Source organism: Nicotiana tomentosiformis, chromosome 7 (genome assembly GCF_000390325.3).
Source record: "Nicotiana tomentosiformis chromosome 7, ASM39032v3, whole genome shotgun sequence".
In the NCBI taxonomy this organism is placed as follows: domain Eukaryota; kingdom Viridiplantae; phylum Streptophyta; class Magnoliopsida; order Solanales; family Solanaceae; genus Nicotiana; species Nicotiana tomentosiformis.
The window spans coordinates 104,450,620-104,594,798 of record NC_090818.1 but is presented as its reverse complement, the minus strand read 5'-3'; the positions used below and the strand labels follow the sequence as shown (position 1 = coordinate 104,594,798).

General features: G+C 39.5%; 5 protein-coding genes across 10 annotated transcripts; all 5 read left to right on the top strand.

Moving 5' to 3' along the window:
• The first annotated feature begins 33,923 nt into the window (after positions 1–33,923).
• LOC138896130 (uncharacterized) lies at positions 33,924–36,613 on the top strand. Its single transcript, XM_070180911.1, has 6 exons — positions 33,924–34,269; positions 34,459–34,669; positions 34,878–35,225; positions 35,315–35,427; positions 35,542–35,990; positions 36,287–36,613. Exons 1-6 carry the CDS (start codon positions 33,924–33,926, stop codon positions 36,611–36,613), a joined length of 1,794 nt encoding a protein of 597 aa, XP_070037012.1.
• An 8,079-nt stretch (positions 36,614–44,692) lies between these two features.
• On the top strand, positions 44,693–45,094 carry LOC138896129 (uncharacterized). Its single transcript, XM_070180910.1, has one exon. It carries the CDS (start codon positions 44,693–44,695, stop codon positions 45,092–45,094), a length of 402 nt encoding a protein of 133 aa, XP_070037011.1.
• A 9,940-nt stretch (positions 45,095–55,034) lies between these two features.
• LOC108945951 (uncharacterized mitochondrial protein AtMg00810-like) lies at positions 55,035–55,966 on the top strand. Its single transcript, XM_018772357.1, has 2 exons — positions 55,035–55,122; positions 55,257–55,966. The coding sequence occupies exons 1-2, from the start codon at positions 55,035–55,037 to the stop codon at positions 55,964–55,966; spliced, it is 798 nt and encodes a 265-aa protein (XP_018627873.1).
• A 25,665-nt stretch (positions 55,967–81,631) lies between these two features.
• Positions 81,632–89,141, top strand: LOC104100987 (bet1-like protein At4g14600). 2 transcript variants are annotated; one of them, XM_033657346.2, is made up of 7 exons: positions 81,664–81,771; positions 84,718–84,798; positions 85,977–86,102; positions 86,210–86,299; positions 86,524–86,647; positions 87,937–87,993; positions 88,680–89,141. In XM_033657346.2, the coding sequence occupies exons 4-7, from the start codon at positions 86,241–86,243 to the stop codon at positions 88,839–88,841; spliced, it is 402 nt and encodes a 133-aa protein (XP_033513237.1). In that variant the 5' UTR covers positions 81,664–81,771; positions 84,718–84,798; positions 85,977–86,102; positions 86,210–86,240; the 3' UTR covers positions 88,842–89,141. The 2 variants fall into 2 exon arrangements, with proteins under 2 accessions (XP_009606677.1, XP_033513237.1); XM_009608382.4 differs by lacking the exon at positions 84,718–84,798 and having other exon boundaries at positions 81,632–81,771.
• LOC104100989 (uncharacterized) lies at positions 81,694–120,917 on the top strand. Of its 5 annotated transcripts, XM_009608384.4 has the most exons (19): positions 97,538–97,858; positions 99,551–99,619; positions 102,759–102,940; positions 105,138–105,270; positions 105,612–105,763; positions 106,215–106,298; positions 106,407–106,469; positions 107,612–107,743; positions 107,825–108,031; positions 110,085–110,204; positions 110,418–110,464; positions 112,392–112,554; positions 112,673–112,810; positions 118,643–118,765; positions 118,873–118,971; positions 119,322–119,411; positions 119,615–119,696; positions 120,086–120,216; positions 120,374–120,917. In XM_009608384.4, the coding sequence occupies exons 3-19, from the start codon at positions 102,800–102,802 to the stop codon at positions 120,503–120,505; spliced, it is 2,037 nt and encodes a 678-aa protein (XP_009606679.1). In that variant the 5' UTR covers positions 97,538–97,858; positions 99,551–99,619; positions 102,759–102,799; the 3' UTR covers positions 120,506–120,917. The 5 variants fall into 5 exon arrangements, with proteins under 5 accessions (XP_070037900.1, XP_033513235.1, XP_009606679.1 ...); XM_070181799.1 differs by lacking the exons at positions 97,538–97,858; positions 99,551–99,619 and adding an exon at positions 81,694–81,771 and having other exon boundaries at positions 102,736–102,940; XM_009608387.4 differs by lacking the exon at positions 99,551–99,619.
• The last annotated feature ends 23,262 nt before the right edge of the window (positions 120,918–144,179 follow it).

Sequence of the window (144,179 nt, the reverse complement as noted above, 5' to 3'; positions counted from 1 at the left end):
CCTTATTTTGGTTCCGGAATCCGGTACATGTTCATTATAATATTTAAGACATGTCTGAGAAACGGAGTTGATTTGACGTGATTCGGACCTTCGGTTAAGAAAATAGTAATTTTTAAGTGTTCTTGAGGAATTCATTCGATTTGGTGCTAAATTCGTAGTTCTAGATATTATTTTGGCAATTTGATCGCGCGAGCAAGTTCGTATGATATTTTTAGACCTGTGTGCATGTTTGGTTTGGAGCCCCGAGGGCTCGGGTGAGTTTCAGATAGGCCACGGGATGTTTTGGACTTTGAAAATCTGGTTTTTTCTGCATAGTCTGTGTTCTGACATGTCGTTCTTCGCGTTCGCGAAGATACTCTAGCGAACGCGAAGAGTAAACCGGGCAGCTAAAGTTTTCTTCTTCGCGAACGCGAAGGCATGGTCGCGAACGCGAAGTGATGGGGGACTTACCCTTCGCGAACGCGACTGTCTCAACGCGAACACGAAGCATGTGGGGCCCTGGGGGGTGGTTGGTCGTTGCTTCATCGCGAACGCGAGCGACGTCTCGCGAACGAGAAGGCCAGGGGGGAGTGATCTTCGCGAACGCGAGCTGGGTCTCGCGAACGCGAAGGCTTGAAAGCCAGTACCCTTCGCGAACGCGACAGTGCTCTCGCAAACGCGATGAACAATGTCGCCCAGCACTTAAGAGAATCCAAAAACGGAATTTTAGCCAAAAACTCATTTTTCTCAAAAACCAAACGGTGAGAGGCGATTTTTCAAGAGTCATTTCTTCCCCAAATTGTTGGTAAGTGATTCTAAACTATTTTCTTTCAATTACCCATTACATTTCTTGAATTTTCAACAAAAAATCTAGAGTTTCATGGTAGAATTAGGGGTTAGGGTAGAAACTAAGAATTTCGGGAATTTGGGGATTTAGACCTCAATTTTGGGTCGAATTCCAAAACCAATTCTATATTCGGGCTCGGGGATGAATGGATAAAAGGATTTTGGTCCGAATCTCGAGTTTTGACCAAGCGGGCCCGGGGTCAAAGTTTTGACTTTTTAGAGGAAAATTTGTGAAATTTAATTTATGAAATGTAATTAATTCCTTTAGTAATATTTGATACTATTGAGTCATTTTTGAATAGATACGAGTGGTTTGGAGGTGAATTCCAAGGGAAAAGCTGTGATTGATAATTAAGTGGCCTTCGGAGCGAGGTAATTGTTGTGTCTAACTTTGGCTTGAGGGAATAGGTATTGTGTGAGTATTTGCTACGTGTTTTGTTGTTGAATACAACGTATAGTTGAGGTGACGAGCATTTATACGTTGTGGTCGAGTCATAATATGCGAGTAAAATTCCATTTCTTGCAAATTGTAGTCTTAAATCTTGTTATCCATGCTTATTGTTGTTGTTGAAATGTTGGGAGACTTGTATCCGGTTCTACCAAGGTCGATAATATTGTGCATATTGATTCGAGGTCGAGATGTTAAATTGTGAAAGTAATCACAGATGAAATATTGATTTCTTGTGAAACTTCTCTCTATCCGTTGTTATTGATTTTGTGAATTGTGAAGAAGAGTGTAAAGCACGAAGGGTGATGCCGTGCATAATTTAATTATATTGTGAGGAAGAGTGTAAAGCATGAAGGGTGATGCCGTGCATAATTTAATTATATTGTGAGAAAGAGTGTAAAGCACAAAGGGTGATGCCGTGCATAATTTAATTATATTATGAGGAAGAGTGTAAAGCACGAAGAGTGATGCCGTGCATGAATTATTTATATTGTGAGGAAGAGAGTAAAAGCACGAAGGGTGATGCCATGCATTCCTATTTGTTACTTGGTGAGGTTGAGAGTAAAAGCACGAAGGGTGATGTCGTGCAGTTTTCCTTTGCTGTTTTTAATTGCTCAATTCGTTTAAGGATTTTCTGTTTAATTCTATCTTTTCATTATTCTCACTCTTTATGTTGTATTCCCCACTGTATGTCCCCTTCCTGTTATTTCTGCATTATTTCTTTATTTTTTGTTGTTGCCACTAGCATAATTATATTGTTCAGGTTATATGTGGTTGTCTTGTCCTAGCCTCATCACTACTTCGCCGAGGTTAGGCTCGACACTTACCAGTATATGAGGTCGGTTGTACTGATGCTGCACTCTGCACTTTCTGTGCAGATATTGATACCGGCTCAGGTTGATCGAGATTTGCTACTGGTCCGCTGTCCGAAGACTCAAGGTAGATCTGTCGGTGTTCACAGACCTTGAAGTCCCCGTCTATCTTTTATGTCCTACTGTTTTCTTTCATTCAGACAGTTGTATTTCTTTCAGACTATTACTTGTCATAAATTCTAGAATGCTCGTGAATGGTGACTCCAGATCCGGGTGGTAGTAGTTAATATAATTTTATGATATTCCGAACTTATTATATTCCATCTTAGTTAATTATTTTTAATTATTGAATGGAAATAAAAAATTGGCTAATGATTCTCTAACGTTGGCTTGCGTAGCAAGTAAAATGTTAGGCGCCATCACGGTCCCGTCGGTGGAAAATTTTGGGTCGTGACAGTTGGTATCAGAGCACTAGGTTGCCTAGGTTTCACGATTCATGAGCAAGCTTAGTAGAGTCTGGAGGATTGGTACGGAAACGTCTGTGCTTATCTTCCAGAGGATATGAAGTTTAGGAACAAGTTTCACTTCTTTTCTTCTCTGTCGTCTGATTTTGCTTTCTCAATACTGATTGAACTCTTCTACTCTTATTCTCTCGCAGATGGCGAGCACACGTACTGCTTCCTCAGCTGAGCAGCAGCCAGAGCCTCTAGTGATAGCTCTTACGCGGGGCAGAGGTCGAGGCCGAGGCCGTGCCAAAGGCCGAGGCAGGGGCAGGGCGTAGCCTAGAGCCCGAGCAGCAGCCCCAGCAGTGGAGCCTCAGATAGAGCTTGACGAGGAGGTTCTATCCCATACTGTTCCTGTTGGACCAGGTCAGGTTCCGGAGAGGTTCATTGCCACCCCAGTACTTCAGGATGCTTTGGTCAGTTTGGTGGGCCTTATGGAGAGTGTGGCCCAGACTGGCGCATTTCCCATGGCACCAGCAGTCTCTCAGGCTGGAGGAGGAGCCCAGACTCCTACCACTCCCGCTCCAGAGCGGATAACTCCCCAGTATCAGGCTCTAGCAGCTCAGCCAATCGGATTAGTTCAGTCGGTTATTACGGCACAGGTCGGAGATGGGCCAGCTATGTCTTCTGAGGCCTTATGGAGATTAGACAGGTTTATCAAGCTCTTTCCTGTTCACTTCAGCGGTGCTCCTTCAGAGGATCCCTAGGAGTATCTTGACAGTTGTCACAAGGTTTTACGGAACATGGGTAGAGTGGAGACCAATGGGGTCGTTTTTGCTGCATTTCAAATGACTGGTTCCGCCAAGAAATGGTGGAGAGATTACTTGTTGTCCAAACCAGCTGGGTCGCCTGCTCTTACTTGGGACCAGTTCTCTCAGCTCTTCATAGAGAAATTTTTGCCTATCATATTGAAAGAGGAGCGTCGTCGTCAGTTTGAGCATCTCCGGAAGGACAGTATGACTGTTACTCAGTATGAGACCTGTTTTGTGGATATGGCCCGTCATGCTATTCTTCTGCTTCCCACCGAGAGAGAGAGGGTGAGAAGGTTTATTGATGGACTTGCTCGGCCTATCAGATTGCAGATGGCTAAGGAGACTGGGAGTGAGATTTCTTTTCAAGCGGCTGCTAATGTCGCCAGACGAGTCGAACTAGTTCTTACTCAGGGAGGTCAGGGGTCTAACAAAAGACCTCGTCATTCCGATGAGTTCAACGGTGCCTCATCTAGAGGCAGGGGTACTTTTGGTAGAGGCCATCATCCCAGGCCGTTTCATTCAGCGCTCCAGGCATCCCACGGTGCCTCAGGTGGTCGTGGGTCTCAGATGCATTATCCCGACCAGCTAGCCTACAATGCACCACCATCTCTTATTAGTGCACCTCCACTCCAGAGTTATCAGGGTGGTTATTCAGGTCGACGGGGTCAGTTTCAGGGTCAGCAGTCACAGCAACCGAAGTTATGTTACACTTATGGTGATCCGAAGCACATTGCTAGATTTTGCCCTCGGGCAACGGGCAGCTCACAGCATCAGAGTTCTCGTGCCATGGTTCCGGCACCAGTTGCTGCACCACCTGCTCATCCAGCCAGAGGCAGGGGTCAGGCAGCCAGAGGTAGAGGCCAGACTGTTAGAGGTGGAGACCAGCCACCTAGAGGTCATCCCAGGGACGTAGTTCAGGGTGGTGGGGCCTAACCCTGGTGTTATGCTTTCCTAGCCAGGCCTGAGGCTGAGTCATCTGACGTTTTTATCACAGGTACTGTTTCAGTTTGCAGTAGAGATACTTCAGTTCTATTTGATCCGGGATCTACTTACTCCTATGTGTCATATTATTTTGCTTCCTATTTGGTTGTACCCCGTGATTCTTTGAGTGCTCCTGTGTATGTATCCACACCAGTGGGAGATGCTATTGTTGTAGATCGTGTTTATCGTTTGTGTGTGGTCACCATTGGGAGTCTTGGGACTCGTGTAGATCTCCTACTTCTCGACATGGTTGATTTTGATGTCATACTGGGTATGGATTGGCTGTCACCTTATCATGCTATATTAGATTTTCATGCCAAGATAGTGACCTTAGCCTTGCAGGGATTGCCTCGATTAGAGTGGAGAGGAAATCTTGGCCATTCTGCCAGCAGGGTTATCTCTTATGTGAAGGCTCGACATATGGTCGAGAAGGGGTGTCTAGCTTATTTGGCTTATGTCCGCAATTCTAGTGCGGAGGTTCCTTCCACAGATTCGGTGCCGGTTGTTCATGAGTTTCCAGAGGTGTTTCCTGCAGACCTGTCGGGGATGCCACCCGACAGGGATATTGATTTCTCCATTGATTTGGCTCTGGGCACTCAACCTATTTTCATTCTGCCATATCGCATGGCCCCGCCAGAGTTGAAAGAATTGAAGGAGCAGTTGCAAGATTTTCTTGATAAGGGCTTCATTAGACCTAGTGTCTCGCCCTGGGGTGCACCTGTGTTGTTTATGAAGAAGAAAGATGGATCGATGAGGATGTGTATAGATTATCAGCAGTTGAACAAAGTCACTATCGAGAACAAGTATCCATTGCCGAGGATTGATGATTTATTTGATCAGCTTTAGGGTGCCAAGGTGTTTTCGAAGATTGATTTGAGATCTGGTTATCAGTTGAGGATTAGGGAATCCGATGTTCCTAAGACAGCTTTTTGGACTTGGTATGGGCATTATGAGTTTCTAGTGATGTCATTTGGGCTGACAAATGCCCCAGCAACCTTCATGGATTTGATGAACCGGTTGTTCAAACCCAACTTGGATTCCTTTGTGGTTGTGTTTATTGATGATATCTTGATCTACTCCCGCAGTCGAGAGGAGCATGAGCAGCACCTTCGGATCGTTCTTCAGACTCTGAAAGACAGCTAATTATATGCTAAGTTCTCAAAATGCGAGTTTTGGTTGAGTTCAGTTGCTTTATTGGGTCACGTTGTGTCAGTAGAGGGTGTTCAGGTGGATCCTAAGAAGATTGAGGCAGTTCAGAACTGGCCTAGACCCACATCAGCTACAGAGATCTGTAGTTTCCTGGGTTTGGCGGGTTATTACCGTTGATTTGTGAAGGGGTTTTCATCCATAGCAGCCCCGTTGACCAGATTGACCCAGAAGGGTGCCCCGTTCAGGTGGTCAGACGAGCATGAGGCGAGCTTTCAGAAGCTCAAGACTGCTTTGACTACTGCATCGGTATTGGTGTTACCCACAGGTTCAGGTTCTTATACGGTATACTGTGACGCATCTCGTATTGGTCTGGGGGCGGTATTGATGCAGGGTGGAAAGGTTATTGTATATGCTTCACGGAAGCTGAAGGTTCACGAGAAATATTACCCTATCCATGATCTAGAACTGGCAGCCATTGTTCACGCGCTGAAGATTTGGAGGCACTATCTTTACGGTGTGCCATGTGAGGTATTCACTGACCATCGAATCTTGCAGTATTTATTCAAGCAGAAGGAACTCAATTTGAGGCAGAGAAGGTGGTTGGAGCTATTGAAAGACTATGATATCACCATATTGTATCATCCCGGGAAGGCCAGTGCGGTGGCTGATGCTTTGAGTAGAAAATCAGCTAGTATGGGTAGCCTTGCATATATTCCAGTGGGTGAGAGACCATTTGCGTTGGATGTTCAGGCCTTGGCCAACCAGTTCGTGAGGTTGGATGTTTCTGAGCCCAGCCGTGTTCTAGCCTGTACAGTTGCTCGATCTTCTTTGTTTGAGCACATCACAGATCGACAAGATGACGATCCTCATTTACTTGTCCTTAGAGACACAGTGCAGCACGGTGGTGCCAAGCAGGTTACTGTTGGAGATGACAGAGTTTTGAGGATACAGGGTCGTATTTGTGTGCCTATTGTGGATGGACTTCGTGAGTTAATCCTTGAGGAGTTTCACAATTCCCGGTATTCTATTCATCCGGGGCCGCCAAGATGTATCAAGACTTGAGGCAGCATTATTAGTGGAGGCGAATGAAGAAGAACATAGTAGCCTATGTGGCTCGGTGCCTAAATAGCCAGTAGGTAAAGTGTGAGCATCGGAGACCTAGTGGTTTACTTCAGAGGTTAGATATTCCTGAGTGGAAGTGAGAGCGTATCACTATGGACTTTGTTGTTGGACTCCCACGGACTTAGAGGAAGTTCGATGCAGTTTGGGTCATTGTGGACAGGCTGACTAAGTCAGCGCATTTCATTCCTGTGGCAGTTACCTATTCCTCGGAGCGGTTGGCAAAGATTTATATTCGTGAGATCGTCCGTCTTCACGGTGTGCCCGTGTCTATCATTTCTTATCGAGGTACGTAGTTTACCTTGTACGGTGGTGCCAAGCAGGTTACTGTTGGAGATGACGAAGTTTTGAGGATGCAGGGTCATATTTGTGTGCCTATTGTGGATGAACTTCGTGAGTTAATCCTTGAGGAGTTTCACAATTCTCGGTATTCTATTCATCCGAGCGCCGCCAAGATGTATCAAGACTTGAGGCAGCATTATTGGTGGAGGCGAATGAAGAAGAACATAGTAGCCTATGTGGCTCGGTGCCTAAATAGCCAGTAGGTAAAGTGTGAGCATCAGAGACCTAGTGGTTTACTTCAGAGGTTAGATATTCTTGAGTGGAAGTGGGAGCGTATCACTATGGACTTTGTTGTTGGACTCCCACGGACTCAGAGGAAGTTTGATGCAGTTTGGGTCATTGTGGACAGGCTGACTAAGTCAGCGCATTTCATTCCTGTGGCAGTTACCTATTCCTCGGAGCGGTTGGCAGAGATTTATATTCGTGAGGTCTTCCGTCTTCACAGTGTGCCCGTGTCTATCATTTCTGATCGAGGTACGTAGTTTACCTTGTACTTTTGGAGGGCAGTTCAGCATGATTTGGGTACGCGGGTTGAGTTGAGCACAGCATTTCATCCTCAGACAGACGGGCAGTCCGAGCGTACTATTCAGATCTTGGAGGATATGCTTCGCGCTTGTGTTATAGACTTCGGAGGATCGTGGGATCAGTTCTTGCCCCTTGCAGAGTTTGCCTACAATAACAGCTACCAGTCGAGCATTCAAATGGCTCCCTATGAGGCATTATATAGTAGGCGGTGCCGGTCGCCAGTTGGGTGGTTCGAGTCGGGAGAGGCTCGGTTGTTGGGCACAGACTTAGTACAGGATGCCTTGGATAAGGTCAAGATTATTCAGGGTCGACTTCGCACAGCTCAGTCCAGGCAGAAGATTTATGCCGACTGTAGAGTTCGTGATGTTGCATTCATGGTCGCAGAGAGTGTGTTACTTCGGGTATCACCCATGAAGGGTGTAATGAGGTTCGGAAAGAAGGGCAAATTGAGCCCTAAGTATATCGGACATTTTGAGATTCTGAAGAGAGTGGGAGAGGTGGCATACAGGCTTGCATTGCCACCTAGTTTATCAGTTGTTCATCCGGTATTCCATGTGTCCATGCTTCGAAAGTATCACAGCGATCCATCCCATGTGTTAGATTTCAGCTCTGTCCAGTTGGACAAGGATTTGACTTACGAGGAGGAGCCGATGGCAATTCTAGCCGGCAAGTTTGCTAGTTGAGATCAAAGAGCTACCCTTCAGTTCGGGTGCAGTGGAGAGGTCAGCCTATTGAGGAAGCAACTTGGGAGTCCGAGTCTAATATGCGGAGTAGATATCCCCACCTTTTCACCAGCCCAGGTACTTTTCTATGTTCGTTCGAGGTCGAACGGTTGTTTTAGAAGTGGATAATGTGATGATCCAAAAGGTCATCTTATGTTTTAGAACTTGAATTTGCGCTCATAAGCCTTAAAATCTCATTTTTTTACCCTCCTCGATTTGTGTGCGCAATCCGGGCAGGTTTTCGGAAAGCTTTTATGTTGAAATCTAATGAAATAAGAATTTTTGCTCTAAAAGTTGATTTTAGTTGACTTCGGTCAACATTTTTAGTAAACAGACCCGGATCCGTATTTTGACGGTCTCGGTGGGTTTGTATTGAATTATGGGACCTGGGCGTATGCCCGGAATCGAATTTGGAGGTCCCTAGCTTGAGTTATGAATTTTTGAAAAAAATTAAAAGTTTGGAAATTTTTTGTTTTTAAGAATTGATTGATATTTGGCATTATTAGTATCGGGTCCGTATTTTGGTTTCGGAACCCGGTACAAGTTCATTATGATATTTAAGACATGTCTGAGAAATTTGGTGGGAAACGGAGTTGATTTGACGTGATTCGGACCTTCGGTTGAGAAAATAGTAATTTTTAAGTGTTCTTGAGGATTTCATTCGATTTGGTGATAAATTCGTAGTTCTAGGTGTTATTTTGGCAATTTGATCGCGTGAGTAAGTTCGTATGATGTTTTTAGACCTGTGTGCATGTTTGGTTTGGAGCTCCGAGGGATCGGGTGAGTTTCGGATAGGCCACGGGAAATTTTAGACTTTGGAAATCTGGTTTTTTTCTGTAGAGTCTGTATTTTGGCATGTCCTTCTTCGCGTTCGCGAAGGTACTCTCGCGAACGGGAAGAGTAAACCGGGCAGCTGAAGTTTTCTTCTTTGCGAACGCGAAGGCATGGTTGCGAACGCGAAGTGATGGGGGACTTACCCTTCGCGAACATGATTGTCTCAATGCGAACGCGAAGCATATGGGGACCTGGGGGTAGTTGGTCGTTACTTCATCGCGAACGCGAGCGACGTCTCGCGAACGCGAAGGCCAGGGGGAGTGATCATCGCGAACGCGAGCTGGGTCTCGCGAACACGACAGTGCTCTCGCGAACGCGATGAACACTGTCGCCCAGCACTTAACAGAATCCAAAAATCGGATTTAAGCCAAAAACTTATTTTTCTCAAAAAACAAACGGTGAGAGGCGATTTTTTAAGAGTCATTTCTTCCCCAAATTATTGGTAAGTGATTCTAAAATATTTTCTTTCAATTACCCATTATATTTCTTAAATTTTCAACCAAAAATCTAGAGTTTCATGGTAGAATTAGGGGTTAGGGTAGAAACTAGGGATTTCGAGAATTTGGGGATTTAGACCTCAATTTGGGGTCGGATTCCAAAACCAATTCTATATTCGGGCTCGGGGATGAATGGGTAAAAGAATTTTGGTCCAAACCTCGGGTTTAGACCAAGCAGGCCCGGGGTCGATTTTTCAACTTTTTAGAGAAAAATTTGTGAAATTTAATTTATGAAATGTAATTAATTCCTTTAGTAATATTTGATATTATTGAGTCATTTTTGAATAGATACGAGTGGTTTGGAGGTGAATTCCGAAGGAAAAGCTGTGATTGATAATTAAGTGGCCTTCGGAGTGAGGTAAGTGTTGTGTCTAACTTTGGCTTGGAGGAATAGGTATTGTGTGAGTATTTGCTACGTGTTTTTTGTTGAATACGACGTATAGTTGAGGTGACGAGCATCTATACGTTGTAGTCGAGTCATAGTATGCGAGTGAAATTCTGTTTCTTGCAAATTGTAGTCTTAAATCTTGTTATCCATACTTATTGTTGTTGTTGAAATATTGGGAGACTTGTATCCGGTTCCACCAAGGTCGATAATATTGTGAATATTGATTCGAGGTTGAGATGTTAAATTATAAATGTAATCATTGATGAAATATTGATTTCTTGTGAAACTTCTCTCTATCCGTTGTTATTGATTCTGTGAATTATGAGGAAGAGTGTAAAGCACGAAGGGTGATGCCGTGCATAAGTTAATTATATTATGAGGAAGAGTGTAAAGCACAAAGGGTGATGTCGTGCATGAATTATTTATATTGTGAGGAAGAGAGTAAAAGCTCGAAGGGTGATGCCGTGCAGTCTTATTTGTTACTTGGTGTGGTTGAGAGTAAAAGCACGAAGGGTGATGCCGTACAGTTTTCCTTTGCTGTTTTAATTGCTCAATTCATTTAAGGATTTTCTGTTTAATTCTGTCTTTTCATTATTCTCACTATTTATGTTGCATTCCCCACTGTATGTCCCCTTCCTATTATTTCTGCATTATTTCTTTATTTACTGTTGTTGCCACTAGCATGATTACATTGTTCAGGTTATATGTGGGTGTCTTGTCCTAGCCTCGTCACTACTTTACCGAGGTTAGGCTCGACACTTACCAGTACATGGGGTCGGTTGTACCGATGCTGCACTCTGTACTTTTTGTGTAGATTTTGATACCGGCTCAAGTTGATAGAGATTTGCTACTGGTTCGCTGTACTGAAACTCAAGGTAGATCTCTCGGCGTTCACAGACCTTGAAGTCCCCGTCTATCTTTTATGTCCTACTGTTTTCTTTCATTCAGACAGTTGTATTTCTTTCAGACTATTTCTTGTCGTAAATTCTAGAATGCTTATGAATGGTAACTCCAGATCCGGATGGTAGTAGTTAATACAATTTTATGATATTTTGAACTTATTATATTCCATCTTAGTTAATTATTTTTAATTACTGAATGGAAATAAAAAATTAGTTAATGATTCTCTAACGTTGGCTTGCCTAACAAGTGAAATGTTAGGCGCCATCACGATCCCGTCGATGGACAGTTTCAGGTCGTGACACAAATGCATGCTTTATCTTTCACTTCCACTTGCTCCTCAAGTTCTGAACTTTTGTTAATTTAAGAAATAAGAAAGGATTTGTGAAACTCTTTAATTTCGACTACTTCATCCGATTTATTTAGATGACTCATTTTGTTTATCGAAAGTCAAATTGTAAAGTTTGACCAATATTTTAAAATATATTTTTTTACTATATCAACATGAGAAAAATTGCAACTTATTTTTTGTATAGTTTTTTATTATCTAAAATTTAATTTTAAAATATCAAATTCAATTCTCCATGAGCAAAATGTCACATCTAAAATAAAACGGATGGAGTATTACTTTTCTAAGCACTCTACGACTACAAGTTAGGAATGGAAACACGCAGCTCGTAAAGTTCTAAGAAACAACATCCAATTTTTTTTTTCTTGCATCTAAAAGTCTTTCCATTGAAATTTGAAATGAAAGCTACATAACACACAAATCGCTTTCAATTTGAATTTGAATTTTTATTGAAGGATTGAAATGCCCAAAGAATAACTTAGGCACAAGTAAAAAAATTTAATAAAAATTATATAGAAGAAACTTATCAAATTATAAAGAAAACGGGTTATGAAGCTTTTTCTTTACTCAATAACTCTTGAATCTCTCTACATAGTTTTTTTTATAGCTACCTCTCTGCAACAGAAAATATGTAGTATTATCTCTATTTATACTACAAATCAAAACTGACTAGAATATAGAAAACCTATTCCTAAATGATTTGGATTGTGAATCGTCATTAGACATAAATCAAAAACTAATAAATACCAAATCCTAGACAACTTAGAAATATATATTAATTAATCTTGGCTTAAATTCCAACAACCTCCTTTAAACCAAGATCTCGAACTTAAGCATGACATGAGTAACATCAAGCCTTGTAGAAGTGAAATACCTTAGGCTCTCCACCAATTTCCTAAAATGTAGTATGAACAAAATTACGAGTACCATTTTAGTCAACTTCAATTTCTCTTGAATATAACTTGTACATGATTTGGTTTTATCCATGGTAAATTCCTTCAAAATATCATCAACATACTTTTTCTTTACTTTGAAACAATCTACTTCTCTTGTTGCTTTGTGGTTTGTCTTATACGTCTATTCAACTCCAATTGGCCATTCTATAGATTGTAGAGTAATGCCACTAATAAATATTTCGCCATGCTCCTTGAAATATGTAATCTCGAGCATTCTCGTCACCTTCCCACTCGCCCTTTCTCATCCTTACTCCTGTCATAAAACCTTATCCATTTACTATACTTTAGCTTGCGACCTATACGTATATAATTATACTATTCGCAACCTTCCTTCAACTTGCTTGTACCATAGATTTCCTTTTGTTATTCTGGAATATCAAGTGAGATATCACATCGTCTCTAACTCTTCTTTACTCTCTTAACTGGACCTCTCGATACATAGAAATCATCGACTGGAAGATAAGTCACTGACGATGCCGCTATCATTCCTGGATACTGAATCTCCGTGCTTCTAGCCTTCTATCCGTAGTACGGACTATTCACAACCTTCTGCATTTAAGTATCTCGTACGTTGTTCACTTTTACCTTATTTACCTTAAAATCTCACATCACATCTTCTATCTCTTTCATGACCTCCCTTTTACATAGGTATAATTCATATCCACAACTTGAAGCTCTATTATAATACTTGTACCTCTAGTGCATACACAATCTGGTGAGAGCATCATACTGACTTCTTATAAGGATGGTACTTTTCTGACTGGCTTTATCGTATAGCCGTTATAGAATATGGCTATTGTCCTATCTCTCTTGTACCTCTGATATTAAGAGTGATTCTGCAATGTCCTCAATCATGATTTCTATAATTTCTGGTCCAATAATCAGACTCCTGATTTACTTGGTTGATGTAACTCTTTAGTTTCCTCCTCCTTCTGATCAGTCTTTATATAGGCTTAAGCTATCTTCCGATCTGTGGTTCCTGATATTAGTTATTACTTTAGCCTTTCATAGACGCTATGGAATATCCATGATACAATATTCTAACAATTCATTTCTTTGTCTATAACTTGGACTCAATTCTTTATTTTAACTCATACTGGAGTCTTCTACGACTGTATGATTGTCAACATATATGTTGCATGGATAGTACTTCAAAATCTTAAATGCGTTCATAATGTAACTAACTCTGGATCATTGATCGAATAATTCTCTTCGTTCTTTCTCAGTTTTCTTTAAATGTAAGCAATTACTTTTCCTGGACTTCCTGCCCCCTTGTTGCATGCATACTTAGCTTACCTTAGTACCAACACATATTGGAATTCCATACAACTCATATGATCTTGAATATCACTCCTGATTTTACTTCCCGCTCATTAGCCACGGTAGGTGCCTCTTTCTTATGGAGTGCATACATTGTTGTTTGTGAGACTGTTGTTATAAGACCATTCCCTCTTTAGGTCACTGAGCTTAGGTTGAATCCTTCTTCCTTACCACTTCAGCTAGTCTTTCATTGTAGTACTTAGGGAGACCCTCTGACTCTTGTAAAGTTGCGAGCTTATTACATCGAATACTCGACGGAATTTTTTATGTTCTTCCCCGCCTATAATTATTTGTAGTTACTTATTTCCACTCCCTTGTTCTTGTAGGGTTGCTTCTGAACTAATATTTTGACTGTCTTCCCAGTGGCATTCTCATTAATTTCGGTAACACTCATACGGTACCTTTAACTACCAAACTCCTATCTGAATATTTCTCAAGGGTCACGATATCATTATCTGCGAGACTGAATTCACCATGTTGGGGTTCACTATGTTCATCTTGCACAATCTGTTGATTTGTCTGTATCCTCTTGTCTAGCCATAACTAGGCTCTTCCTGGATCAACTACTAACTACGCATTGGCCCATTCTCATATCAATATTCCGCATAATCTTTCTTGGGTTATTTCCTTTGTCTTAACTTACCTCTCGCACTGGTTCCTTATTTATCAATAACATCTCGGGCAGGAACCCTTACTTCCTCTCCTTGACGTCGTGTTTGCATAATTTTCTGGAATCATAGCATATCTGTAGGATTTGAATGAGTGCAATCTCATCCGTTTCTCATTTTTATCGCATTCTTCCTTTACCATTCCATAGTTACTAGAACCACTTAATTCTGACTTAATGTAACGACCCGACCGATTGCTTTGAACATTTGCACTTCGCTCGGTTGTTTGAGGGCATAAGTAGCTCCATATAATGTACTTTGTCTTGTGTGAATCGTCGTTTTTGGTTTGCAGGTATTTCGGAATAGAATTGGAAGAAAGAATTTCATTGTTGAAGCTTTAAATTGGGAGAGTTGATCAAGTGTGACTTTTTAGCATTTGACCTCGGATTGGAATTCTGATGGTTCCAGTAGCTTCGTTAGGTGATTTTGAACTTAGGAGCGCATCCGGAATGTGATTTGGAGGTCCATAGTGGAATTAGGCTTGAATTGGCGAAAGTTGGAAATTTGGCGATTTCGGTCGGCAGTGGAAAATTTGATATCAGGGTCGGAATGGAATTCCGGAAGTTGGAGTAGGTTCGTAGTGTCATTTGTAATGTGTGTACAAAATTTAGGTCATCCGGACGTAGTTTGATAGGTTTTGGCATCGGTTGTTGAATTCGTAAGTTTAGAAGTTTTTAGGCTTGAATCTGAGGGTAATTTGGTGTTTTGATGTTATTTTGAGTGATTCGAAGGTTCGACTAAGTTTGTATGGTATTTTAGTATTGGTTGGTATATTTGGTTGAGGTCCCGGGGGCCTCGGGTGTATTTCGGGGTGAGTTTTGAGCGAGTCCGGGCATTTCCAGAACTCAAGTATGGTTCTGGTGCTTTAAATTTCGCGGACCTCAGCAGAATTTCGCGGTCGCGCTTGGAATTTCGCGGACCGCATAATTCTGCCACGGCCGCACTCCATGGGAAAGTTCTACAGATCCGATGGTCCGACTTCGGAAGCCTATATCAATTGATCTACAGGGAATTTTGAGATGATTCTAAAATGGAAGTTGTAGACCTTCGTGTCTAGTTTCCAGAAAAGTAAAGAAGTCATAATTTGGACATCTGTAGAGAACGTTATGGCCAAAATACTAAAGTATGGTAGTGCAGCCACCAAAAAGTGCGGCCGCACCAGTTTTTCGCGACCGCATGACCTAGGAGGCGCGGCCACGCTCAAAACTTTGCGGACCGCAAAGTGGGAAATCCGAGGTGCACTATATAAATGGAATTTAGGATATTATTTCACATTTTGAACCTAGGGAGCTCGGTTTGTGGCGATATTTCGTGGGTTTTTTAAGAAATTCATCGGGGTAAATGATTCTAACTCGAATTTGATTAATATACATGAATATATCAATGATTTCATCATCTGATTAGTACTTTGAGGTGGAAATTTGGGGAAAATTGTAGAAACTTCATGAAATGAATTTTTGGGATTTGAATGTCGATTCGAAGATGGATTTGAGTGAAACTAGTTTGGTTGGACTCGTGAGTCAATGGATGTTCGTAATTTGTGACTTTTACCCGATTCCGAGTCGTGTGTACGGAGGCCGGGTTTGAGCCAATTTTGGGTTTTTGGTCTGAATTGGTAGTTTTTCTTGTGGAATTCATTCCATTAGCATATATTGATGGTATTGTACTGATTGTGAATAGATTCGGAGCATTTGGAGGCCGAGTCGAGAGGCAAGAGCATCGCAGGGTAGAGATTTGACCAGTTTGAGGTACGTAACGATTGTAAATCTTGTCCTGAGGGTATAAAACCACGAATTTCGTATCATTTTACTATTTTGAGGTGACGCACATGCTAGGAGACGGGCATGTGGGCGTGCACTGTTGGGGATTTGTGACTTGGTCCATCCCATAGCAACTGTAAAGTTGCATATTTTGTTGAAACTATATGATACTTATATGTTTTAGAAAGAGTTTCTGTAAATTGGGCTAAATGCCATGTTTTGGGCCTTATGCCAGTGCTGTTTGGACCCTTAGGGGTCTTTTCTTACTATTCTGTCACTATTTTCGATTGAAAATTTATACTCAGTCATGGTTATACCTGTTTACTGCATAACTCAGTTTTCATTACTCTGTTTTGATGCATATAAAAGTTGTTTTGGGCTGAATACCCTATTTTACTGAGAACCCGAGTGGCTTGAGAGGTTTATGACTGAGGGAGGCCGAGGGCCTGATTTGTGAGGATATTTATAGGATCAAGCTGCACGCCGCAGCAGTGCTTGGATCGGGCTGCACGCCGCAGTAATATATGGATCGGGCTGCACCCCGCAGCAGTATTGGGTCGGGCTGCATACCGTAGCAATATAGCGCTTGGGCTGTAGGAGCCCCTCCAGAGTCTGTACACACCCCCAGTGAGCACAGGTACCTACTGAGTGCGAGTGACGAGTGCTGAGTGACTGGGAGGCATGGGTGATGGTGAGGTATGCCTGAAGGGCTATTTAAGAGTGATTGTGAGGTATGCCCAAGGGGCTGTATATGAGTGATATTTTTCCCGGGAGGCTGTTTATGATTTCATCATTTTTGCTTACCTTGCATTGAGCCTTTATTTGAAAACTGTTGAAAAATATCTTTAAATTATTTTACTAGAACTGGGTTTAAACGAGATGTTATGATTCAAACCCTGATTTTTAAAGCATGTGATATTTTACTGAGATTTCATGATATGAACTTTATATGCTTATTGCTCGTCAGTACTGCTCAGTCTTTATTTATTGTTGTTACTTACTTAGTTGGCGTATTCACATTATTCCCTGTACTTTGTGTGCAGATTCAGCCATATTTGGACACGGTAGCGGTTGTTGACTATTCTGGTTGCAGATTTTCCTGGGGATAGCAAGGTAGCTGCCTGGCGATCGCAGCCCTGCTCTCCTCCCTCTTATCTTCCTTTAGTCATATTTAGCTATTTTCCAGGCTGAGTTAGTCTTGATATTGTTAGACAGATTGTAGTAGATGCTCATGAATAGTGACACCCCGATGTCGGGCTTTTCTTTTCCGCACTTTTGTTTTGATTTGAACTCCTTTACGAAGGTTTTTATGCTAAATAGCCTTGAAATTATCCTTGAAATGAAAATATCGGTTTGTTTTGGAATGAGTCGGCTTGCCTAGTTCCACGATAGGCGCCATCACGACAAGTTAGGTTTTAGGGTCATGACAGATTGGTATCAGAGCCCTAGGTTATATAAGTCTCACGAGTCATGAGCAGGTTTAGTAGAGTCTTGCGGATCGGTACGGAGACGTCTGTACTTATCTTCGAGAGGTTGCAGTACCCTTAGGAAAAATTTCACCTTCTTGTATTCTATTGTGCGGAATTTATTCAGCTTGGAACATAACTCCTTGAATTCCTTCCATGCATTCGTATGCGCACATGAGCACTCGGTATCGGTTGTACATCGTCGTCTTGTGATTCTATGAACAAGGTTGAGATGTGTATTATGTGTTTGTGGTGGTGGGCCAGTCTGGAGGACTTGAGGTCATGGTTAGACCGCAACTTAGGCTCGGTAGCTTCAGTTGTAACCTATATATTTGGACTCATATGTCCGATAATGTCCCCACGAGTGGAATTTGTGGCTCGATGAGCGGTGGAATGGCTTTATGGTGAAGATGACGTAACTGCTAGAGGTGTTAAGACGATGTGAATGTGACGAGAAGTATTTTCTTGAAATGTAAATGAAGGCCATTGGGTGCTTGATTTTTATTTTGATGTGACGTACGGTATCGAGTATGAATGTTTTGATGGATCTTTCACATTATTAAATTTTGGGGTAAATTAAATATACATGTCTGGTTAATGAGTTTGGACTTAGATTGACTAAGTGATTGCATAATAATTGTGACTGCAAAAAGATATAACAAGATGCCAATTTGAGGCTAGGGAGGTGGGTTATCTCCTAGAGAGTAATCCACGTAGGTGTGTTCCTTATATATGAGTAGAGAGTTTATTTTCCGCCCGCAGGGCGTATGTGTGGAGATTTGAATTTGAATCTGGCTGAGAAAGTTGACCTGAGTGTTAATATAATGAATGCGAGTCTAGCGGACGATTGAGGTATTTTATGGTTGGCGTTGTATGAGCTTGAGAAGAATTTTTGTTGTAGTGACTACGATGTTATGACAGTAATAGAGTATGGGTATTGTGAATTATGGAGTGTTTTAATATATGGCTTTGAGCCAAGTGGGGGAGTCTGCTATTGACAATTTGATTTTATGGTTAGGTGTTAAATTTTAGTTTTGATCTGAGGCATACATGTGAGTTAGTTATGACTTGCAGAAGTTGAGATCGGGGATGACTTAAATAAGGAAATTCCTGGTTACGGATTACATTGCACGTATTAGTATATGAAAATCGTGGGATGAGCGAGTTGTTATTGGTGAATGATGTAGTGCGCACGGAGTATGAATTTGATAGGTAATGTTAAAGTAGAATTACTTTTTGAAGAGTTGTTGTGCTAATGGGGCACGTGTCTTTTTGCCCATCTGGGCGGTGTAATTTGGATTTGAACAAAGTGGGTGACACTCGATAAGATGCTATAAACGGCAATTGAAAATTTTTCGGATTGGTATATCGCTAGAATCGGATAGTTACATTGGATGGTGTCGGGACTTGCGATAATTCTATATGACTATGGATTCTGCATTTTAGTATAAAAAAAAAAAAAAGAGGAACAATTTTAAATTCACATAAGGTATTTTCAGATTGGGTGTTACAGTTGTGGTATTTATGGAGGTGCTTAAGAAGAATGGCTTATGGACCTTAGGGCGTTGTAGTTCTATGCTAGGGTTCGTGGGGCGAGTTGTGGTTAAAGGTCGTGGTGTTTTAGCAAGGAGAAGTATCAATCTGAAGGCAAATTTGGAAGAGACTCAGAGAAAATAGGACAACTGGGTAGCAGACTGGACCAGTATGGTAATGGTAGGATCGGTCCTTTGGGTAATTACGATGTGGTAAGACTTTACATATATTTTGGTGGCAATATTCTTGGGTTTGGCGACCTGCGAGGCTTGGTCGAGTTAGAGGAATTTAGTTCTAAGGGCTTGATTATGTGCAAATGGATTCCAAAGTACTCTTGGTGGTTTAAGCCGGATGCTTTTCTACCAATGTGGGAATATGTTGTGTATTGTGATTTCCTCCTGGAAGAAGCAAAAGAAAGGGTTCTAACTAATAGGGTATGTAAATTGTTGGTGACTCAAAAATTTATAATAATATTCTTGTGCTTTTCACATGATGGCAAGATAGATGTTATGTGTTGTGCGAAAGTTAGATTTACATGTACGAGGTGGCAGTACAGTCTTGAAGAGAAGGTAACGAATGTTGGACAACATGGACGGTTCCAAATAACTAGATGAATATTATTACTGCTTGGTGTTGTGTGAGAAGGGGACGGACTTCAGAAGGCGCATTGTATTTTGACTTACGGATGTATAAATTAGTATTGCGGTACTCACATGGTTGATAGACTACTGATATTCAAATTTTTCCAAGTGGCACGGAAGAACTTTTAAAGTATTTCTCGTTGGATGATCGTGTATGAGAGGGGTGATAGGCATTCGGGCGGTGGAGATAGAATCAAATATGGTAATTCGTGTGTTCTATGGATTTGGAGATTAGGAGTTCTCAGGAGCAGAATGTTTCATGGTTGTGGACTGTGAAGTTATGGCCGGAGCTAGCCAGATGATAGAATGTGTTATGATTCAGTCATTGTGGATTTTCGGAGGGATTTTTTTTATCTATTTGTGGGTAACCCGAGTTGATTTGGAGGTCCATTGGTAGGCCCAATTAATATGTGTATTCTACATCGAGCCGAAATGGTTGGCTCCATACTGCTATTGTTGAGGGATGTGTCATTCGGTTGATGTTGAACTTATTCATGTTCTGAAATGATCTGAGAGTTACTTCTTTATGCTACGAGGAATTGTGATTCATTGGTTATGTGCATAGATGGTGCGGTTCTATTGTGGCCTTATAGCGGAATATGAGCAAGAATAGTATTGGATATTGCCTGGTTGATGGCGTATTGGACATGTTCTTTCGGGTTTTGTGTGGCATGGTGTCGTTTGTTTCTCCATAGTTATGGTAATGCACTTTGGGTACTTGATGTTGAATTGCGCATGGTTATTGATTTTAGCAGGGTGGCTTGAAGTGTTTCATATGGACCAGTACTTGGATAGGGTCGCGTATTGCAGCAGAGTTATGTGGAAATATGATCCTTTGTGTAAGATTCGTGTGTTATGGTTCTATGGTGTGGGATAGGTTCTTAGCATTGCGTTGGGGTGGTACCCTTTGAGCTTGCGGAACGGTTCTCCTGTTTGGGTCATTGTTACGATTGGGTACATTTAGAATGTTGCTATCTGGTGCACGGATTGCACGGGTTGTGGCTTTAGATTGTATTGATGTGTCATGTCACTAGAGTGGTCGTGTTGGATGAGACGAGGTCATTGGGCCTAGAATGGATGCTATCGGATTTGATTGTGGTATAATTGGGAGGATAATATCGAAAGTCGGCTTTGAAATTGGCTATAGTTCTTGTAGAAGGAACGGGAGCTCCATGACCTATTGGTCTAATGAATGGTTATGAATTCGGTATGTTTCTTTCATCGTCAGCAGTGTACGAAGATTTTAGAACGAGGTTTTGTCTGATATGAGGTTTATTACCGGCACTGGATTGATTTGAGCCGATACTGTGATTAGAAATCATTGCTTCGAGCATTCGAGTTATGCTGTATTTGAATTTGAGTATTTGAGTTATGGTTACGGCTTTTGGTACAGCTTGTTCAGACTTATACGGTATGTAGATGCGAACTTCTTATCTAATAGGAAATTTCGGATGTTGGAAATTTGATTCGAAGGCTTGTGGGCTAGGTTGAATTGAGAAATTTCAGTTATACTATGCTATCGGACCTTTATGGGATAGGGTGACGTGGTATCACCCCCCGGGTATGTGCATGGGAAAGTTACACAGCGATTTGATGGCTTTTGGAATAACTCTGGGCACGTTCGAGGACAAACGTATGTTTAAGTGGGGGAGGATGTAACGACCCGACCGGTTGTTTTGAACATTTGCATTTCGCTTGCTTGTTTGAGGGCATGAGTAGCTCCGTATGATGTACTTTGACTTGTGTGAATCGTCATTTTTGGTTTGCAGGTATTGCGGAATCGAATTGGAAGAAAGAATTTCATTGTTGAAGCTTTAAATTGGGAGAGTTGACCAAGTGTGACTTTTTAGCATTTGACCTCGGATTGGAATTCTGATGGTTCCATTAGCTTCGTTAGGTGATTTTGGACTTAGGAGCACGTCCGGAATGTGATTTGGAGGTCCGTAGTGGAATTAGGCTTGAATTGGCGAAAGTTAAAAATTCAGCGATTTCGGCCGGCAGTGGAAAATTTGATATCGGGGTCGGAATGGAATTCCGGAAGTTGGAGTAGGTTTGTAGTGTTATTTTTGACGTGTGTGCAAAAATTAAGGCCATTCGGATGTGGTTTGATTAGGTTTCGACATCGGTTGTAGAATTCATAAGTTAAGAAGTTCTTAAGCTTGAATCCGAGGGTAATTTGGTGTTTCGATGTTGTTTTGAGTGATTCGAAGGTTCGACTAAGTTCGTATGGTATTTTAGGATTGATTGGTATGTTTGGTTGAGGTCCGGGGGCCTCAGGTGTGTTTCAGGGTGAGTTTTGAGCGAGTCCGGGAATTTTCGAAACTCCGGTATGGTTCTGGTGCTTTAAATTTCGTGGACCTCAGCAGAATTTTGCAGCCGCGCTTGGAATTTCGCGGACCGCATAATTCTGTCACGGCCGCACTCCAGGGAAAGTTCTGCAGATCCGCTGGTCCGGATTCGGAAGCCTATGTCGTTTGATCTACATGGAATTTTGAGATTATTCTAAAACGGAAGTTGTAGCCCTTCGTGTCTAGTTTCCAGAAAGGTAAAGAAGTCATCATATGGACATCTGTAGAGAATGTTATGGCCAAAATACTAAAGCCTGGCAGTGCAGCCACCAAAAGGTGCGGCCGCACCAATTTTTCGCGACCGCAGGACCTGGGAGGCGTGGCCGCGCTCAAACTTTAACGGACCGCAAAGTGGGAGATCAGAGGTGCACTATATAAACGGGGTTTAGGGTATTATTTCACATTTTGGACCTAGGGAGCTCGGTTTGTGGCAATTTTTCGTGTGTTTTTCAAGAAATTCATCGGGGTAAGTGATTCTAACTCGAATTTGATTAATATACATGAATATATTAATGATTTCATCATCTGATTAGTACTTTGAGGTGGAAATTTGGGGAAAATTGTAGAAATTTCATAAAATGAATTTTTGGGATTTGAATGTTGATTCGAAGTCGGATTTGAGTGAAACTAGTTTGGTTGGACTCGTGAGTCAATGGATGTTCGTAATTTGTGACTTTTACCCGATTCCGAGTCGTGGGCCCGGGGGCCGGGTTTGAGCCAATTTCGGATTTTTGGTCTGAATTGGTAGTTTTTCTTGTGGAATTCATTCTATTAGCGTATATTGATAGTATTGTACTGATTGTGAATAGATTCGGAGCATTTGGAGGCCGAGTCGAGAGGCAAGAGCATCGCAGGGTAGAGATTTGACCGGTTTGAGGTACGTAACAATTGTAAATCTTGTCCTGAGGGTATGAAACCCCGAATTTCGTATCATTTTACTATTTTGAGGTGACGCACATGCTAGGAGACGGGCATGTAGGCGTGCACTGTTGGGGATTTGTGACTTGGTCCATCCCATAGCAATTGTAAAGTTGCATATTTTGTTGAAACTATATGATACTCATATAGCAACAAGGCCCCGGCTATACCTCAAAACATGAAAATAATAGGAACAAAAGATACAATATATGACCCCGGGATGAAGTGGGGATCACCAAGTCTATTGGGAAGATGATGTACCACTATCACTGATCAACACTGTCTGCTATGGAACCACCTGCATCCATTTAAAGATGTAGCGCCCCCGGCAAAAGGGACGTTAGTACTGTCGAATATTACTAGTATGTAAAACTAAACACCATCTAAATAGAATGAATAATAATACAGGGGGGAAACAGTCATGAGTTCAATAAGGGCTTCAAACAATACTAAAACATCAAATAAGGATCACATAAGTTCTCAAATCAAGTTCCATGTTATTAGGTTGGGTGACCCTTAGAGCCGATATACCATAATTCACAATACTACTGTATTCTTATATGGAGTCCGATCACGACCTGATCGGCTAGGTTGTCTCATTTGAGACATCAACCATAACCACAATTTCATCATAATTTCTAGCACAGTCACCGCCAAGTGTGCGGCATGGATTCCGATGATGGCCCGATCGGCTAGGCCGTCTCACCCGAGACATTACCTTTTTCAGTCAACCATTTCACATCATACCATTTGAGGATGTCTTCAAAATGTGAATGCCCAAGGACTCACGAGGAATATCCAGGAAATGAGCAAACAGAGATGAAATGTATGAATAGGTAGACCCTGGATCAAATAATACCGAAGAATCCCTACCGCAGACAGAAATAATACCTATGATCACGACATCTGAGGCTTTGTGCATCTGGTCTGGCCGGAAAAGCAATTGAGCTTCCTTTAAACTTTAAAATGTTCCGAAATTCTTAGCACTTCGATCTATTTTAGAAATATAACAAGTTGGACCAAAATTAGGAAGATGGTCATGATTCTAGCTCATTTGAGCACATTATCAAACACTAGGTGTGCATTAATATTTTTAAGGCCCTTTTGTGAAAGATTCCAACATTCCCCAACTCATTCTCTACCATTTTTAGCTCACAACCTCCCCACATTCTTTGATAACACATGCATTCAAGATAACAACCCCCACACCCAAGAATTGTCTTTTTAATTATCCCCATTTTTAGAAGATTTTCGAAATTAAGAGCTAGGGCATAGATTCTTACCTTTAGGATGAAGACTTTCTTGATAATCTTCAAGGATTGAATAAGAATTGTTGGATATTAGGTTGAAGGTTACTTCCCCACTCTAAGAACTCTTTCTCACTCTAAAAATATCAAAAATATGCTCAAAAATGGACTATGGCATATGTTTTAACGAAATAGGGTCGGGTTTAAAAACCCCAAAAATGAAGCTCTAGAATAGGGTACGCGGTCGCATATGCGACCACAGAATGGATATGCGGTACGCATATCGGCAGCATAATTTGGTGCCAAAATCTGGAAATAATCTACCTGGGTCTGCAGTAGTTATGTGGCCCGCATACCTGTTCTGCGGTCGCATAATGCGTCGCAGAACCTCCCTTCGCAAAATTCCTAAGGCTGATTGTGCGATCAAAGTACGGCCCGCGAAATGGTTATGCGGTCGCATAATTGGCCGCGAAATTGACATCAAAATGGCCCAAGTAGCTGCTTCACTCTGCGACCATTCCGTGGCCCGTAGAGTGATTATGCGGCCGCATAATAGGCCGCAGAAATGCCTATTTCTGCAAAAATATTTTCTTTCAACTCCCTAGCGCACTGTTCAATCCAAAAGGTCTGAACCGCTACGCCTACACCGGCATCACGGAACGCTGCTTTTTAGGAAAAATTTCACGAGGTCTTACATCCTATCCCACTTAAGATCATTCGTCCTCGAATGAGGGTCAAAGTTCACTATTAGCATTTTATGCAACTCGGTTTTCATACCACACACCAGCAACCCCAAATTTGACTAACTCCCTAAATTTCCAAAACTTTTGCCAGAGTTTCCCCTGTAACTGGGCCTATCCACCTGTCATAGAGACCCAGAAACACATCCTCAAAACATATATATATAACCCAATGACGCAATATAACACATTAACAACACCTACTATGGCCTCATAAGCAATATATTACCAGAAATATAGCACCCTTAACACCAACTGTACAGAAGATACATAATTCGTAGAAGGTAACCTTTAGAGTTATACATAATTCGTAGAAGGTAACCTTTAGAGTTTTCATAGAACACAATTTTATAAATACATGTCTATTCAAACAAATAAGGATACTTTTTTCTTCATTTCTTCCTCGGCTTCCCAAATAGCCTCTTCAACCTGTTGGTTTTGCCAAAGCACTTTCACGGATGCAATTTCTTTATTTCTCAACTTTCGGACTCGACGATCAATAATAGAAACTGGAATTTCTTCATATGACAGTTCTTCATTAACCTCAATGGTATCAACCGGCACAATAGTTGACGGATCTCTAACTACCTTCTTCAACATAGACACATGGAATACCGGGTGCACTAATGACATCTCGGGTGGTAGATCAAGCTTGTACGCCGCCTGACCAATCCTCTGAATGATTTTGTATGGCCCGACATACCTCGGACTCAATTTCCCTTTCCTTCCAAACTGCATTGTACCCTTCATGGGGGAAAACTTCAAAAATACCCAATCATCTTCTTTGAACTCTAAGTCTCTGCAACGAACATCCGAATAGGATTTTTGACTTCTCTGAGCAGTATTCAACCACTCCTTAATGATTTTAACCTTTTCCATAGCATGATGCACGAGGTCTGGTCCTATCAACTCAGCTTCCCCAATCTCGAACTACCCAATGGGAGATCTAAATCTCCTACCATATAACGCCTCAAATGGTGCCATTTGAATACTAGCATGGAAGTTGTTGTTGTAAGCAAATTCTATGAGTGTCAAATAATCATCCCAGCTACCCTTGAAGTCAAGAACATAAGCATGCAACATATCCTCAAGTGTCTGAATAGTCCGCTCTGCCTGCCCGTCAGTCTGTGGATGGAAGGTTGTACCATGATTCACCTGAGTACCCAAACCATGCTGAAATTTCATCCAAAAGTTTGTTGTGAACTGAGCCCCTCAATCAGAAATGATAGAAACTGGAGTGCCATGCAGCCTAACTATTTCCTTGATATACAACTGAGCATATTGTTCCGCTATGTCGGTAGATTTAACTGGCAAGAAGTGTGCTGATTTTGTGAGCCAATCCACAATCACCCAAATTGAGTCAAACTTGCGCGGTGTGCATGGTAATTCTACCACAAAATCTATATTAATCATTTCCCACTTCCACATTGGAATTTCTATGTTCTGTGCCAACCTACCAAGCTGTTGGTGTACGGCCTTTACTTGCTGACAATTCGAACACCTTGCCATAAAGTCTGCCACATTCCTTTTCATGTCATTCCACCAATAGACTTCCTTGAGATCATGATACTTCTTCGTAGAGCTCGGGTGCACGGAATACCTGGAAGTGTGAGCCTCGGTCATGATTCTTTCCGGGAGACCATCTACATTTGGAATACATAGCCGCCCTTGGTACCTTAGTGTACCATCATCCGTGCCAAGAGTAAAATCCATAGTTTTATGTTTATGAATCTCTTCCTTCAATTTTACCAACACTGGATCGTCGTATTTCTTCTCTTTGACTTCCACAACAAGCAATGATTCGGCCCTATTTTGCACAATTACCCCTCATTCACTAGAGTCCGCAAGACGAACTCCCAAACTAGTTAACTGGTGAACCTCCCTGGCCAATGGCCTCTGACATGCCTCCAAGTGAGCCAAACTACCTATAGATTTCCGGCTAAGAGCATCCACCACCACATTGGCTTTCCTCGGGTGATATAGGATATCGATGTCATAATCCTTGAGTAACTCAAGCCATCTTCTCTGCCTCAGATTCATCTCCTTCTGTTTGAAAATATATTGAAGGCTCTTGTGGTTCATGAATACATCCACATGAATCCCGTACAAATAATGACGCCAAATCTTCAATACAAAAACCACTACTTTCTAAGTCATGTGTTGGATAGTTCTTTTCATGATTCTTAAGTTTCCTAGAAGCATAAGATATAACCTTGTCGTGTTGTATTAGCACACACCCAAGCCCGATCCTTGAAGCATCACAATATACCACAAACCCATTTGTACCGTCTAGTAGAGTCAACACCGGTGCCGTAGTCACTCTTGATTTCAACTCCTGGAAGCTCCTTACACAAGCATCGGACCATTGGAACTTAACCGCTTTCTGAGTCAATTTAGTCAACAGAGAGGCAATAGTAGAGAACCCCTCCACAAACTTCCTGTAATAACCTGCTAAGCCCAAGAAACTATGAATCTTGGTTGGTGTTTTAAGTCTAGGCCAATTCTTCACCACTGCAATATTTTGAGGATCAACCTTAATTCCTTCTATGGAGACAACATGACCCAAGAATGTGACAGATTCGAGCCAAAATTCACATTTTTGAAAATTTCGCGTACAATTAGTGCTGATGAAGGGTCTGCAAAACTGCCTTGAGATGATTGACATGGTCCTCTCGACCTCGTGAATACACAATAATATCGTCAATGAATACTATCACAAAGGAATCGAGAAAAGGCTTGAAAATCCGATTCATAAGATTCATGAAAGTTGCTGGGGCATTTGTTAGCCCAAAAGACATTACCAGAAATTCAAAGTACCCATACCGGGTCCTGAAAGATGTTTTCGGAATATCCTGCTCCATGATCTTCAATTGGTGGTACCCGGACCGTAAATTATATTTGGAGAAGTACCTAGCACCTTGTAACTGATCAAACAAATCATTTATTCTTGGTAACGGGTACTTGTTTTTAATTGTGACTTTGTTGAGCTGCCGGTAGTCAATACACATCCTCAGTGATCCATCTTTCTTCCTTACAAAGAGAACCGGTGCGCCCCATGGTGACACACTCGGTCGGATGAAATCCTTCTCTAAAAAATCCTTCAATAGTTTCTTTAGCTCCTTTAATTCTGCTGGTGTCATCCTGTAGGGCGGAATAGATATAGGTTGCGTGCCTGGCATCACATCAATCCCAAAATCAATCTCCCTGTCTGGTGGAATCCCAGGGAGCTCATCAAGAAAGACCTCCGGAAATTCATTCACCACTGGCACAGACTCGAGTGTAGGTGCCTCAGCATCGGTGTCCGTAACCCGGACCAAATGATAGATACACCCCTTGTTAATCATTTCGTGGCCTTAAGGTAAGAAATAAACCTACCTTTTGGCATCACATTATCCCTCTTCCATTCAACAACTGGCTCATTTGGAAATTCAAACCTCACATTTCTAGTTCGGCAATCAAGCTTGGCAAAGCATGAATAAAGCCAATCCATTCCCATAATTACATCAAAATTGACCATCCCCAATTTAATGAGATCGGCCACGGTGTCCCGACCACGTAGACTCGCCAACTAGACTATATACAGAGAACGGCTCAGGAAGCTGTTCCGGTTCTATCCCAAATTTCATAGCAACATAAGGGGTAACATAGGACAAAGTGGAACCGGGATCAATAAGAGCATATACATCATGAGATTGGACAGTCATTATACCTGTGACAATATCTGGAGAAGCCTCTGCACCCTGGCGACCACTCATAGCATAGAAATGGTTGGGTCCTCCTAAACTATGCGCACCAGCCCTAGATGCACCACGCCCTGCGGGTGCTGGAGTGCCTCGAGCTAGAGGGGGTGCTGAAGATGTAACAGCTACAGAACTGGATGGCTGCGTTGTGCCCCTGTCCGCACCCTGGCGGGATGAACGACACTCCATATGAATATGATCCCTCAATCCACACCTGTAACATACAGGTAGGTCTATTTAGCATATCCCCAAGTGCATCTTCCCACACCTGGGGCATGGGGGCCTCCGCTGCGGCTTGAATCTCCCTCCTGATTAGCTCTGCCGGTGGGGTCCTCTACTGCCCTGATTGGGCCTGAAATGACTCCCTTGCTGCTAACTGGGCCCTGCTGGCAGTGCACTGGCTGAAGACTGAGCAAAATACTGGGATGGCCCTAATGACCCTCCCCTAAAAGCTGATCTTCCCCCACCAAATGACTTCCCAAAGTTGCACGCGGACTGGGCCTTGCTGTTACCCTCTCGCTCCATTATGTTCTTTAACTTACGGCTCTCTGTAGCTTGAGCAAATGCTACCATCTTCCCATAGTTCATATCAGAATTCAAGGCAGCTATGGCAGCCTCATTGATAACCAAGGGGCAAAGGCCCTGCACAAATCGGCGCACTCTAGCCTCCATAGTAGGCAACATGAGAATGGCATATTTAGACAGATGCGCGAACTCCATGTGATACTCCCACACACTCTTACTACCTTGTTTAAGATTCTCAAACTCTGTGGCACGGGCTGCCCTAGTCTCGCCAGGCAAGAAATGGTCCATAAAAGCATCAGCAAACTCACTCCACCTCGCTGGAGGGCTCCCCTCCTCCCGAGAGTCCTCACACAGCTCAAACCAAGAATAGGCCACCCATTTCAGGTGGTAGGCGGCCAACTCCACTCCCTCCGTCTCTGTAGCACGCATAAATCGGAGAGTCTTATGCATCTCATCAATGAAGTCATGTGGGTCCTCCTCGGGATTAGCACTCGTGAACATCGGAGGATCCAACTGAAGAAACCTGTTCACCTTAGAACCTCTAGAATCCCCTTGTTAGCTAGAAGAAGTGGGTGCAACATTTGATCTTTGGGCCTGAGAAGCCACTATCTGTGTGAACTTCTGTATAGATCCCCTAAGCTCCCCATCGGAAATACCAGAACCGAAAGCTAGGGCTGGAGGTAGAATCGGAATATCAATTGAAGGAATCGCTACACCCTCAGTAGGTGCAGGAACTGGTGTGGCCTGGTCAGGCGAAGTGGAATCAGGCAATGTAGCAATCGGGGGATTATCCTCTCACCTCGGGTATTCACCCGCATCATCAAATAAAGGGTCAACTGCCACTCCTGAGGCAGCATTAGCTCCTTGGCCACTTCTTGCTCTCTTCTTAGGTGCCATGTACTGAAAGTTAAAGGAATGCACGATTTAGAGGAGGAACAGTTTCACAATCCGTTTCATCGCACGATCCAGACTATCAAAGAAGGGTATTATTCCTAAATGTCCAAGTAGCCTCCATCATATAGATGTGGTCGACAACACACCAATAAGGAGGACTCTACTAGACATGGCTCCAAGACATCCTAGGACACTTTAAAACCTTAGGCTCTAATACCAAGTTTGTCATGCCCCAACCTCGGGAAGTGCAACCGGCGCTCAACCGAGTGAACCCGGTCGAGCAAGTCTGTTAGATACTTTCTACCCAACTCACCCATGATCAAGAGAAGACATGATTTCATTAATTAAACAGTAGGAAGATCGTATATACAATACTAGATCGTCTCATCGGTTACATCACTTTTAAGTTTCAATATACACACATTCTTATGATTCGAGTGGAACAAGAGATCAAAACATAACATAATCTGTTTGACTTTTCTAGCACCCATGTACAACCCACATAGTGTCTACAGAGCCTCTAAGAGATACAAAATAGAGTTATGATAGTGTCGGCAATAAGGCCCCGGCTATACCTCAAAACATGATAATAATAGGAATAAAAGATGCAATATATGACCCCGGGATGAAGTGGGGATCACCAAGTCTATTGGGAAGAGGATGTACCACTATCGCTGATCAACAATGTCTGCTATGGAACCACCTGCATCCATTTAAAGATGTACCGCCCCCGGCAAAAGGGACGTTAGTACTATTGAATAGTACTAGTATGTAAAACTAAACACCATATCAATAGAATGAATAATAATACAAGGGGGAAACAGTCATAAATTCAATAAGGGCTTCAAATAATACTAAAACATCAAATAAGGATCACATAAGTTCTCAAGTCAATTTCCATGTTATTAGGTTGAGTGATCCTTAGAGCCGATATATCATAATTTACAATACTATCATATTCTTATATGGAGTCCGATCACGACTCGATCGGCTAGGTTGTCTCATTTGAGACATCAACCATAACCACAATTTCATCATAGTGAGGAATGAGTGACTGTGAGGTTGGAGTGAATGGGAGGACTGAGTGACTGTTACTCTGAGAGGATGCATTGATTTCATTAATTGTTGCATTTCAGTTGTCATATATCACTGTTTTGGAAATTTTGGAAAAATATTATTTTGTGTTTCAGTCAAATTTGATATGAAATTACTGTGAAATTTTAAATATTGAACTTGAGAGCATGTTTACCCCTTTTCTGTTGGAAAGTACTGTATTTGGGATTAGCTGAGAAGCTTGTTACAACTTTCAATTCTTTATCTATTATTGTTACTTACTGAGTTGGTTGTACTCATACTACAGCCTGCACTTCGTGTGCAGATCCAGGTGATCCCAGACACAAGGGGTGTTGATTCTTTCACATAGTTAATTTTCGGAGATTCAGAGGTAGCTGCTATGTTTCGCAGGCCTTGTCTCCCCTTCCCTATCTCCTTGTTTACTGTATTTGGTCGTAGACTATTATAGACCGTGTTTTCCAGACTTGTAATGTATAGATGCTCATGCACTCAGTGATACTGGATTTTGGGAGTGTTTTTATATCCAGTATTTTTGGGATTCTCTCTTAAACTTAATTATTATATTTTCTATATTTAAAAGAAATTATGGGTTATTAATGTTGTTGGCTTGCCTAGTATAGAGATAAGTGCCATCACGACGGGTGAGATTTCGGATCGTGACAGTTAACTTCCCAATCTCTTTTGGTATGGCACCGTCTAAGACATTGTTGCTCAGGTCCAAGTAAGTGAGCATAGAAGCATTTCCAATATTAGATGGCATCGATCCACTAAAGTTGTTCCCGTTGAGATTAATAGTCTATTTGGCCAAGGTTCTCCAAAGGCCAAAAGTGTTTTTTTCCCCAAAAGTATTTTTTTTCTTAACTTAAGGTGTTTGGCCAAGCTTTTTTGAGGGAAAAAATGCTTTTGGGAAAAAGCGAAAAAAAGTAGCTTCTTCCCAAAAGCGGAAACAGTTTTGACTTTTCTTCTTACCAAAACTTTTCTTAACAAAATATAGTATATATCAAAATAATCGTTAAATCTAATACTTGGGATATTAATGTATAAGTATTTCTTCTTATTTTTAGGATAGTTTTCTAATATATAGTGACTTTAGGGGTGAATACTTTTATATTTGTTGAATGATTTTTAATATATTTGAATAATAATAAAAGAATTAAAGTACTTTTTAATTTTATTTTTATATTTTACTTAAATAAAATGAAAAAATTTAATTATGTCCTGTAATAATAAATTTTTGAGATTATTTATTTACTTATAATATTAACTATTAAGTAAATCTATTCATGTCCTTAATCGTAATTTGATACTTAAAAGTACATTTTGAAAAACTTGGACAAACACAAATTATTGCTCAAAAGTATTTTTCAGAGTGATTAGCCAAACACAAACTGTTTCTCAGTACTTTTTTTCAACATCACTTTTGAAAAAAGCACTTATCAAAATAAGCTGATTTTTCCAGCTTGGCCAAACTAGCTATAAAACTCGAGAGACTTGGAAACGAAGTGAAGTCAAGCTGATTAAGAGATCCTGAAAGGCCTACATTAGAAAGATTGATCTCGGAAATTGTTCCAACAGCATTGCAAACAATTGATGTCCAATTGCAGAAGTTTCTGAGATTGGAAATGGATCATGAATCCAAGAAAGAAGTAGTAGAAAATGTCCAATTACTCTTCCATTTGACAAGAGCTTCAGCTTCAGTTCTTGCTGATGATTTGATTCTTAATAGAAGTGAAAAAAGAAGTACCACATGTAGAAGAATGTAAAGGAAGATACTATGAGAAGTTGTCATGTCTTATACAATCATGCATATCGAAGATGCATATAAAGAACAAAAAAAGGATTCCAAAAATAGCAGAAAGGAACAAGGCCTACCAGTCCAACAAGATAACACTATAACAAACTAAACTTGACTTTGTCATCAATGCTAACTATTTTATTCCACACATTTTAGTGTGAAAACTCACAAAATCGTTTATGGAACATTCGTATTCGACTAGTCAAGCTCCAAAAAAGACAAAAAAAATGACCAACCCGCAGTCGAAGAGGTGCATGTAATAAGTCATCGCATTAGTGATATTGTGCGTATTGGCCTTAGTCCCGCATGGCTTTAGAATCTAAAACTTGTTCTCTTATATATCCAGCTTCTCGCATGTGTTTTATCGATGTGAAATTTTCCTAGAGCGTCAACTATCACCCATATACCTAAGCTTTGGTGGACAAACTTACCGACATGTAACTAGTTGGAGGTAATGTACGTAGTGAAATAGCATAGGTACGTGCAAGATGATGCAACAATAGAAAGGATTTGTTGATAGGTGGATGGTTGTTAAAGCTCCCACATTCTAAATTGGAAATATATTTATTGAAAATGGGACTGAAGGAAATCCATGAGCTGGTTGGAGTAAGAAATGATGGTAATTTTAATGTGCATTAAAATTTACACATACGTTGTCTTCCTTTCTTAGTTTTGCCTTAAAAACCAAATTGTTCCTCCGACTTTGAACAATAAACATTACTTCCCTTTAGGAGAAAAACTAAGGTTTTAGAAGTATATTTCTCCCTCTAAATTATGAGATTTTTTCGTTCCTATACATTATTTCAAACCTTATTACAAAAAATATCCATCTTTTTGAATGTACCCAACCTAAACACAGTTTAGCTACAAAATTTATTCATTTGTTTAAGCTAGAATCCTTTCTGCAATAGTCTTCCTTATTTAGGCACGAGAATTTTGGGATCGCTTAGAGATTTTAGTGACTCAATCCTCGCACCAATTATGAAGGCAACATATTCGTAGAATCCTTCTATTATGCACATTTTTAATGGTTATCATCGCATCCTTCTATTCTCTATTTTTTTCTGGTTTCCTCTGGTTTTCCATAAATAATGGTTTTGAAAAATTCAATTGTAAACAATTAGGTACAATTGAATTGAATTTCGCGACATAATGTCAAAATTAGCGATTATGCTTCAGCTCAATGGGCGGTGGGATAGCGTTGGGAGATACAAAGATTTTGATATTGACGGAATTGTAGTCAATGATGATTCAAATTATAGTCAATTAAATTCCGCAATTGCAGAGCATCTAATGATTGATACCTCTGCAAAAATCATCGAATTCAAATACAGTGTCAATAAACGTTGTCCTCTAATAAAAATTCGGAACGATATGAGAGTTCGAGTGTATATGGAGATGAAAAAGGGAAACAAAAACTTAGGAATGTATCTGCTATGTATAATAGTGCGTGATTTCGATTTGGAATGCAGTATGTCGAATGCGAGCACAATTGCAGGTCTGCTCTGTTTTTTCAGTGCTGATGTTGTTTCAATTTCAAGTGTTTTACAAATCTTTCTACAAATTATCTACAATTTTACTACATAACAAATATAGTTCAATTGTTATGTCTCTACAAGCATTCTATCAAATACTAAACACATGAATATACAGAGGTCTGAATTGCTATACTTTTAATTGAGTGCAGGTACTTCTGATTATCGTAATACTAGCATGGTACAATTGTCAAGTAATTGTAACACAATTGGAGAAGTATCAGGAACAGTGAAGTTGATTGATATACAAACATCTCCGGCAATTGTGGAATATGAAAGTATCATCATAACAGAACATACGCCAAATGTAATTGAAGTTGGCCAAGTTTACCAAGACAAGCAAACAATTGTCACTGCAATGAAGTAATATTCTGTCATGAATAAGTTTCAATTTAGGGTGAAAAGGTCTAGTGCAAGAAGGTATGAATATTTTATTTGTCAAATTCATATTGTGGATAAGTTATAGTTTTTTTATATATAAATTGTTTAAGATAAGTTTTTGGGCATAAACAGTCTCGTATTTTGTAGCTACAATTTTCATAATATTTATTGAATTGTTTTTATTCTGTAGCTACTGCCTCGTATGTGTTGGTGACAATTGTACGTGGGACTTCAAGTCCACCAGCATAAATGAATCAGCATTGTTCAAGGTTCGAAAATACAATAGCTTGCACACATGCTCTTTGATGGACAACACATACATACAACGCAAACTAACTACCATGGGAGTTGGCAGCATAGTGATGCCAAAATATGCGGATCCTAAGACAATATACACACCAAAAGACATACAAATTGACATGTTGTCAGATCATGGTGTGAACGTAACATACATGCAAGCTTGGAGAGAAAAGAAAAAGGCTTTGGAATTTCTTAGAGGTCATCCTGCTGATTTCTACATCCGCTTGCCGAGTTATTTGTATATTCTAGAGAAGACTTATCCGGGTCGGTAGTGAAATTGCAGAAGACTGAAGATGATTGTTTCTTGTATGCATTTGTTGCACTTAGTACGTCCATCAAGGGTTGGGAGCATTATAGGCCAGTTGTAGTAGTTGATGGCACCTTCTTGAAGTCGGCATATAGGGGAATCATGCTAACAGCTAGCACAATGGATGCAGCAGGTAATGTAGATTAATTGTAAAAATATTATTATAAAGTTAGTTTTAAGACTGTATTTTTTATATTCTTAAGTTTTATTACAGAAATTGAATTTCTTTTTGCCACATGTATGATAGGTAGCATATTACCACTAGCATACGCCGTTGTTGATTCAGAAAATGACGCATCATGGAGGTGGTTTTTTGAGCAATTCAAACATGCATATGGTGAAAAACCAAATATATGTGTTGTTTCGGACCAAAATGAAAGTATCTTGAAGGCAACATCTACTGTTTATACCGGCATACCACATTATGCTTGCATATGGCATATTTGGACAAATGTAAGGTCAAAGTTCAAAAAGGGTCATCTAAAGTTAAGCGAATTGTACCTTGCCACGGCACGATCATACACGCTTGATGAATTAAATGAAAGAATATCAAAGATTGAAGAGATCGACACACGTGTTAAAGCATACCTATACGATATTGGCTATCACAGATGGTCTCAGATACATGCTACAGTGAACAGAACGTGGAAGATAACATCAAATATTGCAGAGTCATTGAATGCGGTAACCAAAGATGTAAGAGAACTATCTGTAGTAGAACTATTAGAATACATGAGGACTCTTCTTGAACGTTGAACTAATGAAAAGTTATTGAATACAAATGGTACGTTCACATACCTTGGAAAATAATACAACAAAGAGTTGGAGGACAACAGGACAATATCACAGAAGATGAGAGTAAGTTATAGCCAAAAACATCAGATCATTGATTCCATCAAACTAAATATATACTGTTAATTGTAGAAAATTATAGTTATTTTATTTTGTATTTGTTGTTGACAACTTGTTGTGTGTTTGTAATGAAATTTTAGGTGAGAGTTTCGACAGATTACATCCATACTGTGATAGATGATGTGAAGCGCTTCATTGTTTGCCTTCAAAACAAAAGATGTAGTTGTGGAATATTCCAGCTTGATGAACTTTCTTGTGCACAAGCTTTGGCGGCTTTGAGGCACAGGGACGAGTCTTATGAAAACTATTGTTCTCCTTATTACACGAGGGAGATCCTTCTGCAGACTTATGAAATACCAGTAGACCCGCTGCCTGACGAAAGCAAATGGAATGTGCCACAACATGTAGCTGAAGAAGTTGTAAAGTCACCTACCGGGAAAAGGCAGCCAGGGAGACCTCAAAAATAAAGATACAAACCATATTATGAAGTAAATGCAAAAAATTACAAGGTTTCATATGGCAACTGCGGTGTAGAAGGGCATAACAAAAGATCTTGTAGGAATGCTCCCAAAATGAAACAAAAATTGATACAGTTTAAAGTTTTTTTTTTACTTATTATTGTTGATGATAATCTGTCCTTTAAGACATGAAGTTGTATTTGTTCTGTTCTGAAGAATTATAGTTGTGGTGTAAATGTGTTGCTAATTTGAATAAACATTGTCTCATAGAATGAATGCTTGCTAAACAGATTTCAACTCTTAATGCAATTGGTTTGTAGTTGTTTTGTTCAAATACTGAGTTTATTTATTACTTTCAGCCTTTCCTAACAATACAGCTAAATTGAATAGATTATGTATTTTTGTATAGTAGTTGTAGAAATAACTATAGTTATGTTATTGATAAGTGGGGATTTTGACTACTTATTAGCGTATTTTAGCTTTCGTTTTAGTCCAAAAGCGTTTAATTGTGTTTCCGAAAACTAATGAAATATGCTAAATTATAGGAATATTGGAAGATGGACTCTCGAGATGAAATCCAACTCAAAAAGGAGTAATCTAAACTCAAGGCCATAAAAGGCACAGAAGCTCACAAGTACGGACCGCAGAATATCATCTATGGTTGCAGATGATGAAGGAAAGGCCAGTAGACCTTTGTGCAAAGTGCGGTACGCACATGAATTGTGTGGCCGCAAACGATGGCTAGAAACAAAGTTCAGAGAATGTGCATTTCAAGTCCCTCGGAAGTGCAGATAGCACAGGAATTGTGCGACCGCAGAAGATGCGCCTTGCGGCCGCAGGTGTAAAAGTGCAGACCGCAGAAGACCTAGTTGCGACCGCAGATGTAAAAGTGCGGACCACAGAAAGGATGCCTTGCGGCCGCATATAAGAATTATGCGGCTACAGACCTCCAGTTCCCGACAAGATTGAAGAAATTTGTGGACCGCACATGGAATTGTGCGGCCGCAGAACCTCCCGAAGAGCATTTTTGTCCGAAATTTCCAGCCCTGTATAAATAATCGAGTTTCACAATTATAGGTCAACTTTTGGACATCAACTGCTACAGTAGCCGTTTCACTTTACTTCTTTTAGTAGTTTTTCATATTTTGGGATATTGTAACATAGATTTTATCATTTTAATTTTATAATATGAGTTTAATTAGCATTTATTCTTCTTTTTTTCAATTTCAAGCATGAGTAGCTAGATTTTTATTAGGGTTGTGACCCAACCCTAGTGTGTAAACCTTATGGGTGTTTAATTTAATGCTTGTTTATGGTTGGGTGTTTATTATTTAGCCTTATTCATGCTTTAATTTGTGGAATAAATGGTTGCAAACATTAGTTCATGCATATTTGACTTGGTCTCTACTTGAGAAAGAGAGACTTAGTATAAGAAAACTTGGCTAACAAGAAATTAGGTCATTCGAGAGATTGATAATCCCAATTAAAGGGTTCGACCTAGATATAGTAATAACCCGACTTGAGCTTTTATCAACCATTTTGTGCAACACCCATTTGGACTTGAGAAAGCCAAATTGGGCAAAACTCACTCTCTGACCGAGAGGTATTGAGTGGGTAATTGAATGTCGATAGCTATAATACACCCCTATAAATAAAATAAGCTTTAAGGTTTATATCTCATTAGGCAAACACCTAGGTGATGGTCATAGCCCAAGGCTTTTTACAAAACCTGAAAAACAACAAAAAATAATTCTCTTAGTTTTATTTCTCAACTTTTCAATCTTAGATTAAAATTAGACATAGAAACAACCAAAATTTGTGGAAGTGTAAATTGAGATAGTCAAACTCACATACTACATTATATACTCCTAATTCCAATATATAGCTCCCTGTGGAAATCGAACCCGACTCTTGTTGGGTACTATTATTGCAATCGACCATTTCATAACCTTGAATCGAGGTGTAAAATTGGACAAGATCATATGTAAACAAATTATATAGTACCAATATCGAGATCAAGTACTAATAACTTTCAACCAAAACAAAGGCACAAATGTTTTATATTCTATGTTGTAGAATTCTGGACAAAATAACAATACAAAAGGTAAAACAGCTGTAGCACAAATCTGCTACAAATAAATTGCAGCTGACTCCTTTTTAATAAATAATTTGTCTATAACTTTACTACAATCCAGCTACATCTAAACACTTTAACTATAATTTTTCTACTGAAAAGGGCAACTAATTCTTCTTTTTCTGGACTTGTGTTCTCTCATTCACAGCTGGTGCACCTTTTCTTCTTGCTAATCTTCCAGTCACCTCACTTTCATTAATTTCACCACACTCTTGCTTTTTCCTAGCATAATCTCAAAGGAGCGCTCCATAGCATCGACGGTGTTGATAAATATTAGAAAGGTCTTCCTTTGAAATCAATAGCTCTCCAATGCTGACATATTCTGCAATGTCGCCACGTATACACCACAGTCACTGCAAAACATAATAGGAAAAAAGTTTTAGCATTCAATGTAAAATACAATTAGTTAAATAGATAGAAGAAAAGCAGCACATACAGTGATCCTTCTTTTTGCTGGGTATCTCACCGACCAACCACTGAATGTCAAGAGGGCCAGTAACACCTTTTTCAATGTATGCCTTTGTGTTCTTGTAGTTGATGTCTGGACGCTTGCCATAGAAGATGGTACATGACAAGTAGAGGGGGATCATAATAGCAAACTTATCGACAACAGATTCAACAAGTTTGTGATTTCGTGAAGAGACCATAGAATCATAAACATATAGAACCCTATCGGCGATGTCAAACACAGCCAACAACCAATGAAATTTCTCCACAATATTTATTGGCATAATCACAAAATCAACTTTGTCCCATGCAACATTTGCAAGTAATCAGTACTCCAATATGTATTCTGCCATGACGTCTTGGGGTTTGACAACAGCAAGCTTCTTATCGGCAAGAGCATTAATGTACCTTTCATAAATTTGTTCAATTCTAGTCTTGAACATACAGTCAGTGGTTGTAAACCGTATTTTGTTTGCAGGACCATACTTTCCTCTCTTCCTTAAATAGTATAAAATAATATCAATGTGCTGCAAAAAAAAACATATTTGATTATTTCTCAATGTTTCATACAATTTAAATACAATTTTCAAACAAAAAATCTACATATTTCTAAAATAACAGAATACTACGACTAATCATTAAATTCTGCCAGGGTATGTGTGTACCGTGTTGTTGAGTACTTGTCCGGGATGTGCCAAAGTATAAAACCAGTTATTTTTATCAACTTTCTCCACTCCAAGATCAAACCACGAGTTGAGTTGGTTATCTTTTAAAGTATAAGACACCTTCCTCCTATTTAGAGACATATCAAGTACAATTATTATGTAGTTGTAGTTTGAAATCCATAAATTGTATGCACTCTATAATATGAAAAAATTGTATAATCTAACCTCTTTGAAACTATGTCGGTACCTAAATATAACCACTTATTAAATTCTTCCAACAAGTCAGGATCAGCATAGTCTCCAACTAGTAAATGGATGCTTGATGTTGAAAATTGTAGGAGGTCCAACAGAAGTGCTTCCCCCAGAACTGAAATAAGGGAGAAAGGGGGATCTAGCATACTTTCCGGGAACCCTTGTTCTTCCTTGATGCACAGGGGTTGTTTCATCTTCATTTACCTCTCCGAACTTAACAATCTATGAGAAGTTCTCTGGAAGCTCAAAATCATCAAGTGTTACTGCCCTTTTTCCATATCTGGAGTCATTGTCTGAATCACCTACATTAATGTAGTCGGTTGGTTCACCTACAATATTTAAAACAAAAGAACAACATTGTATGTTGGTTGCATTAGTTATCTTAGGAAGATGAAACTTATATGAAAGTTGTTGTTTTTTTCCTACAATTATATTGTAACATATAATACTAGTGAAATCTTCATTGCAATCATCTCCTTTTTGTATATCATTTGCTTGTTGAATGGGAGATTGCAAAGGCACTATCTCCTTCTCCTCATTTAAATGTTCTCCTTCTATGCCAAGTTTTGCATCCTATTTTGGAGAGTCCACATGCATTGTTTCCTTCTCTGTTACAATAAATGTGTACAACTTAATAAAATTATAGATCATTTGTAATAAATATAAACTACATTGTAGATAAATTGTAGTTTAATTGAAGTTAATTTATTTTGGATAGTCCACATGCATTGTTTCCTTCTCTGCTATAATAAATGTGTTCATAATAAAATTGTAGATCATTTGTAACAAACAGAAACTATATTGTAGATAAATTGAAGTTTAATTGTAGTTAATTTGTTTAGATGTTGTCTTGTAGCTCTGATGTAATATGTATTGTGCAATATGTAGATAAAATTTACTAAATCATACCTGCAGTTTCTTCCTCCAATGCTCCTTGAAATTGGGAAGATAAGTTGTAATGACCCGGCCGGTCGTTTTGAATATAATAAGCCTGCTCCCCAATGTACTGCTCAATTTATGCCTTACAATTGATTTATGACTTATCGGGTTAGTTGATTCGGGTCCGGAAGGAATTCAGAGTGAAATGAGACACTTAGTCTCATAATTGAAAATTTTAAGTTCGAAAAGTTGACCGGAGATGGATTTATGTGTAAACGACCTTGGATTTGGATTTTGATGATTCCAATAGCTCTGTATGGTAAATTTGGACTTAGGAGCGTGTTCGGAAAATTATTTGGAGGTCCGTAGTGGAATTTGGCTTGAAATGCCGAAAGTTAAATTTTTGGGAAGTTTGACCGGGGGGTTGACTTTTTGATATCGGGATCGGAACCTGATTTTGAAAATTGGAATACCTCTGTCATGTCAATTATTACTTGTGTGCAAAATTTGAGATCAATCGGACGTGAATTGATATGTTCCGGAGTCGTTTGTGGAAACTTGAAATTTCAAAGTCCATTAGGCTTGAATTGGGGTATGATTCCTGGTTTTAGAGTTGTTTGAGGTGATTTAAGGGTTCGACTAAGTTCGTATGATGTTTCAGGACTTGATGGCATGTTTGGTTGAGGTTCCGGGGGTGCTCGGGTGAGTTCCGGGAGGTTAACGGATCATTTTTGGACTTGGCATGTTGGCTGAAGACTGCTGGTGCATTTTTCTGGTTTCCTTCTTCGAGTTCGCGAGTGGACCCTCGTGTTCGCAAAGGGGAATTTGAGGCAAGCAAGATTTTATCTTCGCGTTCACAAGTGGGCCCTCGCGTTCGCGAAGAGGAGCTGAGTTGTTCATCGTGTTCGTGCTTGGGTATCGCGTTCGCAAAGGGAAAAATAGTTGGCATGGATTTTTGCCTTCGCGTTCGCGAAGAAGAGATCTGTAAAGCATTGCGTTCGCAAGCAGTGTCTCGCGTTCGCGAAGAGCAAATGTTGGGAAGCACGATTTTCTGCTTCGTGAACGTGAGGGACCTGTCGCATTCGCGAAGAAGAGAGGTCTGGACAAAAAGTTTAAGTTCTAAAAATGGGACTTCGTCCCATTTTCTATTTTTGACGGATTAGAGCTCGGGAAGAGGCGATATTTGGGATATTTTCAAGGAAAACAACGGGGTAAGTATTCTTAACTCATTATTGGTCAAATTACCCGAATCCATGGTTGTTTTTAACATTTAATGGGTGAATTAAGTTGGAAAGATTAGAAAACCCTCTTGGTTTAAATTGTAGATTTGAGGGTCGAGTTGAGGTCAAATTTTGGTAAAATTGGTATGGAGGCATTCAGAGGCCGATTTGCGAGGCAAAGGCATAGCAGAGTAAAGAATTTCACGTTTTGAGGTACGTAACAGTTATAAATCTGGTCCTGAGGGTATGAAACCCAAGATTTTTGTGTCATGTGATTATTTTGGAAGTGACGCACATGCTAGGTGATGGGCGTGTGGGCGTGCACCGAAGGAATTGTGACTTGGTCCGTCCTGTGAAACTGTAAAGTCGAATAACTTGTTGTTAGCTACATGCTCTCTTTGTGTTGAAGAAATTTGACTGTAAATCATGTTAAAATCAAGCTTAGGCTATGTGATAGTATTTTTGGGACCCACAGAGACCACGTACTTGTTGAATTATTTGCTAATTGATGTCTTGTACTCAGTCATAATTTACTTGTGCATCATACCTCAGTCTTTCTTGATATTTGTTGATTCACTATGTTATATTTGTTTGGGCTGATCTTTGTGATTTTTGAGAGCCCGAGAGACTAGAGAGGTTGAGGACTGAGTAAGGCCGAGGGCCTATCGGTGAGGTAAGGATATTATAGCACGTGAGTTGTCTATGCAGGATATTATAGCACGTGAGTTGTCCGTGCGAATTATGGCGCTTGGGCTGTAGGAGACCCTCCGGAGTCTGTACACTCTCAGTGAGCACGGGTACCCATTGAGTGTGAGTGTTGAGGGCTGAGAGCCGAGTGGTTGAGTTGAGTGACTGTTGCCCAGAGAGGTTGTACTTGCTTTTCATTTGTTGTTGCATTTAGTTGATATCTGACATTGTTGTGAAATTCTCTGAAAGATTCCATATCCGGATTACATGAATATGAACTGTATAAAACTGATTTGACTTAAACTGTTGGATTCGAAAGCATGTCTATTCTTTGCTAGAATTAGGAAAGTGAACTATAACTGTGTAGCTCATCACTATCTTCAATTCCTTATTTATTAAAATTACTTGCTGAGTTGGTTGTACTCATACTACACCCTGCACTTAGTGTGCAGATCCAGGTATTTCCAGACATAGCGGGTGTTGATTCTCTCACACAGTTGATTTTCCGAAGATTTAGAGGTAGCTGCCGTGTTTCGCAGACCTTGTCTCTCCTTCCCTATCTCTTTGTTTCTGTATTTAGTCTCAGACTATCATAGACCGTATTTTCCAGACTTGTATTCATATTTGATGCTCATGTACTCAGTGACACCAGGTCTTGGTAGTGGTTGTATCGGTATTTGTAAGATTTGTAGATTTTATTTAAATATTATATTTTCTAACATAAAAGAAATTGTGATTTTACTGAGATTTTTGGCTTGCCTAGTTTCGAGATAGGCGCCATCACGACAGGTTAGAATTTGGGTCGTGACAAGTTGGTATCAAAGCCCTAGGTTGCATAGGTCTCACGAGTTATGAGCAGGTTTAATAGAGTCTTACGGATCGGTACGGAGACGTCTGTACATATCTTCGAGAAGTTGCAGAACCCTTAGAAAAATTTCACTTTCTTGTATTCTGTCGTGCGAGTTTGTGATTTCAGAAACTAAATTTCTGTTATTCTATTCTCTCATAGATGGTGAGAACACGTACTACCGGATCGGACGGTCAGCCACCAATGCCACCAGTTAGGGCTGCGGGAGGTCGGGGCCGTGGTAGAGACCGGGGCCGAGGTAGAGGTCAAGGTATAGCTTGTGCAGTAGTTGGAGCAGCACTTGTAGTACCACCAATTGCTCCAGCTCAGGAGCGAATTCCAGATATAGCTGAGCCGACAGGACCAGCTCAGGCACCAGTTGTGCCCATTGAGATTCCAGGACTTTAGGAGACTTTGGCCCAGATATTGACAATTTACACCGGTCTTACTCAGGTGGTTTCGTCTCAGGCCACACCTGCCACTTCTCAGGCCGGGGGAGGTACTCATACCCCTGTTGCCCGTACTCCAGACCAGGTAGTGCAGGGACTTTATATACCGGGAGCACCACCAGCCCAGCCGGTTGCAGCTGCTCAGGCCCCGGTAGTTCCTGTTATGGCAGATGATGAGCAGAGGAGACTTGAGAGATTTGAGAGGCTGCGACCTCCACCATTTAGCGGTGCTGAGTCAGAGGATGCTCAGGGTTTTCTGGATAAGTGTCAACGGATGCTTCGAACAACGGGTATTCTAGAGACCAGTGGGGTCTCATTCATAACTTTTCAATTTTATGGGGCTGCCTTCATATGGTGGGAGGCTTACGAGATGTGTAGGCCGGTCTGCGCAGCACCCCTTACCTGGCAGCAGTTCTCCGATCTCTTCCTGGAGAAGTTCATGTCTCAGTCCCGCAGAGAGGAGCTGCATAGGTAGTTCGAGTAACTTCGTCAGGGTGATATATCCGTGATGCAGTATGAGATGAGATTTTTAGAGTTGGCCCGTCATGCTATCTGGTTGATTCCCACAGACAGGGAGAGGTTCAGGAGGTTCATAGGTCGCCTCACTTTTCAGCTGCGATTACTCACTACTAGAGAGAGAGTGGTTGGTGCTAGTTTCGACAAGGTTGTCGACATTTCTCGTCAGATTGAGATGGTTCGCAGTCAGGAACGGGTTGAGAGGGAGGCTAAGAGGCCTCGTGGTTCAGGTGATTTCAGCGGTGTTCCTTCAGGTGGTCAGTTTTACAGTGGTAGGGGTCGTTCTTTCAGACACGCTCAGGCAACTCGTCTAGCTCATCGTGGTGCATCAGCTGGCCACGGTTCTTACAGTGCTCACTTAGGCCAGTCTTCATTCAGTGCACTACCAGCGTAGAGTTCTCATCATACCTCGTCCGCTCAGACTTCTACAAGTAATTCTCCGGGTTATTAGGAACATCAGTTTCGTTAGAGGAGGGGTTGTTTCGACTGCGGAGAATTGGGTCATTTCAAGAGAGATTGTCCTAGGCTGTTGAGTGGGGCTCTACAGCAGAGTTCTCGCCCGACGGCATCAGTACCAGCAGTTGCACCACCCTCCCAGCAAGCTCGGGGTAGGGGTCAGGCAGCTAGGAGTCACCCAAGAGGGGGAGGCCGGTCAGGTGGCGGTCAGGCCCGATTCTATGCTTTTCCTGCCATGCCAGATGTTGTTGCTCCAAATGCAGTGATCACAGGTATTGTTTCATTATGCCACAGGGAGGCTTCTATATTATTTGACCCTGGTTCCACATATTCATATGTATCATCATATTTTGCTCATTATCTAGATATGCCCTATGAGTTCTTAGTTTCACCTGTTTGTGTATCTACACCGGTGGGAGATATTATTATTGTGGACCGTGTGTATCGGTCATGTGTGGTAACTATTGGGGAATTGCAGACTAGAGTTGATCTCTTATTACTCGGTATGGTTGATTTAGATGTAATCCTGGGTATGTATTGGTTGTCTCCATGTCATGCTATTCTGGACTGTCACGCAAAAATCGTGACATTGACGATGTCGGGATTGCCAAAGGTTGAACGGAGAGGTTCTCCAAATTTTGTTCCTAGCAGGGTAATTTCTTATTTCAAGGCCCAACGTATGGTTAGAAATGGGTGTTTGTCATATTTGGCCTTTGTGAGATATGTTGATGCAAATACTCCTATTATTGATTCAGTACCGGTCGTGCGAGACTTTCCGGATGTATTTCCTGCAGACCTGCCGGGTATGCCACCTAACAAGGATATGGATTTTGGTATTGACTTGGTGTCAGGCACTCAGCCCATTTCTATTCCTCTGTATCGTATAGCACCAGCTGATTTAAAAGAATTGAAAGAGCAACTTCAGGAACTCATTGAAAAGGGGTTTATTAGGCCTAGTGTGTCACCTTGGGGTGCACCCGTTCTGTTTGTGAAAAAGAATGATGGTACTATACGGATGTGCATCGATTATAGGAAGTTGAACAAAGTTACAATCAAGAATAAATATCCTTTGTCACGTGTTGATGACTTATTTGACCAGCTTCAGGGAGCGAGGGTGTTCTCCAAAATTGATTTAAGATCCGGGTATCACCAGTTGAAAATCCAGGATTCGGATATTCTAAAGACGGCATTTAGAACTCGTTATGGCCACAATGAATTTCTTGTGATGTCTTTTGGGCTAACCAATTCCTCGACAGCATTTATGCATTTGATGAATAGTGTATTCCAGGCATATCTTGATTTATTTGTAGTGGTATTTATTGATGATATTCTGGTGTACTCACGTAGCCAGGAGGAGCATGCACAACACTTGGGTATTGTATTACAAAGGCTGAGAGAGGAGAGACTTTATGCCAAATTCTCTAAGTGTGAGTTTTGGCTTAGTTCGGTGGCATTCTTGGGACATATAGTGTCCAGTGAAAGAATTAAGATGGATCCAAAGAAAATAGAGGCAGTTTAGAGTTGGCCCAGGCCATCTTCAGTTACTGAGATTTAGAGTTTTCTCGGCTTGGCCAGTTATTATCGTCGCTTCGTGAAGGGATTCTCGTCTATTGCATCACCTATGACTAAATTGACCCGGAAAGGTGCTCCGTTCAGGTGGTCAAATGAGTGTGAAGAGAGCTTTCAGAAGGTCAAGACAGCTTTGACTACAGCTCCAGTATTGGTGTTGCCTACAGGTTCAGAGTCTTATACTGTGTACTGTGATGCATCGTGTACTGGTCTCGGCGTAGTGCTGATGCAAGATGGTAGGGTGATTGCCTATGTGTCTAGAGAAGAATTATCCATTCCATGACCTTGAGTTAGCAACTATTGTTCATGCCCTAAAAATTTGGCGGCATTACTTGTACGGTGCCCAGTGTGAGGTATATACCGATCATCGGAGTCTACAACATTTGTTTAAATAGAAAGATCTTAAATTGCGGCAGCGAAGGTGGTTGGAGTTGCTTAAGGATTATGACATTACCATTCTCTATCATCCCGGAAAGGCCAATATAGTGGCCGATGCCTTGAGTCGTAAGTCAGAGAGTTTGGGCAGCTTAGCATATTTACCGGTGGCAGAGAGGCCTTTAGCCTTGGATGTTCAGGCCTTGGCCAACCAGTTTGTTAGATTGGATGCTTCCGAGCCGAATCGAGTTTTGGCTTGTGTGGTTTCTCGGTCTTCTTTATATGATCGCATCAGAGAGCGCCAGTATGATGATCTGCATCTGCTAGTCCTTAAGGACACGGTTCAGCACGGTGATGCCAAGGAAGTCACTATTGGAGACGATGGTGTATTACAAATGCATGGCAGGCTATGTGTGCCTAATGTATATGGTTTGCGTGAGTTGATTCTCCAGGAAGCTCACAGTTTGCGGTACTCCATTCATCCAGGTGTCGCGAAGATGTATCAAGATTTGAGGCAGCACTATTGGTGGAGGCGAATGAAGAAAGATATAATTGGGTGTGTAGCTCAGTGTCTAAATTGTCAACAGGTAAAGTTCGAGCATTAGAGACCGGGCGGATTACTACAGAGACTTGAAATTTCAGAGTGGAAATGGGAGCGTATTACCATGGACTTCGTAGTTGGGCTCCCACGTACTTTGAGAAAGTTTGATGATGCTTGGGTGATAGTAGATCGATTGACCAAATCTGCGCATTTTATTCCAGTTGGTACTAATTATTCTTCGGAGCGGTTGGCTAGGATTTATATTCGCGATATTGTTCGCCTACACGGTGTGCTAGTGTCCATCATTTCAGATCGGGGCACGCAATTTACATCACAGTATTGGAGAGCAGTGCAACGAGAATTGGGCACCCAGGTTCAGTTGAGTACAGCATTTTACCCTCATACGGACGGACAGTCCGAGCACACTATTCAGATATTAGAAGATATGCTACGCGCTCGTGATATAGATTTTGGAGGTTCTTGGGATCAATTTCTGCCACTCGCGGAGTTTTCTTACAATAATAGCTATCAAGCGAGCATTCAGATGGCTCCGTATGAGGCTTTGTATGGTAGACGATGCCGGTCTCTGGTGGGTTGGTTTGAGACAGGTGAGGCTAGGCTATTGGGTACTGACTTAGTTCAGGCTTCTTTAGAGAAGGTCAAAGTGATTCAGGAACAGCTTCGCATGGCGCAGTCTAGACAAAAGAGTTATGCTGACAGGAAGGTTTGTGATGTTGTTCACATGGTTGGAGAGAAGGTTCTACTCATGATTTCACCCATAAAGGGTGTGTTGAGGATCGGGGGGACGGGCAATTTGAGCCCTCGGTATATTGGGCCTTTTGAGATACTTAAGAAGATTGGAGAGGTGGCTTATGAACTTGTCTTGCCACATAGTATATCAGGTGTTCATCTAGTGTTCCATGTATCAATGCTCCGAAAGTATGTCGGGGATCCGTCTCATAATCTGGATTTCAGTACAGTATAGCTGGACGGTAATTTGACTTATGATGTGGAGCCGGTGGCTATTTTAGACCAGCAGGTTCGAAAGCTGAGGTCAAAGAACATAGCATCAGTGAAGGTACAGTGGAGAGACCAGCCAGTCGGGGAAGCTACTTGGGAGGTTAAGCAGGAGATACGGAGCAAATAGCACCTATTTGAGACTCCATGTATGATTCTAAACACGTTCGAGGACGAACATTTGTTTAAGATAGGGAGAATTTAACGACTCGGTCGGTCATTTGGAATATTATAACCATGCTCCCCCATTTACTGCTCAATTTATGCCTTACAATTGATTTATGACTTATCGGGTTAGTTGGTTCGGGTCCGGAAGGAATTCAGAGTGAAATGAGACACTTAGTCTCATAATTGAAAATTTTCAAGTTAGAAAAGTTGACTGGAGGTGTATTTATGTGTAAACGACCTCAAATTTGAATTTTGATGATTCCAATAGCTCTGTGTGGTGATTTTGGACTTAGGAGCGTGTTCGGAAAATTATTTGGGAAGTTTGATCGGGGGTTGACTTTTTGATATTGGGGTCGGAACCCGATTCCGAAAATTGGAATACCTCTATAATATCATTTATGACTTGTGTGCAAAATTTGAGATCAATCGGACGTGAATTGATAGATTTCGGAGTCGTTTGTGGAAACGTGAAATTTCAAAGTTCATTAGGATTGAATTGGGTATAATTCGTGGTTTTAGCATTGTTTGAGGTGATTTGAGGGTTCGACTAAGTTCGTATGATATTTTAGGACTTGATGGTATGTTTGGTTGAGGTCCCGGGGGGCTCGGGTGAGTTCCAGGAGGTTAACGGATCATTTTTGGACTTGGCATGTTCGCTGAAGACAGTTGGTGTGTTTATCTGGTTTCCTTCTTCGCGTTTGCGAGTGAGCCCTCGCGTTCGCAAAGAGGAGCAGAGTTATTCATCGCATTCGCGCTTGGGTATCGCGTTCGCGAAGGGAAAATAGTTGGCATGGATTTTTGCCTTCGCGTTCGCGAAGAAGAGCTCCGTAAAGCATCACGTTCACGAGCAGTGTCTCGCGTTCGTGGAGAGAAAATGTTGGGTAGCACGATTTTGTGCTTCGCGAACGCAAGGGACCTGTCGCGTTCGCAAAGAAGAGAGGTCTGGACAGAAAGTTTAAGTTTTGAAAATGCCATTTTTGACGAATTGGAGCTCGGGAAGAGGCGATTTTTGGGAGATTTTCAAGGAAAACAACGGGGTAAGTGTTCTTAACTCATTATTGATCAAATTACCCGAATCCATGGTTGTTTTTAACATTTAATGGGTGAATTAAGTTGGAAAGATTAGAAAAACCCTCTTGGTTTAAATTGTAGATTTGAGGGTCGAGTTGAGGATGGATTTTGGTAAAATTGATATGGGTAGACTCGTGGTTGAATGGGCTTTCAGAATTTGTAACTTTTGTCGGGTTCCGAGACGTGGGCCCCACGGGCAATGTTTGCGCTAAATTTCGGATTTTTATGGGAAAATTATATTTTTCATATGAATTAATTCCAATAAATTTTATTGACTAAAACGAATTATTTGTGACTAGATTCGAGGCATTCAGAGGCCAATTTGTGAGGCAAAGGCATAGCAGAGTAAAGAATTTCACGTTTTGAGGTAAGTAACAGTTATAAATCTCGTCCTGAGGGTATGAAACCTCGAATTTTTGTGTCATGTGATTATTTTGGAAGTGACGTACATGCTAGATGACAGGCGTGTGGGCGTGCACCGAAGGGATTATGACTTGGTCCGTCCCGTGAAACTGTAAAGTCGAATAACTTGTTGTTAGTTATATGCTCTTTTTGTGTTAAAGAAATTTGACTGTAAATCATGTTAAAAATCATGCTTATGCTATGTGATAGTACTGTTGGGACCCACAGAGGTCGCGTACTTGTTGAATTATTTGCTAATTGTTGTCTTGTACTCGGTCAAGATTTTACTTGTGCATCATACCTCAGTCTTTCTTGATATTTGTTGATTCACTATGTTATCTTTGTTTGGGCTGATCTTTGTGATTTTCGAGAGCCCGAGAGACTAGAGAGGTTGAGGACTGAGTAAGGCCGAGGGGGTGAGGAAAGGATATTATGGCACGTGAGTTGTCCGTGCAGCACGTGAATTGTCCGTGCGAATTATGGCGCTTGATCTGTAGGAGCACCTTCGGAGTCTGTACACACCTAATGAGCGCGGGTACCCATTGAGCGTGAGTGTTGAGGGCTGAGAGCCGAGTGGTTGAGCTGTTGTGACGAGTTGAGTGACTGTTTCCCTGAGAGGTTGTACTTGCTTTTCATTTGTTGTTGCATTTAGTTGCTATCTGTCATTGTTGTGAAATTCTTTGAAAGATTCCATATCCGGATTACATGAACATGAACTGTATAAAACTGATTTGACTTAAACTGTTGGATTTGAAAGTATGTCTATTCTTTGCTGGAATTACTGAAAGTGAACTATAACTGTGTAGCTCGTCACTATCTTCAATTTCTTATTTATTATTGTTACTTGCTGAGTTGGTTGTACTCATACTACACCCTGCACTTAGTGTGCAGATCCAGGTGTTCCCGGACATAGCGGGTGTTGATTCTCTCACATAGTTGATTTTCTGGAGATTTAGAGGTAGATGTCGTGTTTCGCAGACCTTGTCTCTCCTTCCCTATCTCCTTGTTACTGTATTTGGTCTAAGACTATCATAGACCGTTGTTTCCAGACTTGTATTCACATTAGATGCTCATGTACTCAGTGACACCAGGTCATGGTAGTGGTTGTATCGGTATTTGTAAGATTTGTGGATTTTATTTAAATATTATATTTTCAAACTTAAAAGAAATTGTGGCTTTCCTGAGATTTTCGGCTTGCCTAGTTTCGAGATAGGCGCTATCACGACATGTTAGAATTTGGGTCGTGACATAAGTCAACACCTACAGGAACATTCTCCTCATTTTGAATGTCAGACATGTGTCATGTATCTAAGAGAACAATTGAAAATAGAATGTAGATTATTTGTTTGTAGTTATTGGTAATTTAGGCTATATGTAGATATATTGTAGATATAGTGTAAATATAATGTAGATTAGTAGTCATCAAATTGTGTTATAATTGTTAAAAAAAATTATTTTACTATTGCTGGCCAACACTGGTTTGGCACTACTGCCCAGATTCTGTTGTTTGTTCTTTTCTTTGTAATGCTCATCATTTTTCGTAGAACTACCGGTAAACAGCATTGGGAATTTGTTAGGCTATGTACTTTATGAATACTATTATAAACATAAACATGGTAAAACTTATTGTCCAACATGAATATATTTCGAATGAAACTTTAGCCTCAATTGCCTATAACACAGACTTGATGGAATCATTGAGTAGCAATCGAATGCTACCTAGTTCTTCAAAAACCTAAAGAACGAAAAATTGTTATAATGTATCTAACAATTAGTGGCTTACATATATATATATATATATATATATATAAAGAAGACTAAAAATCAAGAATATACCTCTTTCTTGAAGGTTCCAAGGTCTGAACCGACCTACATATTAAAATTGAAAAAGTTAAAGAAATAATTTGCATAACATAAATTAAAGAAACCAGCAAGGATTATCTTAATAGGTTACCTTATCAACATCTTTTCTTAAATTTTTTTTATTGTTTCACAGTATCTTTCTTGTCATCTATTCCCATTGCCTGCTTATGTCCAAATGGAGATGGAGCATCTGTCGGATGCTCGTCCTTTGCTTCTGTTTCTTCAAGGATGTATTCAACTTTGTCTAGCAAATTCATTCTTGAAAGCTCTACTGGGGCCCCAAGCATGTTGGTGAACTGAGAGGAAAAAATGTGAGGGACCTAGTCATAATATGTATAAAATATATAGATAATATGTATTAAATTGTCTGTCCAGAAGTAAAAAATATTTACCTTGATCCATGATGGTTTGATCATTCTATCTTCCATTGCAGATATCCATATCTTGTCCTTACTAGCTGTCCAGTTAAGTATGCGGGGGATCGAATTACTAATCCTTGTAGCTATATCAGTGTTGACTGTAGAGCAACACTCATACAACCATATTTGCATAGCGAGTGCAAAACCTCGAATGAGATACAAATGCACAGAAGTGTTGAGCTTGTGCCTAACGGACTGAAGCAATTGTGTATAAGCTTCGATACCTCATGCGAAATTCGCATACTGCCCCGAGTCCACCAAGTAGAACCTAAAATGGTCTATCAAACCATTATATTTCTCTGAAGGACAGGAAGAATTCTATCAGATAGAGAATACACAACTTGACTGCATCCTCATGATTCACCCAACTACGGTTGGTTACAATTTGTTTCGAGTATGACTTCTCAACTTTTTCCTTGTTCGGAAAATAGCTCCTCATTATTTTACTGTCATACTTAATTGTGTAACCAAAGTCCGTTACTTCCGAACATCTAAGACCAGTGATAAGGGCAAACTCCCTCAACCCAAAGTTTAGTCTCTCACCTTTTATCTCTGCTGTAACAAAATCAGATTCTAATGCATTCAATTCATATTTCATGAGAATGTGAATTGCCTGATTTTGGATATATATTTTGGGCAGGGACAGCAAATGCCCAAAACATGTCTTCTTAAACAACTTTAACCCATTTTTAGACAATAACTGTAACGACCCGACGGATAGTTTTGAGTATTACAACCCCGTTTCCCCCATTTACTTCTCAATTTATGCCTTACAGTTGATTTATGACTTATCGGTTTAGTTGATTCGGGTCCGGAGGAAATTCGGAGTGAAATGAGACACTCATAATTAAAAAATTTAAGTTAGAAAAGTGACCGGATGTGGACTTATGTGTAAACGACCTCGTACTTGAATTTTGATGATTCCAATAGTTCCTTATGGTGATTTTGGACTTAGGAGCGTGCCCGGAAAATTATTTTGAGGTCCGTAGTGGAATATGGCTTGAAATGCCGAAAGTTAAATTTTTGGGAAGTTTGACCAGGGGCTGACTTTTTGATATCGGGGTCAAAATCCAATTCTGAAAATGTGATACCTCCATCATGTTATTTATGGCTTGTGTGTAAAATTTGAAGTCATTCCAGATTGATTTGATGTGTTTCGGCACAAGATATAGAATTTAAAAGTTTAAAGTTCATAGATTTAGATTTGAGGTGCGATTCGTCGTTTTGATGTTGTTTGAGGTGATTTGAGGATTCGACTAAGTTCGTATGATGTTTTAGGACCTGTTGGTGTATTTGGTTGAGGTCCCGGGGGCCTCGGGTAAGTTTCGGATGGTTAACGGGTTGGATTTTGTACTTGGAACTCTGTTGGAATTCTTCTGATGCACCATCTGGTTTCCATCATTGTGTTCGTGAAGAGGAACTGAGAGGCTGGTAGTATTTGCTCTTCACGTTCGCGAAGAGAATAACGTATTCGCGAAGGGTGGACTGGGTGTGCATCACGAACGTGAGAGGTGTTATGCGTTCGCGAAGAAGAAAGGAAGCAGCTGATGACCCCAGGCAATTGGTCTACGCGTTCGCGTAGGGGGTGTCGCGTTCGCGTAGTGAGGGGGAACGAAGCATCGCATGCACGATTGGTTGAAGGCGTTCGCGTAAAAGGCATTAAGGTAGGGCACTTTGTGCTTCGTGAATGCGAGGGTGATGTCGCATTCGCGAAGGAGGAATTTGGACGGGAACAATTTTGCTTCACAAATGCGAGGCACTGACCGTGTTCGAGAAGAAGAAAAGCCTGGGCAGTGAGTTTAAGTTCTGAAAATGGGACCATTTTTGATGGATTGGAGCTCGGGTAGACGCGATTTTTGGGAGTTTTTCAAGGAAAATAACGGGATAAGTATTATTAACTCAATATTGGTTAAATTACCCGAATCCATGGTTGTTTTTAATATTTAATTGGTGAATTAAGTTGAAAAGTTGTGAAAACCCTCTTGGTTTAATTTGTAGATTTGATGGTCGAGTTGATGCCGGATTTGAGTAAAATTTGTATGGTTGGACTCGTGGTTGAATGGACGTTCATATTTTGTAACTTTTGTCGGGTTCCGAGACGTGGGCTCCACGGGCGATTTTTGAGCTAAATTTTGACTTTTTATGGAATTTTAGAATTTTCTTATGGAATTAATTCTAATTAATTTTATTGATCGAATCGAATTATTTGTGGCTAGATTCGAAGCGTTTGGAGGCCAATTCACGAGGCAAAGGCTTAGCGGAATAAGAATTTCACGGTTTGAGGTAAGTAACAGTTTTAAATCTGGTCCTGAGGGTATGAAACCCTAGATTTTGTATCATGTGATTATTTTGGAGGTGACGCACATTCTAGGTGACGGGCGTGTGGGCATGCACTGAGGGGATTGTAACTTGGTCCGTTCTGTGAAACTGTAACATTCTCACCAATTGCTAAAATGGTGACTGTAAGGACATTAATCAGTGTTGCAGCCTCAAGGAATTGGCCTCTGTATTATATGGATGTAAATTATGCTTTCCTACAAGGTGACCTATTAGAGTAGGTCTATATGGATTTTCCTTAAGGGTTTGAAAAGCAGGGGAGTATAAAGTATGCAAGCTGCTCAAGTCATTATATGGCTTAAAACAAGCCTCTAGATAGTGGAGTATCAAACTTACAGATGCTCTACAAGCAGCCAAATACATTCAAAGTCTATATGATCATTCTTTGTTTACAAAGAAGGAAGGTGAAGAACTAGTTATTGTCCTAGTGTATGTAGATAATCTACTTATTACTGGGAACAGTAGGAGGCTAATTGACCAAGCAAAGAGCACATTGCACAATAATTTCAAAGTCAAGGACCTAGGTGAACTGAGGAGCTTCCTAGGAATTGAGGTATTGATATCACATGATGGCATACTACTCAATCAGATAAAATACACTCTTGAGTTAATCTCTGATGTTGGCTTGAGTGGAGCAAAGCCAGTGAACACACCCTTGGAAGCAAATGCCAGGTTCACCACTGTGGATTATGATGCACATGTGGGGGGCATTACAGATCCTGTACTTCCAGATGCCACTCCTTATCAGAAGCTCATTGGAAAACTGCTCTACCTAACGATCACTAGACCTGACATCAGTTTTGTTGTACAGGTTCTAAGCCAATTCATGCAACAACCTAAAGCTTCACACTGGGAGGCGGCACTCAGGCTAGTTAGATATTTGAAAGGGTCACCTGGTCAAGGTATTTTTCTAAAGAATAATCCTTGCACACAACTGACTGTATTTTGTGACAGTGATTGGGCAGCCTGCCCAAATATTAGAAGATCTGTGACTGGCTACATAGTAAAACTAGGGGACTCTATCATATCGTGGAAGTCAAAGAAGTAGCACACTGTGAGTCGAAGCTCAGCAGTGGCAGAATATAGGAGCATGGAAGCTGCAGTTTTAGAGGTAATTTGGATAACATGGCTGTTAAAAGAACTAAATGTGTCTGTAACTACACCTGTAAAGTTGTTCTGTGACGACAAAGTAGCTATACAGATTGCCTCCAACCCTATCTATCATGAAATAACGAAATATATTGAAATCGATTGTCACTTTGTAAGAGGCATGATCAAAGAAGGCTGATAGTGCCTGAACATGTCAACACCAAAAATCAATTGGCAAATCTACTGACTAAGGCTCTAGGGACTATTCAGCATCAGTTCCTTCTATCCAAGCTTGGAGTGCTCGATGTATTCCACCCTCCAGCTTGAGGGGGAGTATTGAAATAATAGAGACTTAGCTTGCCTAATTACTGTTAGAGTCTGTTAAGTTGTTAGAGTTAGTGATTACTATTGGAGGTGGTTAATTGCACATGTAGTGCACATGAGAATACAACGTTATATTAGTCTATAAAAGGTTGTCATATGTACGCTTAGAGATATAAGAAAATATCTTTATCTTCTTCATTCTCTATCTCAGATTCTAGAATATTCATCTCTGTATGTACCCTAATCCACTGCTCCATTGATCTAGCAGTGAAGCTTCATCTCTGTATCAATTTCTTCAAGTTGTAAATGGGATGATTAGACGATGGTATTAGAAGATTACAAAGGTAATAGAAAAAATGATGTTATATTCGCCTTTCCATAAATTAAACTAATCCTTTTGGACGTTGACCTCTCTCTCTCTATAGAGCTAGAATAAAACCCAACGCTATGTTGAAAGAATCCAACAATAGGCAACAACAACTTGTCGCCATTGCTACATAACTCTATGATTGTTAACTTACCCGTGGAACAAAGTGAATTAAAGCATCCATGGAACTTTCATTATTTCTTACTTTTTCTCTATGATTCACCTATTATGGTCTGAGACGGATCCAAGATTTAAAGTTTATAGGTTCTTAACCATGTAATGACTGTTAACTAATCTTGTGAATGTTTATCCTAGGTATCCTCTGGTTGTGACATCACAAATTTCTTGATTATCGATTTTTTAGAGAGTGCATCTCTGGGCAAACAAATCACCCAGCTGATGCATTCATCTGAGAATGGTATATTTCGACCCGTTTCAGCTCATGAATTCACCATGAGATCCTCCATGCATATAATAAAAGATGCCAGTAATAGGGAAAATACCTACTTTACAAGAATGTAACGACATTGCATAAACAAACACGAAAATTGCAAATTCCTGAGTATTTTGATGATTTGTCGGTAATGTAATTAAAAGATATCCTGGGCCATCTTTCTTGGTTCTAGACTTCTAGTTTATTAGCCCAATTCGAAACTAAAATTACAATGGATCCTAGCTAGAGCGAAGTGCATCAATAGCCACTTTTAAGTCCTCTATTTAAAATATATCCACAATTTACAATATATTTAAAGATTAGCCAACTCACCCAAACATCAGGACTAAGTATCCTGAATTTGGAAATTCAGGACTTAGTGTCTTGAATTTTTGAGTTGCTAATTTCAAATTCAGGACTAAGTGTCACTACTAGAAATTCGGGAACAACCGTCTACAAAAACTGTCCAAAGTCGGTCGGTAATGGCCAATAACCGTCCAAAATGCTACCATTAATATATGGTCGGTATTTTGAAGGTCGGAAGAGCATACCGACCAAAGTCGGTCGGAAATTACCGACCAACATTGGTCGGTATGCTCTACACGACAATCTGACAGTTTAATTGACTTACCGACCAACATTGGTCGGAATGTTATTTTAATAATTTAATTTTACCGACCAAAGTTGGTCGGTGTTTTAAATTTATTAACTTTGCTTACCGACTAATTTTGGCCGGTATTGGAAAATATTTTTTTTATAAATAATTAAAATTTAAAAATACCGACCAACGTTGGTCGGTAATCTGGACAGGGCAGACAACTTACCGACCAAAGTTGGTCGGTAATGTTGAATTTTTGGGAATTCAAGGTGCATTAACCGACCAACATTGGTCGGTAATTTGCAATTTAAATTTTTTTTATTAGTTACCGACCAAGGTTGGTCGGTTTTCTGGGATTAATTTTGGCAGAAAATGCCTGTTTTGGTAGCTACACCATCTGCCAAATAAAAATAGCATACTAATAACCCAATTAACATCTAATAACCACCAATTTACCTTATACAACCCCTAATTCACCACAAATCCAACCAAACATCCAACAACAACAACCAAACATCCAATTAATACTTTAAAACTAACAAATTAAAGTTCAATTAAACATCACAATCCAAAACCAAGCAAAAACTAAGTAATTACAACAAGTTCAAAATTGTTCAATCCAATTCAAAACTAGTTCTATTAGTCTAGTTCAAAGTATATCAAAGTGTTGGTCAAGGGATGTTTTATACAACATCATCACCATCTAATAAACTTTCATCTACAAGATGGTATAGAGAACGTCCTTGTAGAGGACGGGAAGAACGATCGCAGGTCGGACGGGAGGAACGATCACGTGGAGGCCGAGCCTCTGGCGATGACTCACGAGACCGGGGCAACGGAAAGGCTCCAGTAGAAAGGAGAGTTCTGATATGAGCTTGCATACCAAAGAATTGAGCATCTCTAAGCCTTTCTCTTTCCTTAGCCGCTTCTAGCTCGGATGTAAGATTTGTCATTGTCTCTTGCATAATTGAGAGGCTCTCCCTATTAAGTTCCTCGCCCTGTAAGGAAGTCCCTATTCCTTGAACCATACCTATAGCGATGGAATTGTTTCTCAGGAAGCCCGTATACCTTCCCTCTTTTTGGACCGCCAACAGCCTCCAACCATATTCTTTCAGCATCCTCGTCTGAAGGTTGTGTTGGCCGATTCACCAGCTGGCTGACTACGAATGAATTCCTCCATGTTACTTTGGTAGAGACCCTACATTATTTTAAATTAAATTAGTATTTAAAAATTCTTATAAAAGTAAATTATAACACTTAAAGAAAATTAACAGCTTACATATGCAGTCTCTGTCCGTTCTTCAACCCACCTATCTCCATCCCCCTCTTTCTTCTTCTTTAAAATATGCGTCTCCTTGAATAGCTCATCATGGCTCATTGGACACCCATACTTCTTTTCCTGAAAACGAATTAGTTTAGTTAATAAATATAATTGATATACTTAGAAAAGTAAAATAATTTAAGCAATTACCAATCTTCTGCTTATTGTCCCAATGCTGACAGCACCCCCAGTGTGCAAGGAGCCTCCCTTCTCAGATGAGCGAGCTTTCTTTCCTTCTTCGCTCCTCTTTAAGAACTCCTCGATCTGCCATTGCCTTAACAAATCATCCCATAAATGCTGCAAACACCATTCAGGCCTCTGGTTCTTCTTTCTACCATTCGAGAAATGATCTGCCAAGCACTTGCGGGTTTTATGATGAAAATTTGCAGCCACTTCCTCGCTATAGCGGTCTTCCCATACACACTTGCTCTGCATTTCAAAAGTTAAATATTAGATGAAAACATCATAAATATAAATTATTAAACTTCTTAAAAGAACATTTATACCTTAAACTAATTGAAAATTTACTCCTTCAATGAGTATGGGAAATCAGTCCAAGTTGCATAAGGGCCATCATAAAGCTCTTTGATAACTGTGGTGATTATCTTCGTAGTCTGCTTACCCGGCCTGAACCTGCAGTTTAACAATAAATACATGAATATATTAGTAAAAACATTATAAAACAATAAACGCAAAAATAACAAATAACTCTTACCCGTTACCCTTAGGGTATATGATGATCCCGCCATAGCGAAAGTCCTAACTTAGAAACTATCTTTACCTCCAACATCTTTACAACTTTCGAAATTTACAACTTTCTAAATTTGCATCATCTTTATATATAACATGCAACCATCTACACAACAATCAATTCTCATCGACGAAAGTCCTAACTTAGAAACCAATCTCTTTGCCTTACAGAAATCACCAGGTAAGTTGATATTTGGGTCAACTAGTTCACTCATAAGATCAATGAAAGAGTCCATGGACGCTTGAGAAATATTCCAATCAGATTTGATACTTAGTAATCTAACTGCAATAGACAGCTCAGAGTGCAGACTTCTTTCACATAGTGGATGACTAGCTTCCTCTAACTGTTCATAAAAATATTTTGCATCATCATTAGGAGTTTGTTCAACATTTTTATTGGGCTCACCCCCGGAGTGCATCCCAAAAGCATCCGCAACCATATCTTGAATTCTAGAATCATGATTTCTATTCTCCATCGACCTACTACTTTCACCAATAACCATGTTATGAAATATTCCATGGCTACCATCAATCTCTCCATGATTAGTCCACACAAAGTAATTCTCTATAAACCCCTTCCTATAAAGATGAAGCTTAACTTCCTCTGGTTTTTTAAACTTCACACAATCGCACTTGATATAAGGGAATCTAATTACTCATTCAATTTGTTATGATGAAAGTGACATTTCATGTTTAATAAAGTCATCAACCCCTTCTATAAAATCCTCCCGCAATCCCCACCGATTAGGATAATTCCTATTGTACATCCAAGTACGATGTTCCATCTATACAAGTAAAACAAATTGATATATTTCCATAAGTGTCACGACTCAAAATCCCAACCTGTCGTGATAGCGCCTATCTCGATACTAGGCAAGCCGAAAATCTCAATAAACCAAAACTTCTCTTTAAGGTTAAAAATATAATATTTAAATACAATACAAACACTCCCCAAAACCTGGTGTCACTGAGTACATGAGCATCTACTATGAATACAAGTCTGGAAAATATAGTCTATAATAGTTTGAGACCAAATAAGGTAAACAAAGAGATAGAGAAGGAGAGACAAATCTGCGGAATACGACAACTACCTCAAAATCTCCTGAAAATCAACCGCGCGGAAGGATCAAACACCCGCTATGTCCGGGAACACCTGGATATGCACACGAAGTGCAGGGTGTAGTATGAGTACAACCAACTCAGCAAGTAACAATAATAAATAAGGAACTGAAGATAGTAACGAGCTACATAGTTATGGTTCATTTTCAGTAATTCCATCAAAGAATAGACATGCTATCAAATCTGGCAGTTTAATGTCAAATCAATTTTTATACAATTCTTGTTCATGTAATCCGTATATCAACAATTTTTCAGAGATTTCACAACAATGACAGATAGCAACTAAGTGCAACAACAAATGAAAATCAAGTACAACCTCTTAGGACAACAATCACTCCCTGGGCTCCCATCCCTCATCACTCCCTGGGCTCCCAGCCCTCATCACTCTCTCAATGGGTACCTGCGCTCACTAGGGGTGTACAGACTCCGAAGGGGCTCCTACAGCCTAAGCGCTATAATCTGCATGGACAACTCACGTGTCATAATATAAATATCTAGATCCGTACGGCCAACTCACGTGCTGCACGGCCAACTCACGTGCTATAGTATAATATAAGGATCCACACGGCCAACTCACATGCTATAGTATAATATAAAGATCTGCACGGCCAACTCACGCGTTGCACGGACAACTCACGTGCTATGATATCAATATCTTACAATCAGGCCCTCGGTCTCTCTCAGTCATAAATCTCTCCAGTCTTTCAGGCTCTCATTAATTATGAAATCAGCCCAACCAACAATGATATGATGTATCAATAATACTAACAGAGACTGAGATAAAATGTGCAAGTAAAAACTGAGACTGAGTACATATAGCATTTAGCAGGCAATTCAACAAGTACGCGACCTTTGTGGGTCCCAAAAGTACTATCACATAGCCTAAGCATGATTTCTAGCATGATTTACAGTCAATTTTTTATCAACACATAGAGAGCATATAGCTAACAACAAATTATTCAACTTTACAGTTTTCCGGGACGGACCAAGTCACAATCCCCTCGGTGCACGCCCACACGCCTGTCACCTAACATGTGTGTCACCTCCAAAATAATCACATGATACCAAAATCCGGGGTTTAATACCCTCATGACCAGATTTAAAACTGTTACTTATCTCAAAAAGTGAAACTCTTTACTCTGCTATGCCTTTGCCTCGCAAATCGGCCTCCGAATGCCTTGAATCTAGTCACAAATAATTCGTTTCAGTCAATAAAATTTATTGGAATTAATTCCATAAGAAAATACTAATTTTTCATAAAAATCCAAAATTTAGTTCAAAAATTGCCTGTGGGGCCTACGTCTCGGAACCCGATAAAAGTTACAAAATCCGAAAGCCCATTCAACCACGAGTCTACCCATACTAATTTTACTAAAATCCGACCTCAACTCGACCCTCAAATCTACAAATCTTATTTCTAAATTTCTAAGTTCCAATCTCCGATTTACACCTTAAAATCATGTAATCTAGTCGGATTATTCGATGATAATTTAATATTATGGAGTAGAAATGATCACAGGGGACTTACCTCAAGTTTTCCTTGAAAATATATCAAAATTCGCCTCTCCTCAAGCTCCAATTTGTCAAAAATGGTGAATGAGACGAAGTCCCTGTTTTTATAATATTGCAGTACCCACCTTGTTGATAGACTGTGGATATTCAAATTATTGCTATGTGGAACGGAAGAATTATGAAAGTATTCCTCATGGGATTATCGTGAATGGAAGATGTGTTAGTCATTTTAGTGCTGGAGTTGGGATCAGTTACGGTAATTCATGTATTCGATGAATTTGGAGACTGGAGTTCTCAGAAGTATATTGTTTCGCGGTGGCGACCTATTTGAGGTGAGTTTTTATTTTAACTCAGTGGAGGCACTAGTTGCGTTAATTATTTACGATAGCTACGTGCTATAAGTGCGCATATATGTGAGGTTTGAGCCAATGTGCGGGCATTGTGGCTGGTATTTTATACTCGAAAGAATGCTTAGGCTATAATATGCCTAGAGTTGACTGTTAAGCGTAAAGTTATAATGTTTCTCGTGTTCTTATCTTTGTTGAGAACTATCTGGGCTACGCTTGAGGTTACAAAGAGGCTAATTCCATGAATAAACGGGGTAGTTACTACTTCTGCATTAAATTGCCGATTTGAAGTGTGATAGCAGACTTTGCACATGCTTACACTATGGTGTGTTATTTATATCAGCCCAGGAGTATGAGAAACTTATTTCATTATAATATACATGTGTACTTGTTTAATTGCTCATGTATAATATGCTGGGACTGGAGGCCTGTGACCATGCCATGCGATTTATATTATTTTCACGTGAGTTGTCCGTGTCGTGTGTGGGAATTCTATTTCTATAACAATTTATCTGATTCATTAATTCCCTTCCTCTACAATTGTACACATGAGCCTATGGTTATCCTCTTCACAAAATTTGAGAAGTTGGTTGTAACTTTGTGGTTGTGGTGGTGCTTGTTGAACTTGCATTACGGTTCTCTTCTTTGAAACATCTCCTATATTTGGGTACACGGACTATGCAATTGTGGCTTGAGTTATATTGATATGGCGTGTCTGGGGGACAGTTGTGTTTAACAATATAAGGTCATTGAATCTAGAATGGGTACTATCAGGCTTGATTAAGGTATATTCGAGAGGTTAATATTGAAAGTCGGCTTAGAAGAGGAGTGTGGTTCTTGTTGGGGCGAGAGAGCTCCATGTCTAGTTGATCTGATGAGTGGTTATGAGTTTTTGATTGTTTCTTTCATCTTTGGCAGTGTACGAAGGTTTTTGAATGAGGTTCTGTTGAATGCGGGGTTTTATACTAGTACTTGGTTGGTTTTGAGTAGTTATTGCGATAAGAAATGGTGCAACGAGTATGCGAGTTGTGTAGTACGTTATGCGATTATATCTGGGATTATGGTCATGGCTGGATACGGCTTGTTTAGGCTAATACAGTGTGTAGATGTGAGATTCGGATCTTGAAAAGAATTCTGGATGTTAGAAATTTGGCTCCAAGTTTTTTGGGCTAAGGTTAAATTAATGATCTTCAATTGCGTTGTGTTGTTAGATCTATGGAATAGGGTTGCGTGGGATCACCCCCGGGTATGGCGTGGTAAGGTGGAATAGAGATTTGAAGGTAAGAAACAACTCTTGGCACGTTCGAGGACGAACGTATGTTTAAGTGGGGGAGAATATAATGACCCGACTGGTCGTCTTGAGTATTACAGCTCCGTTTCCCCATTTACTACTCAATTTATGCCTTTCAGTTGATTTATGACTTACCAGTTTAGTTGGTCAGGGCCAGAGAGAATTCAGAGTAAAATGAGACACTTAGTCTCATAATTGAAAATTTTAAGTTAGAAAAGTGACCGAATGTGGACTTATGTGTAAACGACCTCGGATTTGAATTTTGATTATTCCAATAGCTCTGTATGGTGATTTTGAACTTAGGAGCGTGCCCAAAAAATTATTTGGAGGTCCGTAGTGGAATTAGGCTTGAAATGCTGAAAGTTGAATTTTTGGAAAGTTTGACCAGGGGGTTGACTTTTTGATATCGGGGTCGAAATCCAATTCTGAAAATTTGAATACCTTAGTTATGTCATTTATGACTTGTGTACAAAATTTGAAGTCATTCTGGATTGATTTGATGTGTTTCGGCAAAAGATATAGAATTTGAAAGTTTAAAGTTCATAGATTTAGATTTGAGGTGCGATTCGTCGTTTTCATATTGTTTGAGGTTATTTGAGGATTCGACTAAGTTCGTATGATGTTTTAGGACCTGTTGGTGCATTTGGTTGAGGTCCCGGGGGCCTCGGGTAAGTTTCAGATGGTTAACGGGTTGGATTTTGGACTTGGAACTCTGCTAGAATTTTTCTGATGCACCATCTGGTTTCCTTCATCGCGTTAGCGAGTGGAGCCTCGCATTCGCGAAGAGGACCTGAGAGGCTGGCAATATTTGCTCTTCGTGTTCGCGAAGATAAGAACACGTTCATGAAGGGTGGACTAGGTGTGCATCGCGAACGCGAGAGGTGTTACGCATTCGCAAAGAAGAAAGGAAGCAGCTGAGGACCCCATGCAATTGGTAGGGGTGTCGCGTTCGCGTAGTGAGGGGGAACGAAGCATCGCGTTCGCGATTGGTTGAACGCATTCTTGTAGAAGGCATTGAGGCAGGGGCACTTTGTGCTTCGCGAATGCGAGGGTGATGTCGCGTTCGCGAAGGAGGAATTTGGACGGGAACAATTTTGAGCTTCGCGAACGTGAGGCACTGACCGCGTTCGCGAAGAAGAAAAGCCTGGGCAGTGAGTTTAAGTTCTGAAAATGGGACTTCGTCGCATTTTCCATTTTTGACGGATTGGAGCTGAGGAAGAGGCGATTTTCGGGAGTTTTTCAAGGAAAACAACAGTGTAAGTGTTCTTAACTCAATATTGGTTAAATTACCCGAATCCATGGTTGTTTTTAACATTTAATTGGTGAATTAAGTTGAAAACTTGTGAAAACCCTCATGGTTTAATTTGAAGATTTGAGGGTCGAGTTGATGTCGGATTTGAGTAAAATTTATATGGTTGGACTCATGGTTGATTGGCCGTTCATATTTTGTAACTTTTGTCGGATTCTGAGATGTGGGCCCCACGGGCAATTTTTGAGCTAAATATCGAATTTTTATGAAATATTAGCATTTTCTTATGTAATTAATTCCATTAAATTTTATTGACCGAATCAAATTATTTATGGCTAGATTCGAGGCGTTTGGAGGCCAATTCACGAGGTAAAGGCTTAGCGGAATAAGAATTTCATGGTTAGAGGTAAGTAATAGTTTTAAATCTAGTCCTCAGGGTATGAAACCCGGGATTTTGTATCATGTGGTTATTTTGGAAGTGACGCACAAGCTAGGTGACGGGCGTGTGGGCGTGCACCGAAGGGATTGTGACTTGGTCCGTCCCGTGAAACTGTAAAGTTGAATAACTTGTTGTTAGCTATATGCTCTCTATGTGTTGAAGAAATTTGACTGTAAATCATGTTAGAAATCATGCTTAGGCTATGTGATAGTATTGTTGGGACCCACAGAGGCCAAGTACTTGTTGAATTATTTGCTAATTGCTATCTTATACTCAGTCATGATTTTACTTGTGTATCATACCTCAGTCTTTCTTGATATTTGTTGATACACTATATTATCTTTGTTTGGGCTGATCTTTATGATTTCCGAGAGCTCGAGAGACTAGAAACGTTGAGGACTGAGTAAGGCCGAGGGCCTGTTGGTGAGGTAAGGATATTATGGCACGTGAGTTGTCCATGCAGGATATTATAGCACGTGAGTTATCCGTGTGGATTATGGCGCTTGGGCTATAGGAGCCCCTCCGGAGTTTGTACTCCCCCAGTGAGCGCGGGTACCCATTGAGTGTGAGTGCTGAGGGCTGAGAGCCGAGTGGTTGAGCTGTTGTGACGAGTTGAGTGACTGTTGCCCTGAGAGGCTGTACTTACTTTCCATTTGTTGTTGCACTTAGTTGCTATTTGTCATTGTTATGAAATTCTCTGAAATATTTTATATCCGAATTACATCAATTTGAACTGTATAAATTGACTTGACTTAAACTGGTGGATTTGAAAGCATGTCTACTCTCTGTTGGAATTACTGGAAATGAACTATAACTGTTTAGCTCGTCACTATCTTCAGTTCCTTATTTATTATTGTTACTTGCTGAGTTGGTTGTACTCATACTACTCCCTGCACTTCGTGAGCAGATCCAGGTGTTCTCGGACATAGCGGGTGTTGATCTTTTCGTGTTGTTGATTTTTCAGAGTTTCTGAGGTAGCTCCCGTGTTTCGCAGACCTTGTCTCTCCTTTAAATCTTGGCCTAAACTCAAGCTATAATTTATTCTCCATTTCATGCCCAATTTCGTGATCAAAATCCAAGAATACCAATTTCTAGGTTTCCTACCAAAACCCCACAATTTCTACAAATTTCCATGTCTAAATCCATATATAAACCATGTATTTAACTCACAATGTACGGGAATTACTTACCTTATAATAGATGATGAAATCTCCTCTTCAAAAGCTCCAAAAATCGCCCAACCAAAATGAAATGTGGAGAAAAATGGCCAAATCTCGTATATAAAACTTCACTGCCCAGGTCCGCCCTTCTTCGTGATCGTGGAAAGACCATCGCGAAGGCCAAAGACACACTACCCCCAAATTTCCTCTTCGCATTCGCGTTCCTCACGACGCATTCGCGAAGCTTTCCGCCTTCACTGCTTCGCGTTCGCATACCCAGCCTTGCATTCGCGTAGGCCAAACATCCTCAGGCCCAGTCCTCCTTTCCTTCTACGCGTTCGCGACTCCCCACTCGCGTTCGCGTAGGTTCCTCAAGTTCTTCACCGCGTTCGTGTCTCAACCTTCACGTTCGCGAAGGCCAAATCCCAGCAGCCTCAAAGTTACTCTCCGCGAACGCGGGACTCCCTTCGCGTTCGCGAAGAAGGAAACCAGATACCAAATACAGCAGGAGCAAATCATTCCGTTTTGGTTCGAAACTACCCCGAAACACACCCGAGGCCCCCGGGACCCCGTCCAATCATACCAACCAGTACCATAACATAACACAAACTTGCTCGAGACCTCAAATCATATCAAACAACATCGAAATCATGAATCGCACCCCAATTCAAACTTAATGAACTTTGAAACTTCAAGTTCTACAATCGATGTCGAAACCTATCAAATCACGTCTGATTGTCCTCAAATTTTGCACACAAGTCACATTTGACATTACGGACCTACTCCAACTTTCGGTATTGAATTCCGACCCCGATATCAAAAAGTCCACTTCCGAGCAAACTTCTCAAAAACCTTCAAATTTCTAGCCTTAGCCAAATGACTCCAAAATGACCTACATACCTCCGAATCCACTTCCGAGCGCGCTCCCAATACCAGAATCACCATACGGAGCTATTACCAGACTCGTAATCCCAAACGGACATCGATAACATTGAAATGCACTTCAACCCAAATTTATGAAATTCTTCCAAAATGCCAACTTCCACGATAGGCGCCGAAACGCTCCCGAGTCATCCAAAACCCGATCTGTACATACGTCCAAGTCTGAATTCATCATACGAACCTGTTGGAACCTTCAAATCCCGATTCCGAGGTCGTTTACTCAAAAGTCAAAGTTTGGTCAACTCTTCCACCTTAAAGTTTCCAAATTTAGAATTTTTTTTCCAAACCGACTCTGAACTTCCCGAAATTTTATTCCGACCACACGTACAAGTCATAATACCTGAAGTGAAGTTGCTCATGGCCTCAAACTACTGAACGACGTGCTAGAGCTCAAAACGACCGGTCGGGTTGTTACATTCTCTCCCACTTAAACATACGTTCGTCCTCGAACGTGCTAAGAACTGCTCTGGGGTTGTCCGAAATCACTGTTTAATAACTCGTGCACTTACCTGTGCTGCCACAACTCAGTTGAGCACACTAGCTCAAGCCAGTCTGAAGATTCTCCCTTTTTACTTAGCCAAAATAAGACTTAGAGTCCAATTACAACATCTGAAATTCTCTGCCAGGCCTGTTCCCATCATACGAATACCGTATCGATCATTACACGATGCACCAACACATGATTGCATACCTTTGCGGAATTCACACTATGCACTGCATAACTCACATGACCATAGTAACATCCTCTGGTAATAATAGCCGAAATTCCACAAATTTGATGCTCACAATGCACCTCATGACATAAATAAGTCTTGTTCCAATTCTTGCAATACCGCCACGACGGAAGAGATGTGTACAAATCCATAACAAACTGCAGAGTCAACAAATCATTGAATCTCTCCCTTTGACTAGAATCATCACCCCATTATGAACAAAATAATGGTATCTGCTCCTTAATATACATCATATAAATCCGATCGCACTGATCCCAGGTCCAATAATCTCGTCTCACCCAGTACAAGTTGCTCAGGCAATAAGCCACCTCAGACACTGCCAAAAGTCTCATAGGATGCCACAATGTGCCAACAATCCACAAACTCGAATGTGGTACATAAGGAAAAACGAACTCTAGAAAGAGTCACTCAACCCACGTAGCTAATTAAACAACCGAAAGGATGTTATGAACCTTCCCCAGAAAATGGAAAACAAAACATACAAAAATAGATATATGGGACTGTAATCAACATCTCACTGTTGCAGCGTGCAACCTGATCCAAACAACATACCCGTGGCGGCGTGCCACCCGATCCACACATAAAATCTACATAAAGAGATACTTACCGAGCTAGAATGCTCATTACTACAAAATACCCAAATATCGTCCACAAGCATGCTAAGTGCATAATACCATCCTTGGGGAGACAGATAGCGCCATACACTACAAAACTCAAGCACAACTAAGGTGCGATATATGATCTGAATCTCGAGAGCCATCTTGCTCACATAACACCATCGCTATGCGGAACCCCAACACATAAGAAATTTACCAATCTGTTTCACAACTCACACGGCACAATATAGTATTACACGAAATAGCCGACGACGAAACGACATCCAACGTCTGAATACTCCTCCACAAGGAGCACTATGCTGAAATGAACACATCCGGCCTGATATAGATCCCATATTCATATTTAAATCTATCCACAGAGCTCAAGCCGATTCTGATCGCACCGTACTAGGCTAATAACCTTTCAAGGATCCATAATAACCCCTTTTTCCCATAACACACAAGAACAACCATCATAACTGGAACAAACTTCCGCAGTCCACAACCAAGTGAACCGAGCGCCCTCCAGGAATAAATTCTCACATGAACAATAGTACTGCAATCTCCAAACTTGGTTTCAATCGTCGATCAATCCAGTGACTATATGCCACACTTATACAATCTCCTAGTGGGACATGCTCCCACGACCTTCCGCACTAGATAACAAGTCTGCACATCTATACCACCGGCCGCACAAATGCTGTAAAGCAAATCAAAAATCCAAAATCACTACTCAAAGCCTCTTACACAGGACATCAATCTCAGGTGACGCTAAAAACAATGCCAACTGGCTCTAACCATCTGAGTCCTTTCTCGCTCATTCGAGCTCGTGACATTCTTGCCAATACCGAACCGCAACCTTGAATCCTCAACTTCCAAATCCCATGATGATCACTGCACTTAATCATGCCAATGCGCAAGAGCGCAAAAATTTCGTCTTAACCTCCAAACTACTAATAGGGTAAACACTTCATCACATAAAAACCTTTTACTCAACTCATTCCAAGAGAACCATTGCAACACGCTACTGAATCCTCATATCCGCAGAAAATACCAACCTCAAGTAGTGGTTTAAACCACCATAACTCTTTCGGGATCCATATGCACGTAACATGCTATAATACTCGAAAGCCTCCAAATAAGATCAGTTACAACGACTGTCAAACCTCGCACGTACCATCACCAATCACATGATAACCCAACTATAACACCCCAAAAAATTTCGAAGTACTTAAGTGTAAGGCCTGGTAAAATTTGTAAAGAAATTAATATTTCATGGTGCCGGACTAGGCTTACGTGTTTGAGGATGGGTTGAACAATGCACTGGAAAGTAAAGGAAAATTTTGCCGGAATTGTGCATTTATGCGGTCCATTATGCGACCGCATAATCACTCTGCGGGCCGCACAATGGCCGCATAAATGAGCAGGTGAGGGTTATTCTGGAAGCAGCTATGCGATCGACTATGCAATTGCATAACTGTTATGCGGTGCATTATGCGATCGCATAACAGTTATGCGGATCTCATAGTGACCGCATACACAGGCAGTTCTTTTGGCTATTTTGTAACCAATTATGCGACCGATATGCGGTCCGCATAACCATTATGCAGTCGCATATGCGACCGCAGAACCTGTTTCGGAGCTCTATTTTTGGGTTTTTAAAACCCGACCCTATTTCGTTAAATACACTCTTTGGGTCATTTTTGAGCTATTATCTGACATTTTAGAGTGAGAGAGGGTGCCCTAGAGTGAGAAGGTATTCTCCAATAATTGTTCTTCAATTATTGCCCAAGTTTTGGAAGATTGAGAAGGGAAACTCACTAGGTCTTCATCCTAGAGGTAAGATTCTACACCCTAACCCTCAATTTCGAATTTTGTGTAGAAATAGATAATAAGCAAGATAATTTCTGGGCAAGAGGGTTGGTTATTTTACATGCATGTGTTATCAAAGGGTGTAGAAAGATTGTTGAGCTAAAAATGGTAAAGGTTAGGTTGTGGGATGATGGAATCCTCCATGAAAGGACCTTGAAACCTTAATGCACATCTAGTGTTTGATAAAATGCTCAAATGAGCTAGAACCATGATCATCTTCCTAATTTTGGTTCAATTTGTTATATTTCTAAAATAGATTGAAGTTGCTAAGAATTCCGGAACATTTAGAGTGTAAGGAAGCTCAAGTTAGGTATGTTGGCTAAACTCTTCTCTTAGAATTGAATCCCACGATATTCATGTAAATTATGTAAGTCCCGAGTGATTCATTATGAAATTGGCTATTCCGAGTAAGATTGGGTTGAAAGATATATGTTCAACAAGCATCCCAAATGCTCTATTCATGTTATGTTACCAATTGAGGATGTGTTAAAATATGGATTGTGCATTAATAATGCTTCAACTTTAAGTCAAGTTCAAATGAAGGCTATTATGCCAAATTTTGTGAAATATCTCTCTGTGCATTAGACTCTAAATTGCTCACATGTGTACTACACACTTTTATTTGAATTGTGTTTATTGTTGATGGTGAGGATGATATTTGAAATTGATAATGTGAGCATGAAATACTGAATATGGCCAACGTGCCAAGAATGATCTTATAATTATGGCCACCAGTGCCAATGAAATAAAAAGATGTGAAAGTATTATGAAATGTGATGATTGATATAAAAAGATTGATGTCTCAAATAAGACGGACTAGCTGATCGGGTTGTGATCGGACACCATGTCGCACACATGGTGGTGATTGTGCTCGAAATTGTAATTGAAATAGTAATTGTGGTTGATGTCTCTAATGAGATGGCCTAGCCGATCGGGTCGTGATCGGACTCCGTGTTAAAGACGGTGGTATTGATATTGAGAGAAATTGTGGTTGATGTCTCTAATGAGATGGCCTAGCCGATCAGGTCGTGATCGGACTCTGTGCTAAGAGTACGGTGGTACCGGTATTGCGAATAATGGTATTGTGGACAATGGTATATCGATACTAAAAATCTCCCAATGTGAGATATGGAAATTAATTTGAACATTGTCTTGATCCTAAATTGAGGTTTGATGTTGATTAAGGCTTTCATTGATATTATGATAATCTTATTTGTATTATTTGTCATTCTATTGAGAGGGTGTTTAGTTATACATACTAGTGCTATTCGACAGTACTAACGTCCCATTTACCGGGGGCGCTGCATCTTTCAATGGATGCAGGTGGTTCCACAACAGGAGATATTGGTTAGTGATAGTAGTGCACCTTCTTCCCAGCTGACTTGGTGAGCCCCACTTCATTCCGGGGTCATGAATCTTTTGTACTTTGAGTATTCTGTTTGAGGTATAGCCGGGGCCTTGTTGCCGGCATTATCATTGTACTCTTCTTTATCTATAGATGCTCCGTAGACATAATATGGGTTGTGTATTGGTGCTGGGGAAAGAAAAACTATGTTATGTTGTGGATGTATTACTTGTCCATTTGAGACTTTAAAAATGATGAAACTATTGGAAATGAATTGGTATTGTAGACATGAACACATTTTCGTCTAATTAATGATAATATGTATTATCTCTATTCATGGATGAGTTTGGGTAGAATGAAATCTAACAGACTTGCTCGGTCGGGTTCACTCGGTCGAGCGTCGGTCTCGCTCCTCGGTTTTGGGGCGTGACACCAACACACTGAAGAAGCTGATCATTGCCATCACTATGCCGATTCAACCATTGCTAACCGAACCCGACTTCTCCTAATTTACTCTGGATCTTCCTTAGAAATAACAACAGCTCCTTTATCAATATAACGACACAATCTGCACTCATCCTGAGTGACCCCATCTCACGAGACCACATTGTCCCCAAAATCCACGAACCATCTCACACTCTCCTTGTGCGCACATCCGCATCTTCAACTGATACACCCATTTTGATATTTCCTTTACGATTCCGAAGTTATTTTCTCCCATTCTTCCATTGCTACATCGCATACCGAAGATAACATAGAACACTCCAAGCCACTTTTATAATCCGCTACAACAGCTCAATACTTAACCATACTATGGACTCGAAATCCTTAGGCACCACACTTTAACTTTTGAATCCACTAGGACTGTTGTTGAGAGTCACCCACTCTAATTTGGTCCCGAATATAATCAAACTCCCAGGCTCCACTAGCACATGAACGCCTTTTCAAGAAGCACCCGGCTGAATCACTTTCCTTGTAAATCAATTTTACACGAAGCATAAATCCTGAATCTTCCCAAAACCTGAACATGAGTCAATAAGGCCTACTATAGCACACATTCCTCAATCCTTTGCTCAAATTACCGTTGATGTTCTCTCTTCCTTAGTCATAATATCCCACCAATATGCCGATAACTAGAAATCTCACAATTAGCCGACCATGCAATCCAACCGTAGGCGGTAGAACTCTCCCATTTAGCTTGAAGCTACCATTGCATAACTCTAGAACCCGCCAAGATTCTTTCTTCATCGTTGAACTGATCTTGCACAACCAACTGCCCAAATTCCTTGAAATCCTTCCATTTGACCTTTCATGAATACTCTGAATCACTAATCACATTCACATATTCGACCTCTTGCTGGATAACCAGTAGAATTCTTTCGTGACAGCCCCATCAACACCATGCAACCGCTAACATGCTCATAGGAGATAACTCACCTGTGGAAATTCCATGCCGACATCATCCAATGCCGCTGCACTAGAGACAATACCTACGAAATCAGTAACCCATCCTGAGACCGTGCTCATTCACCAACTGTACAGGTCCTTTCACTCCTCATGGACATCAACTAAAGGTGCGATAATACATTCCAATCCAAAGTCATGTTGTATCCTTCTTCATATCAAGAAACTCCCTCCTGTCACACCCAATCTTCCTCAATATAGCAGCCAATACTCCAAATTAAGTCCATAGACCTAGTCACTGTCCACCATGAATCCCAAATTACTCTAAACTTTCTCAAGGCGTGTAGTCATCCTACCACAGAACCCATATGCTACCCTGCCCCAAAGGCGAATTGAAGAAAAAATCATAACACTGGCGAACTTAACACATTCAATCAAGGATGACGACACCACACCTAGGATGAAAATTCCATCACACTAGAAAATACCAAGCCTTGTTACTCTATCAACCCAAATCTGGACATTCATAGGCCAATTGATTTTCCTCCGCCGAAATAAGATACTGAATTTCGGAACCATGCACTAAGTAAACCTCCTTCCAAGTCATTTACTGCCCCGACACATAGGCAAGCATCCTACCATCACATCAATATTGTGCGACAACAACTCCTGAGCATTATAGCAACCTGTGCATAGCCTCAAAGCTCTCAGAAGTATAGTTACTGGGCTGAAATGACAGAATATCCTTCCACAAGGCAACGACAATAGTCCAATCAACTACGCAAGGAGAAACATCCCGCACCACATCTGCAGTACCATTACAATTCCTCAATTCCCCATTTATAACCAGCGCTTCACGTCGCATAAGAGTGAATGGGAAAGAAATGAAGGCATAAGCCTCAAAGGGATCAAATTGCACGATGAGGAATCAAGAAGGGAAGTGCTCCTAACAGCCTTGTAGCCTCTCGAAGATAAGTACAGACGTCTCCGTACCGATCCGCAAGACTCTACTAGAACTTGCTCATGACTCGTGAGACCTAAGTGAACCTAGTGCTCTGATACCATGTTGTCACGACCCAAAATCCGTTAAGGGTCGTGATGACGTTGGACACCACTGTCAGGCAAGCTAACACTAAATAGTTAATTAAATCCTCGTTTTAGTATTTCTGAAAACATAAATTTCCTTCAATTTACTAGTAATAAATGAACCTTAAGGAATAACATTAACGTTTTCCAATTTCAAAATAAAATATCCCATAATCATCCCAGAACCCGATGTCACAAGTGCATAAGCATCAACTAGGAAGATAAAACAAAATACAGCACCTGTCAAGAATACAAATTAGACAGGAAAATACATAAGTAACCCTGATGAGGACTCTGCTGGATGCGGATCGTAGATGGAAATGCAGCTCACCTAAGTCTCCGTATTTGACCACACCTCTACGCCCACCAAGTTGCTAGTCATATATGCACCTGCACAAAAATATGCAGCAAATGTATTATGAGTACGTAAATCAACGTGTACCCAGTAAGTATCTCGCCTAACCCCGAAGAAGTAGTGACGAGGGGTCGACTTCGACACTTACTAGTGGTCCAATAATATCAGATACAGTAAAGAAATGAATGAATATGAGACAGAATAAATATATGAAACAAACAAGTATAAAATATGTGGTACAATTTCCCTCTTTACAATTTACTCAAGCTCTCAACTAGCGAGTCCCCTCCGTAACCGGAGCATATATATATAGATGTAGTGGATCTCATCAAAGAGGTGGTTGTCATAATTCAAATAAGGGAAAACCCTTAGATACAATGGCTTCTTGCCAGATGTTACGCACGATTCCACGAGGATAATATATATATATAGAAAATGTCGAGGCGTACGGCCCGATCCAACATAAAAGTAAAATGTGCACTGCCAAGGGTCGAACGGCGCAAACCATAGATGCATCTATTAACCTGCCGAGGCGAACGGCCCGCACCCATGAGAGTGTGGTATATAAATTCTGCCGAGGCGAACGGCCCGATCCCATAAGAGTGGTAGAAGGAAATACCCCGCTTGCGAATCATACGTGCGACGCGGTCAAATGTAAATTTAAGGAATTTCCCCGCTCGCAGATCATACTTGTGACGCGGTCAGATATAAATTTAATATTTAAAAATCATATCTCTTTCTTGATTCTTTTCAAAATAAGAAAAATTCAGCTTGTAGCTTTTTAAGGAAATTACCCCGCTCGCGATCCATACATGCGACGCGGTTACACATAGATTTCTTAAGTTATTATAGTGTTCCTCAATTCGTTTCAAAAAATACAAAGTTCAAATGAAAACCTTTAAGTTTCCAACTTTTCCTCAATTTCAACTCCTTTCGAAACATTTAATAAGCTAGCTCAATCTCGCTTCCTTTCAAGGCAAGCAATAAATATAAATTCAACAACAATAGCAACAAGGAATGATGTAAGCTTAAAACTACCTGGACATAGGGATAGTTAGTAGCTACGTACGGACTCTCGTCACCTCGTGCGTATGTATCCCCCACAAATAGAATCATATAACAATTTAGTTCACCTATGGGGTTAATTCCCTCTTACAAGATTAGAAAGGAGACTTACCTTGCTCCGAAATTCCATATCCAGCTCCAAAGTCGCTCCGACAATTCAAACCGATGCACGTCGCTCCAAAACTAGTCAAATATGATGCAACCGAATCAAAATATACTCTAATACTCATAATTAATCATTTTATAACAATTTTCAACTCTATTCGAAAAGTTGATAAAATCACCCTCGGGCCCACGTGCCTGGATTCCGAAAATTTTCGAAGATAAACTTTACCCATAACCCCACGAACTCAAATATATAATTTATTCTCCATTTTATGCCCAATTTCGTGATCAAAATCCAAGAATACCAATTTCTAGGTTTCCTACCAAAATCCCATAATTTCTATAAATTTTCATGTCTAAATCCATATATAAATCATGTATTTAACTCACAATGTGCGGGAATTACTTACCTCATAATAGATGATGAAATCTCCTCTTCAAAAGCTCCAAAAATCGCCCCAACCTAAATGAAATATGGAAGAAAATGGCCAAATCCCGTATATAAAACTTCACTGCCTAGGTCCACCCTTCTTCGCGATCGCGGAAAGACCATCGCGATCGGGAAGGCCAAAGACACACTGCCCCAAAATTTCCTCTTCGCATTCGCATTCCTCACGACGCGTTCGCGAAGCTTTCCGCCCTCACTGCTTCACGTTCGCATACCCAGCCTCGCGTTCGCGTAGGCCAAACATCCTCAGGTCCAGTCCTCCTTTCCTTCTACGCATTCGCGACTCCCCACTCGCGTTCGCGTAGGTTCCTCAAGTTCTTCACCGCATTCGTGTCTTAACCTTCACGTTCGCGAAGACCAAATCCCAGCAGCCTCAAAGTTCCTCTTCACAAACACGGGACTCCCTTCGCGTTCGCGAAGAAGGAAACCAGATACCAGATACAGCGGCAGCAAATCATTCCGTTTTGGTCCGAAACCACCCCGAAACACACCCGAGGCCCCCGAGACCCCGTCCAATCATACCAACCAGTCCCATAACACAAACTTGCTCGAGACCTCAAATCACATCAAACAACATCGAAATCATGAATTGCACCCCAATTCAAATTTAATGAACTTTGAAACTTCAACTTCTACAATCGATGCCGAAACCTATTAAATCACGTCCGACTGTCCTCAAATTTTGCACACAAGTCACATTTGACATTACGGACCTACTCCAACTTCCTGAATCGTATTCCAACCTTGATATCAAAAAGTCCACTTCCGGTCAAACTTCTCAAAAACCTTTAAATTTCTAGCCTTAGCCAAATGACTCCAAAATGATCTACAGACCTCCAAATCCACTTCCGGACGCGCTCCCAATACTAGAATCACCATACGGATCTATTACCAGACTCGAAATCTCAAACGGACATCGATAACATTGAAATTCACTTCAACCCAAATTTATGAAATTCTTCCAAAATGCCAACTTCCACGATAGGCGCCGAAACGCTCCCGAGTCATCCAAAACCCAATCCAGACATACGCCCAAGTCCGAATTCATCATACGAATCTGTTGGAACCTTCAAATCCCGATTCTGAGGTCGTTTACTCAAAAGTCAAAGTTTGGTCAACTTTTCCAACTTAAAGTTTCCAAATTTAGAATTTTCTTTCCAAACCGACTCTGAACTTCCCGAAATTTAATTCCGATCACACGTACAAGTCATAATACCTTAAGTGAAGTTGCTCATGGCCTCAAATTGCTGAACGACACCGGTCTAGTCGTTACATAAAGTGAACGTATTTTCTACTCTAATTGCATAGCTAGTTATCCATGTTGGATATATATTTTATTAACCATGTGTTTGGATTGGATATAGTATTTATTATAGAATAATTTTTTATTGAATTTTAATAAAATTTTAAATAGATCATATATTAGTATGTGTCATTTGCTTATATAGTAGATGATTTAGTATAGCTAAGCTTATGCACGGAAGATTAGATCATTAGTTCTTATAAATATAAAGTTTGAGTTCACATTCTAATGAAGGAACTAGACAAACCATCAGGAATGATAGCACAAGATTAAATATAATTTATCTTGATTATGAGAATGATTTAATTCTAACTTCTTGCGCTAGTACATTTTGTATGCATTGCATCAAATATCGCCAAGGAAAATAAGAATGGACTAAGGTCGGGTCCCTAGTGCAATCCCATCATGGATCTCTAACAAAATTTTAAAAAAAATCCTAATGAATTTTAGACTTAAATAAGTGTACTAGTATAACATTATGATAATTCATCATAACTTTACTAGTTTTGCTTGATTATCCATTTATGGCAATCCTCATTTATTCGAACTTGAAAAGGACAATTTAAATAAACGTGATATGTAGACTAGTTTAATTATACTAATAATCTCTTCCGGATTCTTCCTCAAATATTTTTTTTCTTACTTTCGACCAAATATTGCACAAACACATGTTAAATGGCCTCAACAAATACAATTAAAAACATTTGACAAATGGGAAAAGAAAAAAAGAATAGAAAGCAACTACTTTTTGGATAAGTAAGAATGTCAGCATATTTTGTTGTATGTTACTATGAGTTTTTGTTTTTTCAACCATGAGTTTGCTTTTGCTTCCATATTCATGACATTGCAAAATGGGAAGGTGCATTTATCAGTCTCATGATATCTAAAAATAAAATGATCTTGCTAATAAATACATAAACATAACCAAGGAAAAGTCAGTATTTAGACTAGACAGGGTACCAATTATTACTAACATACAATTCAAAAATAAAACACCAAGTTTTCCTTCTCCAACCTAAGTTAAACAGCATACTACTAAATTAAATCTTGACACTATGAGATCCTCCTCATATTAAATAGTTTGTCCTTGTGCAGCACAAAAGATTTCGGGCCTCCCAACGGCCCTTCGAGAGTTTGCGCCACGAGCGCTCGGAGTAGGGCATCTGTGAGACAATATCTTCAACCCACTCCTTGAGTCGAGGGACATCATTTAGAACTTGGGCGACAGCTTCACCACCACAAATACCAATGAGAAAAAGAGAGATGAACACGAAATCAACATTCGAGGGGAAGTTTTACTTACGTGATGCATTCTACTTCTCGGGGAATAGCCTGAATTCGGACGGGATCAAATCCGATGTCCACACCCAGACAAAATGACCCTACCAACCTCGGTCTCGTCCTAGTCCTCGACGATACTCAAAAATGGGGCTTTGTTGGCCCGGCGAACAAGATTTATTAGTCCCCTCGGAAGATTCGGAAATTGTATAAACATAGCAGATGATCGATGGTAAAGATGCGCGAATCGATTTTACTCACAAACAATCAGAGAAGGATCACGATCCTCCACAATGAAGGCTGAATTTGTCCGAGACATACCTCGTACCTCTTGCAGAAGTCTATGATGACCGGATCCACTGGGCCCAGCATAAAGGGATAAGTGTACACACTTAGGTATCCCTCAACGGATGTAGTAATTGCCTCCTCAAAGTCGGGGACCACTATATCTTTATCGACTCAGTTATAGTCCTTTCGGACTAAGGGGAGATCGTCTTCGGTGATCGAGCAAATAAATCTCGATGCCTCCTCACACTGACCTTGCACCGAGGAGGGTTTCTCGACCTTGAAGTCACCAGTAACCAAACAACCCCCGGAATGAACATCTTCAAGGGAGGTTCAGGAGCTGGTTCATCGATGACCACGTTAGCAGCGGATCTCCCAAGGTCGACCAAATCGGAAGTGGTTTCATTGGTTCCGGCAGTCGTTTGGGAGGTAGAAGCAACCTTTTGGGGAACAGATTTTGAGGGTTTTGCCATTGTTATAAGGGAAAGCTTGAAGGAAATAGAAAAATGTTGAAAGATGGAAGCTCAGATGTGTTGGCTTGAGTAGATGATGAGTAAAAATTTCAAAGGAATCTCGAATAACGGAGGTAAAAATGCCAGAATGTGAAAAGGAGTAGTGAAATCCTGAGGGTACGAGGGTAGACGGTTTGATGTAAAGTAAAAATGAACAAAAGAGGGGTTATTTATAATGGTTCCGCGACATTTCGCCTCCAGGGACAGCCGACCGGCGGCTGACGCGCATTTAATGCCATTATGACATGACTGACGAGATATTTCGGGCTTTTTGTTGTTTATGTCACGGTGTATTGAAGAAGGAATCGGGATGCTCATGTCGTTTCTCGTTAGCTTTCTTTTCGAGAAACGAGGGGACTATTTGTATACGGGTAAACACCGAACTCATGTTATACTCCGACCTCCAACAGGGTAAAATGAGCTCGAGATATGATTGCGAAGGATCGGAATCGAAGCAAGGGTCTCATCGAGTCAGAATCCGGGGGCGATTGTCTGTCCTCGAGAATATTGGGGTCATGATTCGAGATCGATCCAAACACTGAGAGACTTGGGAGAACACTGTCGGGCAATCAAGCATGACCAACAGAAGGCCGTAATATCCGCGACCAACCGGATATCATGGCGTGGATCTCGACACGTATCGATGTAGAACCGGCAATCAGTTAAACAAAAGATTTTTTTTACCTTTTATAGAGTTGTACTTAGAGTAGGATTCCCCTACTATATAAATAGGGGTCTAATAATTCATTAAACACATTGTAACACGCATTCCAATGCAATATACTATTATTTTCACTATTATTCTAAGCTTTTTCTTTCATTCATCAATATCGCACACCGTGAACCCGGATCGAGGGTGAATATTTCAATAAAGCTGGAATCATCCTCCTCGCGTGGTTTGAATTTACTGTATTTCTATTTGTTCATTCTAATCTAATTTATCGTTTTGTATCAAATTAATCCGCGTATCCTTAAAACCACTTACAAATTTAATTATTATCCGATTTTGAGGATAAATAATGGTATTTGAAAATTTGAGTTGTATTTGTACATGAATATAATTTGGAGCTGTTTTTGAATTTCTTTTTGAGTGATTTGATGAGAAACAGTTTTCTAGAGTTTTTAGAATTTTTAAAAAATTCTGAAATTTAACTTAAAACGAAATTTGAAATTTTCATCCCTAAATTGTATTCCAAAAACTTGGGGCCCTTAATTGCTCTTTCCTAATAAGATCACATGTACGTACTTAACATGTCTCTAATTCTCTCAGTTTTCAACCATCTAAATCTTCCCCTTTCACTTTCAATTCTTCGCAATCGGTAAAATCCTGTCTTCGTCATGTATTAAGCCATGAATCTCTCTCTCTCTGATCACTCTCCGTCTTTCTCTCTCTAACATCACCGCCGCTTCATTTTTCTCTCCATCTAGGGTTTTGAAGTTTCGTGGTTTTTTTTGTTGTTGAAGAATCATAGCATTTCTACTTAATACTAGGGTTTTCCAGTTCGCCTTTACGGGATAAAGCAGGTTTGAATTCTTCTTCTCCTTCGTTTTTAGCTAAGTTGAGTTTATTTTTATTTTGATTAATTATTTGTATGCATTTTTATCAGCTCTTTTTTCTAAAATGTTTTTTTTAATGAGATTTGGTAAATTTTAATTTAGAGTTTTAGAGTTAGGTTTAATCATACTTTAGGATTATTTTTATGTTCCGTGCACTTGTATGCAATGTGTTGGTGTGGTATTGATTTTGATTAGTCTCTCTCTCTCTCTCTCTCGATTATTATCTTTTGAGCTTAATTCGAAATCGTTTTATTTTATCTGTTCGTGTTGTTTTTGAAAGATATCAGTGTAACGGCTTAATCCAAATTCATTTTATTTGTTATTTTCTGTTCTATCCTTGTTCAATTGCTTTTGTTTCTTGCACTTTTCTGTCTAAATTCATAGTGTAGCTTTGAAATTGAGACTGATATTCGCGATGATAGCTTCTTTTTTGGCTGCATTTGTCCGCTATTTTTTTGAGGAGCACATACTGTTTGTTTGTCCTTTTGCTGTCCTGAATGTCTTAATTGTGTTGGGGTTTGAATTGGGCTTTTACCAGGGTTTCTGAAATAGAATTGGTTTGTTATACTTGTTGGGGTTTCCGCTGGCGTCGGTGTATTGGAACGTTCTTTGCCAACCTGAAGACGTAGTTCACAAGTCATTTATTACTTGGAATATTGCATTTATAACTAATGGTGTTTTGTGTGCGGTGTTTTGTGTTCTAGTTATTGGCAGCTTTCGCCTTGGGGATTTGGTTCTATAAACGTAATGTGCATAGTTAAGCTGGAATTGTTAAATACGGAGAATTCATTAAGAAATACTTCCTCATCTCAATTTGGCTTGGCAGTATTTGTCTAGATGCGGAGTTTAAGAAAGAAAAGACTTCTGATATAAGCTTCAAGTGCCTTTGGTACCGAATTTTTCTTTTTTGTATTTAGTGGGATCTAGAACACGTCATATCAATGGTAAAATAGGAATGTGATAATTATTAGATTGTAAATAGTAAGGTGCCAATCTTTTTGAGATAGACAATAAAGGAAAAAGTGCCAAACAAATTGGCACAGGGAGTATTAAAATTGGTATAGAGATTTTAAATATTTAACCAGTTCTTAGGATTAATTTATGTTGAATTTGATCGGTGTTCTTCGACAAGTTTCATGTTATAGGAGGTTGTTCTTTCTATGCTTGGATGATGCCATTGTGCTTTCAGTAACTTTGTTATTGCACTTAATACCGTTGATCCTTTGAATGTAACGGTGATGGTCTTCCTTGTTCCGAAACACATGGGATTTCATTCTATAGATTAAGGTTTTTAACTGGCACATCTATAGTATGTAAGATTGCCACCAAGCAGAAGGTGTAGAGTTGCCTGTTTATAATGATTAATGATGGCTTAATTTGCTATTTGGTGCATGTACTCTTTAATGCTCGTGTGATTGAGATGATTTTCTGATTGTATATACTTGCTGCTTGTACACCTGAAACCAAATGAATGGGAGTTGAGGATGGAACACTGGAAGTTTGTAGGAAACGAATTTTATAAATGCAATCAAACAAACAGATCAACCTGGTGGAGATCACAGTTGTCAAATATGAATACGTGATTTTTTTTCCGTGGCTTGCTTATTTGTGAGGAGAGGATGAAAGATATGTATCGACTCGGATGCACATTTTTTAAGGTAGTTTGTTCTTTTATTGGTTTGGTCTGCCCGTGATCATTTTCTCTATGGCCTTTTCTAGTAGTTTCGGGGATGGAAATTTTTTCAAAAGGTTAACTTCTACTTGGTCAACTCAATCGAAAGTGGGTTGAGGTGGTTGGTTTTCTTTATTAGTTTATGATATAGAACCAAGTTAAAATTGGACTTTTATGAGTTGTCTACCACTAATAAGTCAAACTGGAGCCTCAAGCCAATTCTGTGATATAGTACTTCATCCTTTAGGTGAGTACTGAGTGGGTTCAAGAAGTTGTTCCGGGAAGAACAGATGGAGAAAATGGTTGGAAAATTGTAAATAATGTGAAACGAATCTACTACCTCTGGTTCTTGCACAAATTGGGTGCACCTTCTCCAATTTTGGGTCAAAACTCAAAACTATTGCAATAAGTCCCTAAACAAACAAAAGCCAAAAAGAAGCAAGTGTAAGAGTCATTGCCTCGTGAATGTCGTGAAATTACTGGAAGGAGCACCATGTGTTGCATCTCATAGAAAAATTATAACGTGCTAATACTTTTTGGATTTAGACCCCAATACTAGCCACATCTCACAGGAGCTCATCAAGAGTTAGATTAGCTTCATAATAGTTGTGCTATTACACTGGATGAACTTCAAATCCAGGTGAGGTCTAGGTTTGCACGCACCAAGTGGAAATTAAATTGAGTGCAGCTGATGGAAGGGGTGGTCACTTGGTTGTAAAAGAATGCTTAATTCTAGTTCGCTTGGTTAAAGGTGGGTGCCCATAACATGCAAATAGGTATTGCCTATAATTAGGGATTGGTCTAAGGAGGTGGAGGGAGAACTTACTTTCTGGGACCATTCAGAGGTTGTAGAGTGCATTCATGATACCCGAATCTCCTTTTGTTTGAAGTTTATTGGACATGAATGAACCCGAACAGACGTACCCGCTGCTTCTGCTTTCTGCCATATGGGCTCAATTTCATAATATTATAACCGGTCTCCATTTATTATCTTTTATTTAACAAATTTGTGAATTGCTGAAATAAAGTAGTTAACAACCTAATAAAAGGTAAAGTTCATGAAATAAATACTCTCATTCACCATTAAACGAAAGTTTAGTGATGAAATACATGCACTCTTTGCTAAATCTGTCATATGTTTCTCTTTGTTTGAGTTTCATTCCTCTTAAATGATTCCATTTTCCCAGGATTTTTTCAAACAGTCAGTTGTTTTTTAAACCGGAGTTGTTTTAGTTTCGCAGCCATAATTACAGAGAGTGAGTGAAAACATATGCATGTCATAAGTGAATGTCCCGAAATACAGGACTGCTCAGGCATTGGAGGTTTGTTTCTTTGCCTCTGTTACTTTTGCTGGAAAAGAGCAAGGCTGATTTGTGGTTAAATTAAACATTATGTAGTACGTAGCTGTTCCTTTTCTCTTTTTCTACCTAAGGTTTCCTTATTGATAGAGGTTGTATTTCTATTCAACTATAAATAAATTATGGTTTGAGTATAATTTTAAACCTCTCGATTTTCAGTGATTTATACCCCTCAGTTTTTTGAAATTGACAGATAAGGCTTCCTTCTTGTGATTGAAGTGAAAATATTAAAAGTCTCCATCTATTAATAACAATATTATTATTATTATATGCTGGAGATTAGCTTTGTTAATTCAAATTCTAAGATCATACAAAGGTGAGTTGGTAGATTTGAAGATATGTTAGGGGAGGAGGGCAGAGACGGACCATAAGATTGTAGTTTTAAATGAAGCGAGACTTTCAACACAATTGAGATCATTCGGAGCTTAAAGAATTTGATGTGCATTTCATAACTCTTATGCCATGTTGAAATTACATTATTTGAATTTCTTTATAACCATTATCATTTTCAGATTAAGATTTCTAAGTGTTTAGCAGTTGGGGGCGCCAAGGATATCATAGAGCTAATGTGCAGCTCATTAATAAATAAATGTTGAAGTTCCTGGCAAAAAATCACTAAGCGCTTGGAAATTTAATGTGTGACAGAAGAATGATTAAGAGTAAATTGTGTTAATGGAGTTCTTTTTTTTTTGGTTTATTAGATGTAATGGATATTCCTTTTTTTGGAGGGATGATAGTTTTTTTCCATTTTCCTGACCTGGAGATGTACTTATATGAAAAATGTACCTATTGTTTTGGGTCTTTCCTTGAGCATGTTATTTGTTTTTCCTTCTTTTTTAAATGTTGAAAATCCGGAGTGGTCTTCTATTTATATGAACACATGCTTTGTGTTAATGTATTTAACCATTTATTTATGCGGTACCACTTGCTAATGAATATTACGGTTTTAATAGGATGATGCCTTGTAATTATATTTTATCGTGGAACTAAAGAACCTAGCGCTGTTGCCTATAATCTGTACATTTGTGGATATTAAAGGGCAAGGGCTCAAATTAACTTCATAAACGAGGAAGCAAACTACCTGATTTAACGTGCATTTGAATTTGGTTTCTGATACTGGTGCATTAACATTCCTTGTGCAGGATGAAACAAATAGCCCTCAAGACGGTTCATGATAGCAGTTAATGGACAAGATGGTTGAAAAATAGGCTGTATTACAGAGTAAATAGCATTTTTTGGTAAATAGAGTTGTAACAAACATATTACAGGTTACTATAATTTTCTCCTCTGATCTTTGGTAGCACAGAAGTATTTTTTGACGTGCTGAATTCTCAATCCTTTTTATTGATACTTTAAAGTTTTTCGCGAAACCTAGGGTTTCGAGGTTCCTTCAGTTTTTTCTTTCAATGGCTTCTAGCTCTCATAGAGGCGGTGATTTCTACGGTGCTGCTTCCTACAGATCCAGGTATCTATAAAAACGGAAAAAAAAGTATCGTCTTCTTAAGTTATAATTTGTTATGGTTCTAATTACTTGCACAATTTGAATTGTGATAGAGAAGTGTTGTGTAACAAAAAATTACCAAAAGCATAACCTAATTAGGAGAAAATTAATAGAAATACATTTTTTTGCATTTTTGGGGTTTATTTTTGAGAAATTGAGTTGTTTTCTTTCGTTGTTTGATTGATCAGAGATGGATTGAGTACGAGGCAAGTAGGTGGTTCAGATGAGATACAGGTGCGGATTGATCCGATGCACGGGGACCTAGATGACGAGATTACAGGTCTTCGCAAACAAGTAAAACAGCTTAGAAATGTATGCTTACCTATCACCTTGTCTGTGGCTTTATATTTGTATTTTGTATTTTTTGTTGGAGGATTTTTTTTTTTTTTTTTTTTTTTGCATAACCGGTGGCATATTTAATATGCATGTACATGTCAAATTTGGTGATGTGTTATGTCATGGATCCATTTCAAATAAGGTGATGTGTTGTCTTGGGACACTGATAATAGTATTTCTTAGAACACCACTGTGAAACTTGTTAGGCATATAGGTTGAAGATAGTTGAAGTCTCTTCCACGAACAAACGAAAGCGTAATGACTATACTGTGTTCGGGATTGAGCGAAACAAGGCAATGTTGCATTCAGGAATGTTCTCTATCCTTTAATTTAGGATTTCATCTTAGAATTGGGAATGGAAATGTAGATTTTATGTTTTACCTTTAATTTATCGTATCGTACTGAATTAATAAAGCTGTTAATCAACCCAAGGTTGTTGCCTAGTAGTCAATGAACTGAGTTCAAACCTTGGAGATCAGGGTTCTAGTCCCAGCAGAAATACAAAAACACTAGGTTATTTATTTCCATATGCCTAAGCCTTGGCGGGTGGAATTACCCAATACTTGTGCCAAATTGGAGGTAGCAAGGACTCGGTGAAATGGCTGAGATGTGCACAAGTTGGCTCACACACCACTGTTATGAGAAAAATGTTAATTCACTCTTTGGCTTTACGTTTTCACTGGTAAGACTGCATTGTTTTGGAAACAATGCCAACTGTCAAGATATTCTGGTCCCCCCCCCCCCCCGAGATATACTTTGCATAAAAGACATTGTATAGGAACTTCTTGTTGGATGGAATCAATTGTTTTGACTGTATGTGGAGCAAGTACTGACTTATTCCTGGTCACCAATCTTGAAGAAAGGTTGTGTTTTCACACCCATGACTCCTTTTTCCGGTGGTTACTTATATCTATCTTCATTTTTTATATCGGCATATATTGATGCTTTATCATGCTGACATACTTCAACTGGTCTTGAGGTGGATGCTAGAGAGACATCAGCGCTTATTTCTAGGTTGTAAATCTGTCCTAGTGAAATCTGAGAATAGGGGGACCAGTGTCATGTTATCCATATAGTTCATTCACGACAGGCTGAGAGAGAGGTTATCATTCCTATATCCTGTCCGTGGATCCATACAATGTTCCTTATAGGTCATTTTTTCCAATGTCTCATTTGTCTGCCTTGTCATTTCATCTTTGTCAGGGTTTCAGATTTTTATTCAAACTTACCCTTTTGCTAGTACTTATAGATATTTCTTGCTGCAGGTAGCCCAAGAAATTGAGTCTGAAGCAAAGTTTCAGAATGATTTTATTAACCAACTGGTATGCCATGAACTTGTTCTCCTTTTCTTCCAAGTATATTTGATATTCTTTAAGTCCTTTAATCACTTTTCCATATATTTATGTACCTTAACAATTAAGTTTTTGTATATTGGAGCTTGTTTTGTGTTTATGTTCCTAAGGCTGGATAACAATCTAACACTCTCTCTCCTTCTGTAAATGCTGGGAATTGCAATTGTTATTACTGTAAATATTTTGGAAATGACAGTGTACTCGTAGTCTTTGTTTGCCTTACGTACTGCCAAACCAACCTGCCTGAATGCCTTTGTTGCTCTATGCTTTTCTTTTAGGTTTTCTAGTACTTTGAAAGATACATCCTTGTTAGATCTAATAAAAAGCCCAAACTTGATTCCATTCTCTTTTTTTTCTTTGTTCTTAGAGGGTAATTTGTGCGGGGATATTGAACTACACACTGCATATGTTCAACTGATTGTAAATCTGTATTCTAATAGTTATCCCGTCTAGCAAATTGCTGCAATAGATTGCTTCAAGCCGTTAGAAGTAGTAAACTTTCCTAGAGTTTGTGTGGCATTGTTTATAAATGTGTTGGTTGGTCGGTCTATCTGAGATTCTCATGATGTATGCTTATTTTATTGATTATGGAATCATTCTTGTAAGTTACATGATTTCCCCGTTTCCTTAAAAACTTGCACTTCCCATTATCACAGCAAATGACACTGATCAAAGCTCAAGCAGGGGTGAAGAACAATATGAGACGATTGAACAGAAGTATCATCCAGGAAGGATCAAACCATGTGATGCATGTTATTCTTTTTGCGCTATTTTGCTTCTTTGTGATATATTTGCTGTCCAAGTTTTCACGGAGATAAAGGCGATCTTTTGCGCTATTTTGCATTTCCTGGTGCAAGTCTTGATGAAGATGAGAGAAACACACAATCTATTCAAGGCATCATACAAATGCTGCAGTGGTTAATTTTTAGTGATTGGGGACAGCAAGGGTGCAACTATAGGAAGTCCATATATCAGTCTTCTTATTAGTTTCTTGTTTTCTCTTTTCACTTTTATTTTTCTTTGTAATACTTGCTATATGACAATGATAATTGTGTGCTTATCCTAGAAAAAAGCTGAATATTTACAATGGAAAATGCTCTATACTTCATTTGTTTAAACAGCAGAGCCTGTTTTGCAGATGATGATGTTCGGCAAACAGTGTATACATTTGATTTTAACTCTTACAAAGTCTGCCCCTAACAGAAGGCTAGCATACACATGCTTTTGAATCATTTTGTTGCTGGTTTGCTTGATCAGCTGAGGCTTGCTCCACTTTGCTTAGCCTAACTTGATCAATGACTCTTCTAGCCCATTCTGCAAAATAGGTTTTGTTGTGTCCAACCATGCCATCTTTATGAAATGAAAGCATTGCAGACATCTTTTGGGGATGGACACTCCTCGCCTATTGTATCTCACCATGCACCTTGGTGTATCATCCCTGATTGATTCGCCATCTAGTGGGAGCCAAATGAAACCAAAGTTTCATGCTCGGTTTTAAAAATAATGAATCGGTATCGACTATAACCCCTATCCTTCCAAGCTAACGATGCCGGTTCGATTCCCGCTATCCACTCTATTATCTATTTATTCTAAATATTTTAATCTATTCATTAAACTAAATTTAGTTTATTGGTATTAGTACATCATTGAATATACAATAGGACAGATAGAGGTTTAATGAATAGATTAAACCCCTATACAATTGGATGCAATTTATTTTCATATATTTTTTTTTAGATTTCGATAGCAAGAAAGACTGGTTGAATATTTGAATCCAAGACACTTGCTTCCTTTTTTTTTATTAAGATAAAGACAATAGTGATCAGTATTTCTTTAGTATTTCTTTATGCTTGTCCATTTGTTCGTGAATAGCTTCTTTCAAAAGGGCTTCTTTCACAACGCCACGCTTGATGAACATAATGACGCAATAATGGATGCAAATCTTACTGCACTCATATTTTTTCACAATAACATTCTACTTGAACAACAATATTACAACAACATTCTATTGTCACATTGTTGGGATTACCTAGTTAACTTATATGTCTTACTTTTCTTTTTTATTTATTTTAAAAATTGATACTCCTTTATAAAGTTAAAAATAAAATAACTAAAGGAGTATAAAAGGGTAAAAATGCCAATGATGCAACCAAAAAAATAAAAACAGGAGTATATAAACCTAAATTTGGAGAGGAAAAAGTAAAGCTAAATTTGGAGCGTAGGAACGTAATTTTGTTTTTAACGCTAATCGCATCTAAGCTTATTAGTTCAGAGAGATGTACAAAGAAAGTACCTTTACCTCAGAAAAGGGATGTCCAAAATGTTTGATGAGTAGAAAGAAGACTTTGTAATTGCACACCAAAAGATTAATAATATATTTATATTAATTTATTAATATTAACAATTTATTAATGTTAATATTCATTTAATAAATTAATCACAGGAAAGATTATATAATTTGATTTGAGAATCTTGACCAATTATCGTTCAAATAGATGGCTAATTTTATGTTAAGTCAGGTCAATATATGCATGGTTTTTAATTAATATGGGATTGATAAACCAAAAAGTTTTTGTGTTAACAAATTGCAAAGCTGTTTGGAAATATTATATTTGTGGATGTCTATTCCTTGTATAGTCGGTCTAGCAAAAGGAGGTTTGTAGAAGAAGAAAAATTATACTGTTACTTAAATTCTTTGTCTAATAATGACCTTTTCTTCGGCTATTTTCTCTTATTATACAACAAAAGCAGAAAAATGTACTCACTTTATCCATCATATAACTCAAAATCATAAACAATGTTACAGATGAAATTAACATAAAACTAAATACTCACACGCTTATCTTCAATGAATGTTACATTAGCAAGTGGAGTCATTAGTTTATCTTTGATCAGATGGTGTAAGATCTTTTGGTAATATTTATTTTGTAAACTTGTAAGCTGTTAATTACGAGGCAAAATGGAGTTTAAGACATATAAAACAAGCAGTATAAAGGATGAAGACAACTTATAACACACAAAGTCAGTCTAATTATTTGCTGCAAACTGGAATAGTATATATGGATAAGTACACACAAACTAACATTGGCTTTTTTCACCTTTCTTTTTGTTGTTTATGCACACAACTAAATATTGACAGCATGATTATGGTGTCTTTTATGCCTTCAGAGAATTACTTGTCGACTTGTGTGATTGTTTTTAATTTGTTACGTAACTATGTTGATCACAGTCAGGCCTTCTAAAAGTTTTACAAAGATCCAATATTCTTGTTTGTTGATAAGTTAGCTGTTCAAATGTGTTTTTCGATTCCTTAAACTGTAAAATTTCTAGTTTACATCGAAAGTACGACGTTGCACTGTAATTTATATAAGAAAAAAGTGAGACATTATTGAATAACTTTATTGTTAGTTCATATCTATGATTATTACAGAGCAACTTTAAAAACTGAAGTAGTACAAACACAAAGATAAATCACTAAAAAACTAAAGGAGAATATTAATAAAAATTATAAAATGAGTAGCATGGTCGTTTGGAGAGTAGGCTATTAGTAGTGTGTTTGGACTGCCCAGTTTTTGGAAGGTCTGATTTCCTTTTATACTGAAAATATTACTTATATGTTACTTGTTAGATAAACGATGTAAGTCCATGATTGTACATACAGTTGGGTTATTAGACTTCATTTTTAAGAAAATTTCTTTAGAAAATAGTAATGTACTATTCGTTTTACTTAGTTTAGTTTTGATACAAAATTCCGTTGTATAAAATGCTCCTTCTTTTCTTGCACTCACAAAGTCACAATATTGTATATTTAAACTAGTAAATTAGCCAATTATATAAAAAGATGTGTTTTCAAATCATGTGAAACATTTACAAAATGCTGGAAGGAATATTAACCAGACTCATAAGTACTATTTTTTTTTTATCCGCCACACATAGCAAAATTATCAAAAAAAATAGCATCTTAAGGGATGTGGGTTCGTGTGAATCCATGCTTCTCTCCCAAAATCATGTATAACAATGGTATATCTTTTTAAAATTACTTAAATATATGTGCGTGCACCTTAGCTCAAACACTCCTATAATGCAATCATTATTTGGTGCATCTCTACAAGTGAAATTGGCGGTTTAAATCCCTGTTTTCGACACGTAGTATAGATATATATATATATGTAAAAGTCACTAAATTTTAAAAAAGAATATAATTTTGAACCTATAATTTTAAATATATAATAGATTTTCATGTTAAGAGCATAAAGTTAAACCCATCAAATGTAAATTCTAGATCTACCTCTTTAAATATATGCTCATCCTTATGAAATCTTACATCAATCATATGAAACATTGATAAAGTGTTGGTGAAGAAATAAAACGCATAAATATTCTTTTGTTTTTTTTTTTTCTGAACGAGAAAATATATAATGATACTAATGATAAATGAATTAGAAAAAGAATCACATCATGACACTTACGTATTTCTTATACGATGCAATTGTCGCTTATTACCTTCATCTGCTTAACTGTTGGATTTTAATAAAACTCATAAACCTCCTAGTGCACTTTATATATAAACGGAAAATGATCAAAACCGCCCTCAGACTATTTGATTTGGTATAAATATGCCCTCCGTCCATTTATTGAGCTAAAAATGTCCCCACCGTTATCTTTCTGGTTCACTTATGCCCCTACGACTATGGTCAATACCAAATAAAAAAGATTTACTTAAATTACACGTGACAACTTTTTATTGTTTCAATTTTAAACCATGACCCCAATTAAATAAACCCACCCTTAACCCTTTTTTTTAACCCAACCCAAAAATCCAACCCACCTTAGAAAATGGCCAAACTATTGATTGTAAAAAAAAATCAACTTCTCCATCTTTCCAATTCTACCACCATCATAGTCGCCACCATCCCCTTTTCTCCATAGCGACCACACTACCACCATATTTTTAGTCTAAGGGCAGTTTTGGTCTTTTTTTCATATTTTTATTATCTTCTTTATTTTGCATTTACCATTGGAGCTGTCATTTTTAAAAAATATTCGTCAAAAGATCCTAATGTTCACATTCATATGTCACTTACAATGGTAAATCTTTTTTTCTTTCTTATCACATAAGATAATCAACGAACCTATTATGAATTCATGGGCTTTAAATTCAGGAATCCAATTTTTTCTTCATAATTTTTGTAAATTTTACAAACTCTTATTCAGTTGTTAGACCCAAATGGTAATAATTTGTAAAAAAATAAAAATTTATGGCTTAGGTAATCCTCCTTGAACAAATTCCTAATTTTACAACAAAGAAAGGATATCAAATCGAAAAAAATTAAAAAAATTCTAATCGGACCCTTTCGATTAGCATAATATTCTCGATGTTATTGTTCAAAAATGGAGGAATGGAGCAAACATGAGAATCGTGGTTGCGGTGAAAACATGGTTGTTATGGAGGAAAGGGGATGGTGGCAACTATGGTGATGATAGAGTTGAAAAGATGGATAAATTAATTTTTTTAACAATCAAGAGTTTGGCTATTTTTTTAGGTGGGTCGGATTTTGGGGTTGGGTAAAAAAAGGGTTAAGGGCAGGTTTATTTAATTAGAGTCATCATTTAAAATTTAACCAATAAAAATTTGGCACGTGTAATTTTAATTTTAAAAAATTACTTAGTATTGGTCGTTAGTCGTAGGGGCATAAGTGAGCCAGAAAGTTAACGATGGGGACATTTTTGGCTCAATAGGTGGACGGAGGACATATTTATACCAAATCGAATAGTCTGATGGTAGTTTTGACTCTTTTCCGATATATAAATCACGTATCGTCTTCTCTCCATCCAAGGATGAATTTATAATCAATGCAACGAATACAAGAACGACAAAAGGAATTAAAAGAACAAAAGTTACTCACACATCAGCTTGTGACACTTGCGTGTTTCTAACATGAGACCATTGTTGTTTGGGTTACGATATACTATAAATCATGCGTATTGTTATAGTATTCTTTATGGAATAATTATTTATTTATTTATTCAATTCAATAAAGTTTTTTTTAAAAATAGATCATGTACTTGTCTGTGCGTCCGTTGCTTATATAGTAAATGATTTAGTGTATAGAATTTAGCTCATACACGAAAGATTAAATTATCGATTCTTATAAGTCATAAAGTTTATGTTCACAATCTAATGATGGAATGGGACAAACCATCGGAATGGTTGTAGCACAAGATTAAATATAATTTGTCTTGATTATGGAATGGTTTAATTCCGACTTCTTGTGCTAGTACATTTTGTATGTATTGAACGGATCAAGTAGAGATAAGTATTTTATACTTACTTAATAAAATAATTTTCGTAGTCCATTCAATGTACTTATACTCTTAATCCTGATATAATTATTATTAGTTGTGTGTGTCAATTATTATTTTGATTTATTAAAAGGCGAGATTCTTTTGTGGGTCAATAAGCCTGGTAAATTGGACAATAATGATATACATTGGCGAAATAATAATTAGTTGATAGAATTCATGTCTCGGATTTTGAGATCGATGATACTCCTTTATGATAGCTTATAAGTTTTCCTGTGTAAACCCGACCGGTAAATTTTGTATCCGACACATGAAATAAGTTAAGCGAAAGTCTAAAGGAAGTAATCGATAAATTAAATTATCAGTAATTTAATTTGATTGGTTAGTATATGAATCTTAACATGGGGAGTTAAATAAGGTTTTATGGAAGAATTTCAAAATTGAACTAAGGAATGCGATTACGAATTTTTAGTGGAATAATTCATGATTTATTATGGTAGAAATTAATTTCAAATTTCGAAATTAATTCAATAATAGAAAACCTTGTTAATTAAATTTTATGGTCCCTACTGTGTCTAAATAATAGGGAATAAAGGAAACATTTCCTTAGTGGAAGAAGAAAACTTATCAGGTTTTGAAAAAAGGTTTTAACCTAAAAAACGTGGCTATATATATTCCATATATGGCTGGCAGTTTTTGACACTGATTTCATACGTTTTTCTTCCTTGGAATTTCGCCCACCCGAAATTTTTTTTTTCCCGGATATTATTTGGGTAACATAGTAGAAGACTGTGGAGGCTTTGCTGAGGTCGCGGTCTTGCAACTCTGGAACTGGAGACCGAGATTAATTTATTTTGTTCACGCTTCAAGAGGTAACTCGAAAAATCTCTGTGTGTGTTAATTGTTTGATTTACACGTGAATATGATTATAATTGCTTCCGCTGCGATATATAATCCATCAATTGGTATAAAAGCCTACTCAGGTCTAATTAAATGATTAGGGTGAACATAAAAAAGGTAGTATCATGTTAATATGCAAGTTTTGAATTAAATGCAAAGATTAATTTTCTGTAAAACTGCATTTTTTTTTAGCATGAATATTTGTTCTGAATATTATGATTATTCTGAAAATCATGTAATATTTGCTTATTGTTGATGATATTTGATTAGAATAATCTGAAAATTTCGTTAATCAAAGGAAAATGCAAAAGTCACTATTTGCCCGAATTAGCCTCCAAGGTTAAATTCCGGTGATATAATAATTTTACACGTTGACGCAGGTCTTCTTCCATATCGGATAAATTTATTATAGATAATCACTGGATTATACTAGTTGTTGATTACTTGTATTTACTCTTCATCTGAATTTGCATGTTGGTTCGATGGGACTAGTATATTAAATATTGATATTCACTCGACTTAAATTAACAGTTTACTCTCCATCTGAGTATGGCATGTTTAAATTCATGGAGTGAATAATTTGTCATTACATATGTATGTTGCAAGAATAGTTTTTTTTCTATCGAAACTTGTTGTTCAAGGTGCATGGATTATACGCATGTAATGCATTTTGAATTTTAATATTCAATAATACATGACTGATTTTGATTTATTTATTTAATTCTCTCTCAGATTAACAATGACTCAGTCCCCTTAATACTATTCTTACTCAAAAATAATTAGCCTATCAGTCACGTCCCCTTTTTCTCACATTGTCGTACGCACATCTCGAGCAGCAAATGCAACCTAGCACTTTGTTTGATTCAAACAATATCTCCTAACCAACCATCACCTATACTTGCTCATTTTATATTGACCCATTTTATTCTACTACTCGATGATTAGGGATTTTTATTTTCTTCTACAGAACGCAATTTAATCATATGAACTACTTGCATTCATTTGCAAATGTGATCGTTTACAATAATTTAATATGATACATATTGCATATATTCTTAATCAATTCTTGTGTTTATACAATTCGAGGTAGATATAATTAAATTTTGTTTTATGCACTGTTATACCTAAAATTGAACATATTTCATAAAATATGAGTATAAATAAGCTTCGTATTATCCAAGATTTTAGTGGAATTAATAAAGTATTTCTTCGATTAATCAGACCTTGCAAATTTGAGGCTCGAAAATAGAAAAATCCTAATAGTAAGTGCTTCTTAGTCGGAGCTCTGGTGTGGATACACTCACTAGGGGTATCAATAGTTCGGTTCTGATGGTTATTTTATAAAATTTGTATGAGACTAATTTTTTGATTGCTTTATTTTGTAGAACAAAAATTAGACTTTTCGTAACTATACCAATCATATTAGTTTCTCTTCGGTATCGGTATCGGTATCGGTACAGTTTGATTAATTTTTGATATTCTTTTAAATGTCATGTTGGAATCGCTAGTAGAAGTAAAACATAATAACATGCATATGACTGAAAAACTCTCCGTGTTTAAGAGGTGATAAATCAAGGGAACATGAAAAATAGCCAGAATAAAGTCATCTCACTATTTTATAGCAGCATAAAATACATTAAGTAAAGACGAGAGGAATATAAATCACGAAAAATATTAATCATTGGGACTCAAGAATAAAATCTATTAGAAGATTAAGTATTCAACAAATAAAATCTAAATCATACGAGAGGGAAGATATTCAATACCATATTGTTTGCTACTTAAAATCGTTGGAATACTTTGTGACTTTCTACTTAAAATGCTGGAACTAATTTAATTTTAACAGGAGTACCAAAATAGGTTTAGGAGTTAGAACTTTGGGTGTCAATCACATGTTAATTCGTTTTCACAGGCGTTAGGAAAAAATAAATACTTTATTTTTTTTAAATTTAATATACGAAATAATATATTTATATAAAAACTTACGATCTTATCAAAATAAAGTCTGATCTTGGGTTAGAGGATGTTTGGATTGATTTATTGTAAGTGCTTATTGACTTTTAAACACTTTTCTAATTTTTGTAGTGTTTGACAAAAAATATTTAAAGCGTTTAGTTTTAGGTATGAAAAGTACAAAAATAAGCCAAAAGCTTAAAATTGGATATTATTAACTTAGACATTTTACTTTTAGCTTATAAGTTTTTATTTTTTATTTTTTTAAAGCAATCTAAATTTTTTAGAATTTACTCACACCTCAGCACCCTAAATAGCCAACCCCCAAGTTCCAACCTCCCAGCCCCAGGTTCGGCTCTTTTCTTAATTATTCTTTCCTAATAAGATCACATGTACGTACTTAACATGTGTATAATTCTCTCAGTTTTCAACCATCTATATCTTCCTCTTTCATTTTCATTTCTTCGCAATCGGTAAAATCCTTTGTATTCGTCATGTATTAAGCCATGAATCTCTCTCTCTCTGATCACTCTCCGTCTTTCTCTCTCTAACATCACCGCCGCTTCATTTTTCTCTCCATCTAGGGTTTTGAAGTTTCCATTTTTTTGTTGTTGTTGAGGAATCATAGCATTTCTAATTAATACTAGGGTTTTCCAGTTCGCTTTACGGTATAAAGCAGGTTTGAATTCTTCTCCTTCCTTTTCGTTTTTAGCTAATTTGAGTTTATTTTTATTTTTATTTTTGGACTAATTATTTGTATGCATTTTTTATCAGCTCTTTTTTTTAAAAATGTTTTTATGAGATTTGGTAACTGTGTAATCTACAGTTTGGAGCTAGGTTTAATCATACCTTAGTTTTTTTGTATGCTCCGTGCTGTTGTATGCAATGTGTTGGTGTGGAATTGATTTTGATTAGTTTTTTCTCTCTCGAAGTTTTAGTTTTTATAGTGGCTGACACTGATATATTTGGGGAGCACGTCTGTTTGATTATTATTTTTTGAGCTTAATACGAAATCGTTTATCTGTTATTTGTTGTTAGTGTTGTTTTTGAAAGATATCAGAGTAAGGCTTAATCCAAATTCATTTTATTTGTTATTTTCTGTTCTATCCTTGTTCAATTGCTTTTGTTTCTTGCACTTTTCTGTCTAAATTCACAGTGTAGCTTTGAAATTGAGACTGATATTCGCGATGTTAGCTTCTGTTTTGGCTGCATTGGTCCGATATTTTTTTGAGGAGCACGTGCTGTTTGTTTGTCATTTTGCTGTCCTGAATGTCTTAATTGTGTTGGGGTTTGATTGGGCTTTTACCAGGGTTTCTGAAATAGAATTGGTTTGTTACACTTGTTGGGGTTTCCTTTGGCATCGGTGTACAGGAACGTTCTTTGTCAACATGATGACGTAGTTCACAAGTCATTTATTACTTGGAATATTGATTTATAACTACTGGTGTTTTGTGTGCGGTGGTAGAATCTAGTTCTTGGCAGCTTTCGCCGTGGAGATTTGGTGCTATAAACGTAATGTGCATGGTTAAGCTGGAATTGTTAAATGTGGAGAATTCATTAAGAAATACTCCCTCATCCCAATTTTGCTTGGCGGTATTCGGCTAGATACGGAGTTTAAATACTTCTGATATAAGCTTAAAGTGCCTTTGGTACCGAATTGTTCTTTTTTGTATTTAGTGGGATCTACAACTCGTCATGTCAATGGTAAAATGGGAATGTAATAATTATTAGATTTTAAACAGTTCGGTGCCAATCTTTTTGAGATAGACAATAAAGGAATGAGTGACAAACAAATTTCCAAAGGGAGTATTAAAATTGGTATGGAGATTTTAAACATTTAACCACTTCTTAGAATTAATTTGTGTTGAATATTGTCGTTGTTCTTTGACAATTTTCATGTTATAGGAGATTGTTGTTTCTATGCTTGGATGATGCATTTGTGATTTCAGTAACTTGGTTATTGTACTTAATACTGTTGATCCTTTGAATGTAATGGTGATAGTCTTCCTTGTTCCTGAATACTGGGATTTCATCCTATAGATTAAGGTTTTCAACTGGCACATCTTTAGTATGTGAGATTGCCCACCAAGCAGAAGGTGTGGAATTGCCTGTTCAGCCTGTTTTTAATGATTAATGATGGCTTAATTTGGTATTTGGTGCATGTACTCTTTAATGCTCTTGTGATTGAGATGCTCCGGCTGTATATACTTGCTGCTTATACACCTGAAACCAAATGAATGGGATTTGAGGATGGAACGCTAAAAGTTTGTAGGAGATGAATTTATAAATGTAAATCAAACAAACAGATCAACCTGGTGGAGATCACAGTTGTCAAATCTGAATAAGTGTTTTTTTCTTCTTCCTGGCCCAGGTATTTGTAAGGAGAGGGTGAAGGATATGCATATATCCATGTTATCGAATCTGATGCACATCGTTTAAGGTAGAGTGATCTTTTATTGGTTTGGTCTGCCTAGGATCATTTTCTCTATGGCTTTTGGTGATGGAAAGTTTTTCAAAAGGTTGACTTCTATTTGGTCAATTCAATCGAAAGCGGGTTGAGGTGGTTGGTTTTCTCTATTAGTTTATGATATAGACCCAAGTTAAAATTGGACTTCTCAACTATGAGTTGTCTACCACTGGTAAGTCAAACTGGTGGGTCTAGCTAATTCTGTGCTATGGTACTTCACCCATTAGGTGAGTACTGAGTGGGTTCAAGAAGTTGTTCCGGGAAGAACAGATGGAGAAAATGGTTGGAAAATTGTAAATAATGTGAAACGAATCTACTACCTCTGGTTCTTGCACAAATTGGGTGTACCTTCTCCAATTTTGAGTCAAAACTCAAAACTATTGCAATAAGTCCCTAAACAAACACAAGCCAAAAAGAAGCAAGAGTAAGAGTCATTGCCTCGTGAATGTTGTGATGTTACTGGAAGGAGCACCATGTGTTGCATCTCATAGAAAAATTATAACGTGCTAATACTTTTTGGATTTAGACCCCAATACTAGCCACATCTCACAGGAGCTTATCAAGAGTTAGATTAGCTTCATAATAGTTGTGCTATTACACTGGATGAACTTAATCCAGGTGAGGTCTAGGTTTGCACACACTAAGTGGAAATTAAATTGAGTGGAGCTGATGGAAGGGGTGGTCACTTGGTTGTAAAAGAATGCTTAATTCTAGTTCGCTTGGTTAAAGGTGGGTGCCCATAACATGCAAATAGGTATTGCCTATAATTAGGGATTGGTCTAAGGAGGTGGAGGGAGAACTTACTTTCTGGGACCATTCAGAGGTTGTAGAGTGCATTCATGATACCCGAATCTCCTTTTGTTTGAAGTTTATTGGACATGAATGAACCCGAACAGACGTACCCGCTGCTTCTGCTTTCTGCCATATGGGTTCAATTTCATAATGTTATAACCGGTCTCCATTTATTATCTTTTATTTAACAAATTTGTGAATTGCTGAAATAAAGTAGTTAACAACCTAATAAAAGGTAAAGTTCATGAAATAAATACACTCTCATTCACCATTAAACGAAAGTTTAGTGATGAAATACATGCACTCTTTGCTAAATCTGTCATATGTTTTCTCTTTGTTTGAGTTTCATTCCTCTTAAATGATTCCATTTTCCCAGGATTTTTTCAAACAGTCAGTTGTTTTTTAAACCGGAGTTGTTATAGTTTCGCAGCCATAATTACAGAGAGTGAGTGAAAACATATGCATGTCATAACTGAATGTCCCGAAATACAGGACTGCTCAGGCATTGGAGGTTTGTTTCTTTGCCTCTGTTACTTTTTGCTGGAAAAGAGCAAGGCTGATTTGTGGCTAAATTAAACATTATGTAGTACGTAGCTGTTCCTTTTCTCTTTTTCTACCTAAGGTTTCCTTATTGATAGAGGTTGTATTTCTATTCAACTATAAATAAATTATGGTTTAAGTATAATTTTAAACCTCTCGATTTTCAGTGATTTATACCCCTCAGTTTTTTGAAATTGACAGATAAGGCTTCCTTCTTGTGATTGAAGTGAAAATATTAAAAGTCTCCATTATTAATAACAATAATATTATTATTATTATATGCTGGAGATTAGCTTTCGTAATTCAAATTCTAAGATCATACAAAGGTGAGTTGGTAGATTTGAAGATATGTTAGGGGAGGAGGGTAGAGATGGACCATAAGATTGTAGTTTTAAATGAAGCGAGACTTTCAACACAATTGAGATCATTCAGAGCTTAAAGCATTTGATGTGCATTTCATAACTTTTATGCCATGTTGAAATTACATTGTTTGAATTTCTTTATAACCATTATCATTTTCAGATTAAGATTTCTAAATGTTTAGCAGTTGGGGTAGTCACTTGGTTGTAAAACAATGCCTAATTCTAGTTCGCTTGGATAAAGGCGGGTGCCCATAACATGCAAATAGGTATTGCCTCTAATTAGGGATTGGTCTAAGGAGGTGGAGGGAGAACTTACTTTCTGGGACCATTCAGAGGTTGTAGAGTGCATTCATGAGAGAGAAGGTTAACATAAGCTGGGAATGAGGAATAGAGAACAGAAACGGTTGTTTGCTGGTGGAGAAAGAGGGAGGCCGCAAGGGGCTAAATAGTGCATGAAACTTGCTTCTAGGCACCAGTTGGGGCTCGTTGTTGCTGAGTGATAAAGGGCAAGAGAGTACTATTTAATATTATCCTTTTTCAAGGAGAAAAAAAGCTCCTTTTTATTTTCTGGACTTATGCCCATCTGATATGCTTTTCGCTTTTGGTGAATTTATATTTAGGATCACAAGTGAACACAAATTCTGTAAGAAGTACTTCTGCAGCCCAAGTTATGTTTGGTCACTTCCTTGAGTTCTCGAATTACGCTTGCATCCTCTGTCATGAATCGTTTCTGCTAAAGTAGGCATAATTACACTTAGTTGCCCTCTCAATTCGCAACCATGGTCATTCATAAACAATTATCCTCTCTCCATCAAAATTGACCATGCTGCGTATTTGAGAACCCAAATGAAACTCAAATAATGGCACTGGAGGAGATCACTATGAGTTTCTTTTCTCTCTAGTTCTCTGGTCCTAAAAAAGGTTGTATTCTTTGACTCGAGTCAACTATTATATTGTTTCAAATCATCTCGACTCCATCATCATGTCCTTTTGTGTCCTATGCATTGATGTATTTCTTTAATATTCAAATTTATGATGTTTGTTTGCTTCATTAACTTATGGTGGCAATTGACTTGAGCCTTGGGGTTTGCTCCCTTTCAAGGTCTTAAGTTCGAAACCCACTGGGTGCAAACAATTTCTGAGGGCCATCGGACTGGGTAAAACCTGAATTAACCGTGGTGCACTTGCGGGAAACTCCTTGCCGAGGGCCTGTGCACCCCCGGGATTAGTCGGGGCTCAAAGAGACTCGGACACCCGGTGCAAAATCAAAAAAAAAATATTTGAATGATGCATTGGAATTTTATTTATCAAAAAACTATGCATTGGATTTGAATAAATTCAGCCTTCCCCACAGGGTAGTTGAATAATTCTATGTGCGATCTTATTTGTTGTAAGAACAGAATATAAATTGCTTACAGGCACCTTGACATATGCTTTTGGTGAGACTTGAATCACCAGCATGGATCTGAATGCCTCGCCACAGCCACAGGATGACGATGAGATCTTTGGACAACAATTAGAAGAGGAAGCGGAGGAATCCATTGTAGAACATAGTGATGACCGTGCAGATTATACGAGTGCGGTGGAGATTTCACGTCGCGTACGTCTCTGTTTCTACTGCTCCCTACATCAGCTATTGAGCTGTACTATTACTGGAACTTGCTTCTTTATTGGATATCTCTTCCGCTTTTTGTTCGATGCATGTCTCCTTTATATTAGATATTTGCTTGCTGTTTGTCTTCAGCAGATTAATTCCTGTAGATAGCTTTGTGCAACGTCTTTAAGACAATTTTTTTTTTTGGAGAATGCTATTTTTATGCATCTTTCAAACAGATGAACAGTTGCTTGAGAAAGCATCCGAAGTGTTGAAATTTCCCCTTTCTTTTGAATAAGTCTAAGTGCTGGATTTTTCTTAACCCATAAACTAGCACAATGAGAAGCTTGAGTTGTCTACAATGAGTGGTAGGCTGAAGCTGCTGAAGTCTTACTGGTATACAGCTGATAAAACTACCTTGGTTCACTAGTACAGAGTTCGTGTTAATCTGAACTCTTATATGGTGGCTCAAGGTCCTTGGTTGGGGCCTTAGCATAGCATGGTTGAAGAATGAAGATTAGCTTATTTTATTTTTGGCCAAATACATACGTGGGCACCTTAACTTGTCCTAATTTTTCGTTTAGACACTTAGACTCGAGCTAGTACCTATTGAACAGTGAACACCACAACTCTTCCAAAAGTGTTCCAATTAGACACATTTTGCTGACATGGCAAAGTGTGTATTTCTCACTCTTAAAGCGCGTTTAGTATCTCAAAAAGCAATAAATTCATTTTTTTTTTCTTTTTCTTTCTCTTTCTCTTTTTAAATATTTTTTCTTTTATTCTGGTTTTGCCTGAAGGACGACCTACCTTGCCGGAAATTTTCATGGCCGGCAGCAAGCCCGCTTCTTGCTTCTCCAACAAAACACCACCACCAAGAACAGTAAAAAAACCTCAGATCTGGTTTTTCCAATCCCACCCAATTCTAACACCACCATAATCAGCTTCAGTTTTCCTTGTAAATTTAATGATACAAAACCAGTGTCTGAATCAGTTGCCGGATATGTGTGCTGAAATCAGAAATTTGCCTTAAAGATTTGCATTTGTCAAGCAGAAACTTGCTTGAAATTCAGGAAGTTAAGTAGAGATGTTTTCCTTATTTGTCTATTCTCTTTACATATTTTATTAGCATTGTTTTTTCTCTGTTAATGGAGTTTCCACCTGGGTCAGTGGTGATTATATCAAGATCTCCTCTAAAGCAATTCTAGTTCCCGATTTCTGCTCAAAAATCCCGTTTTGACATTACAGCAACTGAGTTTTCATGTCTTAAGCTGCAAAAAGCTCATGTAAATATTAAGGAAAAGTTACTGGAAAAATTGAAAGAAAATGTATGGAGAGAGAAAGAGAGATTTGGCGGGGGGAGGGGGGGTTAGCTATAACGGAGTTTTTTATTTATTTTTCCCTCAAAACTCTTTTTTCCTTATTAGTTGTGGGATCAAATTCCAGGTGTCTGTCTCATTGGTTTGTTTTGCCAAGTCAACTGCATTTGAAATGCACGCACTTTATTATTTGGCTATCTCAGCAAAATGTGTCTAATTAATACACTTTTAGAGGACTTTAGGTATTCAATAGGTACTAGCCCGAGTTCAAGTGTCTAAATGAAAAATTGGGACAAGTTTAGGTGCCCGCGTATGTATTTGGCCTTAATTTGTTTCCCTTCCTTTTTTGTGTAATTGCCACCCCCCCCCCCCCCCCCCGCACGGGTGTGCCTCCTCTTTTCTTTTTTCGCTTTTTAGTCAGGCAAGCAGTTTGGGATCAGCAAAAAAGTATGGATGTGGAAGTCGCTTAGGTCGTTGAACAGATTATCCTCTGATTAATGAGGATATTCAACATTATTGGTAATCTGGTTATCTCCAAGTCAGCTTAGTTATATAATGTGAACTATTTTTTGGTGCCATACTCTGTACCTCCTCCTATCAATCTCCCCTCTGCCAAAAGGGGGAGAAAGTAAAAGAAATAGAACTTGCTTCTTTGTTGCTTCTTTCTATAAAAAGTGGAAAAAGATAAGGGACAAGGGAAGTAAGTGCCCATTGATAGGGGTATGTTCTTGTGAATTTTATTACTGTGGGGGACCTACATATTATTTTTAATATATATTTTTTGATAAGTATTCTTAATTTATAGTTTCCTATCTCTTACATGTCAAAAAAGAAAATATCTTCTAATTTCCATGCCCTCTTTCTAAAAAGGCTATTTGTTTTAGGAGCGGGAGGAAAGGATTCAAAGAATTAAAAGACAACGTCCAGATGATAGGCCAGCATATCCATCTCAGCCACGAATACGCGATGAGATTTTTCAGACCAAGAGACAGAAGCCTAGCAGCAGACTTCCTCCAGGTTATTTGGGTTTTCCCTAGTGTGCCAGTTGTATAAGACGTACTATGTGTGTGTTCTCTCTCTTTCTCTCTCTATCTCCCTCTATTTATATGTATCTCTTTCTCCGTGTGTGTGTGTGTGTGGAGGACTTGTTGAAGTAGCAATTGATTCTTGCTTCCCTTTGTGTAGTCCATCTTTCTTTTCTATTCTTGTCATCCAAGTGTAACTTTAGGTTGCACATAACTTTAATAGGATGTGTCTTCTTTGACTATTATTTCAACAAAGGTTCTTGTTCCTTTTTCCCGCTCCCTGACTTCCCTTAGTTCTATTACATCATTTTACCTTTTCAATTGCTTATGCAGGTTGGTTGGATTGTCCTGCATTTGGACAGGAGATAGGTTGCATTATTCCTTCAAAGGTTCCTCTGGATGAAACTTTCAACGACTGTGTTCTTCCCGGCAAACGATACTCGTTTAGGCAAGTCCTCCACCAACAGAGAGTTTTAGGAAGAAAGGTGAGTGTGTTAACCTGAATGTGGTTCTTTGTTCATCCTCTTGATCTGGATTTTATCTTTAAAAATCTTGATTCCTAGATGTTATCATGAGGCAAAATTGTATTGCTGTTTGATGCTTTTCTTGTTACGTTGTGGGCAGTGCATTTGTTTGTTATATATCTTGTAGATTCTAGGTTTGACTTAGATAACTAGTGCAAATCAGTTTCTGAAAACAAGGTGCTGCTTATGAATTATGGTTTTAGAGATGTTTTATATGACTGATAAATTATATTGTCTTGGAGATGTTTTATATCAAACCCGAGGCTTATTTGCTACTTTGTTGTGCGACTTAGTATGATAGAATGTCAGTAGATGCCTTCTTAATTCTGGCCCGTTAATTCATTTAGGTTACTTTGACAACAGAGGATCTGCTAAATCCTACAACTGACTCATTTCATGTTACAAATTTCAGCTTGGGATGGTGATTGATCTCACAAATACAAATCGATATTATTCATTGTCAGATTGGAGGAAGGAAGGCATCAAGCATGTTAAGGTTGGTACATGGTAATAAAGTCGTGGAGGAGGATAGGTGGTGGGGGAGTAGTTTTTTCTCTCTGAATTATGGTTGTTGTCCTGAATTTGAATCTCTTATGTCTATTAGATTCAATGCAGAGGCCGTGATTCTGTACCTGACAATGAGTCTGTAAATTTATTTGTCTATGAGGTAATTTTATTTATGTTAGTTGCAGTTTTAGTTGAATTCTGTACCTAAGAATGACCTTGCATTACTTAACATGTAAAAGTACTGCAGATTTGTTTATTTACCTTTATCCATCCATGGTTATATCTACTCTGTTTGTTACGGATTTATCTTCACATGTTACACTTGGTGCAATTATTAATGTTTGTTGTTTGTTAATCAAGTGGAAAATGCATGTGTATCGCTAGTTAGTTTGTAATCTTTTAGGTATATGCCCCCAGGGCTTTGTTCTAGTGATAAGGGTGCAACGCGTGATCTATGAGTTAGGCACACATCATGGGTTCGATCCCTGGCGCAGACAAAAGCCGTGTATTTCAGTAGAGAAGGGTAGAGGGGAAGGCCATTATCCACCGAGTTCGAACTGTGCACCGATGGCCCTCGTGGATTTCTAGGTTATCAAAAAAATCTGTTGGGAATAGAAAAAAAAATATTGAGAAAGGTAGGTGTAGATGTGATGTAAATGTTTATATTATATTATGAATGTACTCCACTCTTTGAAGGGGAGCCTTAACGTAATGGTAGGAGTTGTCGTCGTGTGAATAGGAGGTCACGTACAATCCATGGAAATAGCTCTTGTAGAAATACAAGGTAATGCTGCGTTACAGTAGTTATGGTCTGGCGCTGGCCCTTCCCTGGACCTTGTACTTAGTGGAAGCTTAGTGCACTAGGGCAATGCTCTATTATTAATAGGAAAAATAACATTGCTGGGTTGTCTGAAGATGCGAAAGATTCCCCCCCCCCCCCCCCGGGCGGTGTGGTTCCCCTCCAAAAAAGTAAAGGAAAACACGGAAGAGAGAATGGTCAAAGCATTATGAACTTGAACATCCTTGTAAAGGAGTTCTGTTTTTCTTTTCCGATAAAATGTCAAATTGCAGGATATCGAGAATTTTTCTCAGATAAAAGGAGTTCTATATTTTCTTAGAGCATAGAAAGGTGTTCCGTTAACTTCTAGTTAGGTTTTCTAAGCATTAGGAACCTTAGCATTGATGAGAAGCATGCTCTGAGTTTTATTCTGTTTAGGCGAAGAAACGGTAACTTTTTCACATCCTCAGTGAATACTGTATGCTATTGAAAGGAATTGGATACTAATAATGGCTTACTATCAGGTTTCACAATTTCTTGCACGTCAGAAACATGCGAAGAAGTATATTCTTGTCCATTGCACACATGGGCATAATCGCACTGGGTTTATGATCATTCATTATCTGATGCGCACGCTGCCAATATCTGTTAGCCAGGTTAGCAATTTTGCTATGTTACTTCCTTCTTGCTACAAATTTAACTACTTATCTCTGAATGATCAGAGTACTTTTATGCAGGCAATTAAAATTTTTTCTGATGCTCGACCTCCTGGGATCTATAAGCCGGACTATATTGATGCCTTATATGCCTTTTATCATGAGAAAAAACCTGAAATGGTTGTCTGCCCTCCAACACCTGAGTGGAAAAGATCTTCTGAGCTTGATTTGAATGGCGATGCTATGCCGGATGATGACGACGATGGAGGTCCTGCGGTTCCTTTGCCTGTATGTGTTTCTGCAAGAGAACTTTCCCTTTGATATATTGACACTTTATTCATGGGTGAAATGTTTGGTTAATTCCTTCTCTGCTGAAAGTTTAAGCCTTCGATTTTCACCAGGGCAGTGTTGAATATGATTGAATGTGAACACTGCCGTGCTACCATGCTAGTGGCTCTCAACATTAGAATGAGAAACCCATCCCTTTCTGATACTTTTTTGGTGAAGAAGTAGTGAAACTTGATTTTGAGTGCAATATTAAGCTTGATTTTGAAAATCACCAATTTATGACATTCCCAAGTTTTTTGCTAATGGAACTTGTCAACAAGTAACTCTTAGTAACGACCTTGCAATACTTGGGATGCAATGACTGCAGCAGCTTTTTAATGGCATGGTCTGTCCATTAAGCCTCATGCTTGTCAGATTAGTTGATTGGAGTCTCCTTCTGTCAGCCATGAGATGTCTTCCCTGTTTGGTTAGATGAAATTGAACCTGTCGATATGGTATTCTTAGAGTGATGACTTCTTTTCCTTGGGATCTTCATTAACTATGCTTCATCCAAAATAGTTTCAGCCTTTCAGGTCAGGATATGAATCCTCTATATAATTTGCTCTATTAGACCCAGTTTCGTTCTAATTATGGAATGATAGAAAAATGATCTCTTGTTCTCCTTTTTCTATTCCATTTAAATAAGTGTGAAATAAGTAGCCAAAATTTAATGCTGCAGAATAGTTTCCATTTCTTTTTTATTTCTAACCTGGATTGCCTAAGGTTTCCTACCAGGAAAAAAGGGGGCATTATTGTTTCTTGACAGATAAAGAATTTCTCATATAATCCCTCAGAACTGTGTACTTTGCTATATTTCTTATTTGCATTTGCAGCTTTCGCGCCTCCATGTTGTTACTTATTCATCGCCTTTGCCCTTTACTAATTAAAGAAAGATCTGCTCAAGAAGAAATCTAGTTTTTCTTAAAGGCTTGACAAGGGCACTAAACGGTGCTGGAAGAGATCTTACTTTGCTTAGAACTTAGAAGAAGCATAATATTTTCCGGCTTGGTAAAGAGTGTTTGGGAAGGGAAACTAGAAAAAAATACACATCCTAATGGTGTCATATTTGCTGACCTTCTAGTCCTTTTTCTCTAGTATTTTGCTGGATAATGCATTTTGGTGTTTTTTATGTTATGACGACTCCTCCCCCTTTTTTCAAGCTTTTGGCAATTGGTGCTTAAATGGTTACGGAATAGTTAATTTGTCGGATAGCATCTTCGCAGTTCACAGAAGGGTGAGAATGGCAGATGTTCGACTATTTTTTTCTGATGTTCAACTTGATTCACCTTTTACTTTTTGAAAGTTTAGATTCCCAATAAACAAACTTGACTGAGAGCCAGAGAGTTGAGCGAGAGAGGTGGGCCTGGTGGTGTAGTGAACAGGTGGTGTGTTGAGCAAAGAGAGGGAAGAGGAGGGAGGGGGGGGGTTGTAGAAGAGAGACAGGAAGCAACCCGGATGGATATAATGGGGGTTGCGAGGAGTGTATTGAAGTGAGAGGAGGGGTTTTTGGTTTAAGAGGGTATCATGCTTATGCTTTAAGAAGAATGACCTGCTTGCTTGATCTGACCTAATCTTCTACTCCCTCCATTACAGTAAACCTGATTTTGCTTTTCCTGTGGTCTGTCCCTGAAAACACGACCTCCTTCGTTAAATGAAAAGTCTTTTTTTTGTTAAATGAAAAGTCTTTCTCTGCCCCATAAATCAAACTAAGAAAATCATTTGGTACTTCAAACTGGATTTGACATCTTACCAACTAACTGTTCGACAATTCGAACAATTGTCTAGAAAGCTATCCTAGTAAACTCAATGTAATAATCTATTCAAACGGTGCAGGTCAAACTAGGAGTATAAATTTAAGCATGATAACATTGATATCAAGGCTGTAGCTGCTTGTGATTACATCTTTATACCAACATGTTATGGTTTTGGTTTCTACACTTTTGCCTTGCAATTAGGTTTATTTATTCGACAGAGCTTTTAGAATTTCCTTATAACTCATTTTCTTCCTTTTCAGGATAATCGTGAAGCGCAAGTGGTAATGTCAAATGACGACATTTTGGGAGATGCAATCCCACAAGATCAGCAAAATTATATGCGGCAGTTCTGTTATCAAGCACTGAAAATGACCCCAGGGGTAGGAATGTTGCAACAGCTCGCTTGATGTCTATGTAAAATTGTTGCACGGAGAATTTATAAATGATGATCTGTTCTGTTGTTTATGCATGTTACTTTTATTTTTTGGTCTTGCTGTGGACTTCAGTTGTGGATTATGTAGACTACTTCCTGCAAAATATGGACGTGTCTGCTCTATTCTAACTCAAAAATCCTTTTGGTGTATGTCTTTCAGGGTAGAGGCCCACAATTTCCTGGCTCTCATCCAGTCTCTCTTAGCAGGTTGATTTTATCTCTGTTCGGGGAACTGTACTTCATCATATTCTTTTTGCTGTACACAGTCAGGTGGAACCTTAGGTCTAGCATTTTGCGCTTAGCCATACATACAAGAAGCGTCTGTTCACCCACAAATTGGAAGTAACAAAGAAGTTATCACCCTTGGTCCTGCCTAAATCAGATTGGAAACTGTGTACAATTTAATTTTGAAATAAGAGAAAAGATTCAACATAAAATTCCATTGTTGATACATGATGCTATCTACTTTTCCTGGATATGTGGAAATGACAGTAGAACCCTTGCTATGTCATGTAACATGGTTGGTTGTCTTTAACATGCGGATAATGTCAGCAAAGGAAAACTAGAAAGTAAACTAAGAAGCAAGGAGAGATAAACAGAGAAAACTGCTATAGGACAATCAGAATTGATAGAAGATATCGCCGGAGAAACTAGTCTGAACAGAAAGAAAGAGAGAAATATTGTCAACACACTTACCGAGAGAGAGAAAAATGGAAGCATCTCCTCATGTCATTGACATGTTATCGCAGTTAAATATAAGTTTGAAGACATCGAAGCCTGAAATCTAAGTTATATAGCTGCAGAATGAGTTATCCTCGTTGCCACTGAGATGGATTAATTGAAAGCTGGAAACATGTTGATTTGATGATTTGGCAATAGCTTTGATCTTTGGAAAAGAAAATATAGACTTGTTTAAACTGTGTTAGTAATTAAGTTTTAACACTAAATTGTGTATCAAACCCCTCATTATTGTGTTCACTTTTCTCCACCTCCTGAGAATTGCTCAAGCATTTCATTCTCTACCTCTTGATTTCTTACTCCTGCCATTTATTCTGCTTCTTTTAATCTGTCATTAGGAATCTTTGCCCAATCTTCATTAGCTTTTTTGTCTCCCAACCATGAAAGTGTCCCTTGGCCATCATTTGGTGCTGCAGAAGTCATGCACTTTTCTCCGAAGTATGTTTAGCTCTGTTTCCGCAAATGTTGCATCTAACCTTTTCTTGGAAGTCTCCTGATGCTAGCTTATATTTTCTTAAACCACATGTTATAGTTGTGTTTTTGTTAGTTCTGAAAATATAATAACTACACTATCACATAGAGAGGGTTTTGGGGAGATCATAAATGTTCAAGTTCTTGCGATGACTTCCGAATATTCAGACTGAAAGACATTGATTATTTGACCTGTCAATAAGCAGCAAAGGCAGACCTTTTTATTTTGTATAAATTACCTTGGTTGGGTGGATCTGTTGCTCCTCGAAGGGGCTGTCTCCATTGCGGGAAGAAGTATATGAGTCTATTATTTTTAGAACTCTTCGAAGTTTGATCTTCATCGAAGGTTTTAAAACCTCCCGATCCCACTGTTTTTCTATCTTTTCATTTTGCGTTCTTTACACGGTGGCCAACATTGAACCGACTAGTTCCTGATGCCTCTGGTCAACTTGCATGGTTCGGCAGTGTGCCTATTTTGTCTGTGCAGCTAACACGGTTTCAGACTTTGAAGGTCATGCATGGAGGAATGAGTATCTCTGGTTATATTATGCTTGCAAGGCATGAATAAGCTTGTTTTGCTTGTTTATTTGGCTAGTGTTTTTCTTTGTTCTGCATGATAGCTTGTCAATCAATGTGTTTTGAGTTAGTTAATGTATTTTCTTTAGATCCCTTTTACATATTTTACTCATGGATAGTAACCTTATTGTATTTTCATATTTGAACCTCATATGGACTCGGATATGGATATTAACATAGTCTCTGAGAAAACAATTGTTTATTTATTAAATTGGCTAACTGCCTTCCAAACTTTGGTAGCATCCAATACAAAGCAAAGACTGAGAAAACCCATAAACTAGAGTTCATCGTAAGGTAATTCTTTTTTGAGAATTGTTCATCTCAAGGTAATCTTTGTCATTTTGTGCAGGGACAACTTGCAACTGTTGAGGCAGCGTTACTACTATGCCACATGGAAGGCTGATGGAACACGGTATATGATGCTGATCACGATGGATGGTTGTTTCTTAATTGATAGACTTTTCAACTTCCGAAGGGTACAGATGAGATTTCCATGCAGACACACTAATGAAGTACGCTCATATCCAGTCAGCTATCAGGATGTTCTGATCTTTTCTTTTTGTCTCCTTTTTATGTCTCACTGTTGGAAACTAGCTGTGTTTTATGTGAAGTTCTCGTTTTTTCTCCCAGGGTTTGGCCGAAAAGATGCACCACTTCACTTTACTTGATGGGGAGATGGTAATTGATACTTTGCCTGACACACAGAAGCAGGAAAGGAGATACCTCATTTATGATCTGATGGCCCTTAACCATGTGTCTGTCATTGAGGTTGGATTCTAATACAGGAATTCATTTTCATTTCCTTAATAAAAAAAATTAAATTTGGCTATACGCTTAGGGGTCTTTTTGGTTCTCTGTATTACTGGGAATTATCCCGCTATTAAATTCTGCGTTGATTGCCATGTGTTTGGTTGTCTGTTTCCTGATTTTGTGTATATATTAACCGCATTAGTGATGTGGTAAATGTATTAGCCAAAAAAGATGTGGTAAATTTTTAAAAAAGCCAATGAGGAATAATATTAGCAATATCTATAGATATGATAAAGTACCTTTACACTGTTATTTGTTTATTTAACCATCTCCTACTCATTACCTCTGCTCTTTCTAGTAATGATTTTAGAATTATTGGGAAGTGTTTAGAACAAATTATTAGGTACGATGTCTTTTTAGTTTGTTTGCTGGTAGGAAATATAGAGGACCTCTAGTGTTAGAGAACCCCTAATTCCTCTGAAAGGACTAACTATTGAATATTAGAATGAAAAGGGTGATGTACTTATTAATGCAGTAGGAGATGAATGCATTATCTATTTATTCTTTTGATTGTTGCATTATCTATTTATTCTTATCTCTCATTTATTTCGAAGTTCCGGTAGAATTTTGGAGGTACGTGGATAGAGCAGGCTTGGAGTGGCTGACTGGGCTGTTTAATGTTCTTTTCAGGACGAAGAGGATGCCAGATGAGTGGAGGTGGAGTACGATGATTCCGCTGTATAAGAATAAAGGTGATATCTAGAATTGTAACAACTATAGGGGTATCAAGTTATTAAGTCATGCCATGAAAGTTTGGGAGAGGGTGGTGGAATGGAGGGTAAGGGGGGCGGTGTCTATATCGGACAACCAGCTCGGGTTCATGCCGGGTCGTTCTACTACGGAAGCTATCCACCTTATCAGGAGGTTGGTGGAACAGTACATGGATAGGAAAAGGGATTTGCACACGGTGTTTATTGACCTAGAGAAAGCGTATGAGAAGGTCCCTATGGAGGTTCTTTGGAGATGTCTGCAGGTGAAAGGTGTGTCGGTAGCTTACATTTGGGTGATAAAGGATATGTATGATGGAACTAAGACTCGGGTTAAGACTGTGGGAGGTGGGAGGTGACTCAGAGCATTTTCTGTTTGTTATGAGGTTATACCAAGGATCTGCGCTCAGCATGTTCTTATTTTCCCTGGCGATCGATGCACTAACACACCATATTCAAGGGGAGGTGCCATGGTGTATGTTGTTCGCTGATGATATATTGATAAGACGCGAGGCGGCGTTAATGAGAGTGGAGGTTGGAGACAAGCCCTGGAGTCGAAAGGTTTCAAGTTGAGTAATCTGGAGTGCAAGTTCAGCGACGTGACGGGGGAAGCGGACATGGAAGTGAAGCTTGGCTCAGAGCATTTTCTGGTTGTTATGAGGTTATACCAAGGATCTGCGCTCAGCCTGTTCTTATTTTCCCTGGCGATCGATGCACTAACACACCATATTCAAGGGGAGGTGCCATGGTGTATGTTGTTCGCTGATGATATATTGATAAGACGCGAGGCGGCGTTAATGAGAGTGGAGGTTGGAGACAAGCCCTGGAGTCTAAAGGTTTCAAGTTGAGTAATCTGGAGTGCAAGTTCAGCGACGTGATGGGGGAAGCGGACATGGAAGTGAGGCTTGACTCACGTCATCCCCAAGAGAGGAAGTTTCAAGTACCCAGGGTCAATTATCCAGGTGGATTGGGAGATCAACGAGGATGTCACACACCGTATTGGGGTGGGGTGGATGAAATGGAAGTTAGCATCTGCAGTTATGTGACAAGAATGTGCCACGAAACTTTGGTAAGTTCTATAGAGCGGTGGTTAGACCGGCCATGTTGTATGTGGCTGAGTGTTGACCAGTCAAGAATTCACACCCAGAAGATGAAAGTAGCAGAAATGAGGATGTTGAGATGGATGTGCGAGCACACTAGGCTGGATAAGATTAGCAATGAAGATATTCCGGGGAAGGTGGGCGTGGCTCCCATGGACGACAAGATGTGGGAAGCAAGGCTTAGATGGTTCGGGCACGTGCGGAGGAGAAGCCTAGATACCCTGGTTAGGAGGTGTGAGCGGTTGGCTTTGGCATGTATGAGAAGAGGTAGAGGGCGACCTAAGAAGTATTAGGGCGAGGTGATCAGGTTGGACATGACGCGACTTCAGATTGTCAAGGATATGACTCTTGATAGGAATGTGTGAAGGTCGAGCATTAGGGTTGAAGGTTAGGGGGTAGTCGAGCGTTTTTCTAGAGCGGTGGTTAGATCGGTCATGATGTATGGGGCTGAGTGTAGGCCAGTAAAGAACTCACATATCCAGAAGATGAAAGTAGCAGAAATGAGGATGGTGAGATGGATGTACGGGCACACTAGGTTGGATAAGATTAGGAATGAAGATATTCGAGACAAAGTGGGCGTGGCTTCCATGGACGACAAGATGCGGGAAGCGATGGTTCGGGCACGTGGAGGAGAAGCCAAGATGCCCCAGTTAGGAGGTGTGAGTGGTTGGCTTTGGCAGGTGTGAGAAAAGGTAGAGGGTGGCCAAGAAGTATTGGGGCGAGGTGATCAGGCAAGACATGGTGCGACTTTAGATTTTTGAGGACATGACTCTTGATAGGAAGGTGTGGAGATTGAGCACTAGGGTTAAAGATTAGGGGGGTAGTTGAGCGTTTTTCTAGAGCCGTGGTTAGACCGGCCATGTTGTATGGGGTTGTGTGTGGACCAGTCAAGAATTCACATATCCAGAAATGAGAATGTTGAGATGGGTGTGCGGCACACTAGGCTGGATAAGATTTGGAATGAAGATATTTGGGAGAAGGTGAGCGTGACTTCCATGGACGACATGATGCAGGAAGCGAGACTTAGATGGTTTGGGCACGTGCGGAGGAGAAGCCTAGATGCCCCGGTTAGAACGTGTGAGCGGTTGGCTTTCGCAGGTATGAGAAGAGGTAGACGACGACCTAAGAAGTATTGGGGCGAGGTGATCAGGCAGGACATGGCATGACTTTAGATTTTCGAGGACATGACTCTTGATAGGAAGGTTTGGAGGTCGAGCACTAGGGTTGAAGGTTAGGGTGTAGTCGAGCGTTTTTCTAGTCTGATAGTGTTTTCCCTAGAACTGCTAGTGGCTTATGTTGTGTTTACACTATTTTTTCGTTTTTCATAGTTTTGTGTTATTGCTTTTCCATCTATTTGCTGTCTCCTACGATGCTGATATTATTTTTCTGGTTTCTGTTGTTACGGATCTATTGTCTCTTTTCGTTTTCTTGAGCCGAGGGTCTTTCAGAAACAATCTCTCTACTCTTTCGGGGTAGGGGTAAGGTCTGCGTACATTCTACCTCCCTATACCCCACTAGTGGGATTTTACTGGGTTGTTGTCGTTCTTCTCATTTATTATTAAGAAATTATAATGGGTGTTTTTGGAAGGGGAACCTTGAGGCAACGGTAAAGTACCTGTGTGAACTATAGGTCACGGGTTCGAGCCGTGGAAGCAACCACTAATACTTGCATTAGGTTATGTTGTCTATATCACACCCTTTTGGGTGTTGCCCTTCCTCGGACCCTGCGTGAATGCGCGATGCTTTGTGCATCGGGCTGTGGGCTGCCCTTTTTTTTATTTAATATAATGGATGTTTTTACTCTTAATTATATTATGCTTATTATTTTTAATCAGAAAAGTAATACAGACCAAGGATATTACTGGAAGCAACCACTAATGCTTGCATTAGGTTATGTTGTCTATATCACACCCTTTTGGGTGTTGCCCTTCCCCGGACCCTGCGTGAATGCGCGATGCTTTGTGCATCGGGCTGTGGGCTGCCCTTTTTTTAATTTAATATAATGGATGTTTTTACTCTTAATTATATTATGCTTATTATTTTTAATCAGAAAAGTAATACAGACCAAGGATATTACTGGAAAGTGGAAACTAATCTGTATCTGATTTTGAACCAAACTCATGTTTTAGATTATATACTATATCCAGAATTCAACATACTTTACACAATACAAGTTATCCAATGATCATTGTTCGCTGTATTAAGATTCGTACCTTACAATCCATGCATAATTTCTCTGACCCAAATGACCACTTATAGTGGTCAGATTATAGTCGTAATTTTCTGTGATTGTTTATGTGCACAAGTTGCAGTTGACAGATTTTGAATAATGATGTCACATGTTCATTAATATTTCCTGTTTGAGTATCTTGTAGCAGTTTCGATATTGTCATTTCTCACAGGTATTCAAACAAACCTGGAGCTAACACATCCTTAATTTATGTTATACGTATACTGGTCTGAGATTATGTGCGTTGTGTTTAACATGTCTTTTGAAGTCTGTTAGTGTTTCGTGGCAGAGTAAGATTTCCTTATGTGATTATTTTTTCTTTAATCTGAGTCTTCTAAAGTCATTTATGCTTTGTAATTTTAGAAAATCACTACATGATGTGTTTACCCATGGGAATTCCTCGTGTTGCATCCCTCTTTTCAGCCACTGATGCTTGCATCAGGGTATGCTGCCTACATCACACCCATTGGGGTGTGGTGCTCCCCCGGACCTTGCGTGAACGCGGGATGCTTCGTGCACCTGGCTGCCCTTTTTTTTATTACTACATGATGTGTTTACTTCTTTAATCTGTTGTCTGATAGTCAGTGAGTTGAACTGGTGTCCCTAATTTATCCCCTTATCATTTGGTGCCAAAAGGATCTTTTGACATGCATCTTCGAAGAAAAAGATGTTTGTTTTCTGGTATAATGATGCATGTGTGTTGCATATGAATTTCTTCTACCTCCGAACTGTAACTGTCTTAGCAAAGCATACTATGCCAAAACATTTTAAAGATAATATTCTATTAATGGCAAAGAGCTATATTATAGAGCTATGAGACCTTACAGATCTTGTAGTGCTCTGAACAGCTGTAGGTGTAGGATGTCAAAACATTGTATGAAGACATAGCATACTTTCTTTTAATACACATTATTCAAAGAGTTACATATATCTGCTGTTTGGACATATTGTTACTGGTTGCCATTAATTAAAAAAATCTTCAAACCCAGTGGATAATGGACCCTCTACAAAAAATGGAGCTGCAGGGATACATAGTTGCATTTGAATCCTTAAAGTGGAGGAATGCTAATATGCTATTTGCTAGGGAATGGAAAAGAACTTGTTTACATAGTTTTCATCATGTGAGCTCCAGTGGCTATCGTGTCACCTCTAGTTGAGGCATTTACTGGCCTGATTAGTCGAAGTATTTTTATTTCTTAATTGAATCTGATATGCATCTCAACCATGTGGTTACCTAAGAGGGTCATCAATAAATCAACTATACACAAATTCCAGACTATTGGGTTCTTGATCATACTTCTATGTTTTCTCTGTATGAGTAATTCAAAAAGTTTATTTGTGTTACTGGCTTACTGCAACTAGAGCTCCTACACCCTAATAGGATCGAGTGAAAGAAAGACAGAATTGCTTTGCTACAGCCCAACGCTTATCAGTAGTGTGTATGTGGCACATCATATTTCGTTTATCCAAGCCCGATTTACTTCAGTAGAAGTAGATAACCAGCATGTTTCATATGCTTCGATCATCGTGTTCTCTTAATCAGCTCTGTATTGTGGTGTGTGATTATGGTTTTGTATGGTAAAAGACATAAATGTCTTGGAGGCCATGAAACCTATGTATTTCACGTATCCTTCTCATTCTACACTGGATAAGCATTGCTAACTTCTTCATTCTGTTTTGCTTGAGTGTGCTTTTTTCTACAAACATTATCTGTCCATTGAGGTTGCTCAGTCTCTGTTCTGGTATTTTACAGCGACCCTTTTATGAACGGTGGAAAATGATTGACAAAGAAGTGATTGAGCCCAGGAATTATGAACGTCAACATATATACCAGAGTAGAAACCCTTACTATAGATACGAGTTGGAGCCTTTCAGGGTATGTTTCGTCAACTTTGTAACATAGTGTCATCAGATTAATTATAGTTGATTTCTAGTATCATTTTTTCTAGCTAAAGTGGCTGCTGATCTCTCAAAGTCTACCAGGTGAGGAGGAAGGATTTTTGGTTGCTCTCTACTGTCACGAAACTTCTCAAAGAATTTATTCCAAAGCTTTCACATGAAGCAGACGGTCTCATTTTTCAGGTTCTAAAGAGTGACAAATCTTTTAGAGTGATTATACTGAATGCCCTCTTGTTCTAGTGTTGTATTGAGTTTCTCCTGAGGAGTCAGTTTTTTGCATCACTTTAGATGTTTCCAAGTTATATGGCGTGTATGTTTTGATTGCTATCTTGATGAAACTCTATTTGAAAGTGGTTCAACCTTTATCTTTGTTTACTGTTATGCTGCAGAGAAGTTATTAAAGATGATAGCATATCCTCATTCAGTTAATTGCAAATGACATATTTACGGCTAACAGTGACAGAGATGCACAAATCATACAAATGTAATTGTTTTAGGTTGTACGCTCAGCTACTGTTTCCTTTCTGTGTTAGGGTTGGGATGATCCTTATGTTCCTCGCACGCATGAAGGTCTCTTGAAGTGGAAATACCCTGAAATGAACTCAGTTGACTTTCTGTTTGAGGTTGTGTTCTCTGCTCTCCTAGTGAATAGAGCTGTTTCAGTTTCCTCCTTGTCCTTTGGTTTCTTATTTTTGTTTTATCCCTACCACTTACCTGTTAAATATCATTTGTCTCCACGATTTAAGTGGAATGGCCTTTATGAAGTGGGTCATGTTTCATACTCTCCTATTGGAATTAAGTGTGAGTATCTCTGATCATATGGCAGGTGGTTGACGGTCGTGAATTGCTTTATCTACATGAACGAGGGAAGAAGAAACTAATGGAAGGGAATAGAGTTGTTTTCCCAGGTTAGAAATTCCCAGTTATATTAGTTAATACCTCTTGTCGTATCATGCAGGAATGTTTCCCTTACTTGGGGTTTGGTTGGAAATATAATAGGCGTGAATATCTTCTGCACGTGACTATGAACAAGATAACCCACATTTAGGTGTCTCCTTAGTCTTAATGGTAAAATTCTGATTAACAAGATCATCTTTGTCAGACTATGACGTGTACCTCTCGAGATTTTGACAAGAATTGAACAATTTTGTTTCTTCTCTTACTCTTTAAGATGGTCATTCAAATGGTTGATCCTTGTTGCTTGTGCTTTATTTGTATCCCGTGAATTTGTTTTCCTGCTTCTCTGGGTATTTACCTCTGGTGCATATCCTAAAATTGGTTTCTTTCATGATCACAGATAGTTCTGACCCGTCAGACTACTCTGGTAAAATAGTAGAGTGTTCTTGGGATACCAGTAACCAGGAATGGGTGTGGATGAGGACCAGAATTGATAAAGGAACTCCAAATGATTACAACACTTACAGAAAAGTATGTATTATCGCTTTAATGGCAAATACTAAGTTATGCAGTTGATTTGTTGATACGTGGACTTGTGCTTTAATAGAACCTCTTCCATATTTTCTCATTTATTTAAGATGGATAGCCCCTATTAGACTAATTATGGTTCATGTACAACAAAATTCAGGTATTTAGAAGTATTACTGACAACATCACTGAAGAAGTGTTGTTGAATGAGATCTATGAGATCATACGACTGCCAATGTATGCTGATAGGATACAGAATGATAGCAAAGCTCACCATGTACGACGCAGATGAATGAATTTGATTAAGTGGACGGCATTGTTATTGGTGGAAGCTAGTGATCGGATTAACTTCTCATTGGAAGTTAGCTGCGTTCATATATATCAACGGAAGGGTATTTGCGAGCATCCTTAGTCCCTAGGCATGTAATGTGTGCTACACACTGGGTTTATTGTATGATCCAGTTGGTACGCTGTAAACTTAGTGGTGCATGACTCCGGCCTTTAGTTTTTCCTCCTGTTAGAGGGAATTGGCAAAAAGGTCGTCATGTATATTAGTTTATTTTGTTTCTTTTTTTCTGGTTACTGTTAAGTTGGTAGGTTTCTCCAGCAGTAGTGAAACTTAAAGCTCTATGTTGTCTGTTCTGTGAATATGAGTCTGTTATACAAGTAATTTGTAGCTTATCATTTGCTCTTGTTCTTCGTTATATTCAGATTGGCTACCGAGAGTACTCTGTATGTGTTGCACTGTCCTCCCTCCCATTTAGTAGATGTTCCGAATTCCGATGTCCTTGACCTTATGAATTACTCCCATCTGTTCTAAAGGTGGAATTATTTTCTTGTTAGATCGTTAGAAGACTGAAACTTTTTTATATTTGAAAATAATTTCACTTTCAAGGGTTGTGGTATCTTTAATGGCATGCTTTTGTAGCAATATGTTTAAAATTATAAGTTTCAAAAATATGTCTTTTCTTTTTATATCTGTGCTCGGTCAAATTACGGTAATTGGACGGGAAGGAGTAAAACAATAATTAATAGTTTTTGAGATCATTATTAAAACGTAGAGCATAATCCAAAATATCGACATTAGAATAGCAAAGCTCCTAGAGTAATGTTGGAATACAAAACAAGTGAACACCAGTAATCTTATTTCTGGCAAATGTGTCAAGGATCTCTCTAACTCTAACGGTCAAAGCCCTAAATCTAACTCCCCAAGCGCCTCGCCGTTGAGACCGGCGTACACAGGTAAGTCCTCTTGTTCCTCTTTCTCTCCTTCTTTCGTCTTCGTCTCTTTTCTTTCTTACTACCCGTCTCCTCTCTCCCCCCATTTTCTGGTAGCGATCGACGGGTCTCCGTCCAGGCGTCATCCCCCCCCCCCCCCCCCCCCCAAATCCCTTTTATCTGCCCTTCCTTATCTCACGCCTCTCTGTTCCCCCCTTTAGTGCCACATTCTTTACTTTCCTTCTATTAGTGTAACGACCCGAGCGGTCGTTTTGAACTCTAGCGCGTCGTTCGGCGGTTTGAGGCCTTGAGTAACTTCACTTCATAATCTATGACTTATACGCGTGGTCGAAATTGAATTTCGGAAAGTTTGGAGTTGATTCAGATGGAAAATTCTCAATTCGAAAGTTTTAAGTTGGAATAGTTGACCAATGTTTGACTTTTGAGTAAATGACCTCGCAATCGGGATTTGAAGGTTCCAATAGGTTCGTATGATGATTTCGGACTTAGGCATGTGTTCGGGTTGAATATCGGTTCCGGGGGCGATTCCACGCTTATTGTGGAAGTTGGCATTTTGAAAGTTTTATAATTTCCTAAGTTTGGTTGGAAGAGTACTTTGGTGTTATTGATATCCGTTTGGGATTCCGAGCCTTGGAATAGGTTCGTATCGTGATTTGTGACTTGTGCGTAAAGTTTGGTGTCATTCCGGAATGTTTAAGTATGAATTGGATGTGTTCGTCGAAGTTGGAATGTTTGGAAGTTAAAAGAAGGATTTTGATCGTCGATTCGTAGTTTGGATGTTGTTTGGTGCGATTTGAGGCCTCAAACAGGTTTGTGTCATGTTTTGGGATTTGGTGGTGTGGTCGAACCGGGTCCCAGGGCCTCGGGTAAGTTCAGGGGTGGTTTCAGATCATTTCTCCATGTTTTGCTATTGCTGGTGTTGGTGTCTGGTTTATTGTTCTTCGCGAACGCGAAGGGATTCATGCGTTCGCGAAGAAGGATTTGTTGGCTGCTGAAATTTTGTGCTTCACATTCAGGACTAGTGCCTCGCGTTCGCGTAAGGTAGGACAACAAAGCTACACGTTCGCGTAAGGTAGGACGGCAAAGCTACGCGTTCGCGATATCATCTTCGTGTTCACGATGAAGAAGTTGGCCTGGGGGAGATTGGCCTTCGCGTCCGCGAAGGAGTGGACGCGTTCACGATAGAGCAACCTGGTGAAGCATCGCGTTCGCGAAGAAGAGTTTTGGGTCCAGAGTTTGCTGAGCTTAGCGAATGCGAGGGCTGTGCCGCGTTCGGGAAGAAGGGTCGTCTGGGCACTGTCCTTTTTAATTCGGGAGTTGGCTCACTTTTCTCTCATTTTTCACTTGGGTGGCCGAATTTGGGGAGCTATTTCGAGGTGATTTTCATCAAGCAACACAAGGTAAGTGATTCTCATTTCTTGTAAGCTAAATACATGACTTGTATATGGATTTAAACATGGAAATTTGTAGAAATTGTGGAGTTTTTGAAGAAAACTTAGAATTTGGTATTTTTGGCTTTTGACCACGAAATTGGGAATAAATTTTATATTTGAGTTCGTTATGTTATGGATAATGTCTATCTTCAAAAAATTTCAGAATCCGAGCTTGTGAGCCCGAGGGTTGACTTTGTTGACTTTTCGAGCGGAGTTGAAAAGTGTTATGAATTAATTAATTATGATGTTGGAGTATATTTTTATTTGTTTTCATGATTGTTTGACTAGTTTCAGATCGATGAGCATTGGTTTGAGGTGCTAGAGAAGCGTTGGAGCCGGTTATAGAACTTCGGAGCGAGGTAAGTCTCCTATCTAACTTTGTGAGGGGGAATTTACCCCGTAGGTGTTATATCTATTATGTGGTACATGTTGTGGAAGCTACATACGTATGAGGTGATGAGTGTACGTGTGTATGCTAGAATTCTTGATTATGTCCGGGTAGACTTAGATTCACGTCATGCTTTAACTGTACTATTTGAGTTATCCTTGCATGTTTAATTACTTTGGTTCGCATTATCACCTGAGACAGACTCGCACAGAGTAATGGACTCTCTATGTTAAATACTCGACGAGATACTTGATTAGCCGCGGAAAATTAGGCTTCCCTTACGAACTTCTCCCGCGTTGTGCGTATTTATCGAAAAGTTTTCTTAAATTTCATAACTCACACGTATATTCGTGAGTGGGGTCAAAGACCCATTAAAGCTTCATATTCTAATGGTATTGGACTGTTCGCGTCGACATGATTATGTATCACACTCTTATGGGATCGTCTTGTTCGCCTCGACACGATTATGAAACCCACTCTTATGGGATCGGGTCGCTCGACTCGGCAAAATCGTGCGAAATACTTGATAAGAAGTCCGCGTATTCATGAATTTTCCAAACTCGAGATGTGACCGTTTATTTGGTGTTGACCATTTCGTACTCCATTTGAGAGGTATACAGTATTTGTGGACTTTGTATGCACTGTTCAGCTGTAGACCGTATTATTTGCCTTTACCTGTACTCATTGTTATCTACAATGTTTTCATATTTGCATACTTGTTATATTGATTTGCTGGACCACTAGTAAGTGCTAATGTCGATCCCTTGTCACTACCTCTTTGGAGGTAGATTAGATACTTACTGGGTACACGTTGATTTACGTACTCATGCTGCACTTCTGCACTAAATGTGCGGGATTTGACAGGTTCATTTGATGGTCACTTGGGCGCGGAAGCGCCGCTGCTGAGGGGACTCTATGGTGAGCTGTATTCCATGCCACGATTCGCAACACACAGAGTTTCCATCATAATTATTTACTTTATCCTGTCTACCTTGTATTCCAGACAGATGATATAATGTTATTGTACTTCCTAGTAGATGCTCATGCACTTGTGATACCAGGTTTTGGGGTGTTCTAGAATTTATGTACAATTGCTTTACATTGGCACACTATTACTTTATATTTCATTTAAATTGTACATACCTACTATTTTTAATGCATTGATCTCTCTATCTAATAAGATTCATGATTTCAAAAATAATAAAATGAATAATTAAGCTGATAGTTCATCGTTGGCTTGTCTAACGATGACGTTGGGCGCTATCACAACCTATAGTAGATTTTGGGTCGTGATAGCTTGGTATCAGAGCTCTAGGTTCACTTGAGTCTGAGCGAGTCTAGTAGAGTCTTACGGATCAGTACAGAGATGTAGTGTCTATCTTCGAGAGGCTACATGGCTATTAGGAGCACTTTCCTTCTTGATTCCTCGTCGTGCGATTTGATCCCATTGAAGCTTATGCCTTCATTTCCTTCCTACTCATTCTTATACGATGTTGAGCGCTAGTTATCACTTGGGCATCGAGGAGTTGTAATGGTACTACAAATGTGGTGCAGGATATTTCTTCCGACGTATTTTAGTGGGCTATTATCGTCACCTTGTGAAGGGGTGTTCTGTCATTTCAGCCCAATGTCAGTATTGCCTACAGTCGAGATTTAATATTTTCGAATTTTGTGGAATTCTTGTTAATATTGTGGTGTCGCCGTCCTTGATTAAATGCATTGAGGCTCATCGGCATGTTGGTCTTAATTTGTTTGCCTCTGGGCACTGTGTTGTGAGATGGAACCTAAGAGGAAGTTATCAGAGATAGTTGTGTGTTGCAACTTCAGGATCGAATAAGCGTTTCTAGTATTGATGATTCGAGCGAGATGATCTCTGAGGTTGTTTCTATGCTTAGAAATTTTGAATGTGACGAGAAGGGCTTGATTGGAATGTAGGGAAAGGTGAAGTATTCGATCATTGTCTTGGATGCAATACTGCTTCGAGTTTCAAACACATTGTTGGACCTTCGGGTGATGTTAATGAATGGGGGATTCTTATGGCTGGCAGATCAGTGTGGACCCAGGGAGGTTAGTTGATTTTATGTTGGATGTAACTATAGCAATGACGTTGGAGGAGGTCGACATGAAGTTACATAGGTGGACTATCTCCTGTGAGCAGGTTAGCGATTGTGTGGCTTTGTTGAGGTTCCTATGAAGAGTTCTACTTTCTGCCCAACATAGGATGCATATACTGCGATGTGAGCTTGGATCGTTGGAAGAAGATAGTACAAATGTTAAGAGGTCGAGTGTGCAATTGTGGCTGATAATTCGGGATGCGTTATGATTAGTACAACAAGAACTTATGAGAATTTTGGCCGAGCAACGGCGTGGGATCATGGTGACTAGACAGAAGAGGTCGTTGTGGAGTCTGGATCTATGTGATTGTAGAGTAAATCTAAGTGGGGGAGCCCATCATCTATGTTTGAGTCATGTGGTTGTGTGCCTGTTTAGTTTTTGGTTATCGGTGCATTAGTGGATTAGTTATGACCAAGAGGAGAAAAAACATCAAGGGTATTTTGGACAAAGAATTTGACGTATATGTGTTACATCTCGCTTTAACGATTCATGTGCAGGTGTTGGGATGACTCATAGTTTATGCTTTTGGTGGATGTGATGTATAAGGAAAAGAATTCATTTGGTTGCTTCTTTGGAAGTGTTCATGTGCTAACGGAGCACCAGTGTTTGGTTATGTACTCGGGACCAGGTCAGAGTGAGTGACTCTTAACAATAGTTCTAGTGGGTTTGAGAATTTAAAGTGCGGTGTTTAAAGATTTTGGGTTCGTTATGTGGCCGAGGACTGGGTTTTACGGCAGAGTGTGAAGAATACTTGGGGAATTTCTATGTTACCATCGGGTCTACGGTGCGGTGTTGGAGGAATGCCAGAAACAACTTTGGATTCGTGGAAGGTCTTTCAGAATGGGTGTATCAGTTGGAAATACTATCGAGTGCCTAAGGAGGGTATGAGATGACTCATGGGTATTGAGATGATGTGGTCTTGTGATTTGGGTCACTTGGCATGAGTGTTGTTTGAGGTCTATTATGTGTTTGAATGGAGCTATTATTATTTCGAAGGCAAGTCAAGAGTAAATTGGAAGAAGTTGTGTTAGTTAGTTATGGCTTGAATCAGCATGGTTCTACGGTTATGGGAATTCGGTTGTGTGTTGCAATTGTTCTTCGAAAATGAGTTGGGTGAAAGGGTTCTAGCCGATGAAGTGGTTATTCTACTGGTGGTTCAGGGTTTATGATAAAATTCTTGTACTTTTGCGTAGCTGCATGATAAGTGCAGCGAGCTATCATGCAGCGAGCGACATGGAGATTGGAAGTTGAGGATCAAGGTTACGATTTGGTTTTGATAAGAACGTCACGAGTTTGGAGGAGCGGGGAAGGATTCATATGTTTAGAGTAAGCTGGCATTATCCTAATGTCGCCTAAGGACAAAGTTCTGTGGAAGAGGCATTGTATATTGGTTTGTGGATTCTTGATTGGCATTACAGAAATAGCATGGTCGATGGCCATTGATATTCAAATTTTACTACCCGGTGCGGAAGGTTGTGGGAGCACATCCCCCGAGAAGATCGTATGAGTGTGACGTGCTAGACATTCGATTGTTATAGATTGAAATCAGGTATGGAGATTATGGTACTGTCGCCAATGGGAGAGGTTATGACTGAGAGGCGTTATGTTTCTTTGATTGCGGATTGTGGGAGTTGTTCCGGATTTGACGACTGCTCGTATGTGTCATGAATAGGGTCATTGTGGATCCTTGAAGGGTTATTGGCCCAATATGGGATGATCGGAATCGGCTTGAGGTTCGTTGGTAGATCTAGTGTGAATATATGTTTTACATCAGGTCGTATGTGATCATTTAGCACAACATTTCTTATGGATGAGTCTTCAGGCATTGGATGTTTTCCGTGTCGTCAGTTATTCTATGTAATACTCTATTATGCTATGTGGGTTGTGAACCAACTTGATTATTCGCACATGCATGGTGATCTTGTGTAGCTTGTGGTGTTAAATGAGCAGGATGCCTCTCTAGATGTAGGTCATTTATTTCACCTTAGTCTTGCTTGAGTTTTTGTAGCACATGGTGCTACCTGTCTCCCCAGGGTTGTGTTTATGCACTTGGTGTGCTTGTGATCGATATTCAGGCATTTCGTAGGTATGAGCATTATGGCTCGATGGGTATTTCCTTATTGATTGTTATGTGTGGATCGGGTGGCACGCTGCCACATGTACGTTGTTTGGATAGGGTTGCACGCCGTAATGGTATCATGTGTGTATCGGGTTGCACGTCGTAATATTGAGATGTTGAGTACGGTTCCCTATACTTATTTTTGTATTTCTTGTTTCTCATCTATGAGAAAGTTTCATAGTATCTATTGACCATTTTATTCATTATGCGGGCTGGGTAGCTCCTTGCAAGAGTTCGTTCTTCCTTGTGTGTCATATTCGAGTTGTAGCTTGTGTGCGCATTGATGGCGTCATATGGGATTTTAGTCAGTGTTTGAGGTGGCTTATTGCCTGAGCAGCATGTACTGAGTGAGATAAGATTATTGGACTTGAAATCAGTGTGGAATTTATGTAAGGTATATTTAAGAGAAGATATCACTATTCAGTTCAGAATGAGGTAATGGTTCTTGTCAAGCGGGGAAACTTCATGAGATATTGATTTGACGGGTGGTTATGAGTTCATGCACATCTCTTTCCTCGTTGCAGTATTGTGAGGGTTGAGACCAGGCTTATATGTTTATAGGGTATACTACGAGCATCTGGTTCGTAAATCTACAACTATTGTAGTCAGAGGATGTTATCATGGACATACGAATTATGCGGTGCACTGTGTGATCTCAGCATGGGTGCAGGATCCTATTTGGTACAGTGGGTTGAGATTATTACGGTGTTCACATGTTAGGATCGGGTCTCTTAGAGAATTTTAGATGTTGGAATTTGGTTCTAATGCTTGTTAGCTAAGGCAATAGGGAGGATCTTCAGTCTGGCTCGAGCTAATGTGCTCACGTGGGTTGTAGTGGCACAGAGGTGTCAAATAGTGATTTTGGTCAACTCCGAAATGGTTCTTGGCACATTCGAGGACGAACATATGTTTAAGTGGGGGAGAATGTAACGACCCGACCAGTCGTTTTGAGCTCTAGAGCGTCGTTTGGCGGTTTGAGGCCTTGAATAACTTCACTTCATGTTCTATGACTTGTACTCGTGGTCAGAATTGAATTTTGGGAAGTTCGAAGTTGATTCGGATGGAAAATTCTCAATTCAAAAGCTTCAAGTTGGAAGAGTTGACCAAGGTTTCACTTTTGAGTAAATGACCTCGGAATCGGGATTTGAAGGTTCCAATATGTTCGTATGATGGCATAGGACTTAGGCGTGTGTTCGAGTTGAATATCGGATGGTCCGGGAATGATTCAGTGCTTATTGTGGAAAGTTGGCATTTTGAAGGTTTTAAAATTTTCTAAGTTGGTTTGAAGCGTACTTTGGTGTTATTGATGTTCGTTTGGGATTCTGAACCTTGGAATAGGTTTGAATCGTGATTTGTGACTTGTGCATAAAGTTTGGCATCATTCCAGAATATTTAAGTATTAATCGGACGCGTTCGTCGAAGTTGGAATGTTTGGAAGTTAAAAGAAGGATCGGGTTGTTAGCCTCGGCAAGATTATGTATCACACTCTTATGGGATCGGGTCGTTCGCCTCGGCAGGATTATGTACCACACTCTTATGGGATCGGGCCATTAGCCTCGGCATGATTATATACCCCACTCTTATGGGATCGGTCCATTCGCCTCGATAGTATCATGTATCATATTCTTATGGAATCGAGTCGTTCGCCTCGGCATTTCTATAAAATTACACTCTCATGGGATCGGGCCGCTTGCCTTGACAGAATCGTGCAAGATACTTTTTAAGAAGTCCGCGTATTCATGAATTTTCCAAAGTCGAGATGTGACCGTTGATTTGGTGTTGACCATTTCGTACTCCATTTGAGAGGTATCTAGTATTTGAGGACTATGTGTGCACTATTCAGCTGTAGGCCGTATTGTTTGCCTATACCTATACTCATTGTTACCTACCATGTTTTCAAATTTGCCTACTTATTATATTGATTTGTTAGACCACTAGTATGTGTCAATGTCAACCCCTCGTCACTACCTCTCCTGGGTTAGGCTAGATACTTATTGGGTACACGTTGATTTACGTACTCATGTTGCACTTCTGCACTAAATGTGCAGGATTTGATAGGTTCATTTGATTGTCACTTGGGCGCGGAAGCGCAGCTGCTGAGGGGACTCTATGGTGAGTTGTATTCCATGCCACGATTCGCAGCACACTGAGTTTCCATCATAATTATTTACTTTATCTTGTCTATCTTGTATTCCACACAGATGATGTAATGTTATTGTACTTCCTAGTAGATGCTCATGCACTTGTGATACTGGGTTTTGGGGTGTTCTAGAATTTGTGTACAATTGCTTTACATTGACACACTATTACTTTATATTTCATTTAAATTGTACGAACCTACTATTTTTAATGCATTGATCTCTCTATCTAATAAGATTCATGATTTCAAAAATATTAAAATGAATAATTAAGATAATAGTTCACTGTTGGCTTTCCTAACGACGACGTTAGGCGCCATCACAGCGTATAGTGGATTTTGGGTCGTGACGGTTAGTTTCTCCTTCATTCTCCGTCTCTCTCTTTTTTTCTTTTGCGTTTTTCTCTTTTTATTACTTTTGTGGGCGTGGGTTAAGAAGCAACCATACAGTCTCTCCGGTGTGTACTTCCGGTGGTTTTATTAGCTCATGCAGCAGAGGTCTTTACCCCATTCGGCAGCTTCTTGGCATCCTCGATACTAATCTAGGTTCTATTGTTCTATCCTTTGGTAATTCATATTTGTTTTTGCTAGTTTTGCCTGCCATTCCATTATTTTGCCTTAGAATTTTGTTTCTAATTTAACTTGTCATTCTTTAGTTGTGTTTGTTTACATTTGGACTTGATTTGATTTCCTTTTCTGTAACTAGGGTCTTATATAGTGGACTTTATTCCTTGCGTAGTTTATCTTGCCGTGGGTTGTAGTGGTGCTAGCATAGTGTCCGTTAGAGGAGTGGCAGGTGTGAGTGATGGCAGAGTGAGGTCATGTCCTCGGGTGGGGCAGGGGTGGGGGGAAAGGGTAGTAAGGGGGGTAAGGGCTCCGCTAGGCTGCGTGTTGGGTTCTGGAATATAGGTACATTGACAGGGAAATTTATAGAGCTAGGGAAGATTCTCCAGAAGAGGAGGATCAATATAGCGTGTGTCCAGGAGACTAGATAGGTGGGTACTAGGGCACGTGAGGTTAACGGGTATAAACTGTGGTCCTCAGGGGGAGCTCGGGGTACTATGGGTAAGAATGGGGTAGGTATCTTAGTAGACAGGGATCTCAGGTAGCTGGTGGTTGATGTTATGATGGTGAACGATAGATTGATGGCTATTAAGCTAGTGGTTGGTGGGCTCACTTTAAGCGTGGTTAGTGTATACGCACCGCAATCGGGCTTAGTAGAGGAGGTCAATAGGCAATTCTGGGAGGATTTAGATAAGGTGGTGTGTGGTATCCCGCCCTCTGACGATGTGCATGGCGGGTTCAGTTTTGGGGTTAGGAATGAAGGTGGTACTTCGTTGCTGGATTTTGCTAGAGCCTTTGATTTGGTGTTAGCTAACTCATATTTTCAGAAGAGGGAGGACCATTTGGTCACGTTCCGGAGCACCGTGGCCAAGACTCAGATTGATTACTTACTCAGTAGGAAGAGGGATAGAGGCTTATGCACTGATTGCACGTTATTCCGAGTGAGTGGCTTTCGACCCAACATATGCTCTTGGTTACGGACTTGGAGATTAAGAGGGAGAAGAAGAAGAGAGCAGTGTTTGGTCAACCTAAGATCAAGTGGGGAGCCTTGACTAAGGACAAAACGCAGGAATTGGGGGAGAAGTTGTTAGATATGGGGGATTGGAAGAGTTGTGGGGACGCAAGTAGTATGTGGACCTTGACAGTGAACTGCATTAGGGAAGCTGCTAGAGCGGTGTTAGGGGTCACAAAGGATTACTCCAGGGGCCACAAAGGTGATTGGTGGTGGAATGGATAGGTCCAAGGTAAAGTAGAAGCCAAGAAAGCGACATATATGAAGCTAGTGGAGAACACCGACAAGGAGGAGAGGAGGACACTTAGGGAGTGTTACAAGAAGGCTAAGAAAGAGGCAAAGTTAGCAGTCACGACGGCTAAGACCACAACATTTGAATGCCTGTATGCGGAACTTGTGGGCAGAGGCGGTGACAAGAGACTGTTCAAGTTAGACAAGGTTCGGGAAAGGAAGGCTCGGGACCTGGACCAAGTGAGGTGCATCAAAGAAGAGGATGGCAATGTGTTGGTGGAAGAGGCATGCATTAGGCGCAGGTGGTAGTCATACTTCCACAAACTCTTGAATGAGGATGGAGACAGGAACATTGTGATTGGCGAGTTAGAGAACTCAGAGAGCCGGTGTGATTTTAGGTTTTGTAGGCATATTAAGGTTGAGGAGGTAATGCGAAAGATGAGTAGAGGCAAGGCGACTGGGCCAGATGAGATCCCTGTAGAATTATAGAAGGTGGTGGGACGGTAGGCTTGGAGTGGTTACTGGACTTTTTAATGTCATTTTTAGAACTAAGAAGATGCCCGAAGAATTGAGGTGGAGTTTGATGGTTTTGTTGTACAAGAACAAGGGTGATATCCAAAATTATAACAAGTACATGGGTATTAAGTTACTGAGTCACACTATGAAAGTGTGGGAGAGGGTGGTGGAGAGGAGGGTGAGGAGGAGTGTGTCAATTTCGGAGAATCAGTTCGATTTCATATCGGGGCGTTTGACCACAAAAGCAATTCATCTTGTGAGGAGGTTGGTGGAGCAGTACCGGGAGAGGAAGAGGGACTTGCATATGGTGTTAATCGATTTTAAAAAAACTTACAATAAAGTCCCAAGGGAGGTTCTATAGAGATGTCTGGAGGTTAGTGGTGTTCCGGTAGCGTACATTACGGTGATTAAGGATATGTACGATGCAGTGAAGACTAGAGTGAGGATTGTGGGAGGAGACTCAGACTATTTTCCTGTGATAATGGGGTTACATCAGGGTTCAGCTCTTAGCCTATTTTTATTTGCCCTGGCAATGGACGTGCTGACACACCACATTTAGGGGGAGGTAACATGGTGTATGTTATTTGCAGATGACATAGTGCTAATCGATGAGACGCGCCGCGGGGTTAACGATCGGTTGGAGCTATGGAGGAAAACCCTGGAATCTAAAGATTTCAAGTTGAGTAGGACAAAAACTGAATAATTGGAGTGCAAGTTCAGTGTGGGGACGCAGGAATCAAAAGTGGAGGTGAAGCTTGGTACACAAGTCATACCCAAGAGAGATAGTTTCAAATATCTTGGGTCTGTTATTAAGGGGAATACAGAGATTGACGAGGATGTTACACATCGTGTTGGAGCGGGGTGGATGAAATAGAGGCTTGCGTATGGTGTTTTGAGTGATAGGAATGTACCACCAAGACTGAAGGGCAAGTATTACAAAGTGGTAGTGAGGCCGACTATGTTGTATTGAGCCGAGTGCTGGCCAGTCAAGAAATCTCATGTCCAAAAGATAAAAGTATCATAGATGAGGATGTTGAGATGGATGTGTGGGCATACCAAAAAATATCAGATTAGGAATGAAGTTATTAGGGACAAGGTGGGTGTGGCTCCTTTGGAAGACAAGCTGCGGGAATCGAGTCTGGGATGGTTCGAGCATGTGAAGAGGAGAGACACGGATGCCCCAGTGAGGAGATGTGAGAGGTTGACCATAGTGAGGCAGAGGAGAGGTAGAGGGAGGCCTAGGAAGTACTGGGGAGAGGTGATTAGGAAGAACATGACACTACTTCAGCTTACTGAGGACATGACCCACGATAGGGGTGTGTGGAGTTCGAGAATTAGGGTTGTGGGTTGACAGGTAGTCGGGAGTCTATTCTTGTTGTACTAATGGTAGTAGTACCAGTCTTGTATTCTCTTATTCCGAGTTCCTTGTTGTTAGACGATGTGGCAGTATTGTCGGTAGTTTTTGCACTTCTCTTATAGCTTTGTATTCCTAGTCCCTTTGCTATTACAAATCGTGCTATTTGTTTCTGTTATCTTATTTCCTTTCCATTGTTACTGTTTGTTTATTGTGTCTTTTTCACTATTCTTGAGCTGGGGGTCTATCGGAAATAATCTCTCTTCCTTCATAAGGTGGGGTAAGGTCTGCGTACATATTATCCTTCCCAGAACCCAATGTGTGGGATTGCACTGGGTTTGTTGTTGTTGTTGTTGATGATGTATTGACTTATTTGTTGAGACGTGACGAGTAAGCAATGGTTAAACCCATTATAGTCTCCTTCCTTAATCCTCACTCAACGGATATTGCAAGAGAACAAAACCCAAGAGGTTCAAACTAGTAGGTGAGTTGAACTTATTTGACTTGTCACCTATTTGTACTAACCCATGTGAGGAGTGACCTCATATGATTTGAAGGAAATGATTCTATATAGATCTATTATTATTATTATTATTATTATTATTATTATTATTATTATTATTATTATTATATTATTATAGATCATAATGCATCCCTTAAATTGGTGTTCTTCACGCGAACGTGGGTTCTTATATGTTAAAACTTCTGCTTTGCATGTTTGAGGTGGTTTGATTTCTCGTCCATCTTCTTTCCTCTTTACTTATTTGAGTTGGACATACTATATTACAGATCAAAAGTTTACCTTTCAATCTTATGTTTGTGTAAAAGAAATAAAAATAGGTACATAAACAAGAGCAGACCAATAATTTTAAATCTTAAATTTGCCACTGCTAATACAAATTTGCATGGAACTATAGGTATATATCATTGATTCACTAATTTGTGCCAATTATGACTTAGTAGAAATTATATATGCAAATCATTGTACTTATAGGCAAAACTAATTTATGCACGTTACAGTATAGAGAGAGTACTTTCTCTCTCAAAATTATTCCCTTCCCCTAGATGGCCTCCCCTCCTCCCCCCCCCCCCCCATAGGTCATCACTGGCACTAAAATCCCCCGACCCAGCAGATACCAATTCAACTCCGATGGAAGTTGAATCAACTCCAAAAGAAAAGGTTAACACCTTTAAGAAAATACTAGCGGACAAGATACAATTATCAGTACCACCAAATGGATGCAACTCTAAATTCAACCCCATGCGATACAACTGGGCCCATCATTCTTAGCCAAGAACAAAAGAGTAGACTCTACCACCCATGACATTTCTCATTATTCATCAAGATCTTTGGGAAGAAAATTCCCCACCACCTATTGAAACATAAATTACAGCACCTATGAAATCCCAGTGAACAACTAACACTGATAGATATAGGCTGAGATTTCTTTGTGGTGAAATTTGAAAAGGAAGAAAACATTATGACTGGGACACTTCCTATCCGTCAGAAATTGGGAACCGAACTTTATTCCAGCGGAATAAAAAATACACGCCACCGCCATCTGGATCCGACTGCCCAATTACCCACGGAGTTCTACGATAAAGAGATCCTGGAAAGGGTGGGGAAAAGGGTTGGAAGGCTATTGAAAATCGATACGTGCACCTCTGCTACATTAAAAGGTATATATGCATGGATCTACATCCAGATACCCATCGAGGTACCGATACAAATGATGGTACTCATTGGGGAAAATAAACAACCAATTAACTACGAAGGAGAGGGCATCCTATGCTAGGGATGTGGGCGATTGGGTCATGTACTCAAGAAATTCCCAAATCAATGACATATAGGGGCGAAGGACATAACATAAACATCGTCGGTGTGTCACAAAACCAACAAAGATGATGACTGAAAAGTGGTGGAACTCCCACGAAAAGCAAAACGGCAAGGGAGAATGAAAGTTTCCAAAGCCTAGGTACGACCGGAGACAACAGAGAACAAACCGGGGAGCGGAAGGCGACCATCAGACTCAGGTAAGTTCTCTATCCTTAGTAACTTAGATGATTTTGAGGGCGGAAGCAGGACTGTGGAACATGGAGGCGCTAGGCTGGGGGAATTATGGGCCAAACAAAACATGTCCAAATCAAGCCACATGGGTCTCGTAAAGATAGGCCCCAACAAGACATGCAACACAGCCCAAACTAACTGCACAATTCATAACCTGTGCCGAGTATAAAGCACACACTGGGCACGTGCCCCCTTACTTACACACATAAAGCATCGCACGCGACCCAAAGGGGAAAACACGCACCCATTTCGGGTATGAAAAATACACCAAATGCAATCCCAAATATGATACCCCCTGTTTTGACATAAATCAAATTTTGGGGTCTACCAATGGGGCTACACCTGATCTCTCTAACAACACTGATTTAATTAATCCCTCTCACTCTCTCTCTTACGATATAACCAACCTGGTGTCCCATCATCACTCTTTCTCTACTAATTTGACTGACATCGCCGCCTCTCAAAGATTTCTAATGATGAGAAATCTGCATGCACGAAAACCCAACGGAGAAGACCCTTGCTTAAAGGGAAATAAAGGCACATCTGAAAAGGTAAACTCCATTATCTTTCTAGACATTAACAATGAAAGGGTAACAAAACAACCCAACAAACAGCAACAACATGCAAAACCAAGGGGAGGATCCAAACCTGATAAGGGTTTCATCCACCCCACTCCCCATGGATCATATTCCAACCTCATAGTTGGAAATGGAATTGCAGGGTATTTCTTTTCCCTTGAACTTCTCAATAGGGACAGTATCCATCTCAGTGATAATCCAAAACCCCCACTACTTGGCCAAACTGGTCACAGTCAGCCTGAACCATGCCCTGCTGAATTATGGGCACCAACTATGGTGGGCAACTCTCATGCAGGATTAACCGATTACAGATCTAGGATTAACTGATTTTCACTATCTTCCTATAGATTGTTATTGCTAGAAGTGTTGGGGCATTGTAGTAACTTAAGGAAAGCTCGTACAAGGTATGTTGGCTAAACTTTCTCTCTTAGAATCGAATTCCATAATGTTCCCGTAAGTTCAAGTATGGTTGGCTCAAGATTTTTAATTTCTATATTCTGGGTTATCTCCTATAAACTTGGCTATTCCGAATGAGCCTTATGTCGAAAGATATATGTTCAAAGTACGGTTTGCGTATTAAAATGTTATGACTTTGAGTCGTGTTTTAAATGAAAACTAGTATACTAATTGGGTGAGAAAAAACTCGATGTGCTTAAGACTCTAAATTGCTCATATGTGTACCTAAAGTCTTGATTGAAAATGTCTTGTTGTTGATAATCTATAAAGATGCTTGAAAATGAAATAAGTGAATTGGGGATATAGAGTGTGGCCAACGTGCCAAGAATTTAAGTTATGATTGTGGCTAGTAGTGAAAATGAAATGAGAGGATGCGAGAAAGAATATGAAATGAGTCTCGACTCAATTGTTTAAAAAATAATTTCGAAAATAGGATTGCCTAAAAACTTTTGTACTCAATTCATGCCCATAAGTGGCTACTTTAACTAATACTTTGCTTTATAAATATATCCGGTGTGATTCAAGTTCTTACATACTCGGGTGTTGAAATTGTACATTGTTATTTATGGGAAAGAGTATTTCAAGAATAAATGGTGTATTGATTATTTATGATTTTGATATGTGTTTCTATTGCTAGTTGGTATGCCCCATTCTTTGGGAAAAAACCTTTTGTGTTTAAAGTTTCCATTACAAATAGATTTGAAGTATATGATTTATGAAATATTCTGTATGTTGATATTTGATGGTGGTCCTTGAAAATAAAAGAGGTGAAAGTGTGGAACATGAAATACGACCACCGTGCCAGGAGTAAAGAATCTTGTGAATGGCCAAATGAGCTAAGGAAATATTGTTATTGTGAGTGACTGGAAATACTAATGAGAATTTATACAATGTGAAAGAGGTTGAGGTGAGTACAATTGTATTTATGTTACCTTTGTGTGCAAATCAAATAATAAAAATATTTTTGGGAGTATCATTAGCAAAACCGAGGAAAGGTAAGTCATAAGGCCCATACCTGAAACTACATGTGCCGGTGTAGGGGTGGATTGTGACTATTCCCCTTATTTGGGATGAAATTGAAATATTGGTGAAATTGTGATTATTCCCCTTAATTGGGATGAAACTGGTAATAACTGTGAATTGGAAAAGTCAACCCACACGGCATATGTGGGAAGGCGACCTAGCTGATCGGGTGGAGATCGGACACCATGTTGCGCACATGGTGGTACTACTCTTGGTAACAACTTTCTTTCGCATCACATGTCAAACCACATTGTTCGTGGGGAGATGGCCTAGCCGATCAGGCGTGATCGGACTCCGTGCTAACAAAGACGGTGGTATATCGATGCTAATGATCTCCCAACCAAAAATATATATTATTTTCGTATTTTGGAAATATTTATGTTTCAATTGGGCATTTGGATATAGTTGATTGTGACTTGTTATTTCTATGGTTTTCCTTTTCTTATATGGTCATTCTATTTTGAAAGAGGACTTTTAGTTTTACATACTAGTACTATTTGACAGTACTAACGTCTCTTTTGCCGGGGGCGCTGCATCTTTAATGGATGCAGGTAGTTCCACAGTCGGCGGCATTAATATGTGATAGCGGTACACTCTCTTCAGCTGACTTGGTGAGCCCCTTCATTTCGAGGTCATGTATCTTTTGTTTCTCATGTACTGTGTTTTGAGGTATAGCCGGGGCCTTATTGCCGGTATTTCCATATTACTCTTCAGTTGTACCTAGAAGCTCCGTAAACAAGTTGTGGGTGGTGTTTGATATTGGGAATTGAATTAGAACTGTTGGTATTTTGCAACATGTTTTTCATTAAATATATAAACTCGTACTATTTTGGAAATATTAAATGATGTTGTTAATGGGAATGAAATGGAAGTGGTTAATGAAATCTTTTCAGTATTTGATTAACGGAGTACATCTCCTCTTTATTCAGGGATGAATTTGGGTAGAATAAAATCTAATAGGCTTGCTCAGCCGGGTTTACTCAGTTGAGCACCGGTCGCGCTCTCCGAGTTTGGGGCATGACAGCTGGGTGCCCGGAGCCAAATCAATACAGAAGTCAATATCTCTATCAGGTGGCATCCCCGATGAATATGTAGGAAATACATCTGGAAACTCACGGACAACTGGGACTGAATCCATAGAAGGAACATCCGCATTGGGATCGCAAATATAAGCTAAATAAGCTAGACACCCCTTTTTAACCATACGTCGAGCTTTCACATAAGAGATAACCTTGCTGATAGTATGGCCAGGAGTCCTTTTCCATTCTATTTGAGGTAACCCCGGCATGGCTAAGCTCACCGTCTTGGCGTGAGTATCCAATATAGCATGATAGGGTGACAACCAATCCATACCCAAGATGACATCAAAATCTACCATATTAAGAAGTAGAAGATCTATGATAGTCTCAAGACTCCCAATAGTAACCACACACAAACGATAAACATGATCTACAATAATAGAATCTCCCACGTGTGTGAACACACACAGAAGCACTCAGAGAATCACGAGGCACAACCAAATATGAAGCAAAGTAGGAGGGCACATAGGAATAAGTAGATCCTGGATCAAATAGAACTGAGGCATCTCTTTGGCAAACTGGAACAATACCTGTGATCACGGTATCATATGACTCGGCCTCAGGCCCAGCTGAAAAAGCATAAAATTGGGGTTAGGCCCTACCAATCGGAGTTGTATCTCTAGGACGACCCCTAACTGACTGGCCTCCACCTCTAACAACTTGACCTCTACCTCTAGCTGTCTGGCCCCTGCCCTAGCTGGCCAGGTGGGCGGTGGAGCAATCGGTGCCGGTATGATGGCAAGAGAATCTATTGAGATCTGTTGCTCAACAACCTAGGGCAATACCTCCTGATGTGACCAATGTTCCCACACTCATAACACCCATTCTGTTGTTGTGGCTGCTAAAGCTGAAGCTGACCCGAACGGGCCGGATAACCGTTGTAGTGACTATAGAGCGGTGGTGCACTGATAGAAGCTGAATATGCACTAAATATTGGCTTCCCAGAGTAAGGCATAATAGGACCGTGACTCCCTGAAGCACCGTGAGATGCCTGAAGTGCTGAATAAAATAGCCTGGGAGGATGACCCCTACCATAAGTACCCCTGCCTCCAGAGGAGGTGCCTCTGAAATTACCGAAATGACGGGGCCTCTTATCTGACAATGAACCTCTCTCCTGAGCACGAACTAACTCGATCTGCCTAGCAATATTCACAGCTGTCTGGAAGGAAATATCACTCCATGTCTCCTTGGCCATCTGAAGCCTAATAGTATAAGTGAGTCCATCAATGAATCTCCTCACTCTCCTTTTTAGTAGGAAGCAAGACGATGACATGACATGCTAAGTCCACAAAATCGGGTCTCATACTAGGTAACAGTCATACTACCCTGTTGGAGACGCTCAAACTGCATGCGATATTCCTCTCTCAGTGTAATAGGAACAAACTTCTCCAGAAAAAATTATGCGAACTGCTCCCAAGTAAGTGCAGGCAAATTCGAAGGTTTAGCAAATACATAATCTCTCCGCCACCTCTTGGCGGAACCAGTCATCTGAAACACAATAAAATCCTCCCTGTTGCTTTCAACTATTCCCATATTCTACAGCACCTCATGGAAGCGGTCAAGATAATCTTGTGGGTCCTCAGAAGGTGTACCACTGAAGTGAACTGGAAAGAGCATAATAAACTTGTCCAATCTCAATAAGGCCTCAGAAGATATGGCGGGCCTATCACCGGCCTGTGCCGCAACAACTGGCTGAACTATCCTAACTGGAAGGACTACTGGAGCGTGATACTGGGGAGTGATCTGCTCCGGAGCGGGAGTAGTGGGAGTTTGTGCTCCTCCCCCAGCCTGTGCGACGGCTGGTGCCACTGGAAATGTACCATTCTGGGCCATAACCTCCATTAGGCTCACCAAACGGACTAGAGCGTCCTGAAGTACAGGAGTAGCAATGAATCCTTCCGCGACCTGATCTGGTCCAACAGGTACTGTCTGAGCTGGAACCTCCGCTTCCAAATCCACCTGAGGTTCTACAATAGGTGTTGCTGCTCAAGCTCTAGACTAAGCTCTACCTCTACCTCTACCTCTGCCTTTACCTCGGTATCTGGCACAACCTCGGCCTCGGCATCTACCTCTGGTCATAGTTGCCACCAGGGAGTCTGGTCCATGTCCGTCGGTCGATGTATTACGTGTTCTCGCCATCTACGAGAGAATAAGAATAGAATAGTTCAATCATCGATGATAGAATGAAAATCGTACGACAGAATAAGAAAGAAGTGATATTGTTCCAAACTTTATAGCCTCAGAGAGATAAGTACAGACGTCTCTGTACCGATCCTTCAGACTCTAGTAAGCTTGCTCGTGAGATCTAAGTAACCTAGTGCTCTTATAACGACCCGGCCGGTCATTTTGAGTATTACAACCCATTTCTCTATTTACTGCTCAAATTGTGCTTTACAGTTGTTATTTGACTTGCCGAGGAATTGGTTCGGGTCCGGTGAGGTTTCAAAATGAATTAAAACACTTAGTCTTAAAGATGAAAAGTTAAGTTGAAAAGGTTGATCGGATGTTGACTTATGTGAAAACGACCTTGAAATAGAATTTTGATGATTCCAATAGCTTCATATGGTGATTTTGGACTTAGGAGCATGTCCAAAAAATTATTTAGAATCTCGTAGTTAAGTTAGGCTTCAAATGGCTAAAATAAAAATTTAAGTTTAGAAGTTTGACCGAGGGGGTTTACTTTTTGATATCGGAGTCGGATTCCGATTCTGAAGTTAGAGTATGTCCGTAGTGTCATTTGTGACTTGAGTGCAAAAGTTAGGGTCAATCGGACGTGGTTTGATAGGTTTCGGCATCGTTTGCAGAAATTAAAAATTTCAATGTTCATTAGGCTTGAATCTATGTGTGATTCGTGTTTTTAATGTTGTTTGAGGTGGTTTGAGGGTTTGACTAAGTTTGTATGATGTTATGGGGCTTGATGGTATGTTTGGTTGAGGTTGCGAGGGCCTCGGATGAGTTTCAGATGGTTGGCGGGTCATTTTTGGACTTGACATGTTAGCTGAAGATTTTTGGTTTTTGCTGGTTCTGGTTTCCTCATACGCGTTTGCGAGAATGGTCTCGTGTTTGCGAAGTGTACATGGAGGCTGAGGAAAGTTTGTTCTTCGCGTTCGCGCATAAAAGGACACGTTTGCGAAGGTTTGGGAGGAGAGTGCACCGCCAACGCGAGATGGATGACGCGTTCGCGAAGAAGAGATGAGGCAAATAGGAACCCCATACATTTGTTCTATGCGTTTGCGGAGGTGAAGTCGCGTTCGCGATGATATAGGTCAGTAAAGGTCCGTGTTTGCGGTTGGTTGAATGCGCTCACGTAGAACGCTTGTGGGGCAGTAGCACTTTGTGCTTTGCGAACGCGAGGGAGGTGTCGCGTTCGCAAAGGAGGAAAACTGGGTGGGACAAAATTGTGCTTCGCGAACGCGAGGCAGTGGCCGCGTTTGCGAAGAAGAAAGGTTTGGACAGAATGTTTAAGTTTTGAAAATGGGACTTCGTCCCATTTTTCATTTTTGACAAATTGGAGCTCGGGAAGAGGTAATTTTTGGGAGATTTTCAAGGAAAATAACGGGATAAGTGTTCTTAACTCAATATTGGTCAAATTACCCGAATCTGTGGTTGTTTTTAACATTTAATTGGTGAAATAAGTTGAAAAATTTAGAAAAACCCTCTTGGTTTAATTTGAAGATTTGAGGGTCGAGTTGATGTCGGAATTTGGTAAAATTTGTATGGTTGGACTTGTGATTGAATGGGCATTCATATTTTGTAACTTTTGTCGGGTTTCAAGGCACGAGCGATTTTTGGGTGAAATTTCGGATTTTATTGGAAAATTAGTATTTTCATATGAAATTAATTCCTATAATTTGTATTGACTGAATCGAATTATTTGTGACTAGATTCGAGGCGTTTGGAGGCCGATTCGCGTGGCAAAGGCATTGCAGAATGTAGAATTACACGGTTTGAGGTAAGTAACAATTCTAAATTTGGTCCTGAGGGTATGAAACCCTGGATTATGTGTTATGTGATTGGTTTTGAGATGACGCACATACTAGGTGACGGACGTGGGGTCGTGCACCGTAGGAATTGTGACTTGGTCAATTCCATGGATCTCTGTAGTTGAATAATTTGTTGTTACCCATATATGTTTCCACGTATTAGAGAAATCGAACTATAAATCATGCTTAAACCATGTGTTTACACTGTTGGGACCCACATAGGTCGTGTACATGTTGAATTATCTACTAAATTGTTGTTTCATACTCAGTCACGATTCTTACGTGCATATTACATCTCAGTCTCTATTGCTCATTATTGATGTATCATATCATTGTTGTTGGGCTGTTTATCATGATTTCTGAGAGCCCGAGAGATTGATGACTGAGTGAGGCCGAGGGCCTAATTGTGAGGATATTTATGGGATCGGGTTGCATGTCGTATCATGTTTTATCGATTTATGCCATGAATAGCTTGTTATAGCGCTTGGGCAGAAGGAGCCCCTCCGGAGTCTGTACATACCCCCAGTGAGCACAGGTACCTACTGAGTGCGAGTGCCGAGTGCTGAGTAGATAAGAGGAATGAGTGAATGTGAGAAAAGAGTGATTTGTGAGGTTAGAGTGAATGGGAGGACTGCGTGACTGTTGCTCTGAGAGGATGCATTGATTTCATTATTGTTGCACTTCAGCTGTCATATATCACTGTTTTGGAAATTTCTGAAAGACATTATCTTCTGTTTCAGTCGAATTGATATGAAATTACTGTTTGAGTTTTAAATGTTAAACTTGAAAGCATGCCTACGTTCTTATGTTGAAAGTTACTGTAATTAGACTTAGTGTCACGACCCAAAATCCCACCACATGCGTCGTGATGGTACTTAGTCTCTAAGACTAGGTAACCTAAGTACAATTACATTTCAAGCCATTTTTTTAATATGAATTAAATAGGTAATCGAAACCAACAGCGGAAACAAATATGAAAACCTCCTAAGATTGGTAATACTGAGTCACGAACTTTAACTGAATACATGAAATGATCTCAAGGATCGAATACTCAATATTGTTTGAATAATAATTAACAGTACAATAAAATGGAAAGACTCCAAGGAACTGCGACGCAGCTCTATCTCGAATCCTTGCGACCCCACTTTAACTCTGTCCGAGTCCGATAGCTCCAATACCTGGCTCTGCACAAAAATGTGCAGAAGTGTAGTATGAGTACACCACGGTCGGTACCCAGTAAGTATCAAGACTAACCTCAATGGAGTAGAGACGAGGTACAGTCAAGACACTCACTAGTCTAATAACCTGTGCAATATAGTATACAAAATAATAGGAAACAAATAACAATAAGGGCAACACAAATAAACCATTAATATTATTCAACAAATGATAAATACAAGTATACCCAATTAAATCAAGTCCTTCAAATAAATACCTTTCACATATAATTCTTCCAAATAAATCTCTTTCAAATATAATTCTTTCAATAAATCTTTTTCAAATATAATTTCCTCAAGTAAATATCTTTCAAATAAAAGTCACCATGTGACACCTCATTTAAAAATCATAAAATACGGGTCTCAGCCCACTTTCATATTTCCACGGCACTTCATGCCCATAATTAAATCATCATATTTCTCCGGCACCTCGTGCCCTCTTTTCATATCACAT

Coding starts and splice junctions, on each gene's coding strand:
- LOC138896130 (XM_070180911.1), top strand. CDS start 33,924: ATGTCAAAATTAGCGATTATGCTTCAGCTCAATGGGCGGTGGGATAGC. Junction 34,270..34,458: donor GAATGCGAGCACAATTGCAG/GTCTGCTCTGTT, acceptor AATTGAGTGCAG/GTACTTCTGATTATCGTAAT. Junction 35,226..35,314: donor ATCCGCTTGCCGAGTTATTT/GTATATTCTAGA, acceptor TGTTGCACTTAG/TACGTCCATCAAGGGTTGGG.
- LOC138896129 (XM_070180910.1), top strand. CDS start 44,693: ATGCAGTATGAGATGAGATTTTTAGAGTTGGCCCGTCATGCTATCTGG.
- LOC108945951 (XM_018772357.1), top strand. CDS start 55,035: ATGGTGACTGTAAGGACATTAATCAGTGTTGCAGCCTCAAGGAATTGG. Junction 55,123..55,256: donor AAATTATGCTTTCCTACAAG/GTGACCTATTAG, acceptor TCAAACTTACAG/ATGCTCTACAAGCAGCCAAA.
- LOC104100987 (XM_009608382.4), top strand. CDS start 86,241: ATGGCTTCTAGCTCTCATAGAGGCGGTGATTTCTACGGTGCTGCTTCC. Junction 86,300..86,523: donor GCTGCTTCCTACAGATCCAG/GTATCTATAAAA, acceptor TTGATTGATCAG/AGATGGATTGAGTACGAGGC. Junction 86,648..87,936: donor AAGTAAAACAGCTTAGAAAT/GTATGCTTACCT, acceptor TTCTTGCTGCAG/GTAGCCCAAGAAATTGAGTC.
- LOC104100989 (XM_070181799.1), top strand. CDS start 102,800: ATGGATCTGAATGCCTCGCCACAGCCACAGGATGACGATGAGATCTTT. Junction 106,470..107,611: donor TAAATTTATTTGTCTATGAG/GTAATTTTATTT, acceptor GCTTACTATCAG/GTTTCACAATTTCTTGCACG. Junction 107,744..107,824: donor TGCCAATATCTGTTAGCCAG/GTTAGCAATTTT, acceptor ACTTTTATGCAG/GCAATTAAAATTTTTTCTGA.